This window comes from Rhamphochromis sp. 'chilingali' (assembly GCF_963969265.1).
Source record: "Rhamphochromis sp. 'chilingali' genome assembly, chromosome: 5".
NCBI lineage: Eukaryota > Metazoa > Chordata > Actinopteri > Cichliformes > Cichlidae > Rhamphochromis > Rhamphochromis sp. 'chilingali'.
This window is the reverse complement of record NC_137932.1, coordinates 8,299,593-8,443,771: the sequence shown is the minus strand read 5'-3', so window position 1 is coordinate 8,443,771 and position 144,179 is coordinate 8,299,593. Positions and strand designations below refer to the sequence as shown.

The window sequence follows — 144,179 nt, the reverse complement described above, 5'->3', positions numbered from 1 at the left end:
CCTTGGATACTAATGACCTTCCTGATTTCAAAATCAAAATCCCATCCACTTATGATCAATAACGGTCAGAAGCACTTTTTAGAAGAGCACCAGTTTTGTTTCAAAGTCCAATCTGTGGAGCAAGTAACACAAGTTTTAAGTCCTGACTTAAAGAATCAAAATCCTTTAATTTTTCACCTTTATTAAAACATGCTAAAACACATTATTAAAACACCTAACATATTCTTTTTGACTTCCGAAAAAGTGAGGGAGCATTATTTGTAACTTGCAGTTTTTGACTTCCGAAATAGTGAGTGAGCATTTTTGTAACTTGCAGTTTTGGAATTCCGAAAAACTAAGGGAGCATTTTTGTAACTTGCAGTTTTGAATTCCGAAAAAGTGAGTGAGCATTTTTGTAACTTGTGATTTTTGTAATCACGAAGCTCATTTTTCCTCTAAGAAAGAAGCTCAATTTTCTTCCCTCTTTGCCTCTACACTCAATTACTCATTAAAACTTTTTAAATGAGATGCTTCGCAAGGTCATTTTATTTACAGCGTGTTCCTTACTTAGCAGGACTTCTTCGGCACCTCACCTTCTTTGTACTGTCTGATGGTGGTAGGGGCATGGGGGCAAGGCTCAACTGAAGGAAGAAGAAAAATGACAAACCACAGAGTGGAAAATTGTCATGATGAAAGCTGATGTATTTTTTTTGTCATCACATGTCTTCCATGGAAGGTCACAGGAAGAGAACTAATGCTGACAAAGAATGTGCAAAACTGATTAAGTCTGCATCCGCAAGTGCTCATCCTTACTGTTATTAAATCCTAATAAGACTGACTTTTCCCCTTAAATTTAGAATTAGCGCTGAAAATAGCTGTAAACGGCCTGTGGACAAAACCGTCATCTGTATCTGTCATCATAGTAAAGTTTCCTATAACAGGGAGAGTCCTCTAAAGATGAAAATTACAACATCTCAAGCATTGCTCCTTGTTGGTGTCATCCATACATCTTGTCTCCAGTGGCTGCTGAGTGATGATGTTATCATAGGCGGGGAACTCTGAACAAACACTCTGGAGTATGTGGGCGTCTGTGATAAATGTACTCAGCAATGCAGACGGCAGGTTTTTAACACCTGTCCCCTTAAAGATAAGAGCAGCAGATACCAGGCTGGTGGAAAGGTGTGTTTCAGGGGGCTTATCTCAGCTGATGGATCTTGAAAGTTAATCAGCATGGATGCATGCTGCTCAGACTGATTTGTGTATACACATTGCTAAGCAGATTATGCAATTTAGGAAATTCAGTCGATTAGTCTATTTCTTTATGGGTTTCAAATTTTAAAATTGAAATTTGGGCAATTTTCCCCACTAGGATCATTTTCTCATGTACATCCACCTTGCTTTCAGAATTGCTACTAGATTGTTCCCCAGACCTCTGAGCACTCTGCTCTTCTCTTTTCACATAACTAAACTTTTGTGTAAAGTATTATTGCATGTGATGACACTATTTAGCTGGAAAAAAAATACACGATTACAAGACCTGAAAGTCTGGTGTACGCAATGCGAGTTATCTATCTACCATCCAGAATGCCCACCTACAAAGAAAATCAAGGCTCACTTTTGATGCCATTTAATTTGAATGCACTCGTGACTAGCCACTCTATTCACACTCTGTTCGCTGCTAGCTAAACAGATTATGGCATCACATATAAACACCTTCAACCTTAGCACAGAGTCCTAATTGGAGCAGTTTCTCTATCTTCCAAGGTTGTCATGGCCCCAGAAAGCTTACCACCGTCACCCTGAAACTAAAGGCTGTCACATACATAGCTGAAGGACTAGCTAATTAACATTTGCCTTTGCTTAGGCACTGGGAATTTCTTGTCCTTCATATCCCAGACGGTAGTTTGGCTTCATCTAGAGTGAAAACACATCAAACTTTCTGAGATTTTCTACCCTTCATCCTGATGACAATGACGGGGGGGGGGGGGGGGGGGGGGGGGGGGGGGCAAGATTGACAGTAAGGAGCTTTGATGGGGATTTTTCTGTTTTTATTAATGCAGGTGGTGCTGTATATAAATCAGAAGTGGCAAGAACTTTTCCAGAGACTTTCCTGAACTTGAACTTGAAATAAAGCAGGTAAAACTGTAGTCTTGAGAGCTTGAAAAGAAGGCACTTGACTTCTCAAGGTTTGAGAAGCGATTTTTCCACTCACCCAAGAGGCTTCAAACAACCGCAACACATGGGGGAGCATTTTTGTAACTTGGAATTTGCCCACCTCAACAGGACAAGACTCAGCTGTATCCCTGGGAGAAAGGATACCCTTTTAAGAATGCCAAAGTGTTTAAATTTTGAACCAAGAAGACAAATGGTTTGAGAGATGAGTAAAGGAGGTCATTTCTTTGCTGAGAATGACGATCGTTGAACAGAAGTGGTGGTTTACGACACCGGCTATCAGCCATCTACAATGTAGTACTGAGATCCCTTCCAGGCATTTTAACCCCCATTCACACCTTGCTTCAGGGGATCTCAACATGTCATGTGATGGTGGGGTGAGCCAGCTCCTCCCAGAGGTGGTAATGCCCACACCAGAGATGGTAATGCCCACACCTTTTTCACATCCTGGCTCATTTGATGACTCACATGCTTATTAGTGTATCATTTCCAAAGGGGAAAAACATCTACTAAGGTTTTATTACCTAGGACTCTCCACCAGTTCTGTAATGTCCACTTGATGTTAAAATTCCCACCTTTACAATATTGAAAAAGTGTTTTTAGCCTGGTACAAAAGCAGTTTTAAACTCTTTTTTTGTCTTCCTTTTCAGTGGGACACTATACAAAGAGATCAATTATTGTGTTGTAATTTAATAACTCATCCATGTAGATACTGCAAGTTGGACTTCCTGAAAGAAATGCTGACACAGACTTGCTGTATATTAGATTTAACATCTATGAAATTTTGTGACCACTGGAGGTAGGTGGATTGATCCAAATATTGATAGTACTGGTATTGGGTCGATACTAGCACTATAATATTGATATTTTCAGTCTATCTTCTGTCCTCTAAGTTCAGCCCACTGGATTGTGTTTTTGGAAATGAAACAATATAACTCACACATGCGCTATGAAAGTTGTCTGAACCTTTTTGTGCTGACCGTCGCGTGCTTCCAGGTCCAAACTGGATCCTGCCATGTGATTCCATTTGTCCTTAACCATTGGGAACTCTCGCGTTAACTTTTATTGAGTGGAAAAACGTTAGCGTTCATCCTCCAGCTTCACTGTGCTAACCATAGCTGCGTAGCTAGCCACCACGTAGCACATCATTCTATACCAACTTAGTTTCCTGTCTTCATTTATGTCGGAAGTGATAGCAGAGCTGTATGTTTAAATTTTAGCAGAGCTGTACATCTACATTTACATTCTTTCAGAAATCCCTCAGTTAGAACATGGTATATTATGTTTAGGTGGAAACTAGTGAGCTAACTTCCTGCTAACATCTAACTCCATCAAATATCATAAATTCTGTTTTCATGGATGCCTGGATGTTAAAATTAATTGTTACACCTGGTAAAGCAGCAACACTGATAATTTTATTAAAGATGAAAGAATTTAGACAGTTTTTAACTCTGAGTGATGCCGGAGTGTTTGTTTGACTTTAGGACCTGAAGCTTAGTTTGGACCCTGAAACGGTTAATGACCGAATAGCGCATTTAAACAACAGAAGCTGATCTAAAGAACTTTAGAGGAAGGCACATTTACATTACACGTCCCCAGAAAACCAAGTTTCAAAATACAAGAAAACCTGAAAGGTGTGCTTTGTTGTAATTATTGTGGAAAGTAAAAATCACAGCGATTTAGTGGTCATTAAAATGTGTTCAGCTCATAAAAGATCACGCACAATGCTCTCCCCTACATAAGCTTGCCTTAATGAGTTAAAAGCCTTGGTATTGTTACCGGCAACGCTGGCCTTCTATTTGCTTGGTATGGGATACTAAAATTTGCAGTATTGCACAGTACTAGTTTCCACCACTGGTGGAAAAAAACCACTAAATAGAGTTAAGTTGAAAAAGTTAGTATCCAAGCATTTCATATCCAAACACGTTACGTAGCTCAAAATTGCAACTTACTTCAGAGAAACTCTTTTTTTTATTTTTTACTTTTTCTTTCTTTACATTTTTCCGTGGCACAAATGAACTTCCATACAGATCCATTCGAGGCTCTGAACTAAATCTCTTCAGTGATTGTACTGTTGGCGCTAACTAACATCCAGGAAGTTTGTGCTTCAGATTTGGTGAGTGAAATTTGATTAATTTATCACTATGCCACTTAACGCTAATTGGCATATACTTGTGCGTTGCATATATGTACACATGCATTATGTATCCAGCTTGCTAAGCATGTTCTCAAGTGTTAGCTCATAAATTAACACTCCAGCCAGAGCAGAGCCACAAAGCTAACACTGATATTTCAAAGTGCTGAGTTCAAAACCAGAAGGTGACATCACTGTGGCTGTGACATTCCGGTTTTTGCTGTTTTTGCTCCACTCAGAGAGAGGGTTTAAGTTTAAACAGAGAGTAAAATGGGCTAATATGCAATGCCTTAAAATAGGGCTGTTCGATATAACGATATATATCGGATGACGATATAAAAACGTCTATCGTTTCATTTTACGCTATCGTTTGTTTCGTGGTGTCGCAAAATAAACAGTTTACGGCAATATTTTTTCATCATTTTGATGGTCACTGTCGTGGCTATATTAATTTCTTAAAGTTCTCTCTTTCTCTTATATTTTATATAACCACACTATGGACGGACAAGCGCCTGGTTTTATGCGTTGTGGTTAGCAACAACATCGGTAACAGCATCGCGTGTCCGCTTGTTTATGTTCCACATAAACCTTTCACAATAAAGCTCAAGATCCTGCTGAGGCTTTTCAAAATAAACTGAATCACGTGAAATAGCAGATTATTTACGGATGAGAATTAAAAAAGAGCCGCCAGGTGCTAAAAAATAAACCTTAGACTCAAACGTTAGAACAGGCTTTTCCCCGCAGCACGCCGTGTAATAAATACTCACAAAGAAAACGGCGGCCTTTACAACTTATGTCTAAAAATGTATAGTTTCATGCATCTGTTAAAACACTCGACTCCAGCTACACGACGCGCAGCTGGAAACACTTCACGCAAGTCGAGCTGCCCGAGATTCACAGAATATACCGAAAATGTTACATTTTTGTGATTTATATCGTTATCGGGACGATAGAATTCTTATATACAGCCCTACCTTAAAAGATGCAAAGTTTTACAGAATGAGGTAATTTGACTTTTTTTTGCTTCTTATAAAAGCAAACAGTGAGTGAGTGGGTTACAGTGAGTAATGTGTCGAGTTTTGTATTTAATACTGCAGTTACCAGTATCCACCAGAGGAAAAAATAGCATAACTTATTACAGATAAAAAGATGAAAAACTACAGTAATCACATTACATATTTAGTAGCACTTTAATGTAGCATGTTACTGTATTAAATTCAGTAGTTACAGTACTGTTACTGTTATGTACCGATCTTACGTGTGTTACAAAGGTTTTTCCATTATCTCGATGCCATCTGGATAGAAAGAAAAAATAAACAAAACTTTTTTTTCTTCCTGCGCTCTACTATTAGCTGATATTAGTTTGTGTGCTAGCGAGAGAAAATAGTGGTACAGCTTTTGTTGAGTGGAGATATGGCCATTACTTTAAATTTTGTTGCACAAAAAGGACAAGAGTGTGATGTCCAACTGCATCCAGGATAGAAAACACTCTCTCCAAGCATCTTTCGCAGACAGCATGCTAGCGCAAAACTAGTCAAGAAGAAACTGAGTGAATGTCGACCCCAGGCAAGCACCCAGAGCCTGAACTTCATCAGGTAACGAAAACAGTTATGAGCAGTGAGGCTCGCAGCAGTGTAGCCTCTATTACTACCTGTTCGTGTTTCCACAGTTGAATGTTGTGCCCCTATGTAAAAACTCAAAGAAATATTTTATGTGTATCCTCTGTAGAATAGTGTTGGTGTGTGGAACTTAGCTTAATTTTAATGAGTAACATAAAAGTAATGTAATGAGTAGTGTAACGAATTACTTTTAAGAACACTAGCACGCGATGTCCAAAACATTACTTTGTTTGAGTAACCACCCCAACACTGGCTTATAATGCAACATGGCAACATGAACATTAAATAGAATTTGTGGTTTGACACCGAGCGGCTCATTATCCTGCTCTCTCCCTCCACATTTCCTGTTACCATCCAATAAAGGTGACACCCCCCAGTACAAGGTAGTGCTGTAAGTAGTGCTTTGGTATTAATCCAAAACCCAATAATTAGAAATAAATACAGGGGGCGGTATTGCTGAAATTAGTACCAATACTTTTAACTTACAATGGCAGCATATGAAGGGGACAGCAGTGTGTTTTTAACTGTCTCTGCAGCGCTTTGGGTCACCTTCTCTTCTTTAAATGCGCTATAGGCTATAAGTAATATAGGTGTGACAGTCAACACACAAAAAGTTGGAGGATAGAAATAGAATGCGGATCCTTTTGGGCTATTATTGATCCAAAACCAATACCAGCATTGATATCGATACGATTGTTATTTGGATTGTTTTTAATATAGTCACTGATGAACCAGCATCTAAGTATATGTAATGTGTTTTTGATCCGAGACATGTACCACGATAAAGGTCGATGGGACTGTAAGTCACTATAGAGTTTAAGGTTATTACAGGTTAACTCATTTGCTTTCTCATTTTATTGAGCTCCAAAGCTAGCTGTATGCACACTCCGCTTTAATAACACTTGCTGTGTGCAAGTGGTGAAGGCAGAAGGTTTAAAATGTAGCTGCAGTGCTTCTATTGCTTCTTCTTTCTTTTCTTTTTTTTTTTACGTCACAAACTACTCCGTTACAATGTGAGCCTGACACCCAGGGCACACCTTTAAATATAACAATATAAAATATTTACCTTACCCAGCAGGTGTTTAAGTTGTAGAAGTCACACAAAAAAAGAAAAAGAAAGAAAACACAAGAGTGCATTACTTTCAAACCTTTTTATTTGTTGAGTTACACCATCTGACAACAGCTCGAGTAAAACCCAGGGACATTATACACACCTTGAAAATTTGCTTCACTCACACACACACTCACAGGCAAAACCACAGGCTTCACAGTGTAGTTATCTGGATGCAACACTGGGGTAGTGTGACCAAACAACCAAGCAGAGGCGCCTTAGCTCATCAGCAGAAAAGGAGGGGGGGGGGGGGTGTTGAGGTGTATATGTGTGTGTGTGTGTGTGAGGATGTGGAGAGTGTGTGTCTGGTGGTCGTGGTGGGGGGGCAGGATTCAGGGTGTTGGGAGCACAGCCGTGCAAAGAGATAAGAAGTTGTGGGATTGTCGAATCGAGAGACAGAAAGCAGAGAGAACAGATGGATATGTAGACTGCGTGTGTGTGTGTGTGTGTGTGTGTGTGTGTGTGTGTGTGTGTGTGTGTGTGTGTGTGTGTGTGTGTGTGTGTGTGTGAGAGAGAGAGAGAGGGTGAGAGGTTATGCTTTGTTTCAGTGTTGTCAGCATTAGGAGTTTTGAATTAGAAGCCCTACCACAAAAAAACAAGAACAACAAGGAAACAGCACAAAGATATTTATTGTTGGGATGCAGTTTAACACAATTCACACAAACCTTCAATTTTAATAGAGATGTCTCTTTTATACACCAAAAACAAGGCACAAAGCAAAACTACACAACAAAAACTAAGCTATCACATCTCGGACTTTCATCTGATTTGCATACGTGTCATATTTTACATGCATAACAGCTTTACCACATAAAAGAGCGACACTCTAATGAGTTTTCCCCAGAAAGCGAGTTTATTACCTACATCTGTCGGGTTAAGCCCTTATCCACTCACCACGTACCATCTGCTGGGTGCAGCTCTCTACCTTTCTTTTTTATCAAAGAAGCCGTTGGGGGTATTTCCAGTCCTTCCCGGAGTTTTATCCCTGAGAATTCCAGTACAAGCTGGGGAAGGGTTGAAGGTGAGAGGTCGGTGCTGGATAATATTCCTTGACAAAGACAAGAGTTTAGCAAGTAGGCCAGAGCCTGAGTGCTTCTCCTCATAAAACTGATATCCAAATACGTGGTACGGTTTTTAGTGTCCGCGTAGCGCATGCGTGTTAGCGCCATCGCATCGAATGCATGGACTCGAATTATTACAGGGAAACGCAACACTCAAGCTCCGTGGCTACTGCACATCCTGCTTGCAGAGTACTCACACATGCAAATAGACAGATAAGTCTCGCACCTTTTCTTTTATGCACATGTACAGTGGTGCTGTACATGAAAAGAAAAGAAAAAAGATGGCGGGGTGAGAAACAACACAGCAAGAAGCAAAAACAAAACTTGACACCCAAGGCTCTCTTCGAGCGGCCACTCACGTATTTTCACCAAACACACCCGCGGCAGAGCTCAGCTGAAGTAAGCAAATTTTCCTGGTGTTGCTGAAACCAGCTGTGTGTCTTCCCTCACACAATTACTCAGACACACACACGTGGGCGCAAGTACCTGTCACTTCCTGTCTTCGTGAGGTCACGGTCTCGATCTCACACCTGATGGATGTTGGGTGCGCTTTTTAAGAGTGGACCCCGGGGCAGTGGAAGCAGAGGGAAGCAAGATGGGAAAGGGAAATGGAGAGAGAGAGAGAGAGGAAATGAGACGCAGGAACAGCCGCGTGGTTGTTTTTTTTGGTTTTTGTTTTTATGCAAAAACAATCACGACTCAACCTGGTCGCTCTGCCAGTGCGGCGGTGTACAAACGACCAGGGAGGCAGTGCTGTCGTTCGGTTAAAACACCGCTCAGTTGAGAGTTTTGGCTGCTTTTATTGCCGGTACCTACCCGTGGAGCGCTTTCGAGAAAGTGTCTGAATGTAGGAAGACAAAATGATGCAAATGACTGCAAATCTCGGCGTGCGCTCTCGCGTCTGTCTCTTTGTGAGTGCGAGGCGGCTTTGTGAGGGTACATTTGGTTTAAATTATTTTCTGAGAATGTGAGGGCCCACATCAGATGCATGTGCCACATGTATTGACACACGCTCCTACACATACACAGACACACACCCTGTCATAAACAAAGGGTCCTGTGGGAGGAAGTGTGAGAGAGGGAAAGTACCTCATCAAGACAACAACAACAGCAGAGGTGTAGGGAGTGACAGCTGCTCACTGAGACAGACATGAGGGATCACCTCTGTACCATAACAATAAACACGGTATGATTGACTTGACTCTTGACTGACAGACCTGCACACACATCTGAAGGACACATCTGAGGGAGGGCTAAAATGCTACCGGGGGTCTTTTGCACAGTTTTGGACACCTGTTGTAATTCAATTGGATGCAGGGAGGTGTGTGCTGTCTGAGAGACAATTTGCTTTTCTGTCCATGTTAAGCTGTTATTTTTCTATGGAAGCTGACATGTTAGCACAGCAGACCACATTCAAATGATTATTTTCTAGTTATTCAGGGACTAAACCTGAAAAGAAAACTGAAGCCACAAGAGGAAAGCCAAAAAACCTGCAGTCCCGTGCCACTGAGAGCTGAGGGTTGGGTAGCTCACATAGATGGTGTAAAAGATGGCTGTAGGTTTGAGGTCTAAAAAAAATCCCTAACCTTGTATTATTTTGATTGGCCATCCATTAGGGTCGCTGTGGCTGAACCCAGGATCTTCTAATCCTCATTTTAAAGTATCCTGGGGGAAGATACTGAGCAACATGCAGTGAAATGTGTCGTGTCCAAGCTGCAGACAGGCTGTAGACATAGCTGTGCCTGGGGGCCCTAGCCAGGACCCTTACTGGATACTGGGAGGGAATTGAACTTGCAACTTCCCCTCCAAAGGTGTGTGGTCTTACCACTACACTATCCAGTTGCATTACTGTCTTTATTAGAGTACGAGTGTGGAATGTTAGCTTAAAAGTGTTTAGCTGTAGAAAAAAATGGCTTGTGTGAATGGGGCTTGTAGTAAAAAAAGTACACTGAGTGCTCAGATAGAGTAGAAAAGCATTCTTTACCAGTCCTTTTATCCCAGCAGGTCACAACCAGTTTAAAATTGCAATGATGACAACAGCAAAAGCGGTCAGTCCGAGGTTTCCTTACACAATTCACTGATGACAAGCGATATGATGATGGCTCTGTCTATTTTTCTTTTAAATATCATTTATTTTTGAGCAGAGCATTAAGCAAAAAGGATTTAGTAATTTCCTACTGTCTGTTTCCAACAGTAGTTTGTTTCCTACATAGTATAATGTCTTTATAAAGGCATTAAAAAAATAGTAGCGAATCACTTTTGCATCACTTTATAAAGATGAGACATTGTTCTTTTTTTTTTCTCCCCCTCTGAATGTAAAAAAGTATTCTTTTATTTCATGTAAGCATCACTAGTATAAACAGACACCGCTCTCGGTCAGACACCAGATGTCTTCACAAAATAACAAAGGCTGGGACATGCTCAGTGCTGGAACTTGTAATTGTACAGGCGCAACACAATGCAAACACTTTTTGTTGCATAGAAATGTTGCTTTGACCTTTACTACTTTAAATTTTTTAGCTGTGGCCCTGCTCTTTTATGCATGAGCAAAAAAAAGAAAAAAGAAAAAGCCCTGCCCAACTCCACCCATCCTGAACACAAACCACAGAGATACACACAAACAAACACGCACACACACACAGAACACCTGACCACAGTAGGTACCCCTCTTGACCACAATTCATCGCCACGACCACACCTAAAGCCCCTGACTTATTATCAAGACCTATGGCAGTGCTAATTTAGAATTAGCACAAATTTTGCTAATATAGACTGAATATAACTGCTTTGCTTTCGTGGTTGGTATAGATCACTATCAGTCAATGGTTTAGTCATTCATCGATTACTAAATTGATAAGTGAAAGTTGTGCTTTTCCTCAGGGGAACTCCCACACTCACATATGCAAACAGGCACGCACCTGTCAGCAGGGAAACCACCTCCAAGGGCATGTCCATAGATAAGTTGATTATTTATTTTAATGCACAAAAATGGGAGCAATAAAAATGGACAGGAAACCCCCGTCTGTTATGTGTTAGCGCTTAAACGGCGTAGAGGTATGTGTCCCGATTAGGTGGTCTTAAGTGTTATTGTGTGGCACGTTAGTGAAGATAAGTTGTAAAGTACAGGTGTGCAACCCTTTGGAGAGATAATTTGCTGGGCGGGGAGGAGTTTTTCATATGCAAACACACTCGCACACACATGAGTAAGAGCATCCAAGTAGATAACCCCGTGGCATGCAATTTTATCATGCAGAATGGCATTATGTTTTTTGACCCACAAGATAAAGATACTTCCAACACATGCAGCGTGTTAAACCAAAATGTTTCTAATTCCCTTTGACAGAATCATCCTGTTAAATTGACTTTTCTAATAATCTAAAACCTGTTATCCTTTTTAGTCTGTATCAGTTGCTCATTGTCCATGCCGTTTTACTTCCACACTGTTTCAAAGCTGGTCCTGGAAGCAATCAAAATATAGGCTACCCCTGGGAATACATACGTTGTGTGCCTGTAACATCCTGTGCCCAATGAGGTTTTCTTCTGTCCTTTCTAAGAGTTCAACTCACACAGAAGCAGAGCATTTAATTAGCATGGGGAAATTTGACAAGTGTCTTGAGTGGGCGTCATCATCTACGGTAGCTGTGTCAGAACTGGAACAGTTGACAACAGGAAGTCTGGACATTCTGGAATCACTTAGAAATTCAATGCTGAAACTAAAGGAGTGATCTGAAAGTCACCCTTCAAAGTCGTCTCCTTGTGAAAGTGGCCTCTTCTGACCTTGGACATTTAAAGGCCTTATTTAGCCTTCTGTTTTGAGTCTTTGTAGCAACTAAGATACAACCTACGTAAGTAGCTGACATCATTGATGGCATTTGTGCTTGTGTGTGGTGCATTAAGTGTTTTAAATAACCTGGTGATTGTGTTACTCTTTGGGGGCGAGCATATCTGTCTCTCAAGTTTTTCCACTTCTTTGTATATTCATTCCCTCACATCCATTCCAATAGTTTCATCAACCTCTGACAGGGAATTTGCAGACTTTCATGAATCCTTGGATAGATAAATTCAAAAACTGCAGCAACAAAGTAGCCAAAAATTCACAAGAGGAATAGCCAGCACCAATTAGGCCAATCACAATAGCTGCGGCCTGCATGGGACTGATGTCAACATTCATCACATCATGTTACATCGCAGGTTGTACAGTGTAGATTTCCCAGTGAAGCATAAATCCTCAGAAAAACAAAAGAAAAACATCAACTTCTGTGTCATAATGACACAGTTTTTATGTTAATAACACTAGCGGTAAGAGCTGCATCTGCAGGCACAAAGACCAGTGAGTAGTTTTCAAAAGACCGGTCCAAAGTCATCTCATCATTTCAGAAATTCTATGGTTTTTGTTTAATTTTCTTTACAAGGGGTTGGGCTCATTGCATTCATCCGGTGGGATGAGATTTCCAATGTGGAGCCACTGAGCTGCCTGACTAAGAGCATGTCGTGCAAATGACTTTAACCGTTGTGTCAGTCAGTGTGCCTGCACACAATTTATTTGTCTCTTTTTTGGCCACGCAAACATAATTTTCACTCAACAAATTGGGATCAGCAATCGCTTTTGGTTCATATCAGTAGTAGGATGGAACTAGACGACACATCATATTAGTTTTAGTTTTCAGTCACAGTTTGGTGAGGTTAATACAACAAAATTACTTTTTAAGGCATGTTTACAGGTTTCGTGGTTTAAACGAGTCTGCTGAAAGTCATACAGAAAGTATTTTTTGTTAATGTTAACGCTACGTTACTTAGGTAGCAGCGGCTAAAAAAAGAAAAAGAAATCCGGCAGCATGCAGTTTTAGGAAAACTAACAACTGTCTGCTAGAATGAGGAACTGGATTTTTCCCGCCATGGTGTAAGATTGTGAATCCTTTTTTTGGGCCATATTTTGAACTTAATCATGCCACTGTTGTCATTTTAAACTATATGTTGTGTGCACAGAAACTGGCAGCGCTTACCCTCAAATGTGTTGTCAAAGCAGAGCTTTACATGTTTACTTTTTGTTTTCACAGCTCCACTTCTACTTTGAGGGTTAAAAATTATGTTTATAAGTAGGGTAAAGCCACATCTGCTTAAAACAACATACAGACCCTTTAAGGTTTGGAAATTGTTAAATGAAACTTGAGATATTCAAGCTGAAACATAGAATACATGAATATATACCTCAGAGTTAAATCCCCACTTCGAGAGGGTTGGGGCCAGAAACCAGGCTGTTCCTGAATCAGCCAGAGGCAGACGTTTTCTGGGAGGCCTTGGTGGTGATTGCAAAACAGGAAACACGAGGCCTTGATAACTCACATATACAAGGGCAATACAAAAAGTGTGTGGGCATGTTGCTTAGAACACTGAGAGATGGGGCAGAGTGAAAAACAGCGAGTGTATGTGTCACAGCGACATGGCCCTATCTGATGCGTTTGTCTACACACCTCAGTAAGTACAGGATATATACGGGTGTGTGTTTGTGTGTGTTTGTATGCAAGCTGTGAAGCTAAAGATGTGTTTAGGGCTTCACATAGCTGCCAAAAATGATCATGTGTCATTAATGGTACGGGGGCTCTTAGCTGTCAGTCACACTCGAGGACTAAAAAAATAAAGTGAGAAAAGAAAAAACAAACATAAAAATGGAAAAACACTGAAAACAAAAGAAAGTGTCAGCAAAATGAAGGGCGCTTATTGAGAAGGATGTGTGCATTCCTGCTGTAATCTCTCTGTGTGTGTATCTATTACTCTGTAATACACATATGCATTCAGCACTCTGCCTTTTCCGTGAATGCAGGACAAGACAGAACTTGCACACTAGCCCGAGATGACTTGAACACACACAATACACACGTGTTGAACCGGTCAGACAGCACTTATTAGTACTTCATCAGAAACATGATAGGGTTTTGTCATGAGGGAGCTTTATATTCTTCTGCATCCTTGAATATATGGCTACTTGTGTGTTTAAGTTAATCGTTTACATCTTGCTTGCTATTCTGTCACACAAACCGCAACCTTAGGATTTTCTGCCTTCTCATTGCCTTTGCTTTAATTGAAGCTTAACATCTGGTGCCTTGTAGCAGCGTTTGGGAGTTTCAGTTATTGTAATGAATTGAAGTAGCTCAGACAACTTGGACTCAAACTTAAGTTCAGACAGAACAAGCAGCGTTTCTGTGCTTGCTCTTGCACCCTGCAGTAACTGGCGCAAAATGCAAACTGCAGGTCAGTTTGTTTGGTACACCTGTTCAACTGTTTATCAACGCAAATAGCTAATTAACCCAAATCGCACTGGAGCAACTCAATGCATTTAGGTGTGTAGACATGGTCGAGATGACCTGCTGAAGTTTTAAAATGAACATCTGGACTGAGAAAAAAGGTGATTTGAGTGACGTCGACAGGCCCGTAAAAGTATTTCAGAAACTGCTAAAGTACTGGGATTTCTCCACAAAACCATCAGTTGGGTTTAGAGAGAATAGTTTAAAAGAATGAAAACATCCAGTCAGTGGGACTGGATATTCAACATTCCCTTGTTGATGCCAGAGGTCAGAAGAGATCAAGCATACCGCTTCGAGTAATAGAATATCCATCCCTTTAGGACCACAGTGGTCCCATCTTCTCGTGCCTGCTTCCAGCATACTGCACCATGTTAAAAAAGCTCAAATCATTTCAAACTGGTTTCTTGAACACAACAGTGAGTTCACTGTACTCAAATGGCCTCCACAGTCCAATCTCAATCCAAAAGAGCACCTTTGGGATGTGGTGGAACGGTAGACTTCCATCATGGATGCAGCAACTGTGTGATGCTATCATGCCAATATGGACCAAACTCTCTGAGGAATGTGTCCAGCAGCTTGTTCAATTTGCCCCATGAAGAATTGAGGTAGTTCTGATAACAAAAGGTACTAGCAACTTGGTACCAGCAAGGTATACCTAGTAAATAAACTACCCATGTATATTGGGAGAGGTTACATCAGTTGTACTTAGTTCCAGCCCATTTCAGATTTGAAGGCTAAGCAAGAAAAGAATTGACAGAAAAAACACTTACATCACAGTGTAAAAAAATGCTAACAGTAAAAGGCTACAATAGTAAATTTGCTGTCAAACAGAAGCTCAGGAGTTCACATTCCTGTCTGGGCAGGCTTGTTTAGGTCCCGGAATGATGTCAGGTGTTTTAACACAAGTGTTGTCAACTCAAGCAAAGAAGTAGATTTAAATAGTAATTAAATCATCAAGCATTATGTTGCATTATTGCTATTTAAAAGGTCTTTCACTGCAGCACTGGACTTATGTGGGTGTGAAATGGAACGGCTTTAACTTGTTTTTAAAAGGCTTTTATTGTGAAACATTTGCAGGCAGACCATATGCCACAACAGCTGTACAGAATTATATTTTCCCCCACCCGTATTTGGAGATCGGCCTTTGTTTGTGCCAGCTATGCCCTCAGCTATCACCAGAGACGAGACTTGAATTGGCTACCTGTTTTTATCTGAGGTAGGACGAAAACTAAAAGTCACTGCTGAAAAAGTCAAGAGTGTGAAGCTGCCGAAAAGAGATGAAGCTATGTGTTTTTGGGCGGCAAATCAACAGGTTTTTTATATTTTTTATATTTGTACTTGCATTGTCAAATCCTATATAAGTAATTCTGTTTCTTTATTATGATCACAGTACAGTAGTTAGAGTAATTATAAAATGCAGATATTAAAAACCCACTAGTCTAGCCCCAAGCAGACGCTGGATGTTCAGATAATATTGATCTAAAGCTGAAGATCTGGCATAATGGAAAGGTTTTGTTTTTGCAATAAGGGGAACTTACAGTAGACAAAATTCTGTGGTACTAGTGTTTGTGTGTGTGGATTGAGGGGGTTCTGTGAAACAGGATGTAGCAGTGCAAATGCCTAAAAACTTTTTTTTTTGAACTTGTGTTTGCACAAGAGATGAAATTGATCCTTTACTGTAAACCTTAGGTCCGTGTTGTGCTGATGACGGGGACTTTACCACAATTTGTCTTGCACCCTGTCGCTCAGAGGACCGAGAGAGTGCCCACACATAAAAATCTCAGTTTTAGATTTACTTTAACATAGTGTAATGTAATATTTTACAAACATGCAGCTGAAGGATAACTTGCCAAATCAACACAGTCAAATGCAAAACTATGCAAATAAGATGCAAACAGTGAGTCAGTCCCATAATGGAAATTTTTTTTGGCACTATTGTGAGTGAGTAAATAATGTGAGCTTAGTCTTAAGGTTCCAGCTATGGTTACACAACAACTCAGGTTAAAATAATGAGATAGCAGACTTTTTTTTTTCATTTTCCCCTAAGGGAAAAGAAAAAACCCCCCACTGTGGTTCAGTGGATACACCAAGAGATTGAACTTTCTGCATGGGATTTGCATATTCTCTTTGTGCCTGTATGGGATCTTTCTGTGTACTCCGGCTTTGTCCCAATCCCACAGTCCAAAGACATGGGGAGATTATGATATTACAAGGAATAATTATAAGAACTTTGTCTGTTTCGTCTATGTCTTGTTCAGGGGTTAAGAGAAAGAATCCAGTTGGAAGGATTTTCCAAAGTGTGACCATTAATAAACATGAAAACAACTTTGTCAAGCTATGTTCAAGATTTTATTTTCCTGCTATGTTTACTGAAATCAAGGTTCAACAAGGTTATTATTATAAGCAACTTCTACTAGTTATAGCACTGTGCAAACGTCTAAAGCAACTTGTGATTTCTTTGTATTTTCCTAGAAAATGACTAATAGGTGTAGCAGTTTATTGAAGCAGAGTTTGCCCAATTCTGACAAGCTTGAAAGTCAATATATGGGATGACCACTTTCATTCTTCAACAGCCTGAGCTCTCTTAGACAGCTGTCTTGTAATGTCTTTAAGCATTCCTCAGGAATAGTTCTCCAAGTTTCCTGAAAGACTTTCAAAGCTCTTCTTTGGATTTTGGCTGCCTTTTTGTTCCCAGACTGTTCTCACTCCCGAGGCGTCATATACCGACGATTTGTAAGGCATTCCATGGGAATGTAAAAGGCGACTTTCCGTGTTCCTATGCTACGCGCCAGGTTGTGGATGAAATCCAGTAGAACGGCGGTCCTGCGGTAATAGATGTTCCTGCCATGTGTTCCAGCCCTAACCCTAACCTTATCCCTAACCTTAACCACCACTTTAATGACGTTAGATTGCGTTTTCCAAAGCGATTTAAGTAAAATAAACGTACATGTTTCCATTCATTCCAAATGGTTCTCATGTTTCGTCACTTTTACAATCTCGTAATATAGGGACATATTGGGTGCTCGGATATACATATAATATACTGACGATTTGACACCTAGCGTAAAATGTTATGCTTTGGGAGTGAGAACTTATTGTAGTTCCATTCCCTGTCAAAATGATCCCACTGTTTCAATAATACTGAAGTCCAGGCTCTGGGGAGGCCCATCCAGGACTGATAGTGTTTAATTTTGTGTTTTCTTGACAGCCACTCTTCTAATGAAACCATTTCTGATGATTTCTTAAGGGCTTAATTTCAGATGCTGTTCATCTGTTGTAGTTTGTTTGGTTTGTTTTTAGATCTACCACTTCTTCTTTTGTCCTCCACTTGCCCAGTTTCCAGTTTCTCAAAAAAAAAAATGTAGGCACGCACCCACAATATCGAGTTTCAACTAATAGCTCTTTAGGAATAGCTTTGTTAGATTAAAATATTTTATGCTGTCTAACTGTTTTATCTTTTGGCATTTTTTTTACCGATTCAACCAAATAAATGGGAATAAATGACATGTTTTTGTGACAGTCCGCTAGTAAAGATACAGTTTAAATATTGATTCTTTGTTAAGTTGTCTGTTTCGTGTAGAGACAACACTGAATCATCCCTTGAGTTAGGAGCCTTTAAAAAAAATGAATGATGCATAATTAAGTGTCAAATTGCTTAACAAATAAATACATCCCTCTCATAATGATCAGGTCCAAGAACTGGGAATGAAAATGAAATGAGTGAAAAAGCAGTCGATATCGTTTTGTGGTTTTCATAGGAACTGTTGCTCAACTATTGCTCAAGATCACTTTAAGTGTGACTCCTCGGCAGAAAACATAAACAAAGAGGGGTTGTTTGAGAGTTTTGGACATTTCTGTCTCTCTCTCTCTTTTTTTTTCTTTTTTTTTTTGCTACTGGTGTTTTAATACTTAATGAATATTTTATTATTCCCATTATGTAACACCGTTTTTCTTGTCACACAGAGGTTGAGTGGGGAGAGAGGGCAAAAGTTCAAAATCCAGGTCAGTCTCAGTTAGAAACAGTGCTGTAGGTGAGTGAGCACTTGTCACATCATCTTCAAGAAGACGTCCCTCTGTCGATGTACCTAAGTTCTGTGGTACAAAAAGCATATAGAGGGATTAAAGATATAATATACTACTTAGCGACAGACTTAGCTCGAAATAATTCCCAAGCGTGTTCCTTAAAAGAGCAGGAAGAGGTGGTGAATGAAAGAAATCCATCCAGATCCAGCTGATAAATGAAGACCAAGAACAGGTTTGACAGCTCTGACTCAGTCCTTCCAACAAAGACATGGATGGATGGAGGGAGGCAGAGGGAGAAAGAGAAAGAAAAAAAATGTCACATCACTGGCAATTCCAGGTATATTAGTGGGTCACAGTGAAATATAAACCACACCCAAGTGTTTTTCTTTTTTTATGAACGTGTTTCTATTTGTCTTAATGGCAAACAGTAGCAAAGATCATTTAATCATTAACATTTGATCATTTCTCCGGCAACTTGAGCGAACCACTTGGCATTAATGGCCCATGTCTGAGCTGCACACACCTCACCAGAGAGTTATGAAAACGTTGTGGTCCAGAGGTGGCCAGCTGATGCCTATCCAGCGGTTTTTCTCATGAATCTGGCTCCTAATCCAGCCGCTTGCCAGTCTTGAAATGTCAGATGGTCTAAAGTAAGTGCAGCACACTAAAACGTGCCCCCACGTTCTCCCTTGCAGCCCTATAGCGTCTTATATCTACCACCACGCTGATTTCCTTTTTTTTTTTTCTTTTTTTTTTCTACCTGGACCGAAAAACGCCTGAGGTTTTTCTCATGGGAAAATCTTGGAGAGGTATGTTGCTCCGTGAGCAGGGAGTGAGAGTGGAATCCCGTTTTTCAGGATTTAATCTCACTCCCCACTCATGATCCAATCCCAAAGTCTTCATGACGACCGGCATCGTGTCCGAACACGCCGCAGATGTTAGGAAATTCTCGCTCAGCCGGATTCAGAGGTTTTGGTTGCGCGCAGCACCTTTCCACGACTTCTCGTCTTTTGACTTTTTCTTCTAGCTAAATCCATGACTCACATTTCTCTTTGAAACTCATCCATCTTTTTTTCTGTCTTTTTCCTCAACACAGCAGATTTGGACTCTTCCATACAAAGAAGACACCTACATTAAAGCAATCAAGACAACCCTGATTTCTTTGAATAAAATGCAACATGACAATGCAAAGTGTTTATCATGAAGCCTATAATAGTAAATTATTTACCAGCATTTTTAGCTAAGAAGAAAAATAATTGAATTTAATTGGAATTAGCTGGATAAACAGAAGAAAATGAAAGAATGGGAGTGGAATTAGTAATGGAAAGATCCACTATATCTCCCTGTACATCTGCTGCTACACTATACTTATCAAACTCCCCAGTCAAGTCAAGTAAGTCACATGACTTTCAGTAAGTCGATCACTTCAGGAAGAAACCAGCTTCGACAAGGAAGTAATGTTTCCCACCTATAAAATATATGATAAATGTATATTTGCATGTTTTAAAATGCAGAGAAAGCATGCGAATCTGGATGCGTGCGAATCCTCGTTGTGAAGAATGTAATTCTCGAACAAATAGGAGAAGAAAAAAACCAACAGGTAACACCCAGAGACCCACAATTTGTGCTGTTTTTTTTTACCCCTGTTTTATTACCATTAGAAAGCACATGAAAAACATTTTATTTGTGACGCACATACATGTGCAGATTCATCAGGGCCCAGGACAAGAAGGAGGCAGCGAGATCGATCCATCTTTATATTAGTGTTTTACTTCATGGGTAGAAGTAAATAATAAATGTGTATTTGTTATTTACTTATGAGAATAAGTAAATAACAAATAGCCTGCAGGCCTTCTGAAGGGAAAAAAAATGAGATGTCACCTTTTGCAAAGCCAAATTATTCATTGGTGCACACTGGACTTTATTCTGAAAGCTGCATTTGCAACTTAAATTATTTTAATCTATTTAAATTAGACCCTGCACATGTGCTACGTTTGAAAATCCAGTTGTTTTTCTTGTATTTTCTTTTCTTTCCTGCACTGCTTATTGTGTATGCACGAGTGCTTGCAATAATCTGATTGGCAGCTGGTCAGTAGCTTGTTTTGCCTAACTCCTGTCTCCATGAGATAAATAATAGGGATTCTGGTGACCCCCTCTGCCCTTTATCTCATGCCACCATGAGGTCAAATGTTCCCATTGACAAACACTGGCTCCTGACGAGGTATCTTAAAAACAGAGGAAAAAGTTGGAAGAATATGACTTTGCATGCCATAGTGTCAATACATTAGATTATAGCCTTTACACCTGTTTAGATATATGGGGGGAAAAGGGGTCTGCTGTGAAATAAGGAAGCTGGGAGTCTGCTCAAAGGCGCTCATGGTGTTTTTTTTCTGTTTACACGCTCCAAAAGTGAAGGAAGTAAGTGTCTGAAGAAACAGAGCTTGAGAGACAAGTTTAAGGAGTCAGGAGAGTGCATTTGTGTGCACTCGAGGGGGCAGGTCACACACACAAATGCACGCACACAGATGAATAGTGTGTGACCTGCCCCGGGCGCACCTGAAACAAACCAGGATGTTTGTGGACTAGATAATATTTTCACTCACATCGGTGTTTTACAGGACAACACTGGTCCCCGAGAGGCAAAGATTGATGTCTAATATGTGTATTTGCGCATTTGTTTATGCTCCAATGCCCATGTGTCTTTGAAATCTCACATCAGACAACATGTGTCATAGCTGTCATAGTTTCACTTTTGCATGTTAAAACAGATTTGTTTTTTTTTAAAAAAGGTGAAGAATTTGGTATTAACTGAGAAAAATAAAACCTTTTAATTAGTGTGTCCTAAAGGCTCGAAAGACATGAAAGATTTTTTCATATCAACTTCCTTGTTCCACTTCTCCACATTTCCCAAAAAGAGAAAATGAAACATAACCAGCTAAATAATAAGGAAGATTCCTTGTGTGTGTGTAAAAAAAAGCCACATGTGCTTACACACACACACACACACACACACACACACACACACACACACACACACACACACACACACACACACACACACACTAAAAATGCTGAATTACATTTCTTTTTATGTGTCGTTGGTGTGTTTTGTGCATATTCTAACATTGCCTGGATTCTCTGATGTGCGTTATAAAGAAGAATCGAGTCAAACTGTTGGACTCTGGGTTTTTTTTGGTCATGCTTTTAGTTCAGATTTTCAGCATGTGCAGCAAATTGTAAAAGAGGCAAAACACACTCAAATCCCCAGCCTACTTACAACCCCCCCCTAAAAAAAAAAAACAGGTGGAAAGGCGAGTAAGTTGAGCGGTCGTGTGTCCGGATGAATCCAAAGACGAGAGGCTGAAAGCAGGGAAAAGAACGGGGAGAAAACTAGTCGGTAAGCAGACTCACTTGGACATGGCACAACCGCCAGGGTCCTCCTTCCGTCACGCACAGACGCAAACAGCAGGAGACCAAACGGTTCTCTCGAGAAGTCAAGTCCGACTGAACGGACAGAAAGAGAGTGGACAAAGAGGAGACAGCAGGAAGTGAGCGAAGAGATGCATGAGCACATAAATAAATGCACACGTGTTTGCAGACTAACGCGCACGATGATGATGCAAGCAAAGCAGTGTTGCCATAGCCACAATTACACATCACATTTGTTTAGATGGTGTTTTCTGGTGTGTTTCAGTTGGGTTTTCTTCATAAATAACATATAAAGGAGCCGTCCTGTAGACGAGGCTCAGCCGACTCCACCGCAGCTTTACTCGTCGCAGGAGAGGGAGGTTCGTAGAGGTTCTATTGATAGTTTGGAAGCTGGGAAGTAGCTGGTGAAATTAAATAAATTTAAATGTTTTCAGGGAAGCAGTTGGATAAATGAGAGGGAAGCTTCTTTATTTTATGGTGTAATCATCTCACAGAGAACTTCACGGGAGGAAGTTCGATACAGGAGGAACAAAAGCAAAATCCAGCTATTTTAGATGTGTCGCATAAAGTGATAGGTGTATCCCTCTTTGCACACACGGACACACACACCTGCAAAAGCAACACACACAGACACAAACACACACACCCCATGGCACACGCACAGAAGCAAAAGAGGAAATTCTCGGTCAATGAGCTGAACAATACTTGACATATCTTGATATATTTTTACTACACACTTCCCTTCTTTGTGACAACTTCCCCACGGTTTTCACTACCAGGGAGGCTTACTACTGCACATGAATGAAGAAAGATGTACACACACACTCACACATGTGTGCGCGCGGAAGGAGAGAGAAGGAGAAGAGAGTTGTTTTGCAACTAGAAAGAGGAAGGTACATGTGTCCCTCATTCTTTTGTGATGCAACACAAGCACACTCAGTGAGAGCACACACACACACACACACATAGCCTTTAGTTCTTATCCAGACTTGCATGCAAAATTTTGTAAAGCCAGTCCTATCGCTTGGGAACATTTTCATCACTAAAAACAAAAACCAACATCATAATAAATAACCCAGGCAAGACCGCGCAGCCGGAGGGGGGCAAGACAGAGCATGAAGGCAATAATCCCTCGGTTCACGCTCACATGCGCACACACTGACCCAGCTCAAGGTGTACACTCCCCCGCCCACTCCCTCAGTCCGCAGTGAAATTTGCATTGAAGTTTGCAAGTCAAATCAAATGCATGGGAAAGTAGCAGTGAGTACTTTAGAGAGCAAACTTCCCCAGAATTCCCCCCTTTTTCCTCAGGAGACTCCCAAATTACATCCAAGAAAAAAAGAGGTGAAGTCAGATTAAAGAAAACTGCTAGAAAAGCATGTCATTCTCTGAGTGGCCGGGGGAGAAGACGCACTTGAGCGTGTGTTAAATGGCACAAAACGAGCTGTGTGTTATTTGGAATTGTTCAAGAGCGAAAACACTGTATTGATGGTGAGAATGAACCTCGCTGTCATTTGTTGCACAAGCTGACACACTGTGGATAACTGGAAATGTGTGCTTGAGGGGTCAAGACCTCCGTGTCCTTTTTTTGTTTCTGTACTCTGTTCACTACCAGTATGATGGAGACCCTCATCACCCGCAGAGTGAGGGCTTTTATTGAACCTGATGTTTTCAGTGTGCACATTGGAGTGTGGGAGCTCATAAATAGACTGTGATGCTATTTTTTTTCAAGCAGTTGATTAGGTTGTATTAGTCAGGCTATGCTACTGTGCAAGAGTCTTGAGCCACCTTGCTTTTCTTTATATTTTGCTTCCAAGGAGCCAAAATGATCATTTTACTCTTGCATAGGAGTTTTCCAGAATTTTCTTTGGACACTTGCTGCTTTTTCCCTCATTCTCAGTTCAATCCTTGTACTTGACCATTTTCAGAGGAATGTTTTTTTGTTTGTTGAGCTACTTCACATTGACCTATGAATCATTAAAGCATAATAAAGGCTCCAAGGGATAAATTGCGGTCTACATGTAACAGACAACTTTGTTACTAGCATCCTGTTGCAAAAACACATCATTTGTTCCCATTTTTCTTTTAATCGGATCTTTGACAAACACCAAAGATTACGCAAACTATCTACAGCAGATGAATGGTATGTAAGTCAGGTCTTAAAAAGTATAATGAGAAATGAATCAGGACCTTCTGTGACTGATGACTGTCAAGGGGTCTGATGGAGTGATGAATTTGAGATTATTTTGGTTCAAATTGTCAACAACAAGTGTCTACAGCCATCTGTAAATCATGGTGGAACCTCTGCCATTTTGGGGGCTGCATTGCAGCCAGTGGTGTTGGGGAACTTATCAAAGGTAAAATACAAACATAGGAAAGTACAGTTAGGTTTAGATTCACCATGTAATACCATGTGAACCTGGCTTTATCGTTATTGAAGCAGTGTGTGGGAACATTTTGACAGAGAATGGAACTAAATGCAGCCAACATCCAAAGAAGAGCTTTAAATGTCCTTCAGGAAGCCTGGAGAACTATTCCTGAACACAACTTAAAGAAAGTTCAGGCCGTGTTGAAGAATAAAGCTTTTTATTTCTCTGTCACCATGACATAATCTGTCAACCAATTACAGCAAATGTGCAATCTTGTGGGACTTTTGTGTAATCTTTTACAATCAGTGTCGAACACACACTATTATAGTACATTGTGCTATTGAAACTGATGTTATGCCACACCAAAAAAAAAGAAGAAAAAAAAGGTACTTTATTTTCTTTTGTCGTCTAAACCCGAGGCCTTGTTGACTGCAGAAATTACCTATGGAGTACACAGTTGTATTGGCAGGATGGTTAAGCATTTTGGTTATTTTGATCAGAAACAATAACACACTTGTCACTAAGACGGCACGTACATGATCGTTATTTACAAGTTAAATATTTACATTTAAGAGATAAGCGGGACATTTTTGAGCCACTAAAAGACTTTAGCATGTAAAGGTGGCATCTAGTGGAGTCTAAATAATATTGACAGATGTATGTGATGACATCTAATGCAAATGTTAGTGATATTTGATTATTTAACTGTTTTTACATTATGTACAGCAAAGTATTTCAGCTTCATTTGCCGTTTGTTTGTTTTTTTCTTTTAGTTTCACTTTGAGCCATTTTCTGGATAAGTGGCATAAAGACTGCCCAGACAAGATATGCAGCATTACAGTTAGTTCCCCCTTAAAATGAAACATGCCTGCACTTTTTTTTTCACACTGAAGATTGAAGATTTCAGGTAAAGTGTTTAAACGGTATTTGTTTACATGCTTCAATACATTTAAAGAAAAGTGTGACGAACACATGCATTTTTCTACATATCAGGTTATCTTATCTCTTTAGCAACTGTTTGGGTAACATACTGAAAATGGATGTCTGGTATGTCCTCAGTCAGCGTCAGTACAGGAGCAAACAAACAAAAAACTAACTGCATCAAATCATTTACATTGTAAAATTTTGCTTTTGATGGGTTTATGGGGACAGCGCCAATTCTCTCTGATTAGGGTGTTTATATAAGAGATTATATTTAAACTTTTAAACCGATTATGAACAGAAAAAAACTCTTTGTAAACTCACTCACAGGTTGCAGCAAGATTGTCGAAAGTAATGGCAATTTTACACGTATAGCACCTTTATGTGCCTAGCATAGAGATATAAACGGATATAAACATAGAAACCTTTGTAGGTTTAAAAGGCTTTAGGACTTGGACAGATATTGAGTGCAGGCCTGTGTAAATAAAGAGGTTAGAGAACACCTTCAGCTAAACCTAGAAATAGGAATGCGATTGCAGATGATGACAGAGCAACAGCTTCCCCGTGCTTAAAAGTGAAGCCGACGTGATCGTCCTGAAATCTGCAATTCCCTAAGTGGCCACTAGAGGCTGCTTCCAGAAGTGAGTAAATCCTCATGACATGTTAAAATGCTCAACTTTAGCTGTGAAGTTGAGATGTTTACAGCAGTGTACAGAAATATGTTTTGCTCTCTAAAGATAATTTTGCCCTTTGTAAAAACTGAGCTTAAAGTTGGAGCAAGTGGGGCATGCCCATTTTGATTGTACCCATACAGGCAGCTAAATTTGGCTAGGCTTCACCTGTTGAGTCACTGATCTGGACTTCTCCACTGTCCATTGTCCAGCACCTCGGTGGTGCTGATGCACTGAAATCATATGATAAATAACACAACTTGCTGGATGCACAGATGACTAAATAAGCTATAGTTTTAGCTTCTTAATAATTAGTTTATAGCTGCAACTTGCTAACCAAGCTTGCTAGCATTAGCTGGTAAGTAATAAGTCATCTCTCTCCCAAAAAACAGCATTTTAGCAGCCAGATGCTGATGTGAAGGGCTCACATAGCAGCGGGTGATTTATTTTGGCACGTCTGTAGTTGAGTCATTCCTACTATTCGGTGCCATTTCAGTGTGATCACTCTTCATCAAAAAATACAAAATTTTGAATTATTTTAACATTTCATCTAAAAGAGGGATTTTCAACCTATAAGAAAAATGTATTGGTCCAGCTAAGGATATTATATTATAATATTTTTTAAAATCAAAGTCTTTACCCATGACGTGCCAAATGTCCACCCTGTTACAGGACATTCAATTTTCTATTAATAACTGTTTTGAATACACAGTTATAGTAATATTTACATTTTCTAAAAGCTACAATGTCCCTTTTTAAAATCTGCAAGGAAATTTCATGTTACAGTGCATAGCAATAACAGGGGTGACGGTAACAGGGGGGAGATTTTATGCTAAACTTAGCCATTACTACTAGTATGATGAACAACAAGCTAGTACATGGTGACCACTAAGAACCATTTTTAACATGTTTATTAGCCATATTATAAAAATTACAAAAAAAAAACATTGAAAAAAGGGTTGATTAAAGAGTGGTACTTACTCGTCTTCTTCTTGAAAGTTTTCCCTCCAAAATATGTTACATCCGGGAGTGTCATGTGACTAAAAGAATAATCAGGTGATGTGTTCTATGGAATTCTTATCAGAGTAACAGGGGTGACAGTTGATTCAGGGACACAACATTTTTTAAAGATTTTAAGTATTAAACATGCATTAATAATAAAAAAGAACATTTGATGAGGAACATTAGAAATAAGCCAATCCAGAAATGATGAAAAATTTAGATTATTTTTTTTTTTTAAGTTATATTTGTAACTGAAGTCGAGCAAGCATGACTGGGGACATAGTACTTTAGTGACTTGTGCTAAAATAAAAGTAATTTACTTTTAATGTATTTATCCTGTGTATATATCAATGTGTTCTATGGTAGAGGGGGGTTAAACATACAAGAAAATGGTTTAGAAATAAGCATTAGACAAGTTTTACACTAAATATACCATATTACGTCATTAGGACTCAAATGGCACCGAATAGTAAGAATGACCCAGTTCATAGTGTGTATATCACAATCAAGCTGACCTTTAATGAACTGCTGAGTCATGGCATTGTAGTGTGACATCACACCCCGTCTGATTAGAAAATAACGGCACACAAACAACGCTGTGGCTGATTGGGAGAAGGGAAGAAGAATCTAACGGATCAGAAGGAAGATCACGTTAATGTGGATTTGCGAGGTATTAAAAAATGTTTCAGGGTTAAAGATAATGAGGAAACATCATTCAGAAAATTGTTCTAAACTTGTATTTTCCGCAAGAAACACACACATACAACAAAACAACAACAACAACAAAAAGAAAAGAAAAGTTGACTTGAGATTCTGGGGTGTGTTAGAAGGTTTGAAAACCTTTTACCCAATCGCACTACAGAACTTGACCGTGCAAACCCAAAACAAACATTATACTTCCCCCAAAAACTAGACAAAATAAACACGGCCATGCATGGCTTAATCCACAACTAGACACCTTGTTTACAGGAGCAACAATATCACTGAGCCTGTGTAATTGTGACTTTGATAGCAATATGATTTGACTAATGATGCAGATCTGGAAGAACAGGCCGAGCAGGCTGAGCTGTACCTGCAATAACAAGAGGAGGCATGAGTCAGAGGAAGCTGCACGTCTTCCCCCAGCAGGCCACGGGAGGTGGATGCAGTAAAGAAAGGGGAAAAAAATCGCAATGATTTCGAGGGCTGTTAACAACACTTGAGTATAAATAGCGCCATAAAAACTTATTGACTAAATATTTGAGCGTTTCCATGATGGTTGGTGAGGTTTTTTGTTGTTGTTTTTTTTTCTTTTTGAACTTTACAACCAGAAGATGGAAATGAATTGGGCCAGAAAAAAAGGTAAAGGTCCAAGGTCAATAGCAGGTTATAGAGGTGAACATCATACATGTCAACCAGCCAGGAAACCATACGCAGCCCACTTATACACAAAAACACTTTCACTGCGCTCACTCGTCAGGTTTTCTGTGAGCAGGTCCCTCATAGTGCATATCGGGCTGCAGGCTCCTTGCGTGCCAATCCTCTGCTGAGACCTGCGTTAAATTGTCTCAGAACAAAAACAACCAAATTACATTAACATGTACCGCTTAGTCTTCATTTGTTAAAAGCTTTTCATCCGCCCACACGTTCTTACACATATTTGCAGTATGCAAATGTTTAAAAAGAAAATGAAAAAGAAAGAGGCCAACAAATCCAACTCCTGAAACACACACATACTAAATAATAATAATAATAATAATTATAATGCTGAGCTCACTGTCCAGCATGCAAACACACACAACATGAGAGGGTGAAATGTGGCAGGGGTGTTCCCACTGCGCCTACGGGTTGGGTATTATTTCATCAGATACACATATCTCCACACACACACACACACACACACACACACACACACACACACACACACACACACACACACACACACACAAAGAAAGAGCGAGGGCACAGTCAGAGGTGCCAACAAGTTTGGCTCCTGGTTATTGATCATGTACTTATTTGTTTGCAGTGTGTTTTTTGGGGCCTGTGTGGGGGCGGCTCATGTGAGAGACGTAAATACTGCACCAAAAAAGAAGAAAAATTAACCCTTTACTCATTCCACTACACAGTGTGTTTCATGGAAATCACCCACTGCACTGAGGTGCAGTTTAAGGACAGATGAAGTAGAGTGTAAAGCCCCGAAAACATCGAGATTGAAGCAGATTTTAGCTATGACCTCAATGTGATAACTGTTTTCTTTCAAATCATTGCAAGCAGATAAAGTGCATCGGTAGGTTTACATTCAGGTCTCACTGATTCACGCCCCGCGTATTATTTCATGCACATTTCACCAAAGTGGAGCCCCCTTTGCAGCCACATTGTAGGGGTGCAGCGATCCGTTTATGGCATGCTCACAATGTGATTTAAACGAGAGAGGATGAGACAGACGTGCAAAGATATCTGATAGAAAGCGCGAGTGATAAAGTTCGAAAGGTTTCATTCGCGATAAAGCAAAGAAGGGGCGCGATAGGCTGAGCTGCTGAAGTGACAACTGGGTTGGTCTTTTGTGAAGTTCTTCAGAGCTCTGAGGAGTGAGAGTGAGCACATACAGTAGTGTACAGTATGCTTATTATGCTTCTGGTGTGTTTACGCAAACTGAGAACAGAGCAAGGTAAAGGGTATGCTGACCTTTCAACTGCCTTTACGGCGTGGCTTGAGGCAAAACGGAAGAATGAATGTGTCCTCTTTTGTCTTTCCGAGTAAATTTAAAAAGACAGCCTCGCATCACTCATGTTGGGGTGGGGGGTGACTAGAGGAGTTCCTCTTTTCATAAAAGTGTATATAGACTCATTTGGTCTGTATGATGATAAATATAGTACGTGAGTGAGTGTGACAGTGGGTCAGAGTGAAAGAGTGAGAGATGCTTCTTTTTCTTTTTTACAAGTATGTGCTTCTCTCTGCTGCAGGTGGGCAAAAACCTACAAATAAGAATACAGATGCAAAGGTTGGAAAAGATCACATGAACCTGACACATGAAGTCTAGTTAAAGAAAGAAACAAGGGACGAGGCAGAGAAACGTGGCAAAAAGAGCTTACGGTATAAAAAAAGGGTACTGACTAACAACAGGAGATTAACCCTTTCAGCAGCAGTCAGACACAAAGTGAGACAAGCGCTGAATCCGAACACCGGGTTTCATTTTTCACTTTCAGTACACACATCCTTCACTCTTTATCTTACAGCCGGGAGGCCAAGCAGGAGCTGACTTTACGTTTTTTAGCTCAGCTTTTGCCCCCTTTTTTTTTTTTTTTTTTTTTTTTTGAAAAATGAAGGTGTATCCCATTTAAAGCAGCGATCACGCTTTTGCCAGCTTTGCATTTGGAGGTAGATGGTTATCAGCTCGATGAGGTAATGGAGGGGATGTTTTTACACAAGGAGGGGTAGAATTTAAGGGGCAAAGAGGGTCACTGTTTGCAGTGTCAATATTTACAGTGACACACACAGAGGAGGAGCACTGACTATGGCAAACTGTCTCTCTGTGTGTGTTTGTGTGTGAGAGAGAGAAAGAGAGGGAAACACTCAGAGGGAAATACCAGCATGAATGGGTGCCTGATGTCATGCTCTAGTGAGCAGATCATGTCAGAAACACAGCCTCTATCAGCATGTCACCCAGGCCCGGGCCACTCTGGAGTGTGGCGTTGGATAAAGATAAAGTTTAGAGAAGTGAGCCAGGACGGTGTAGTGTGACTGGCACTGGCTGACCAGTGGACTCTGTGTGTGCGCTTGTTTTGCTTTGCAAATTTCAGATATGCAAATAAGGAGAACACAGGTCGCCTGTAGCACCTCTCTGCTGCTCATTACTCTTGGTACATTTCCGTCCTTTCCCCTGTTGTTCCAGCCCATATTTACAGCACTCTCTTTACTCTTCCATTTTGAATACTAAACCCCCCGCATTCATTTTCTTAAGGCTTGTTCTCCCTCCTCACACTTTGCATAGCTCACGTCCTCCCAGCTCCCGCTCCCTCGTTTTTCTATTGTGCGAAATTCACAAGAAAATATGCTCAATTATGCAGTAAACACACCACGATATCGCAATTTGGCAATTTTAAAAGTCTAGATTCTTTCATCTTCTGTCTTTGCCCTGCAACTGCAATAAACACGACTCCATGCTGCTTGATTCTGCCCCATCTTTCTTCTTCTATTTATTTATGTTTTACATAAGAGCTCATAACCCCGAGCCATACCTACATCCCATAAATCATCATGTTGGTTGCCTGGTTAACAACTGTAGTCATACTGTAAACAAAACAGCAGACAAAGGTGCCCTCGTGTCATTGAAGACTAATGGCATGGCATCAAAGCCAGTGAAATTGATTTGTCACCACCTAGTGGTCAATTGTACTTATTACAGCTGCTAAAACTCCCATTTAGTCCTCCCGTTTTCTTTCTTTTTAGAGCACAAATACAGATACAAAAAAACTGAGACCTCGTATGGTTATTGAAAATCTTTTATTATATTGTTCACAGTGCTCAGAGGGTGGTTGTCAGGACACAAATGTACAGTCGAGCAGTCAGAGGACCCGTCAGACACCCCACCTTTCCATATAGAGACTCTTTTCTTGTTTAGACTGCATGACAGACATAGTGCAAACAGCTCTTTAATTTCCAGTTCCCTCTATTAGTGATACAGGATATCGAGAGCTTTATGTGAAAGGTTTCATTCAAAAAATATTCTGTTTAATTCAGCTGCTGTGCTAATAATTATGCACTGTAGTAATAATAATAGTCCATAAGGTAGCACACAGAAATATGAACAATTAAAACTGAGAAGACTCCTTTTGCAGATGAAGAGCATGCAATAGGAAAAAATCCAGATTTCACAGTCAGAAAGTGACCGGGAACTTTAAGCTAAAGTATGAGGAGTACTAGAAGAACTGAAAATGGAGCTTATATATTGAAGTCTTAAGCACTGCATTCACTTTCTCTAGAAATCATTAAGTTACTGCACTATACGCAATGAAGGACATTTGATTATTGGTGAGATTAAAATCTGTTGCGGCATTAAATTTCTTTGTTATTTGCAAACAGTTAGTCGGTTATTGCTGATTGCAGAATACCCTCAGAGGACGTAAATCAGAGGATTCTGTAACATGTTGTTCTACGAGTATATGCTATGTATAAGGTATAAAAAACAGCTGGGTGCGACTGTTATTTTAGAGAATCAAAATATAAATTCACAGACTTCTTTTTAGTGAGATATATTTATGGTAATGTCGATACTATAATTACTCTGGCATATAGACATACAGTACATATAATAGTAAGTAAAGTCAGTATGGCTCAGTTACCCTGTATCAGTGCTAATTCTGAGAGGTATTTGAATACAAGGCAGTCTGAGGCCTTCTGTCTGGACTGGGTCTACAGTATGGCAGTAACGTGTGACTTCAGAATTCAATACTGTTCAGGTAGCATATTTATATGTTTTTTCACTCGGTATTAATGGTAAAAAACAAAACAGATTTGCTCTCGGCAAAGGGAGCAGAACTCACAAATGAAAACGAGGCTGAATTAGTCGGTAAACTTTCTCTGCTGTCACTACATGCAATCAAACAGGCCAGTGTGCGCCAATGCAGTAATGAAACCTTTTCACAGGTGATAACAGTGACATAGGAGCGCACGCCAAACAACAGTGCGAGTCTGAGCAAAGCCAACAGAGTGCTACAGTGAAGACACGTTAATAATTTACCCATTAATAACCAGAGCTACAGATATGAATACGGCCTTTTTCATACAACTCGGCCAGTGACTTTTAACTTTATTGCACATTAAAACACAGCTAGCGCAGCTTTAGAAAAAAAAAGACATCATAGAAACGTCATTAATCTTACACTTTCTGTGAACATGTCATTACTGGAGCTTTAATTATGCTGTAGAACCATTGTGTACAGAATATACTGCGTGTCGGCTGGGTCGGTGGAATCGTAAAGCTCCTTTGTAGCTCAGGAAAACCCGGGCATCTGTAAACACTGCATATATGTGACAACCCAAACTGTATAGAACCAGAGCAGAGTGCTAAAAAATAGACTGTTTAACAGCAGTGTGTTTGGTAATTGGACCAACCAGTATTTACACACATTTTAATTTCTATGGATGACTCTCACCATTGACATAATACATATTATAAACACCATTTAAACCATATAGATTTTTAGTAAGTATGGCATATACTTCTCTGTAACACTGCAGAATAAATATGAATTAAGAGGTATTTGCAGTTACTAATTGGCCCAAGTCTCTTCATGGCATACACTAAGACAGGATACTGTACCAAGTACAAAAGTCTGAGAGAGGTAACAAAGCAGTGAGATGATGTGTCATAACGGTATATGGGCACCTTGGCCTTGTTTATCCGTTGTACGACCTAATCTGACCCCGATAGCGGGTGAAAGATCAATCAGGAAACAAGCTGCTACAGCACTGTGCGTGTGTTTCAGTATATGCTGGTATGGCTGAAGAAAAACAGGCATACACTGTAAAAAAGCTTCTCCAAAAAACAAAACTCCTTACACAATATGCTTCACAGACAGACCAAGTTGCTGTTAAGGCTTTGTTGTATATGAGCTTATAAAGTGAGGTTAGAAATAAATGCACCTATAAAGTTGTTACAAAGAGTGACCATACCCTGTAAGTAGATGAACACATTGCTGAGATTTTGGCATGTGAAGTGCTGAGGTTGTATATCACAGTATTTACACAGCGTAACATTGCATGAAGACAAACTGGTTGTTTTTTGTTAAAAATGGCTCTCGTTTGCGTTCGGCGAGCGAGCTCGAGTCACAAAAACAAGCATCCACCTGACGGTCAGTGTTCAGCATCTAGCGGCTGATGACACTTTTGTGTATGTGTGTATGTGTGTGTGTGCGTATAAGTCAGAAAGGGTATTTATTATCTGGGTCACTCTTTCAGGTTAAAACAGAATACATGTTACAGTTTACTGTACCTTGACATACCAACTTAGTGCTTTTAGTTAAAAACGCACTTCAGTGAAAAGTAGACAAGTGAGACACTTGATTGAAAAAGCATCCAACAGGAGTTCAAGCAGTACAAAATGAGGAAAAAGTAAAGAGCTTAATATATACTGTCTAAATGTTTAAAAAGCATAGTATATTTGATATATTTATATATTCCACCTATTTTTTCATCTATTTTACATCATGATTCCACCACCGTCCAGCTGATTTGTATATAATTTTGGCTTTTTAAAAAACTCTCCGAGTAGCATTGCACAGTCACACACTAACATTTGTCTTCACTCATCCTCTTCTGCCAGACTTTTCATTCTGTTCCCACTTTCCTCAGTTAATTTGAAGCAAATATTATCAACAGGTTATTAAGCAAGGCATGACTTTGTCAAAATTTGCATTAATTTACTAAGATCATCCATCCTGACTGCGTAACTGTGAAAATCTCCCTCCATTTTCATCATTCCTGCAGCGCTACAATCCTTTGCTCCTGCAGAGGGACCCATTTCTCACGTATCCAACCCAACCCAGTGCTCCCACTTTCAGAGCCGTGGACAAAAGGCTGTGGGAGCAAACACCCTGGAGGACACAACAGGGGAGTTGAAAACACTCCTTTCCTCCATTTATAAAGGAAGATGAAACACCCCGTGAAAGAGGAGGGAGATTAAGGGATGTCTGCTCCCTCTCCAACTTCTCCTTCAGGCTCCTCAGCTTGGGAGCGGCCTTGCACATCTGAAGGTGTGTGAGCACATCGTAAGCTGCTCCAGTTAGCTTTGTTCTTGTGCAGGTGATCTAGCATTGTTTGGCTGAGCAGGCTGGGCTCAGTGAAGCGGTGCCACTCCTCAAACAAGGGCTCCACAATGTAGGAAATAAAACCTTAAAACACACAGACATCTTCTGTTAGGTACACACGGTACGGCATTCGCGAACAGGGCGAAAAGAAAGCGCGCTCCCTTTTGATTCTAAGTATTTCCGTATTAGTACACAATAAAAGAAAAATCTAGCCATCACCAGGTCTTAAATGTAGGTAAATACAACCTGAGACGAAAAAAAACCATGACATATTACACCGTCATTATTGATTTAACAAAGCTAAGCCAAATTGCAAACGCAGGGTGATTCAGTATCTTATAGAACAACAATAATTTTTTTTCTGTGTGACTTTATCAGTCTGCCACATCACCGTGGGGGAATTTTGGCTCGCTCTTCTTTACAATAGTGCTTTTGGCTATTAAGGTTTGTCGCCATTCATTTATTAAGGTCCTGCCACAGGTCTGGACTTTTACTGGGTAACATCTTAATTTGTTTCTTTTTCAGCCATTCTGTTGTAGATTTGCTGCTGAGCTGGGGATCACTGAAAAGTTGCACGATTCAGTTTTAGCCCAGCTTTAGCTGACTATAGAATTGGTATACAGAGGAGCTCATCGTTGTTTCAGTGACTCCAAGGTGCCCGAGTCCTTTGGCTGGAAAAACAAGCCCAAATCATCACCCCTCCACCTCCTTGCTGATATGAGTGTGCTATGTTTCATTTTCTCCTGGCAACCCTTCCAAACAAGCCAAACTTGTTTAGTCTTTTTCTGACTGAACTGTCATGAACTTTAACATCTCACATGCTAACTGAGGCCTATAGAGTCTGAGATGTAGCTCTTGGGGTTTTTTTTAGCAGTTTTCTGTGGAAGCAGTAAAGATATACTTAGCCCTTTGCAAACCGCTTCTTCCTTTTTGGCTTAGTTTTTGTTTAACAATTAATGACACAGTGAAATATTTGATGTTTTGTAGTTGATCAGATAAACTGTATTAACTCCTGATATATAAAACCTTAGAATTAAAGGGGTTGTGCTTTCTTTTTATTGTACACAGAGAGCCCCTATGAAGTGCAGTTGTGTGTCTGTAAGTGCACTCTAGTACTCACCTATCTGAATGGCTGGGACAGAGTCAGACTGTTGGTTGCAGAGAGGACTGATCTCTAGGTCAAACTTCTTCTCCAGGTCACCTGCAGGTTAAATGCCAGAACTCAGAAAACAGATATAAGACATAATGAAGAGAGATACAGATGTTAATCTCTGTTAAAAAACAAAATACTGTGTATAGACTTCAAACACAGTGATGTCTTTATTTGCAAAAATGACATCTCTGCATAACTAGTAGGTAGTGGTGGCTAAATTGAATACATTTATGATAAAACAACACACATTTAATTGATCTCACATTTAGAGATGTCCTATTTCTTTTTCTTTTTTACATCAATATTGAGTTTTGCTTGAATTTTTTAATTGCTTTGCAAGACAGAAAGAGTATTGCTGTTATTAAACAATGAAATGGTATTTTGAAGAAATGCACATTTGGTTTTAACACTGAATATTAGTAAAAGTATGAACTGATCATGTCACTGATCATTTGAGAAAACCTTGACATAAATTGAGATAAGACATCCTCTCACCCTGTCTGTAGAATTCCTCACACACCCGCTCGCTCCACTGCCTGCTTAGCTCCCAAACCCGACATGGATTACAGATATCTGCACACTTGAGCGCAATCTGCAGGTTTGCAGATTGAAAGAAATGCACATATACGGTAAATGTAGAGAAGGTTTTCATTCAAATTCAGCTTATAATGAAGCTGAAGTCACAGGAAGAATTGCTGTGAGAAATGGAGACGGTGCACTATACCTGCAGTATAAAGTGTCTGTGTGAAGCCAGCTGAAGATCCAGGTCCTGGTTGTCCAGATGTTCTCTGAGGGTCATTAGGAATTCATTTTGTCTGTTTATGTCTGTAGCCAGGATGAGAGAGCCCAACCGCTGTTCAATGTCTCGCCTGCAGAAAAGATGGAAGCGTCACCAAGATGAAACAGCAAAACATAAACTTTCAACTCCACCTGTAACCGAGCAACAACTGTTTTTACAATAACGTCCTACATGGAGAGCTCCTTGGTTGGCGCTCACATACCGAGACTGACCTCTGACCTTCTTGTGAAGGCTCAAAGACTCATGGTGCAAAGAAACAAGAGTAGCAAAAATGCTTTAATTGTATAAAGTAGTACTAGAATACTTCCCTCCAAAAGACTTACATAGTGGACGTGAGGCTCTCAGTCCAAACACAGATGGATTTACATTTTAGAGCCATTATATTGTGCAAGTTAAAGCTTAAGCCTGCATATTGTCCATTTAAACAAATGAAATTTTACAGTAACACTTTCAAATATCCAAATCAGCCTGCTATGCTGTATTCGTGTTTGTGTGTTCTTACGACATGTCAGCAGGCAGGTGGGACAGCAGTCCCGACTCTCGCAGCATGCCCACAGTAGATCTCCAGTGGTGACTCTCCAGCACAGATGTGTTCTAGACAGGACAAATAAAAACCAAACTGTGTTTCAAACAGGCCGAGACACAAGGCCCTTCATCCACACGCTGACATCCATCTGCAAACTGGTGTGTACCTGGTAGAGGGATGCCAGGTGGTGTCTGGTCTTGATGAGGAAGGGCTGGTTGACTCCAGGATGGTCCACGTCATGGGCAGCTGCTGCCATCAGACCCAGGAATATGTCCAGAGGACTCAGATGCTCTGCCAGCTACAACACAGCAATGTTTGTTCTTTACACAGGAGGAAGACTTGGACTCATTTTAAAGAAATTTTAAAGAAAGCTTGTTTGCTTGATTGTGAAAAGACACGTGTTCTTTGGAGAATAATACTAAGTCTGACAAGTGCCCAGTTTTCTTATTACTGCCACTTCTTGGGTCTGTTTTTACAGTTGGTACTTACAAAAGAGGCTGTGTATGAGACTTTAAACATTCATGCAGTGGCATAAAAAAACCAAAAACAAACAGTATCTGCGTGTTTAAGTAGCTACTGGCTACACCAGCTGTAGTTTAGGAGGTAGGGCAGATCATCCACTAATTGGAAGCTCGGTAGTTTGATCTCTGGCTGCTCCAGTCTGCATGCCAAAGTGACACCAATTTTCAGAAAACCAGGCTAAAATATGTATTTTATAAATTCACTCAACTAGAATCATTCAAAAGAGAAGGCAAGAAAGAAAATGCACTTGTTGGCATTGTGGGGGCACACCGTAATATGTTTGTTTTTTAAATATTTTATGTGGGCTGATGACTGTAGCACTTTTAAAAACAGCTTCTCAGACTGTAGATAAAATATGTGTGTGTGCGTCTACATAATGTGAGCGTTTTGGTCTGTGATTCTTGTGCTTTACTCATTCAGTAGATCTGAATGTGGTATAAAGCACCTCTAACTTTCATAGCACAGCCTACAAATATTACCTGCTGGAGAAAACAAATTGTGTATCATGCCATTTAAAGTACTTGCAGTTAAAGCCTAGATGTGTGCCATAGCAGGTAATCATAGAATATTGACCTCCAGGCCTGTTCTTATAAAGGAATGTTTGTTGTCTATGACACACTGGTGCGTGTGCTGACTGAATTTCATTCAGGGCTTTTACCGAAATAGAAGCATCACAAAGCACTTCACAGAGCAAAAGAGGACACAAAAGCAATTACTGAAAAAAGGGAAAGATGCAGAGAAGCTTAATCTGGTCAGAGGGCTTTGGAGAGTTCTCAGAGCTATGGATTGATGTGTCGTTGAGTCTAAGTGAGCGGGAATTATCCCAGAGGGAACAAAGCTAATAGAATATGTCAAGGAGAAGCTTAGCCTGGTGAGGTCTTACAGTGTGAGTATGACAGATAGAGAGAGGCAGAGCGCGTGTGTGTGAATACAGTATTATTCATTACCTTGGGCTCCCTTAGGTAGCAGTACATGGCTTGAGTAACATCAGCAGCATGAACAGCATTGTGATAGGGATTTTGGGAGTGGTAGTCCTCCTGCACCATGCCTAGCAAGGAAAAACACAAGGCCAAACCCTGTGAAACACGACTTTCACACCACTGACCTGCACTACTGTTTTGACTGTTTCAATCTCCATTTGATTTTAAGGGTGTTTTCACACCAACAGTTTGTTTACCCTGGTCCAAGGGTGTCACGTCCGGCCTGCGAAACAAATATATGTGCTAGATAGTTTCATATGTCAATTATTAATGGTCTCTTGGTATGTGGGAGCTGAATCCTCATAGCTTGGATCATAGTCACACCATGGTGTGATAACCACATTCACACCTGCACAAGCAAACTGCACCGCGATAGAAAAAGAACCAGAGTTTGATTCAGAAGGAGTGAACACAGCGGGTGATGTGTTTACTCCTTAACAAGTCCTATAAATGGCTAATTAGTTTTATAAAATTCTGATGACTTGAAATGTCTTTACTGCGATCAGTTTACGCACACAAAGTCCAGACAATGTCTGAATCGGGTCAGCTGGCACTGGATATGATCAGTTTAAGACATAATCTCACTACAGAAAATAATAAATACTTGTTTGTTGTGATTTTACCACACTACTTCCTGCATTATCTTTACATTACACCCAGCACAATCAGACATCACACTGACTTGCACAGTACTAGGAAGCTGGCAGGTGATAGGTAGACAGATAGTATTTTGGCGGGGCATTCAATGTCATTTCCATCGTGCAAAAATTCATTTATACTTGAACCCATAGATTGTGTTTCTTTCCTCTGCTGTGTGAAATTACAAAACGATGTTGACTGTGTGCTCTGTTGCCATAACAACACGTAGCTCATTGTTACTCTGCAGTGTCTATGAGGTACCATTTAGCTTGCTATGGTTACTGGGTTAATATTCACTTACTACAGGAATGTGCGGACTATCACTTTGCCCAGATTTGTTGTTAGTGCTCAGAGTCTCTTTTGTAATGATTTACTGGTTGAGTAAAAAGCAATTGGGAGTTTTCCTTCTCAGCTTTCAGTCCCGCCAAAATAACAGTGCAGGCGCACTTCATAGTAAGTAATGTTTCTATGGAGGCAGGAGAAATAATTATGTGTAAGGACAGCAGTGTTTTAAAGCTGAGAAAGAATTCCTTAAGTCGGAAGCTTAAAAAAACTATGAACACTTTATTGCAGCTTACCAAGAAACCTGTTAAGTTTGACCATATCCAGCTGAAAGTGGTGAATGAGATCGTAGACATTGAAGAGATGGCACATCAGCGTCACCAGGCTGTTACCTAAAGCACACAACATTGACATTCAAAAGAATTCAAATAACTCAGATCAGTAAGTCCACCAAGTTAAAAAAATAAATAAATCACGTTTTACATTTCATATGGAATAACTTTATACAGTGTTTGTGCTGGAAGCATGCATAGAGTGATGGTGGATTGTATCCTGTAGGTGGGGGTCAAAAAAGTTTATGAAAATAACCAATTTAATAATAAATCACCTCACCGTTTGTAAGACGATCGAAGAGGAAAATGTCAAAGTTCCATGTGCCTACTTTTGATAGCATGTGCTAGAAAGAAAGAAAGAAAATTGTCAGACTTTATCTGTTGGGAATATGTGTATGGCTTTGACTGCATATGAATATGTCTGTGTGTTTTCTCACAGCAGCTTGTCCCAGGTAGTCATCATCAAGCAAGTGTAAGGACCTGGGGGTGTGAGGAACTAACCCCCTCAGCAACCTAGAGGCGTGGCAGTATCTCTGGAAGCTCAGGAGACGCTTCACCTTTCTCCTGGTGACGGTCTCTACCTCCCCCTGTTGGGCACTGGCTTAAATTACAAAAAGAAAGAAAATGCATGTTGTGTGAATAGCTGAAACACGTTTTCTACACAAATGGGTGACCTACAGGATTTAAATGGTATGTTGTTCTGTCACAGAAACCAAGAAGAGAAATATTTTAGGTAAAACCCCATCATTACAAAGGGTGGGAATTTCAAAAATAATTTATTCACCAGGAGGTATTTGCCTACTCTTTGAAAATCCCCTCTTCCACCCCTGCTCAAATGACTGTGCATAGTTGTGGTAGACTTGTGATATGAGTTTGCACTGAACCTCCTTCATGAAAGCTGTGGTTGTCTCTGGCTTTGCATGTTTCTCCTGTTTATACAGTAGCATCTAATTTCACAGTGGCACACATGTTTTACTGCTTTGTTTTTTTTCTTCTTGTTATTGTTTCATCATGCTCAGTAAACTGCTTACAGGCACATTGCTGCCACCATCTGGCAGTAGTAGCCTATCACATCCAACCTGATGCCAGTAAAACAAGAGAAATATATATATGTTAAAATCAGAAGCACTCATAAAAACTGTTTGTTTGTTTTTACCATGTGTTGTTAGTCATTAAATGTATTTATAGCTGAAATAAACAGCTTAGTAAAAAGCCAAAAAAAAAAGGGAGGGGGGAATGTCAGACAGTCTTTTCTAGAAGGCCTTTGTGGTTTACAAGGATAGTATTTTGTAATTGTTATGTAACAAGAAAAAAAAACTAAGAAATTTGAGCACTTTCTTAGGTTGACACGACTAACACTGCTTCACACTGATGTACAGTTAGGTAACTGTTTTGAACAAAGAGACTGCTTGGCCTCTGTGAACAACATCAGTGGATTTTAAATCAAAGAAAGAAAAAATAGATGTGATTAAAGTGCAGACTTTCTGCTTTAAGATAAGGGGGTTAAAAAAAATTGTGCATTAATTGTTTATGACTTACAGCCACTCTTTAACACAGTTAAAGAGGGGTCAAAAATAATTTAATTCAATTCAATTCAATTTTATTTATACAGCACCAAATCACAACAACAGTCGCCTCAAGGTGCTTTATATTGTAAGGTAGACCCTACAATAATACATAACAATTGACTGACAAGCAGTTTCATGGACAGATGAGGCCTGTTCCCAAATGATACAGACAATATCTGGAGATGATTCAAAGAGATCAGGGTAAGTGAGAGAGCCAACATTAGGCTGATAAAACAAACTTATCACAGAAGGAGCAAAAACTTTAGGAGTGGCTAAATCTACAATCTGGTACATTCTTAAAACGAAGGAATACCAGTTAAGTAACACTCGAAGACCTGAAAGACCACAGAAGACAGTTAAAGTGGATGACGATACAATCATTTACATGGTTCAGAAAAACAACTTTACAACATCTAACCAAGTCATGAACACACCTCTGGGCCCTGTTTCAGGAAGCCGGTTTAGAAAACTCAGAGTTAAAAATGATACGCAGGGTTGAGTAACCCCGAACTGTCCAACTCGGAATATTCCGTTTCAGAAAGGCTGATAACAATTAGTTCAATCAACGCGGAGTTGCTTTAACCCCAAGTGAAGCGCGCGGACGAGGATACATAAAGCCCTGATAAGCGGAGCACAGATTAAGCGAGTCACCATGGAGACGGAGGGAAAGAAGGCGCGGTCAATGTATTTCACAGCGCTTGAGGCCGAAATTCTGATGGCAGCATATGCCGATAACATGCAAATTTCTCAGAAAAAAAGTAACACAGCCTCAGCTGCAAAACAAAGGGAGCATGCATGGCAAAACATAGCCGACAGAGTCAATGCGTGAGTGTTAATATAAACATTGATCTAGGGATTTCCACCCATTTAACACGTTATTTTATCATATGTTATTTTATTTGTTATTTTATACATTTTATTTTGTGATGTGATGTGAGCGCAGGTGCAACCCAACAGGCCCCAAACGTTCCTGGCAGCAAGTAAAAATGAAATATAAAAATATAGTCCAAACAGGTGAGGTGTAATTGTATTATGAGCCATAGTGCTTGGTCTGTTTGTCCGATGTAAATCAATTGCAGTTAGAGGCTACATTAATTTTCTTTCTGTAAGCACTTATTGAAATTATCTGAGCACATTACAAGTACATATTTGCTTACTCTGTATGCTCAAATGTGGCCCGTTATAGCCAACAGAAAAAAAGCGGAGGCCCGAAAAACAGGTGGGGGTCCTCCACCACCACCACTCACAGAGGCTGAGCAGTTGGCCCTCAGCCAAAACAGTGGGCGCCCTGTGGCTGAAGGCATCTCTGCGGGGACATCCTCTGAGTCAATAACCCCGCAAGACACAAGTGCCTACATAGGGGGTAAATTCAAAATAATACATGATGTGCATACATCCTTTCTTCACAGTCACCTTTGCAGTGCTACTCATTCATTTGATAAACTCTTTACCATAATGGATTATTTTGTAGTGAAGTTATTTTCCTACTGATTTTGCCTTCCCTCAGTCTTGGTTGTCTTTGAGAGCATAATGACAATGAAGTGTAAGGTGATTGGTATGTTTGTTAATTGCCATTTGGTCCCTTGTAAGTTATAAGTGACCTGTATAAACCTCATATTCTATCAGTTGATGGTGGTGGTGTACTGCATCTGGTGCAGCCTCCTGTTGAGCCAGACCAACATGCAGTTGTGAGTAATACTCCACAGATTATATGAGTTTACAGTAGAACAGCAATGTTGTTAACTTCTTTACTACAGGAAAATAATGAAGAAACATTGACAGCTGTTACAGAGGAGGAAGCAACAGAGACACTTTATGAGGTTTACATCTTTTAATACTTTGTGTACAGGAAACACAGGCGACCAATAAAGCCAGTTGAACAAAAAATCTGTTTATTCTTCTTTCAACATGTTGAGGTGATGGGTCAAAGGAAATGATTGTGACATATGGTGTCTCTGACTGCTCTTCCATCTTGTATGTCCATGGGAGGGTCAGGATGTTCATGGTTTGGATCACTGCTGATGTTTGGTTCAGAAGGACAGTGTTCTCCTCTAATTGTGGCAATGTTGTGAAGAATCACACATGCCACAATAATGTCACATGCCCTTTCTGGGGTGACCCTGAGTCTTTGCAGGCACTGGAACCGGGCCTTAAGCATTCCGATAGTCATTTCAATTCTGGCTCTTGTCCTGCAATTAGCCAGATTATATCGCTGCTGTGGGCCCGGTTCAGGGTCAGGGTAAGGGGTAAGCAAATAGGGTAAACATGGATACCCCCTATCACCAAGCAAGTAGCCAGTGAACTCTCCTAAGACAGAAGGATACACTTCAGTTCAAATGTCCCTGAAGCAATTGGTCTTTATATATTTTAAAGTATTCTCAACTCACCATGTCCAAATTTTGTGCTCAGTGTACATTCACGGAATATTTGTGAGTCATGGACAGAGCCTGGCCACTTGGCTTCCACATTTGTGATAATGTTGGCAGCATCACATATGATCTTCACAGTGCAGAGAACACAAATTAGCATCCATTACTATAATGAAATAATTTGTTAGTTTGAAATGCTACAGGGAACTATGTACCTGCACATTAATGCTGTGGAAAGACTTCCTGTTCACATAGTCTCCTTCATTTACTGAAGGAGCAATGATTGGAATGTGAGTGCCATCTATACAGCCAATCACGCCTGGGAACCGTGAAAATAAATGTAAAATTTAAGTAGTAGTCCAAGTAGCACCACATCATAAATTAAGTTTTGGTCATCCTGATACCTGCAATTTTGTGGCATCCCTCTTTGATAAATCTTGTGGGTCTATGACCGGGGAACACAAACGAGTACAGGAGACGTTTCAGTGCAACTGTAACATTCCTGACTGCCCGACAGACGGTAGCCTTGGAAACGTGCTCAGCGTCACCAATATTATACAGAAAGCTCCCGTTTGCAAAAAACCGAAGTGCAATACAAATAATATGTACAGAACTGAGAGGATGTCCACGATGTGTCACATGCGTAATATATGGCCTGAGGATGTTATCCAAATAACTTATAGATTGTGCTGAGAAACGGTAACGTTCACACAGAAAATCATCAGGAAATGATAAAATGTCCAAACGCGCTCTGATCACTCTCTCCCGGCGGAGAGCTCTGCGGAGAATTTGGGCTTCACGATCTACTGGCTCTTCAAGGAAGGGGCACGCCATGTCCGACACTTCCTACTGTCAGGTTTCCGACAAAGGGGCGGAGACAGTCAGGGTTAGTTGTAGTAAACCTGCTAGGGGGCAGGTTAGCTTCACGGAGTGTGTCATCATAGTGACTCACTGAGGCTTCATCTGAACTCGCTTTGTGAAACCGAAAACCCAGAGTTTTCGTTAACTCAGGGTATACTTACTCAGTTTTTCCACTAAACCGGCTTCCTGAAACAGGGCCCTGGAGGAGGTGTATCATTGTTCACAACAAGGTGCAAATCACTGGTAAACACTCAAGAACAACAAGGCAAGATTAGACTGTTTACGACAATATTTTTTCATCGTTCTGATGGTCACTGTAGTGGCTATATTAATTTCTTAAAGTTCTCTCTTTCTCTTATATGTAATATAACCACACTACTGACGGACAAGCGCCTGTTTTTATGCGTTGTGGTTAGCAACAACGACGGTAACACCTTCGCGTGTCCGCTTGTTTATGTTCCACATAAACTTTTCACAATAAAGCTCAAGATCCTGTTGAGACTTTTCAAAATAAACAGAATCACGTGAAAGAGCAGATTATTTACGGATGAGAAGTAAAAAAACAGCCGCCAGGTGCTAAAAAATAAACCTTAGACTCAAACGTTAGAACAGGCAACCCGCAGCACGCCGTGTAATAAATACAACTTATGTCTAAAAATATATAGTTTCATGCATCGGTTAAAACCCTCGACTCAGGGTGAAGGACGCGCAGCTGGAAACACTTCACGCAAGTCGAGCTGCCTGAGATTCACAGAATTTACAGGAAATGTAAAATTTTTGTGATTTATAACGTTATCGGGAAAATAGAATTCTTATTTCGGGATATGAGATTTTGGTCATATCGCACAGCCCTACCTCAAAGAGTTTTCACAGTTCGGAAAAGAAAAAAGAATCTGACAGGTGAAACCTTGCACCAGAATGATGGGAAGAGAAAAGTATGGAGAAGGAGAGGAACAGCTCATGATCCGGAGCATACCACATCATCTGTCAAACATGGTGGAGGTAATGTTATGGCATAGGCATGTATGGCTGGATGGTGTTTATTGATGATGTGACTGCATGATAGAAGCAGCAGGATGAATTGTGAAGTGTACAAGGCTACACTCTCTGCTCAGAATAAGCCAAATGTTGCATAACTGATCAGACAGAGCTTCACAGTGCAACCAGATCATGACCCAAAGCAAACTCCAAAAACAACCCAAGAGTTTCTCAAGGCAGCAAAATAAGATACTCTTCAATGGCCAAGTCAGTCACCTGATCTCAACACAACAGAGAGGCTTTTCAGTTACTAAATACAAACCTGAAGGCAGAAAAACCCGGAAACAAGCAGCAACTGAAGGTGGCTGCATTAAAAGCCCGGAAGAGCATCTCAAGTGATGAAACACAGTATCTGATGATGCTCATGGGTTCTACACTTCAGGCAGTCATGGGCTGATTTTCACCCAAGTATTAAAAACAATCCTTATATTGTGTGTGATTTGCAAACAAAGTTTTAATTAATTTACATTTGTTAAACCCTTTGAATGAAAACTGAAAGTTTGCCCTTCAATTAAATCTTGACTGTTTGACTTAAATTTCACTGTTGTACCTTTTAGTAGGTGTTAATATTAGACTGAAATACAGAAACAATCAAATACAGTTTATTGTTGTTCCAAGAAAATTTCATTTTCCAAGAAGTATAAAGGAGAATAGTTTTTTACATGTATATTTTTTTTAAATGAGGAGACTTACTTTTTAAAATTCGCAGATCAATCAATGGGTAAGAGCCTCGTCTCTCAGCCAGCAGCACACCAGCATGACCAGTGTTCAGCCTGCCATCAGCTAGATGGAGAGAAGAAAGAAAGACAGAGGGGGTGTAACCGAGAAACATGAATAAAGAAAGAAAGATTTGGGATTATATTTTTGTGGTGGCTTTTAGTGGCACACATACCCCATGAATAATAAGTCAACGTTTCAAGAGGAAGCGCGGAGACGGAATGAGAGCAAACAAGGGGCTGACGGCAATGGCAATTTTATTTATATAAGACATTTCATTGTAAGTACACTCAATGTGCTTAGCAGAGATGATACAAACAAAAACCTGTGTGGGTTTACAATGCCTCAAAGCAGTGAAAACAGCAAAATAAAACTTTACAAAGAACAAAAAACAGAGCAGCCAGAAGGGTTTTGGGAACAGTGTTGTACTTAAAGTAGATAGTCAAGATAATCAGCCTCATGGATTCAGATTCAGATCAGCCCCCGTGAAACAAGAGGATCCTTGATGACACAGAAGAACCAGGACATCATGCATCTCATCCGGGTTTGCCAGAGGAAAATGGATTTCATGCCACCTTCCAGCTGTAATGGATCACACTAACACTTTGCCTTTATCAGATTGTTATTGCCTAAACTTTGTGTGTGTGTCTGTGTGTGTGTGTAGCTGAAACTGATGGTTTCAATTGGTTTTAATCTGAATCAAATGTCAGGTTTGTCTTACAACCAAAGATTAATTGAAAGACCTGAACTTTTTTCTTTTCTATTATAAAAAAATTGATTTCTTTGAAGAGCCGGAGTCTTGTTTTTGTTCCTTCTCTGAAAAGTTTTGTTTTATCAGCCTAATGTCTTGATTTCCACTGTTTACACAGCTGACAAATGTTTTCTGGGGAACATATTGATAAATGCCAATGGATTTCAAACAGCAAATTTTCTCCTGAAAGGAATCGAGTGTTTCAGCAAACTGTGTGAACGCTCATCCACAGTCTTGAATAGCCTGAGAGGTCCCCTTCTGGGTTTTCCTTGTGGTTCGAGCATCTATCTGATGGAGAAGGAGCACAAAAGCTAAACAGAGACTCCTAATACTTCCTCTGTTTAGCACTTTGCAATTCACACACTCTGAGGCCAGAGAGGAGACACAAAAGAACTAGGTCCTAAGTCACAGCCAACATGCACACAGATAAAATTTGCACTTGAATAAGCTATGGGTATACTGAATAATTTACACGTCAGTTGTGGGGAACTGGAGCGTATTATATCCCTAAGGTTGCCAAATCACATCACCTCTTTGAGTCTTGCTTAGGAGATGCTAAAAGCAACTGAACTACCTGTTAATGGGGTTTGAGTCACTGTGGTAACGCCCTCGAGTTGCCAGATCTTGCTATGCAAGTTTAAGCTGCCAAAGCGTTGGAGTTTGCAGGTAGATGTTGTGTTTGCATGTGTGTGTGTATGTGTGCTTTGCAGGAAAAAACATATGGCACAAATGTTATAAATCCTGATTTATACATGTAAAAAAAACAAAAACAAGTGCAGCGGGGAAGTGACTCAGCCTGCTAAAGAAGGCAGAGGAGTCCCACTGGCCTAGTTTTTGCAATAAAAGGAGAATAAGGGGAAGGCCTCTTTGCTCTTAATCCTGTGTTCTGATGCGCGAGGAAAGGAGGAAATACATCTTCTGGAAAAACACCGCAGTCACAGATCATCCTCCTTCTAACTCAGACAAACACAATCACACCAATTCCACCCCCACCTCTCTCTCCCTCTATTCAAGCTGCAGTATTTTTCATTCACATCATTCCAAGTTTTCATTTTCTTCCCTAATTTTTGGCATCTTTTTGCACATCCTCCTCCCTCTCCATTAGTGCCCTCATCCTTCGTTCCCGTTCAACAACTACACCCCATCCCTTCTCAATATGAGCCATCATTTCCATCACCACCTGCTCCTCTTCTCCATCCCTCTTTCTCTCTCTCTCTTCCTTTAACTCCGTGTGGTAAAATAGGTCATTGATTCCACTATGCGCAAAACTGGGTCATTTCAGATGAAAACGTGAATCAGTCGGGAGGTGTTTTATTAAAGAAGCGGCGACGCACATGCGCCTCGTCACGCAAACCATGCTGTTGTGCACATGCACGCTTGTAAATGAGGTTAAATCCCTGATTCCAAATACAAAAACAAGATGGCACAATTGCCACATAGCGCCCACTCACGCGAGCAGACACAGGGGAACTGACAGGAATACATTCACTTGGCTTCCATGAATCTGTGGGTGTTTGTGGCACAAACTGTACTTTGGGGCTGTTCTGAAATTTTAACACATGCATTGCTGTCATATGCAGTGCCAGCATATGACAGCAACCCCCCCCCCAAAAAAAAAAGCAAAACAAAAAACAACAACAACAAAAGGAAAAACACATTTTAAACACAAAGGGGGAGAAACACACTGACCAGATACAGTAAAAACCCACTGGTAATGCTACCATTCTTTTATTTTTTTTATGAGTATGTGCACTTCTACTTCATTGTCTTGCTAAGACTGACATCCAAAACCACAGGATGAAAGTTTATTGTGTTTTTTAAAAACTATCCATCTGTGCTTTGTGACGCTTTCTTTAAGCCCTTGCTACATTAAATGTCACAATGACTCACAATCACCACTGACAACTTATCAGCAGTGTCTCCACACATTTGTATGTGCTGATATCAAACAGTGCGCAGACAGCCATTCGCCCTCATTAAGAAATCGTCGCATGTATGAGGTCATCACAGGGAAAGTCACCGACAGAAAACAGTATTTCTCCATTTCCCCCTTGCTTGAGTCAGCAAAGGTAATTCCCCACATTATGAATCATCGATTCATTATTAAAAATCCACGCTGTTCCAATTTTAATCATCAGATTATTATAAAAATATTTTCCAGTTGCCGTCAGACTTCAAACCTATTAATTTTCCTTAAAAGGTTAAGTCTCACTAAACACTGATAAGACAAACTGAAGGTATCGTAGAAGAAGCCCGAGATCGAGCCGAAAACACTTCTAAATGTCAAAAATAAATATTCAATAAATACTCAGTCAACGTAAGTTTTTGGAATCACATCCTATGTGATAATGATGCTATGCAACTGATGCTGTGCAACTTTCCAATGCTTTATTACTGTGATTGTTAAATATAAAACACATTGTCCTTAATTGCGGTTGATGCTGAACTTCGTTAGTAAGAGACATAGGCTTGATTGATGATGTCACACGGACAGCTGCAGCTCACAGATGGTAACACAGCTTTATTTAATGGACCCTCTGGCTTTACAGCCCAAATCCCTCATTTCACTGTCTACTCTGCTCAGCTGTCTGAACTATTCTGAACCGCATTTCGACCTGCGTGGCGTACGACCACACGCGCATGTAAGCATACGGCCCGAGGAGTGCTTGTCAGAGACAATCTGTCAAATCTGTCTCGTTAACAGTGAAAACATGGCACGGACTCAGAAGCTCAATATTTAAATAAAAAAAATGAAATGCATTTGCAAAACCACAAAAAAACAAGACCTTAAACTAATTTCAGTGCTAATGGGTGAAACTGAGACGTATGAAATTTGTCTCTCTCAAACTTGGACGCATTACCTTCCACACGTGCACTCCTGTTTTCTGTGTCCAGCTTTATCTCTTCTTCCTGCTCCTTTCCTGATTCCACCCAAGGACTTGCTTGATTTCTCTCTGGCCCCTGAGAGCCTCCCTTGCGTGCTCTCCACGCTGCTCTGAGTTGCCGTATAAGAGCTGGTAGCTCCAGGGCTAGGGAGAGGCCACCACATGTAACAGGAGGAGTCCTGAGGGGACCCCAAACTGGAGAATCAGGAGGCTCCTCTGGACAGACCCCAACATCAAGACCGGTGTCCCGCATCCTGAGATCTGGGCCCCAGAGTCCCTCTAGGACAGGCATTTTGATACCACGCAGGGATAGAAGGATGGATGACAGGTGCACCAAAAAATATCAAACTCAAACAGAGGCTGAAACAGAGGAGAGGGTGAGAAAATATGGTGGTGTTGACAAAGAAAGAGGGAGAAGAAGAGGGAAGGCAGAAGGAGAAGCTCACTGTCAGGTAGCCATGGGTGAGGATGAAGGAGTTGTCTAGATGTAGGACAGTGTAACAGAGACTGCAGGGAGACACGGTATCAGTAAAAGGAAAGTCAGTCGAACAGAAAGAATGAGAGCATAGAGGTGAGGAGTGACAAAAAAGAAACAAAAAGTGAGGTGCCGTGAAAAGCCAAAAAACAAGAGAAGAGAATCGTTGCGTATCCCTCTGTCCCAGAGCCACTGACAGTCTGGTTCTTCCTTCTGCCGCATTCTCTCTTCCCTCTTCAATCTCACTCGCGCCAACCTTGTTGTGGAGTCTAAAAGCCCCTCCTTCCCCCTCTCTAAGCTCGCTCACACACCGTCTCTCTCTGCCTACTAGCCCAATAACAGACCAATAGGATTGTGGGAAACACCGTCGAGCTTCGGTTCACAGCTTCTGTCACATGGTGAGAATAGTGAGACCAAAGCTGTTTGAGGTGAATTTAGGATATATACACAGACGCATCAGTCCCCCGAATTCATTTTCACAACAACGGTAGTTCAAAACATTAAGTCTATTTTTTACAAATTTAGCATTTAAAGGCAGACAAGACTATAAGAACTCACTACAGGCCTACAGTTTTTTTCAATTATATGCATCATTGTTGGATGGAAACAATAGAAAATACTACTAATTTTAAATAATGTCCATTCAACTTCCAATGCATCAAATTACTTAAAAAAAAATTAAAGCAAAGAGAGATATTGAAAATTACAATAACATAAATAGAGGTAGTAAACTCAACCAGACGGTGGACATCAGTGGTGAAGTGAGCCATTAGGCTGGAGAAGCAATCCTATTGGGCTTGGTTAGCTTGTGGGTGTCTGAAGGCAGCTCGTAGGTACTTGCAGGCCAAGTGTGGCTCTGGTAGTAGTTGAAGCAAAAACTCAGGAGCGGAGATCTCAAATTCAAATTCAAATTCAAATTCAAATTTTATTTGTCACGTACACAGTCATACACAGTACGATATGTAGTGAAATGCTTGGACAACTGCTCGTGACCTAAAGAGAACAAAAAAGGAAAAGGCTATGAATAAGATAGGAAATAAATATGAAAAATTAAAAAGGGTAAATTTAACTAGGAAGGAATAAAATATAAATTAAGGTTAAAAATGAAATAACTGTACAACACAAATTAGAATGAAGGGTAAATTTAACTGGGAAGAATAAGATAAAATATATAAATTAAAGTTGAAAATAAAATAACTGTACAACAAAATACACAATACACAATATAGAACTATATAAGAATGTATGAAGAAATCTAAATATAAATAAATATATACACAATAACAGCAGCTGTACAAGTATTAACCGGAAATGAAGAATATAGTGACCAGTGTTGTGCAAAACCAAAGTCCAGAAAGTCCAGTGTGTGTGTAAGAACCATATGTGTGGGTCAGTACTGTTTGGTGGTGTGATTGAGAGACCGTATCGCCTGCGGGAAGAAGCTCCTCCTCAGTCTCTCTGTGTTGGTCTTCAGGGAGCGGAATCGCTTTCCTGACCTCAACAGAGAGAACAGTCTGTTGTTGGGATGGCTGAGGTCCTTCACGATCTTCCTGGCCTTAGTCCAGCACCGCCTGCTGTAGATTGAGTGCAGGTCAGGGAGCTCGGAGCGGATGGTGCGCTCAGCTGACCGCACAACCCTCTGTAGAGCTCGTCTGTCCTGCATGGTGCTGTTCCCGAACCAGGTTAAGATGTTTCCCGCCAGGATGCTCTCTATGGTGCACGAGTAAAAGTTCCTGAGCACCTTGGAGGGCAGTTGGAAGTCTCTCAAGCGTCTGAGGTGGTAGAGACGCTGTCGGGCCTTTTTCACCACGGTGTTGATGTGACAGGACCATGACAGGTCCTGCGTGATGTGAACTCCGAGGTATTTGAAGCTGTCCACTCTCTCCACTGGGCACTCGTTGATGACGGGGGTCTGGTAGTTCCTCTCCTGCTTAGTGCTGAAGTCCACTATCAGCTCCTTTGTCTTACTGACGTTTAGAAGGAGGTTGTTCCTCTGGCACCAGTTCTCCAGATTCCTAATCTCCTTCAGGTAGGCCGTCTCGTTATTATCAGAGATCAGGCCCACCACGACGGTGTCGTCAGCAAACTTGATGATGGTGGTGGAGCTGGTAGTGGCCACACAGTCATATGTGTACAAAGAGTACAGCAGGGGGCTCAGAACACACCCCTGGGGGGCTCCAGTGCTGAGAGTGGTGGAGGCTGAGACATGTCCGCCCATCCTTACTGCCTGTGGTCTGCCAGTTAGGAAGTTGGAGATCCACTGACACATAGATGAGCTGAGTCCCAGATGCTCCAGCTTGGTGGTGAGTGTGGAGGGAATTATGGTGTTAAATGCAGAGCTGTAGTCTATGAAGAGCATTTTAACATAATTCCCCCTTCTAGTGTCCAAGTGAGTGAGTGATGTGTGGAGGAGATGAGAGATGAGATATTTGGTGAGCATGACTTTTGATCAGCCTTGAAGAAATTCGGACAAAATGCGAGGTGATGTCAACTTAGGCTATAGTCAGGATGTGGAAGGAATAATTTTAGGATTTCTTCAATCCCACTGACATAGCTTCTATAAAGGAAGCAAAATTAGGGGGACGAGGGGGCACTGAGGTCACTCACGGTACCAAAGAGGAGTCCATCTGTTAGCTAAACCTCAGATCCAGGAGAAACCATGCAGTGTTTGTCGTGGCCGTGGAACGCTGGACCAACTTTTTAGCTTATGCTTATGCAGTAATTTTTGTGTCATTTTACAAGGTTCAGTCTCCAGAGTGGGAGATCTTTCTTTAAATCATCAACTCTGACATTAAAAACTTTTTAAAATTATTTATTTATTTACTTTGGGAAAACTTAAGAAGTTGGGATGGGATTTGTATGGCACAGGACTTGGTGCTAATAAATATTTAAACACAGAACAGAGGGAAGTTGTCACTGATTACTTTGGCAGAATACTGACTAATGGTGTTACCACAAAGAGCAAGCCACCTATCACTGCAGCCTATTACATATTGCATTTTCTAATCAGCACACTGTATTGACAGTGAATATTACAACTAAGTGGACAGATCACCTGAAAGAGTTTGCAATCTGCGTCATCAGCATATCAGGAGCTATTTTAAGATTCCCACCTCTACGGGCGCATAGTTTATTTAACTCTTATGCATACAAGCTCTTTTTTTACTAATGCCCTGTTCCCAGGTGCACTGACTCAGTAACAATGCCACAGGAGCAGGATTCAACAGAATACAATTATAAACTTCTTCTGCTCGGGGGTAAAACGAGGTGCATGCTGTGAGTCACCATTCATTAAGGCCTCACTGGCACAGGAACACTTGGGTGGATTTGCTGTGATTTATTGGCTCTGAATTCTTCAGTATAGGTGACTAACCAGCCCTGGGCCAAAACACAGCAAGGGTTTTTGAGAGTGGCAGAAGAAGATTTGAGAAAAAAAACAAACAACCCAAACCCCTTTAAATTCTTAGAAGATTTTCATGTTTTAGAAATGTTAAAAGAAAATGGTCAGTTTTCAAAATTAAAATGAAGTAATTTTTAAATCCGCTAGCTAATGTCCCTAAACTAAAGCTAACTCTCTGCAATCCTCTGTTCGATCAATTCTACCTTAAGCCTAATTCATTCTTTTATCTCATACAACCATTATGCATCATGCAACTGTGTCCCTTCTCTAGCCTAATTGATTTTATTGGCCCAATTGTAGCAGAGACTTGTACTTCAAGACAAGTTCAAACCTCTCTGTTTTATGTCTTTTCAACCATTAAAGACCTGGATTTCCACTGCAAATTGCTTGTGCTGGACCTAAAAAGCTGGCAATGGCAAAACTGCAGAAACACTGTTGTCATTGCCTTTGGAAAGACTTATTACATGAAATTCACTGATGACTCACAAATGCAGCCTATAAATTCTGCCTGTCACGACTTTCTTTTACTAAATAACAGAATATTCAGTTCTCAAACCCACTGAAATGTAGTCTGGTTCTCATAAGGAACCAAGGCTGATGAAGCTCCTCAGCATTGAAGCCCAACACTGAGCATCCTTGATAAATGAGATCACAAGGTTGCTGGTTATCAGTTGTCTCTGTTAACGCTGAGTTTATCCATCCAGCTTTTCAGAACCATAACAGTGAGATAAAAATGTGATAAAAGCAGAAAACTAGATCATAATGACAGCTAAAATTGATGTAGATATTGTTGTTAGTATTTTAGTGTGACTAGCTCCCTAAGATGTTAGAAGCTCTGTTTCTGCAGGAAAAATGAACTTTCACATGGAAGTATCTGTTATTTGTTATCACCTGCTACATTACTGAAAATATATGTATTTCTGTGGCTGCTGAAATCTATTAATCTGAATGAATTTCAGTGAATGTAAGCCAGTTAGATATAGCATGTGCTCCTCTTTACATGCACTTCATTTGGAGGATGCAGTACTAACAGTTTTGGTTTTTCCAGTGGAATTGTTTCCTTGAGAAACGGTCACATGCAGACAAAAGTTTCAACACCCTCGCACTCACCCTCACACACACATGACAGGAACATAGCCTTGAACGCCACGTATCACTTGCAGGGAGTTCGTTCTAAGAAATCACGAGACAAAGAGCATTAAGATAAAAGATACACTACTGTGAGAAACTGTGTGAAGCAGGCAGTGAGAGTAAATGCAGAACAGAGTAATTCATTGAAAATGTATCATTGCTATGTGCTGAGAATATAGTTGTTTCATTGTAGCTTAGATCAGCATTTGGTATTTTGTGTAAAATGTATTTTCTTGTTGGCTGTATTTGTAGTATTTCTCTGTGCTTGCACCAAGAATCTTACTATATTCACATCAGAAACAAATTTCCCCTTAAACATGGAATATTATTATGCTTAGACTAGTGACAGCCATTTTCAGAGGATTGAACCCTTGGACTGTCTATATGTTCACATCATTCATTCATGCAACGGCCTTAAGGAAAATTCTGCAATTTTGGCAAATATGAAATGTGATTACCTGGACTTTATCATAACCTGATTATATCTGAGTATTCAAAGGTCAAGGTCACAGTGACCTTATGTGCATTCCATCCTTGTGGAAAATGATACATTTACATTACATCTGGCATAAATGTCTGTCTTGCTGCCATAAACATTGCACTATTGAATTAATATTTAATTAAGCTTGAATTAATTTTTAATTAAAGGTTACCTTGTACTAGATAAGAAAATCTGTGCCGTGGGTTACTCTTTTTAGCTTGGTTGATTGGAACACTAAATCTCTGTAGCCTAAGGAGAACAGTAAAAATGCCTCTTTTACTTAAAACCACCAGCAAATAAAAACATATCTGTGTCTGATAACTCTCTGTTCAAGTCTGAGGTGTTCCTTTAAGGCAGAATGCTATATCAACATTAATAACACATACTTAAGATTTCATTCAACTCAAATTTTAACATTTGAAATCATTTGTAATCCGTACAGTGAATTTTAACCAGTTGCTCACTCTCTACATATGGCTTTCGTCTGCATCATTGTAATGCATTTCCAGATCTCTGCACGACATGTTAACAGGGGGTAAACAGTGCCGTGGTTTAACCAATCATTATCTATCAGATAGACACAGCTCATACACAACATGTGCACATATAAAAAATAAAATAAGGGGAAAAAAGATGTGAACAGTGTACGTTTTGTAGGTTTTCTAATAAAGATCACTTTATATGGCTGGAAACCACTGACTCTCTGTCCTTTAGATTTTTGAAGGAGACTTGAAGACTGGGTCTTTCTTTAATTTAATATGATTTCTTTTCAAGCCTGCACTCATTGAAACTGCAGTGTCCCCCACATGTTGTCATGTCCCACCCACAGACTTAAAAAAAAAGAATAGCTGATCACACTACAGTCACACGCTCAGAGCAGCATGCAATAATCGACGAACGTCTCCTACATTTTCTGAGAAAGACAAAGATAAAATCTTCTCTAAATGATTTTATTGATCTCAGGCAAACTACTGAAACAAACAGCGACCTATAAAGATATCAGTGCAATTCCAATTTCAAATGTTTTCAAGCATTTCTCCGTAAAACTCAAGCATTGTCAAGGATTTCCCGCACAAACCATGTGAAACTAAAGGGGGTCAAAGTCAGAGCTGTGAACAAAAATCAGCTCGCCTGACTCACTGACTTCTTTCAGGTGTCTTATTTTCTTTAATGGGAACCCCTTCCTAATTTTGAGTTTCCGTTTCCCAAAGAGTACTCTCATCACAGTGTCTGTCTTCTGCCTAGTTATAGCCTGCAGTCATTAAACTAGCCTGTACCCATTACCTATCATTTAGATAGATAAATTGATAGATATAAGGATATATGTATTTTAAAAACGTTAAATAACACAGTGAGTCTTAACAGTGAAAGTGTCTCATATAGTAGCTTTCAAGAAATAGTGCTGGTTGTGTTTTTATAACAGCTACAATGACATTCATGGTGTAAGGGGTTAAACGACATCAGCATTTGTATTTTTAGACACACTGTTGTGGCTACACTTCATCGTCTCATCCCCAAGGTCTAAGACTGTAGTTATGATTAACAGCTATATCTCCTCTCAAGATAAAGCCTTTGAAAACATGGCCTAAGCAGGCTAAGTCCTGCATATGTAGGACTTTTCCAGATTAAAAACACATTGTGTATTGAAACCCACAGAGCTGAACAATGTAGACAGTTTACAGAGATAGCGGAAATATGCATCCCTGTTTGACATAGAGATTATTCTCGGCCAAAGGTCAGTGAAAGCCTGAAACCAAATATCTGAAAACACTATCTTCTACCAGACTACAGCTGACTACATATGCTGTATTTACAGCATACGTAGCACATTGATGGAATCGGGTCAATGATCATTCTTACCCAGCATGCGAACCTGTATGGCATTCTGCTCCCAACTTTTGAAGGCTACAGCTCCACACCTCTGTGACAGAGAGGAATAGGGAAAAGGGGAAAGGGAAGGAAAGGCTGACATTAATATTACAAAGGCCAAAAATATGCACACTGCTATCAATGAACTGTGTTTAGTGAAAAAGGAAACTGTGCTAAAAGCCGCAGTGACCCTACGTGTGAAGCCACAGACGGTTTTCACACTTGTGTGCCACCCCTGCACTCTTTTCCCACAAGCCCTCACTTAAAAGTAAGAGAAATTCTAAATGAACAGTTATAAATGGAAATTGAATTTAAACTAAAAACGAACTAAAGATGATCTATCTATCCAACCATAGCAAATAGCAAATATTTCAGGAGATTTTGGTCTATTTTCATCACATCAGGACACTTCCTGTGTTGGGTGCTTTGTCAAACTGAAAAAGTAATTTGGGGAAGGAAGAAGGGTATTTATTTAAAGATTATTATTCATCACAGTGAGTAAGAGAGGGTAGGGGCAATCAGTGACACTGGCATCTGTGCTTCCAGTAGAGACATATCTGTGTTTTGGCCAACAATGCTAAAAAGTGGGTCAGGCGGCATACTGGCATACACTGGCAATGATTTGCGCATTGATCACATGCTTCCACATGGTTGGCCCTCACAGCCAGGGGTCTTTAGTCATCTTTTTTAGTCATTTTCTATCAAAGGTGTACTTGTCTCTAATTTAAATCACATGTTTTTTTGTTTGTTTGTTTGTTTCTTTAATAGTGAAAGATGGAGCAGATAAGACTCACAGTACTGTTCTTCTCAACTCCCACCCGCCAATACCTGATACTATTACACTGTTACTATCGTTATTGGTATAACGGCAAGTTAACATTAAGTTTACAGTTAAGAATTATTTTTACAAAAATGTCACAATCCCTGAGTTTATGTAATTGTTTTCAATTATATATTCAGAAAACTTTATTCTCACCCTCCAATTAAACTCAGGCCTCCGTTTAAGACTCTCAGCTCAGATGCTACTGTCCCACTGGACGTTTTTTTTTTTAAATTTTGTTTTGTACTACAAAATGTCGAAGAGTCCCTTCAAAGTAATATGAATGTCAAAAGATTAAAATACCATGACTGTCTTATGAGTCAAAATTGATAAAGCTTGCTAGCAGTGCCACATCTGCCTGTGTACCCTGATCTGATGTCAGCTCTTGAGTATAATTAAAACCCAGAGTCCTGTGCTGTAGATCAGTCAGACACAGCTCGGTACATTTCCCAATTGAGGTCATCTATTTATAATAGCCAGTAATGGCTATAATAGTTATAATGGCTTGACATCTATGTGCATTTTGGAAACGGGTGAGAGGGGACTGGGTACAATGTGGGAACAAACTACATACACACACACACACATATATATATATACATGACATCCTGCATCGTCCCGGTCCCCAAAAGGAACCGGCCCAATGAGCTGAATGACTTCCGACCGGTGGCACTGACGTCACATCTTATGAAGACTCTAGAGCGGCTCTTCCTCAACCTCCTCCGACCACAGGTACAACATGCCCAGGACCCACTACAGTTTGCATACAAGGCGGGTGTCGGAGTGGAGGATGCCATCCTGTACCTCCTACACAGAGCCCACTCACACCTGGATGGGGGAAAAGGCACGGTCAGGATCCTGTTTCTTGACTTTTCCAGTGCCTTTAATACCATCCGGCCCTGTATGCTTCAGGAAAAACTGAACAGGATGGAGGTGGACCCCTGCCTGGTGGCCTGGATCTCCGACTACCTCACCGACAGACCACAGTACGTCAGGCTGAAGGACATCACGTCTGACACTGTGGTCAGCAGCACAGGAGCACCACAGGGAACTGTGCTGTCCCCTCTTCTCTTCACCCTGTACACCTCTGACTTCTGCTACAACTCTGAATTATGCCATATTCAGAAGTTTGCAGATGACACGGCCATCATGGGGTGTATCTGGGATGATCAGGAAGAGGAGTACAGAAGTCTGGTGAGGAACTTTGTCGCATGGAGTCACACAAACCACCTGCAACTCAACACCTCAAAGACTAAGGAACTGGTTGTGGACTTCGGGAGGTCCAGAGAAGGTCCACTGCCGGTTCAGATAGAGGGGGAGGAGGTGGAGGTGGTCAACAAGTACAAGTACCTCGGGCTGTGGGTGGACAATAAACTGGACTGGTCATGCAACACAGAGCACCTGTATAAAAAAGCCCAAAGCCGACTGTACTTCCTCAGGAGGCTGAGGTCTTTTAACATCTGCAGGAAGCTCCTGAGGATGTTTTACCAGTCAGTGGTTACTGGAGTACTTTTCTATGCTGTGGTGTGCTGGGGGAGCAGCACAGCAAAGAGGGACTCATCCAGGCTGGAGAAACTGATCAGGAAGGCTAGCTCTGTGGTCGGCATGAAGCTGGACACTCTGGTGACAGTGGCAGAGAAAAGGACACTAAAGAAACTGCTGGACATTATGAACAATGCTGGGCATCCTCTGCACACGGCCATAAACAACCAGAAGAGTCTGTTCAGTGACAGGTTGCTTCTCCCCAAGACAAGAACTAACAGACTTAAAAACTCCTTTGTCCCACACGCCATCAAACTGTTTAACTCCTCTCTGGAGGGGAGAGGGAGGGGAAACAGGAGGACAAAGGAGGGGGGAACAACTAAGCTGTAGTGCCTCTTCACCTCACTGTACAATACCTTGTGCAATACTTTTTGTAAATAGTCAACAGTGCAATAGACTCAATACTTGAAATGTGCAATTCACTTGTATTTTTATTTTTTATTCCTATTTATTCTATTTATCCCCTTTGTATATTTTATTTATATTTGTTTCTGTATTTATATGTGTGTGTGTGTGTGTGTGTGTGTGTGTGTGTGTGTGTGTGTGTGTGTGTGTGTGTGTGTGTGTGTGTATATATATATAACAATTCTGTAACTGTAACTTCGGTCGTTGCTGTGCTTTTTTTGGAAATCGAATTTCCCAGAGGAACCCACCCGAGGGATTAATAAAGTTCTATCTTATCTATCTTATCTTATCTTATCTTATCTTATCTTATGACTGAAAGCAGGTACTCTAGCTAACCTGACAAATCATCTGTTATCCATTATTAAACATGTTCTTACTTTGGAGCAAGACAGTCATAAGCATGTACCTTGAGTAGGAGGATTTACATCTGATTTAGCGCACATTGTTTACCGTCAAGCAGGAAATGGGTGGAAGGAGGCAAACCAGAGGCAGTGACTGTTCGCTCATTCAGCCCACGTGGTTATGGCATGTTTACAGGACACGTCTTGTCATTTTTTTCCATGATCTCTATGCTCACATCATTACTCATTTCATTTGGCCAGCTTTCTAGTTTAAGTCTCTCTCTCTCTCAAATGCTTATGACTAACACAGCTTTTCACTCTCCTGTACATAGCGGGGAGTCAATGTTTTGTTTTTGTTGATATTTATCCCCCATCCGTTTTGTGCTAGGGAAACAAATGGCAATTTGAAGTGTTTTAAATTTTCGTTACACTATGTTTGAATATTTAGCCAATACAAAATGGATGTGGTACAACATATGAATGGTTGCATCTGTAGCTAAATGTCCACTCGGGTACCAACAGGTCAGTGACAGTCATGGATACAGATGTTTGGACAACAAATAGTTTTAAATTATTTAAAACTTTTCATATATACCACTGACAAATTTCATTAAACCCTGAAGTGGAACATGGTCAAAGAAAACACATATTAAATGTTAATGTTATGGATCAGTTTCTTCAAAAGTTTTCATGGGCAGGGTCTGTGCAGACATCACTTGTACTAAGTGATGCATGGAATAAAAGAAATAAGCAGTGTGCATAATGATGCATAATAATGCATAATCAGCGTCTATTCAAAATATCAGAGGGCAGAGAATAGTAAACATCAAATCAGGGAATTAATCTAACAATGACAATTTAACAGAAACTAACCCAAAAATTCAACAATTACTCAATAATATCATCTACCAAAAACTTGCTGGTAGCACTACAATGCCACACAGTCAAGAAGTGGGGACAGCTAAACCATCTTCCCCACAATTGAGTAAGCTCCACGCTTCATGGAAAACCATGAGGTGCGTTACAAAGTTCCTGAAATAACTTTTATTGTAAAAACCACCCTCTCTAATAGGCTACAGACCCTTTAGTTAGGATTAGAGTTATTTATTTATAAGGTTAATAAGGTTAAGGTTAATAATTTTCATGCACCTCTTTACCCATACCTTATGTAAATAATTTATGCATATTCAATTCAAGTATCTGCTTAGACATTTATAACTGAACATCTAATACTTAACATATATGCTGTGGCATGTCAGCAAATACCACAAGCAAACCCAGCCAAAAACAAGTCCACTTCACATCTTTCCCCTGCTTGCGTGTGGTCTGCAGTGCCCAGGCTGCAGGTTGACTGCTGTAAATCTGTCAGTACACTGACGTGACACATGGCAATAATACACAAGGCCGAACACTGCAGCAAACACGGCGTACAAGAACAAGCCTGCACCAATAAGTCTTTACCACAAAAAAACACAAGGTCATTATTGGCTTGCTACATGTCGTGCAAACATTTAGTCCATATGAGAATACTAGCATGCTCATCCGGTATTAATGCAACGCCACAGCATGCACCATAAACAGTATTCGCTCACTACAAACTCTCATTTAAGCGCCAAAGACTGTTCACAGGTCGTTACGGTGTAACGGCTTTCTGCCGTTAAGGCCTATTACAAAACAAGTCTGTCTGTTTAGAGGCACGCAGCCGACACAGCTGGGGAAAAAAATCACAGTCTACGTACCTCGACCATTAAACAGGACATTTAACCATCGTGGCAGCTCGCAGATGACAAGTGAACGCTACGGAATCAGGCGCGTGCGGACTGTTTTCATGTCACGGGGGGAGCTCAGGAGTTAATCGCGTACAGCAGGACGAAAGGTGACAGAGTCCGAGCTGACAACTGTTTTAAAACAACTATTTCATCCTCCTCTCGCGGTTGTCCCTCATCATACTCGCGTGGTAAGGATACTGTGGGCTTTTTAAAAGGTGAAACCGAAGTTGCTGTTTTCCCTCTCCGCCCCTGCCCGCGTGCTGCTGCTGTGTGTGTATGTGCTTGGTGAGCCGCAGAGGGAAAGGAGGGGGGCGGGGCGGGTCTTGTTGGGAAAGATCCAATCAGGACTAGGATACAGTACCTGCTCTAATTACGATTGGTCGTTATCAAATAAACAGTGTTTTTAATTTGGAATATTCTAAAATAAGGGTGAGTACTGTAAGTACTACTACAGGATACTGCACAACACAATAAAGCAATGCAGCCCAACCTTTAGTTGTTTACTGGAAGAAATAAGAGTATATATATTTTATACTAACAGAGATTCAATAATTACTACACTACAACTACCACATTATTTCACTTTTATAAGTAAATGGATGTCATTTCTGTGTTAACTCTATAAAACAATCGTCCCCGAGTAGTTCGCACATGTTGGTGATCTTAGAGAACAAACAATCTGGTTGTTGCCATTCAGGCCGCGTTTAAACACATTAGTCAAAGTATATTTCAGCATGCTGAATGCTGACATCTAGTGGAATAGAAATATACAGAAACGAAATAAACTGCACTAAAAGTTTGTTGAAATACTTATTTGCAATAAATCTCATACGACTGTAAAACTTGTTTATTTCCCCTTAAGTGGTGCAAAAATTGTAGGAAAAATACATTTGTGGGTTGAGCGGCAGATTTGAGTATGTGAGTTGCACCCATTAAAAATTTGCCAAAATTTTCTCTGCCATTGCCCAACAGCTTATTCTGCTATTGAGTCTTGTTTTAAGTTTCTTTTTGAGCTTCAGCTGCCTGACTGGCAACACCTGTGAGCATGGACCCTGTTATAGCGTCACTTGTTGTCTGCTCCAAGTATGCCATATTTGACTGATCTGGATAGGTCTTGTGCCATAGGACAACTTCAAGCTGGTGTTCTGTGAACACAAGTTGCAGCATTACTTGGAGTGAGCCCAAGTATCATCTCGAAATTGAAGACCGAGTTTCAGATAATGGGAGATGTCACAGGCAGGCCGCAAAGTGGGTGTTCTAAAAAGATGACACCACAGGATGACTGGTTCCTCACCCTGTCGGCACTTAGGAGCAGTAGGCAGTCTTTTACAGATTTTTCAGAATGAGATACTGAGACAATCTGGAACAGACTGCACACAGCCAATGTCCCAACTCACAGGTCTGCAAGGAGGCCTACTATGACTACTCTTCACCATCAGGCCTGTTTGCGCTGCTGTCAGAAACAGAGATGGGCAGTAATGCATTACTGTAATCTGATTAGACAAGATTAGACAAGAACTAACAGACTTAAAAACTCCTTTGTCCCACACGCCATCAAACTGTTTAACTCCTCTCTGGAGGGGAGAGGGAGGGGAAACAGGAGGACAAAGGAGGGGGGAACAACTAAGCTGTAGTGCCTCTTCACCTCACTGTACAATACCTTGTGCAATACTTTTTGTAAATAGTCAACAGTGCAATAGACTCAATACTTGAAATGTGCAATTCACTTGTATTTTTATTTTTTATTCCTATTTATTCTATTTATCCCCTTTGTATATTTTATTTATATTTGTCTCTGTATTTATATATGTGTGTGTGTGTGTGTGTGTATATATATATATATATATATATATATAACAATTCTGTAACTGTAACTTCGGTCGTTGCTGTGCTTTTTGGAAGTCGAATTTCCCAGAGGAACCCACCCGAGGGATTAATAAAGTTCTATCTTATCTTATCTTATCTTATCTTATCTTATCTTATTACTTTTTTCAATTAACAAGTAATGTAAGGGATTACTATTGCAAAAAAGTAATGAGATTACTGTTATTTTCCTATAAGCACGCTGCGTTACTGCATAAACTGTCATGATTTTGTTTGTGAGAGTGTCTCATGACAATGATGTAAGCACGTGCAATGCCTGTGGCAGCAACAGACGTGAGAACGACCATGCAGCGTTTAAAGCATGGAAGTACTTACTTCCATGTAGTTATGGAACTACTTGATTTGATTTATATTTTGCTGTGTTTTACTTGCATCTATTTAAAAGAGTGAGTGTAAACACAAAACATTATTTTATTTTATATGCTGGAATATGCAGAAAATAGGTTTAAATGTTAAACAATTTCTTCAAGTCAAAAACAGCTGCATATAATTAAATTTTTTGCTTAATGCAATGTGCATAAAATTAAAAGATTAAAACAAATAAAACAATTGTTAGAAAGAGGCTTTCCATTTGATTCAATGTTATATGATGGATTATGCAGAGAAAATAGAATTGGGCTGAAAGGTCTATTGCTTTATTGTGTATTATGGTTATGTATCATGTTTTTGAAAAGTAACGAAGTAACGAAGTAACTAATTACTTTTGAAAATAAGTAATCAGTAAAGTAATGGGATTCCTTTTTTGGAGAAGTAATCAGTAATTAGTAACTAATTACTTTTTTCAAGTAGCTTGACCTACACTGAGTCAGGAAACATGTGGAGGAACATTGAATCTGGATTCTGCCTACAGCAGCTAGATCGTACGTTCAGACTGTCATAGCTTTTGGTGGAGACAGTGTGATCATGTTTGGCAGCATCTCCCTCACTGAAGAAACAAGACTTGTCATAATTGGAGGCAATCTCAGTGCAGTTACATATCAAGATGAGAGTTTGCAACCAGCGATAATCCCATGTCTCTAAGTTCTGGGACCAAAACCTATCCTCCAAGATGACAAAGCTCAGTTTATCAGAGACTACCTCCAGAATTTAGAGTGGAGAGGATGGAATAGCCTGCCTGCCGTCCTGACCTCAAACCCATTGAACATTTGTGGGATGCTGTGCTGTTTGTGCCAGAGTGACAAACAGAAACAATTGGCTGACTTGTGACAAATTCTAGTTGAAGAACCAGAAGCCATCCCACAGCAGTGTGGAACCAAGCTGGTGACTAGCATGAGAAAGAAGTGTCAAGTTGTTGTGGCTTTGTATGGTTCTTCCATATGCTATTGAAACGCCTGTTTGTTAAATGAATAAGTTCTTGAATTGTCTTGTTTCTGCAGAATTCAATCATCCAATCCAGTAAACAGGACCAAACCAGAGTCAATAGCAGATTAAGCTGTTTGGCATTGGCAGGGAAGATTTGGCAAGTTTTTCTATGGGCACAATCTGCATACTCAGTTCTGCTGCTCAACCTACACACTCATTTTCCTTAAAATGTGGCACCATTTAAGGGGAAATAAACATGCTTTCCAAATATATAAGATTTACTGCTAAGAGGCATTGTTATAACAACATAATAATCAACCAAACATAAATTTCCTTTTTGTGCCAAGTTAATTTGCATAACAGTGGATTTAAAAAAAAAGTAACAAACATTTCATTATAGCTTCTGAAAGTTTATTGGCACTTTCAAACATTAAATCTGTAAAATCATAATTTAGATGGTAGTATGGAGGAAGCAAAACTGAATACACTGACATAAGACACGGACCTTCAAAGTAAAACAGGAAACACACTGACTGAACTTAAGATAAGTAAACTTAGAACAGAGACAGGGGAGACAGAACATTAGGACCTGAGACATGGGACAGGAAGGCACAGAGTACACAACACAGAACACAGGGAAGCCAAATAACATAACCTAAGAACTAGAACTCAGGATATACAATTGAACTAGGGAGCTAGAAATACTAGCACAGAAACAAAACTGAAACCTAACAACCAGGAACTATAAAATTGGACAAGGTGGGATTACACACTATGGCACAGCACACAAGAGAAACGGGAGATAATAGTTAATAATAGTTACTAATAATAGTTAATAGTTATGAGTGCCTCAAAGAGTTACCCATTTTGTGAGCTGTGTTGTGGGATTTCTCTTTAGCGTATTGTCCTTTAATGTATTGTCTTGATGAAATGCTTTCATGTTATTTAGTTTAGTATGTCTGGTTCACACCTCATTCACGCTGGGAAACAGACGGTGAGAAACTGGTGAATGTCTCCCAGGAGACGGAAGCTCACACAGGAAGACTTGACCCCAGAGTGGGGGAGATTCACACAGGTGATAGAGAGTTTTCTGTTTAGAGCCAAGGTGTGAACTGCAACTGTAAAAGCCTTTTGTTCCGTGACAGTGTTTAAAAGGGACCTGAACTGTTCATTGTCAGAGACGACTTTCAGTGCCCCGTGACTGACGTCTCTCCTCATGCATGGGAAATAAAGTGTTGGGTTTTAACTGCTCATTGTGTCTGCAGGCTTTGTTAATAAATTTCCACAACAGCTGTCAGCTGTCTGTTGTTTACAGCAGCAACAGAAGTTACTAAAGAATGCAAAAAGGGGTAATGTGTGACAAAGGACCCATTGTTTAAACCAACAGCACAATCATTGATAACATTAACAACAATATTCATGTGTTGTTGAAATATAACAGCTGAGTTGAATAAACCAAAAGGTATGATTTAACACTTAGAGCCCCCGAGATCAGCCAGTTGGCCAGAAGGAGCGATAAAGGCTGACAGACCAATAACTTTGTCTATCAGGCAGACAGGCCACCTACTCCCTTTTCCTTGTCACTCTTCCTTGAACTTAGTAGAAAACGTCATGAGTTTAAGGAAGACTGTGTAGGAGAATTAACTATCGTTTATAGTTAACTTGTTGTTGAAAATTCAACATGTATCAGCAGGATATGGAAATATACTTCTAAAGAACATTTCATGATCTGCAATACTTTGGCATATTTATTGATTGTCTTCGCGAACAGTGTGAGGGTGCATGGCTATGAATTGTGGAACAGAATTATCTTCTTTCCTGTCATAAAGAATGGTTTCATGTGTCCTCTGGTAAATAAGTTATTAAAGAAAGCATTTAAGCACTTTTCCTAAAAATTTAGGGAATTTTACCCAGCTCTTTTTATGGACTACCATGCAGATAATACTGGGTCACTTTACTTAGAAATAGAAACTTTCATGATATCCTTTTGTGTCGAGCTGACATTTTCTCCTGCGCCTCCCATAACCATCTGTAAAACTCCTAGTTTGCTTCAAAGGCGGGGTTCTTCCTGTTTACCTGCATTCCTGTCTGACACACCTAGAAGCTGGTGGTAATCAGCTCACCTCTGTGCAACTGATTCCTTTACAGCTGACGAAATCCCTCACTTCTGGGAAAAGGAGTATAACCTGGAACATTAAGGGAGACATGGAGCAAACATGAGGAGACAGGCTGAGGAGACAAGGATGAAACACAAGGAGAGGAACAAAGGAACAGGTAAGTGAGACAGAGACAGAGAGAGGGAGTGAGACACATAGGGAGATCACAAACAGGAAAAAAAATCAGACAGAGAGAGAATAAATAAAGACATGACTGGGGAAACATAAACTCAGAGAACACGACAAACTCTCACAGGAAACACAGGGATGAGACAAAGACACAAAAGGAACCTGACTGTAGTAGAAATACAAATAAGCTCAAAGACATAGACTCAAAGAACCAAACTCAAGATTAAACTATATAAAGCTTGAACTTAAATCATCTTCATAATGTAAAGGAAAGAATCATGAATTCAAAACTAAAAACCCAGCACCCTGACACTTCCTAAAAAATTTGACTATTCATCCACAACCTACTTGTGAGACCAAAAAAACATGCTAGAGATGCAAAAATACATGCAAATACATACTGAAGTCAGCTGGCCTCTTCCTGAACTTTGAAGTTGCTATTGATAATTACAAAATGACTCTTTGAAGCATCTAATATATGCATCTAATCCTGCCAGTGAGGAAGGCTATCTTCTTTTTCTCTTATTTGAGATACTGGGGAAGTGTGGACCGTAAACCACATTCATCGTACTGTACACTGTTTAGACAAAAAGAAGTGCGTTTTGAGCTAAACCAAAGTGAGAGTGAGAGACTGTGTACACTTCATTTGAGAGCACATGTTAAATAGTGCATCTTCAGCATAGAGGGAATACCTAGTTAAAAATCTTGTTAAAAGTTAATAATTTTCATAAAAAGAAAATTAGTGCTTTTATATTTTTCATTATTTAAACATAAATTGTGTTTACTTTGTAAAATACAAATATATGCTTTCAACAGAAACAGAAAACTAAAACATAAATTAAAAAATATTAGGAATTAAATGGTTTTAAAAATACTAAAATACAATAACTAATAGTTTTGCATGACGAGCATTTATGTACATATATATCTGTGAATAGCATTCATTTGTGTCATGAATAGTTAGACATGATAGCACGCCAAGTTTGTACGTGTGGGACGTACTTCCGGAAAAATGGACGCTATCAACGTGTACCTTGCCATTCCACATCGCTCATATGTAAGGTTGAATTTTAGCTTTAAAAAGTATTTGGTATTATAATATAACCATTATATAATATATTTAACTCCATAAAGCTTTTTTGTTTAATTGCAGGTTGAGTTTAACCTTGTGATCAAGGGCAAACCATCACCCATTACGCCAAATACGTTTACTAGCGCTGCCCACGAAGTAAGGTTTTCATAGGGTTTAGCAACAAACAGACCATATCCAGGACAACATGCTTTTCATAGCAGTATAATAGCACTACAATGCGACACAATGTGATATGAATCATGTGTTTTTTGTTTGTTTTTCTTTTTTTTGCATTCCAGGAACCAGAACCGATGGACTGGACTGCTTACGGTGAACAACCAGTTCCTGGCCGGTAACTTACACACTTTTCTACTTACATTGTCAGTTTGTGTTTATTACATTAAACACACAGTTTGTGTTTATTACATTAAACACAAACTGACAAACTTCATTACATTATTGTTGATCTATATTCAGTACCTGTTTGTATACATGCTAGATGTATAACCCTCTCAAGGCAGGCATTGCAGATTTGAAACAACCTGATTACCCCACATACATATTTTATGAGGTTTTTTTTTACTCAGAAGTACCACTGCAGGTATTCTTTTGTGCATTAGCAACAAAAACTTAATTTGAGCCTGAGAGGGATAACCTTTTTGTTGAACTAGTATAAACTAGTAGAAAAGTAGAAAACTAGTAAGCTTAAAATACTCTGCAGAATTAAGCAGATTTAACAGCTTACAATAAGCTTTGAATTCTGCTTTGTAGAATAGACTAGACATTTAATTTTTAATTTTAAGCAAGTTCCATTATGTACTGTTTAAAAATTAATTTACAACATACTGTTATTGCCACTGCTTAAATAAACAGGTGTTGTGGTTTATGCATTTGCCTTTATTTTCCATTCAGTGCCGCTGGACCATTTGTCTCCTCCATGGATGACGACGTCACCCCAATGGAGATAGACTAAAAGGTTCAGCATACCAAAAGGTAAAACATTTTTTTAGATCAAGCAAAACTTCAGTTGTTTTTCTTGCAATGCCCTTTTTAAAATTCAGACTCAAAACAAATTCACCCGTAAACATACTTAAAGAACTTCATTATGACAGTTGTGGAATGTCGGATCCATGTTTTTGCATAAATATAACGGACAGTAACACCTTTTGCTTAGTTTCAACTTTGTAAACTAATGGATATGAAGTTAAGTCATAAAGATGTGACTTGGATTTGGATTTGGAAGCTGTTAATGAGAATTCTTGACCAGAGTAGAAACTTTCAGGAGTGTCTAAATCAAAAATGTAATAACAAAGAAAAATCCTTTATCAACATTCACAACATGTGGAGTATTTTTGTTGAGTCTATAATCACTAGACAACTTAGTGAATGTGATGCTGTATGAGGGTTTACCCCAAGATATTTTTCCTAACCTCATGAACAAAAGGACCAGATTAGACTTTGCTGAAAAACATTTCAAGAAAGACTGCCCAGTTTTGAAATAACACTGTTTAGACAGATGAAACCAACATTTGTAAAAGCTTGTAAAAGAAAGATTAGATTGCAAAATTATAAATCCAGCTAGGTAAAGTACGTATTTGTACAATGACACAATCTCCACCAAAAAGTAATTGGTAATACATATCAGTCTAAATAAATTATTTTAGAATTATTTCAAGAAATCCTATAGCTACTTTTGGCCACTCCCTGATTCAACAGAGGGTACTCCATTTTTTATTTCACAGATTTTTATGCTGGATAGCCTTCCTGATGCAACCCCAAAGGAATTTCTGTCACGGGTTGCCGGGGCAAGCCGTGTGAATTTATCAAAGGACCCAAGATACGGATATGCAGTGAAATGAGAGGGCTTTATTGACACAAAACTCGAGTGATAACAAACAAAAGGAGAGTGTGGCGAGAAACCGAACTTAGACAAACTACACTGAGAAAACTAAAACCTAAACACCAAACCTGAACACGAGAGAAAGCAACTTGTAGGGAGAATTCACAGGATGACGGCAGGAGATTCACAGACACGAAAACGCCAAATAACACAGACGAACCAGCAACAAGGACGAGGTAACACACACTATAAATACACGCGCCAGGAATCAGGGGATGGGAAACAGGAGGGGAACACACCTGAAAGATATAACAGCTGACGAGGCAGGGGAAACGTAAATAGAACACACTGACATAAGACAGAGACCTTCTCAATAAAACAGGAACTTACACATGCAAGGACACGGACTAAGAAACATGGACTTAACACAGGAATACATGGGCAGAACCGAATAAACACTAAACAGAGGAAGAACAGAACCAAAATCACAATAACAGAAAACACAAAACGCTGGGTCAAAAGGACCCAGGATCATGACAATTTGTGTCTCATATTATCTAGCCATCTTTAGTTGCTGCTTGTTTGTGGGTCTCTCTACCTTCAGTTTTGTATTCAGTAACTGAAAAGCTACTCTGTTAGGTTGAGATCAGGTTCGCTTGACCATTAAAGAATTTCTCATTTCTTTGCCTTTAGAAAATCTTTGGCAGCTGTTGCATTTGCTTTGGATCACTATCCAATGGCACCATTAAGCACTGCTCCATCAGTTTTGCTGCATTTGGCTTAATAAATCAATATAAATTAGTGGCTGGGTTCCACTGAGAACCATGCATACCATAACACTGCCTCAACCATGTTTCATAGGCAAACATCCTTTGGATGCTTCTTAGTAATTCCGGTACAGATCATTATTGGTTTCATCTGCCCGAACACATGTTTTTTTTTCCTTTTCTTTTTTTCAGAACTGTGGAGGCCCATATAAATGTTTTCTGGCAAAGTCTAATCTGGTCTACCTGTTCTTTATTGTAACAAGAGATTCCTTCCTTGTTATAAACTGTCTCTATTTTACTTCGTGAAGGTGTCGCATGATTGTAGATTTTGACAGTTATACATGTAACTCCTAAAGAGTGTTCTTCACTTAGTTCAATGTTGTGACATTGTTTTTCTTAACCACAGAAAATTCTGTGATCACCCACTTGTATTCTGTGGTCTTCCAGGCCTTTGGGTGTTACTGACTGGGTCAGTGCACATCTTTTTTTAAGAATGAACCAGACTGATTTGGAAACTCCTTTGGGTTGTGTATAAATGGCTTTAATTTCTACAAAAGTTAATGCAATATTTTTGCTGTGAATTAAAGCTATGGATGAATGGATGTATGGAATAAGGGATACTCCTGATTGTATTTGGTGGCTTTTCAATTATTTATGTATCTGACTATATATAAACAATGTATGATGTTTCTTTTTTCTGTTTTGTATTTCTCACAGTGAAAGAAGAGGATGACAATCATAACATTTCTGCTTGGGCAATTACAGTTGATCCTGCAACAATTTGGTTTTTGTTTTTTTTTTTAGATAATTTTGTAAATTTCATTTCTCAAACCCTAAGCTGCTGTAATCAAGTGTTACTATAAAAGCAAGTAGAAGTCAATTTTTTTTAATGCAGCAGCTAATTTCTTCCTGTTGGCTTTCACTGCATGTCTGCCTGTCTACTCTTCAAACATTTCTCTAATTTGCATATAAATGTTATGTTCCAAAGTTTGAGTATAGAGTAAATAACATTTGGTGATAATTTTAGCTATATATATCAAATAGTTTGCAAGATAGTTTATTAAAAAGGCAGTCAACCCACTTTAATGCCATTTTTCCTGCAGATAATGAAATGTGAGGCAATGTTTGAACATGACTATCTCAAAAACTATTACAGATAAATGCCTGATGAACAACTTTTTACTGTTTCATTGTCATAAAAAAAATCTGGATTTTAAATTTGGTCTGGATACATGAAAAAGTTATGAAATTTAAGCAGCCTATTTCAGTACACACTAATAAAAAATACATTGGAACAATTAGAAGAAGACAGTGACAATTTCTGAATTATATGTAGTTGAATTTACTGCAAAATAAAGCAAATATCTGAAAAAATAATCACTGGGGAAACATGCATATATTTTACATCACATCTAGAATTGTTATAACAATGCGTGAAAAAAAATGTTGTGAAAGTGGGTCAACTGACCTTTTTATTAAAAGAAATGTTTTGATCAAATTTATCAGTAATCATTATAAATGTAATTGCTGTAGATTTTGAAAAAAAGTTTTAAAGCGGGTTGACGGACCTTTTTTCACAAGAATATATCTTGAAAAGTACTTGATATATGAAACTAAAATTACATAGTACATATTACATATACATATTACATACATATAAAATTACATAGTACATATTACATATTTTGTACAAATTTTAAAGACATTACACAGTGTAAAGACATTACACAGATTTGGGACCAATCAGGAAAAATAATCTCTAACCCAGCTCAAATTAATTATGTTTTTTATGCTATTTTATAAACCCCTTTATAAATCTGAATCACAGTAGTAAAACTCAAATAAAATACTTTTCTTTTGGGAACTTAAGCTTACCAAGGGTAGGCCAATGGTAATAAAAAATTAGATGCTCCAATGTATATGTCCAAACTGAACCATAATATGTCTATTGCAAATTGGAGAATGTTCTAGAAATTTAAATAGATTATTATTTTTATTCTAATTTGAGTACAGTTTTTGAGATGTTCATTTTCAAGCATTGCCATATATAGCATCTGATATGCATTTTTTCCCCTTTTTTTGTGACAAGTATTCTATATGGTTTATTTTTTGGTATTGTAAAATTCAACTACATATCATTCAGAAATTAAATTGCTGTGAACAAACATTGGACTTTTTTTTCATATTTTAACTAGCCAAAACTTGATGGTAAAAAACAACAAGAGAAAATACAGACTTTTATCTTTAATGGAGTTTGAAATATTTATGTTCAAATACTGAACATTGATGTGTTCTTAAAGAAGACCTGAAAGTGGGTCAGTGGAAAGTTTTTCCAAAAAAATAAAACTGATATGATATTATTGATGCGAACCTAAAATTTCACAGTACTGATTATGTTCAAACACGACAAAATCTTTATGCAAATTAGAAAAGGTCAAGCAGGAAATTTTCTTAACATTGGCTGATTTGAGATTGAATGACCACCTTAAAAAATATGTATTGGTCTATAGGCAAGATGACTTCTGTCAATGATAAAGGGATTTTGTAAATCCTTGTACTTTAAACAAAAATATCTAAAATATTGAAACATTTTAAAAGCGGTACAATAACAAAACCATACTTCTTTAAATCAATTTTTTTAAGCATTGCACAATTACAAACGTGCACTTCCACTTAACACAGAAAGTTTGTGACACACTTGTTTGAACTGTAATTTAAGGCAAAACTCAAAAACATAATTCTGTAATTCTAGTGTAACACCACAAGCATGTTAAGTTGTAACAGAAAAATTACTAAAATGTTCCATAGCAAAGTAGTAAAGCTCAATGACCAGACAGCAGTCCTTCAAAAGTATTCTTCAACTCAGGAGAGTATCCAGAGGAGCACAGTTAGCAGTTGTTCCAGTGTTTACTGACTTGTGTAAGACCAAAGAATAGTCCTGATGCCCTCTACTCATTGGCATCTGTGTTTTGTGTGTTCACCATTCTCAATATGGTCTCCCTAGTGGACTTGGGTTAGTGTAATGAACCTGTGTTTCACAATGTTCTCCTTTGCATCAACTGAAAACTGAGGAACATATAAGATTGTGGGCCAAAATGTCATTTAGCTGGCTGAGCTGAATGTCTCAGATTCTAGGGAAGTCACAATACCACTACAAATATCAGATTATATGAAAAGTATCAAAATTATGCATTTTTACCACAGAGAGAAATATCATTCAGCACATTTCTTTCTTATCTCCAAAAATAAACAGACATCCAACCTGCTGGTGAAATATGAAATATGTTTGTGTAATCCAGTTTTTTGTTTTTTTGAACAGGTGTAATTTATTTCAGGTGTCCATAATATCTAAGGCGTCAAAATGTCAAGAATTAGATTGACATAAATTCAGTGAGAAGAATGAAGTCTTTTGGGATCCTACGTAATCAGTCAGAGCAAATACTTCATAATACTGACAAGTATGAAATGTTGATTAAGAAAGTGAGAAAAGAGAAGAAGATAACAAGGCATCCTAAATAAATGACAGTAAAACTGACTATAAGCTGACAATTACTAGCAGGATTTCTATTGTAATGAACATTTTTTTGTGTTACACTGTCATTATTGGTCAATCAGTGTCACTGTGTGTAACCTGTGGAAGATGCAGTGCCAGGAAAAAGTAAGCAGCTTCCTCTTATGAGTGTGTGAGAGGTTTCCCTTTCCAAAATATTGCTACTGCCCCTGTCAAATGCATGCCAGTAGAAACCTAAAGAGGCCGAAATTGTAGTGTACAGTTGTCCCTCGCTATAACGTGGTTCACCTTTCGCGGCCTCGCTGTTTTGCGGATTTTAATTTTGTGCAATATTGCATTTTTTTTTTTTTTACTGTGCATTGTGTTCTGCGTCCTAATTGGCTGTTGACCATTTCAATCAATGTCAAGTTACATAAATCTTCGATCGCTAGCAGTGTGACTCTGAAGTGCTGTACTGTATGTTTGTAAGTTTTCTCCGCAACAAACAGACAATGTCGACTAAATGTTGTCACCTGCGGGTGCCTTCGATTTCATTCTATAATACTGCACTGATTTTTCAACAAGGTTTGAACTTTGAGATGGCTTAAACAAGAGAGAAAAGTGCGAAAATGTTCATGCCTGTCTGAGAAAACTGTATAAAGTCTGTTATAAATTGAAAAATTAAGATAAAGTGCACTGATGAAAGTGTTGTTAACTCTTTAATAAAATAGAAATATCCTGCTAACAGTTGCATAGAATAGAGCTCTATGAATCTCAGAATCCACTCTTACAGATTTCACTTGGTTGAGGTAAGAAGGTAGGGCTCACAAAGTGAAACATTAATGCAGGCAAGCTGCACCGCTTACCTGAAATTCATTATATTATTTGCTTTAAAAGGTGGTTTGCACAAACATATTGCTAAGAACAGTTAAAACAGTTAAGAATCCAATGACAAAAAAAACCTTTGTGTACAAACCCCTTTGTTTACAGCAGCTTAGAAACATACACATTTTAACATAGTTAGCACATTTAAAATCCCAACAGACACAGAGACAAGCACATTGTAGTCCATAATAAGACAAAGTAAGGACAAGCAAAAACACAAGTCAGTAGCTGCAGTAGTAATCCGCTGTGAGGCACATCTGTAGGAGCTGTTGATGCTGATGTCACTCTTTAATGATGTAACAGGTGGCGGTGTCCCCGACTTCGCCGAGGGGGGTGAGGAACCTGCAACAGAAGAGGTGTCAGGTTAGGAACTCTCCTTCAAGCACATCATCATAGGGGATGGATAACATTTTTTAACTTCTCAAAGATCTCAGCGCATCTATGGAAAACAAACCTTAGGTGACTCAGGACTGCCGAAAGGTGAGAGCTCAAGGGAGTTCTCTTTGTCAGAGGAAGTGTTGTGGCGGAGATGGGTGAACTTTTTCTTCAGTGCTTCAGCAATCAGAGCTGCCGGGTCATTAAGCAATGCCGTACCTCCTTTACTGCGCCTCCTAAATGGTGTGCCCCCTGGAGATCTGCAAAACAGAATGAATATGCTTTGTTAGGTGGGGGGGGGGGAAGATCTACTTCAAATTACAGGAAAACAAGCAGGAAACGCCAGGATGCTGAACTACTGGTGCAATGAAGAAAGCATTCTGCAGCTTCAGATATAAAGAGTTACATTTTTAATGATTAGTTTTCTTTAAATCTGCATATTTACCTCTTCACTGAGCGCAGTTTAACATGATTTAAGTCCTTTAGAACATCCAGCATGGAGGGCATCCCTTTATTTTCAGACCCCTTGGTCCTCTGGTGACCCTTATCGAGATCTTTCTCATCCTTCCTTTCCTTTGACCCAGTGAAAATGCTAGGGCAGGGAGGAGGAGGGGGTGGTGGTGGAGGAGGAGGAGCCACATGGCGAGGTGTGGAGGTGAGCGCTGGAAGTGGATGGGAAAGGGAAATCCCAGGTGAGGCAGGCTCATTTGGGGATTCAACCAGACCTAAAACACGATGAAAAATAAAACAAGAAAAAAGAAAGAAACACTCGGTTGGTGTTCTGAGAAGATGAAAGCATCTTGAAAAATGGGACAAAGACAAACACATTGTGTACCTGAGGCTGGAGCAGCAGTAACTATCAAAGCAATCTGAGCTCGCAGTTTCAGCAGCTCACTCTCCAGCGCTGTGATCTTCTTCAGAGCTTCTGAATCAGGCGTCTGTCTTACAGGTGGCCCTCCTCTCTGAGCTCGTATGAATGCTGGTTCTGGACATCTCATCACATCTTGATTTACAGTACTTCGCCTTACTGGAGGTAGGTGGTTCCTACGGAGACCCCACATCATTCGTATATTAATTTAATGTCTTACAGTTGTCTGGACAGAATGATCAATGCTGTCCTTTCATCTCACAAACATAAAAAGGTAAGATTCTGTGTAAATGCAGTGACATTAATCACATCCAACAAGACTGCCTAATGAGTGAATTTGTATGTTTACTTTTATGGAATTCAGGGTTGCAGGGAGGGTGATTTTATCTGTGCTGTGTCATTTTTGTTTTTACCTCGTTTTAGCACAGCTGTCACCCTCATCCTCAAACACACACATGACATCAGCAAAGGAAGGGATGGCTGGTGTGTCCACAATGGGCTCGATATATTCATGGTGCCTATGGCCGAGCAAAGCGACCTGAGGAGACAAGGATAAGGAGGGATTACACGCTGTAAACGAGTACACAAGAGAAATAAGAGTCAAGAGATTCTAAAAACAGTTATGATAACATTAACTTCTTTTCATAGTGAAGCCTTGATTATATTCTATTGCAGACAAGGACAATTAGAGACAGTATGGGTGGTCATTCCTCTTATATTTCCTTAAAGCCCACCAAGTCCACCAGCAAAGCAAGAGGAAAGCTCCAGGGCTGGAAAATGAAGTCAATGCACAAGTGCCAAAAGCTGCAGCTCCTCTTTAAGATAGAAAAGAAGTCTGTAGTGTGGGGACACAGACTGCTATTATTGTTATTATCAACAACAACATGGACAACTGTAGAATGAATGAATTAAATAGTTTTTAATTAAAAAGCTGTCAACATGCCAAATGTTACATTGATCAACTGTAGGGTGACCAACTGTCCTCTTTTCCCCGGACATGTCCACTTTTCACGTTCTGTCCGGGGGGATTTTCGAGATTGATAAAAATGTCCAGGCTTTCCTATATTCCGACAGAGGACCCATGTGTGCTGCTGCTTTGTGAGTTGCTCTACGCTTACACACGGGACAGACAGCGCACAGCAACGCGCGTAATAATGTTTAAAAGATCCCAAAGCACAAATGGATCTTTTCAAATGAATTGCAAAAGAAATTTCCCTCGTATCGACCAAGTACTGGTAATTTTTCTTATGCAGATGAGGCATTATTTCTGTACCATTATTTAATTCAAGTTTTTTTTTGCACTTGTTGACTTGTAAAAGCCTATATGACATAGTTTACAATTCATTAACCGCACAGAGAAGGCATCGTTTAAATATGTTAAATATGTTTCTTTAAGCAAGTTCTTCATGACTGAGCCAAGTGTCCTCTTTTTTGGAAATCAAAATGTGGTCACCCTTATCAACTGCAGCTCTTGATTGTTTTATGCATGTACAAGAGAAATGTATTGTTTTCATTGCAAATAGCCATTTGTGTTGTATATTATATGCAACCGTGCATGCAAGTGTATGGACTCATTTAGCCAGCAGTGCTGACTGGGTAAAGTCAAACATGTTTTGTAAAACACAGATTGTACAATACCTGAAACTGGACACGTGGTGTCGGTGTCAGTGGGAGATTTGATCCAATCATCCGCACAATGCTGCGATACTGACCGCACAGCGGACTATTCCACACTGGAACCAGCTAAAATGCACGATGACACAGACAAGACAGAAACATAATGTCGCAACGTCAGATTTAACAGTTCACTGATTCAAGCAACCCACGGATTGCAAAACAAAAGAATGACACAAGTGCGTCTGTGCACATACCACGTCTGGAGGAACACCAAAGTACTCCAGGACGATGCGCAGCACATAAAGAACATCCTCTGCTAGGGACATTGGAAGGATGTTTTCTTGCACCAGCTGATGACTGCAAAGCTCTGCTTTCTGCTGAGTGTCTTGGTGGGAGGCCAACACAGAAAGGATGGGTCTAAGTCACATGCTTGAAACCTGAAACAAAACAACAAGAACAAAAAACCCAAAAATAACACATACGTAAAGTAAGATAATGCCTCACAGTAAAAATCACATATGAAACCAACAAACAAATAATGGTTCAAATATTGATACTAGGAAAATAATAACAATAATGATGATAATGACTATAGTAATCTGATAATCTGTGACCACCGATTCCTTCATCTGCCACTTCTCTGCAGAGGAAACACCACGACTCTCAAACCTATAGACTTACAGAGTTTAAAATACAACGAATGCATAGGTTTGTATTGATAACAAAGTAGCTTCAGACAGTTAGAGTTAAACATTGGAATTGTCAAGGTCAGAAAAACGTTAAACCCATACGAGAATGACCAGGACACAACCTACAACAGCAAAATGAAAGTAAGTGCAGCCAACGGTCGGTTGCTGCCATCACTGATGCTCAGAGACAAATGTCGGTCTCTACTACTGGATGTTGATTCGGCAGCAATCTCTCAGTGTACCAGCACACTGGAGAGAGCATGGCTGACTTTAGGTGTAAGTTACACAGTGTCCTGCCGTTCTGAGCAGTGGGGGCAGAGAGGCACCGCAGTGGAAAAGCTGCGTGGATCATCAAAATTAACGTGCATGACACCTCCGGGATTTCACACGATAAAAAGAAAAAAAAAAACATATAGTCGCACTTACCGTCAAAACGTGAATTAGCAGCTACATTTCTCCCAAGCCATGTTCCCAGACGATACTGTAAACTAAATGATATTCACCGAGAATCTGCAGCTTCCCTTTTTTCGCTCACGCGTTCAGATTAAAAGGAGTCTGTAAAGTCAAATAACGCTGCAGCAGCGAGACGTCTTCTGGTTGGCTGTGGATACAGAAGTAGTAAGAGCAGCCAATAGGGGTGGGCGACTTTGCGGCGTAAGCGGAGGCTAGTCGACCAATCGGGTGATTGCACCAAATTTGTATTTGTGCACGAGCTGCTTCTGCCCTGGGTAAGAAACATTTAGCTACAAAACTACAGTTTAATTATAACTGTGATATATTTTAATAGAATAGCAGTTAAAGTGATTCCCCAATATCTGGTTATGAAGATGGAGCGAAAAAAGAGGAAATGTATTTTTTGTTAAGTTTATTTAGCCTTTTCTCCTAAAGTAGTTAGCTAGCTTCTTTGGCTAGCCACATTCTCAACGGCAGCGTAGCTGCTTGACTTGTTAACATTAATCCGGCCTGTATGTTTGACAATGTTGGTAGTTTTGAAACATTCATTAGGAATTGTAGTATGACCTCACACCGGACAGTTTTGGGATAGGAAAAGCTATTTAACAGCCGCACGTCGTTTACCTAACACTCTTAAGTAGATATTTTGTCCACCACATGCCAAACGTTGAGAATGACTAACTCCTTTGTAAATGTTTTTCACAGTCCGATAAAGTTGTTAAAGATGATGGATGCACTGTCGGTGGTGAGTCAGCTCCGGGACTTGGCTTCTGAGCCCCAGAACCGCGACGTGATAGTCCAGGATCAGGGCTGTCTCCCTGGGTTGGTTCTCTTCCTGGACCACCAGAACCCAGATGTCCTTTTTGCAACTCTACAGGTATGTTATTGGACGGGATTCAGATTATTTCTGAATTTCAATTAGTTACATAGTTTTAATAACATTAGGTTGCTTTCTGTTTTTAAGAGAGAGACCAGTGAAGGTGAAAGCTTTCATCATTGGGTCAAGGCTGGGCTGGAGCCTATCCAGCTGTCATAAGACTAAAGGCAGGGTACACCGTGGACATATCTATTGTGTGGCAGGACTAAACATAGTGACAAATGTTCATGCTCACATTCACAGCCAATTTAGAATTGCCTATTAATTAGATGTAGGATTTGTAAGACAGAATATTTGGAGATTTAGAAGTCTGATATTTCAATATAGCAAGCACTTTTCTTTCTTTCAAACACACACAATGTTATGGGCAGCTGTTTGTTAACTTCTTTACGCTCTACTTCAGCTCTGCTCAGATCCGACTGGCTCCTGTTTGTGATATTCCAAAGATTATATTCCCTGTTAACATATTGCTAAAAGGCAACTTTCCTTTTAGCAGAGTGCCATCTAATGGACAAACTGCTGTTTTACATTTTCATTTTTAAATGGCAGTGCATCAGCAAATAGCTAATGCAAACTCTACACAGAACGTGACAGATGGATTTGAACCTAGGACCTTCTAGCTGTGAGATGTGGCGCTAATCACTACACCACTGTGCATCATTTAAAAGACATATTTTCCATGTTTTCCAGTCTTATTACCAATTAAAGAAGGTTTTTAAAGCTCATAATGTGATTTTTACAGTGGTTGATCTTCCTAATTCAGCCCTCTCAGGGATTTGTCTCCTCATGGTCCTAAAGAAGGAATCTTTGATGTGTTATGTGAAGGTTTAAACCCCCACACTGTGAGCCTTTCTGAAAGCAAAACATAAATGTGATTACTTAGAGGTGACCCATCCATGCCTATTAAGTATACTTGCTTAATTCCTTGGGGGAGAAAAGTCTCCTGTAATCTATATTATGTGCAGGTTATATGAAGCATGTGAAATGGGTGATATGATACTTAATCTAAAGTTGATGTGCACTGATAATACCACTGTTGTGTCGCTGAACTGTAAGCATGGCTGTATATAAATCCCTTCTGTGCTATTTTGTCCTCAGACCCTACGTTACTTGGCTGAGTTATCTACCAACATCCCCACCATGAAGAATGAACTGGGTATGATGGTGAGCTTGGAGAATCTTTTGGCAAGGTGACACACCCATGGTTACTTTTACCTGTGAATGAACACATTATTTCATTTGCATTTTAATGTAGCTATGTAAAATTTACAGTGATACTTGGCTGCTTTTTCAATGCATAAATTCTGTGCCGTTTTTTTTTTTGCATAATAACATAGTTATAAGTTTGTAATGAAGGTGAGTGTTCACACCTCCAAAGCACATGATTAAATATAACCTTTCTCCATACAGAGATGGTCTTTCTGTTGATATCACCTCTTTGGCCAAGGAAGTTTACGATATTCTCAATGCACCTGCTAATCCTCCGCCTGAGAGAAGAAAGAAACCCCAGTTCTTTCTCAATTCTTCCAACAAGAAGGCCAAGTCCATCACTCTGCACATACAGGGCTTGGACAGCTCTGTAAGTCGACTGCTTTTTACATACAGTTCATTTATGTAGCTATTATAATCACCAGTAAGTTTAATTATGTAATCTCTCTGTCATTAAGCATCGAGGTTTGTGCGAGGAAGCTCTTCTGAAGGTCAAAGGAGTGATAAGCTTCACTTTCCAAATGGCATCCAAGAGATGTACTGTTCGCATCCGTTCAGACCTGCCCACTGAGGTAACAAGCAAAGACAAACATTTACAACCCAACATTTTACCAACAAAGTTGGGATGCTGTGTAAAATGAAAATAAAGTCAAGTAAAACCACATTTTATTCACAATAGAACATATCAAATGTTTAAAATTAGAAATTGTACCATTTTTAAGAAAAGGTAATTTTTCATTAACCTCACACTCTTCCCTGATGTCCCATTTGCAGAGTCTGGCAACAGCCATCGCTGGCACTAAGGTGTTGTCGGCCCAACAAGTGATAAAGAATGAGGCAGGAGAAGAGGTGCTTGGATACTTGAATATACTTTCAGTAAAGGATATTAGGATATGGAAGTGTAAGTTAAAGTTTAACTATGAATTTGTTTGTTTTTTAAATAACATTGTCTTCAGGTTTATATTCCTTTGAAATCATCTGGAGTGGATGTGCCTCAAAACTCAGCCCTGCCGGATTACCTCCCAGAAGAAGAGGAGAGCCCTGTGAGGGAGGTCGATCGAGCAATTTCCCGCACCACAGCCAAGGAAGATTCCAGCGGTAGCTGGCTCAACGCTGCTGCCAGTTTCCTCACAAAAACATTTTACTGGTGAATCAGTCACAGGGAGGTGCTTTTAAGACTCATTCCGGTGTATTTAACTTGGATGGACATTACTTGTTGTGAGAAACCACAGCTGAGTCCTGGCTTCTACTGTAAAGTCAGCATTTCAGTTCTTGTGAGATGATCAGATTTTGGGCTAGATCTCTTTTATTGTTTGAGTTGACTGGAAACTAAAATGCTTGAATCATCTGTCCTCATTCGGTGTAAATATTTCTTTCAAATCTGTTTTTAAAATTTCATTTCCTCCTAAAATGTACAGAAACTGTTTACAATCCTGACTGCTTCTTTCAGTCCTGTTTTTAATTGTTGCTGGTTTATGCTACAGAATACAAATGTTGTGTTGTCACTGTACTCTGTTCTGTTTTCTTTCTTGGCTAAAGAGTTTGAAAAACAAAATAAGGTAAAATTACTGAATAGGTAACCAGTTCAAAAAGTTTTATTCATTTGAAGCAGTACAGCTGCAGCAGTTGTAGAGATTTTACTTTTACAATGATTCAGAGAGCTCACCTCATGCTTCCTCTGAAGTAAAGGGCTATATTCAAATCTTTGTGGTAGTAATAAAATATACATTTTTACATTTATAGCATCAAATATATAACAGCATGCCATGTGTACTGCTGGTAATGTCCTGCAGTACATAATCAAGACAAGTTTATTCTTTAGTGGTACTGTTAGACAGTGCTCAAGTCTGAGGACCCTAATGCAGATCATTTGTAGGAGCTGAGTGAAAATGAAGTGTAATGGCCTGCTTCTAGAAATTTAGTAATTTCCACCTTTTGTCTTGCTATAGTGAGAAGTGGTATGAATTATGAGTTGCATTATTTATAACTGCGTGACACAAATATTTGATGATTCATACTGAATTCAAAAAAAGCCACTGGGGAGTTTGGGCAAAGGGCCAAAACGATTGAGCTCATGAAGCAAAGTCACATCATTCCTTCTACACTATGTTAAGGCCAAGGAATGTCATAATTAGCAGCATCTGTCAAATCCTTGGAAACAAATCTGATTATTTTAACAATAACATCAGTAAATTCATTCAATCCAGTTTGGATTTACTTGGCCAAAAAAGTGGCTTACAGGCAGTGACAGGATGTAGAATAGGTGCAACTGTGACAGGGTTAAAATGTGAATGAATGAAAGGGCATAACTTAATAATGAAGCACGTTTTTGTAAATTTGAACATAAAGACAATGACGACAAATCATTTTATCTGTACAGCAATTTGAAGAAAAATCTGACGTTTATACCCTACATTTTCAGTTTTCAGATGACAGTATGTTCATTTTTGTCATTATTAAACCTAAAGTCATAATACTCCAGCACCTGTTCCACCCCAGTAATAACCTAGTTTAAACACTGTAGAAACAGTAAAGTATATTACATGACATACCTTTTTTTGCATTAGTCTTAATACAACTTCATGCACTGATATTATTCCTGTAGCACACTTTATTTCTCACATTTCTGCAGAAATATTACCTTGTGAGAACCATAAAGTTCCAGTTAGAGACAAAAATTCATAAACGAAGCTAGATTGGGGCCTGAGCTAAAGTCCCATCGCTGATCACAATCTGTCTACAGAAAAATAGTTCAAAAATGTTCAAGTATCACAGCTGCTGACTGACAGCTGATCTTAGTTTTTACATCTTTGTCAGTTTCTCATTCGCGCTCTCAATCACGCACATCACAAGACTATACACACTCAATGCCTCAATGCCCTGCTGTGATTTCAGGACATTCATTTAAGAATCAGGGAAACCTGTGGCTATACACAGAACATACATGATGACCAAGTGTAATCATGTTCAGATACAGAAAAACAAGCTTTGCCCCACAGAGTGCAGGATGAGGGAAGAGTAATCTCTCTCAGTGATGCCCTTGCAAGATGTTTGGAGACATCATCTTTGGGAACAGTGCTCTTCTGTCACAGGAGAGGAAGAAAGGAAGAATCTAGTGCTGAGAGTTGTCCTACTGATTCAGTCCAACAGCTCTGTACTTCACCTCTCTGTTTGACCTCTCCTTCATGTCTGTGGGTGTGGAATCGTCATGTTGCATCAGGGCATCAGGCAACATCTGCAAATCAAAGGTACAAAGAATTTAAAGCACAGGACATATAATATATTTTCTTTATTCACTTCCTTGTAAATAAAATATGATCTTTCAACTTGCAATGCTTGAGCTACTATATTGAAAGTGCAATACTAAGTCTTCATAATCTGAATGAGCTTCTTGGTATGAAACAAAAATGAATAAAACAAAAACAAACAGAAAAACAGAGCAGCCTGTAGCAGCGATGAAGCCATGTGAGAAACTTGTGGAGGACTGCACCAATAAGCTGTACTCAGGTCTGCTCAATCAATTCTGTGCCAATAGCTTATTGGTGTCCTGGTTTCTCTTAAGCCTAATGGGAAAATTAATTGGTCAGTGATGCTCGAAACAGTTCTTCTTCTTGTTAACTTTTTTTTAAAATTTAAAAAAAAAAAAAAGACATCTTCAGAAGCTTATTGGTGCTCTCCACAAATGTCCCAGTTTCTCATTTGACCCCATGGGAAAATTACACCTCTACTTCAACATAACTGCTTAGATACTTTGAAAGTCCACAGTGATGTCTCTGTACATGCTTTCATTTACAAGAATTGATTGAAGAGTTATTCTGTAAGACTAGAGTTACACATAAAGAAGAAATATTTGAGAAGATGCATCCCACCCAGGATGTCCCGTCCCAGTCTGTAAGACACCCTCATCTTTCAAAGTCCAGCAAAAATTAAATAACTCGATTTTTTGGTAAAATGTGATGCCTCAATCTGAGATACCCCCGATGACATCATTTTGACACTGCTGAGGTTTCTTTCATAGAGCTTGCAAAGAGCCCACCAGAGCCTCAGAAGACTGTCACAAAATTTATAGAGGACATTATTCATCAAGTCAGGTTTGTAAAGACAAGATGCGCACACACACCAAGAAGTGACCAGAATGAATGACAGTCTCTGTAATTTTATCAAAAGGAAACTAAGGGAGGAAGAAGAAGGGGGTGGGGAGTAATGGGATATAAATGTAGGAACTAGTGGCTAATCAGAGAGTGGATGCCTTCTCACCTGCTCCCTGCTGGGCTGATATATCGTCTACTCTGCTTAGAGGTTTCAGTAGACCATTCTCTGAGAAGGCTAGGACAGGAACTCTGTTGTCCTCCTGCTGTTGCTGTTGCTCCTCCTCTCCTTCAGGAGGAGACAACCTGGAATGTGAAGGCAGTACAAGCACCTCTTCAAACTCCCCATTCTCCCTAAAAACCAAAAAAAAAATAACAGTGTCAGACCTGATGACATCACAAGCAGTATGGCTGTTGTATATCATGGCTGTTGACTGTACCTCTGGTCAGGATGGCTCAGTGCTGTGGTGTTGGGGTTTGGGGTGGGATCTGGTTGGCTTAAGTTGCCGTTACTATTGTGTCTTGGTGTCTCAGTTGCTGCTGACGCAGCAGGAGAGGTCGGGTTCACTGATGGTGAAAGAAAATCAATCTGGTGTCAGGAACAACAACTGCAGAGGATATGTTTTGACGACAATCTGAAAGATATATTACTGCAAAAGTAATTATAAAAACGGTATATTAAATTACCTGCATTGTCTCCATTTCTGACCTTCTGGTGATGAAATGAAAAAAAGGAATTAATACTCAAAGATTGTTCAGTTGGATAGTTGTTACACTTTTGTTTACTCCATTTTCTCTCTGGTCTTTACCTTTTCAGTTGTCTCTGAACGCCGTGTTCTCTTCATGATCTCCTCAAGACGCTGGAGGGTTAGAAAAAAAGAAAAATGCTTTAATGTACACTGTACCTTGCAATTTATGCGTGTTTATAATGTGAGGTCACGTTACCTTCTTTCTCTCCAGTCGTTCAGCCTCCTCTTTCTGGAAGTGCCTCTCTCTCTCCTGCCTCAGTCGCTCTGCCTCCTCTCTCTGTCGAGCCTCTTCCTCCTCTTTCTAATGTACACAAAAGCATTTCATCTTATTAATAGGTCCATAGTGCTCCAACGTGTTCTCGCCCTCGAGTGTGTAGCAGGCATATCACAGATATACACAGGATGTACTCTCCCATTAAAGCCTGGATGCACCTGGAGCTGCAATGATGGGCTCTCAGATATAAGAGGTCTGTTTTAAAGAGCTTCAAAGTGTGATTTAGGAGGCTGGAATTGGGGCGAATACATAAGCAGTACATTTTTCTTTTGCCTGGAAAGTACAGTTTATGTTCCCTTTGAGAGTTTAGGGCAGCAGAATATATTTGGTTAGGTTTAAAAACAGACTTTTCCCTTTTGACAACATTAACCCTGCACATTGAAAAATTGTGATTCCTGCCAATCAGTGCCCTTACATTGCCAAGAAGCCTTTTACAAGCATCCATATGAAGTTTGGGAGTGAGACGTGTCTCGTAATTTGCCATAACCTGGCGCATCACTGTAGTTATGCTAAAGAGAACATCTGTGTGTGTCTCTGCATCACCATCAGGTCTGTATTTGACACCCCGGGAATGAGAACAGGCTGAAAGTTCCAGCAGCAGACCTGCTGCCATTTGTGGCAACCACATAAAAACAAAACAAGTCAACATAAACATCTGTAATCTCAGACCTGTTTCTGTAGTCTCTCTGCCTCTTCTCGCTCTTTCCGAAGTCTTTCTTCCTCTGCCTTTCTCTCCTCTTCCTCCTCCTTCTTCCTCCTCTCCTCGGCCTGGCGTTGAGCCTCCTCTTCTCTCCTTGCTCTCTCCTCTGCCTTTCGGCGAGCCAACTCCTCCTTTGCTAATCTGGTGAGACACAACCAAGTCAAAAATGATGCAGCCTTTCAGCACTACACACTCCCTCTCATGCACAGGCTCACACACAGCCCAGCCTGCACACCTTGCCTGCTCCTCTTGTCGCCTGCGCTCTTCTTCCTCCCTCTCTCTCTGCTCGCGGGCCAGCCGTCGTTTCTCGGCCAGGATACGACTCGCCTCCTCCGGGTCTGTGGTGCCCGCTGAAGGCTTGTGAGCTGGTGGACTGCTTACACTCTCTAGAAGGCATCATAAAAGTTATGCTGACCAGTGTAATAAACTGTAGCTGTGAAACAGGTGAGAGATTCATAACTCACCGCTGGTTGCCGTTTGCTCATTTGAGCTCTTGTTCTGACCCAGTGGCTGAGGTCGAGGCTGAGGAGGGCTGAGGACCTGCTCATCATCCTCCTCTCCTCTGGGTGTTGAAGGGTGGGAACTCTCAGGTGTGATCCTGACAGGACGAAGATTTCCAGGATCTTCTGCCCCTGGAGACTTTAGTAACTTGGGGGTTGGAGGTCGCCCCACTGGTTTCTGTGGAGGTCTGTGAGCAAAGGAAGTATATATTTTTTTAAAAATAGTCATCATTCGAGCATATCAGCAAAATAACTTCCACGTTACATTTCAAATAAAACTGTAAAACTCAATTTCAGCTCAAAATATTCCCCATTTATCAAATGTAACTGACCTGCCAGGAGAGGGTGCTGTCACTTTACCGCTCTTTTTGATTGGGGAAGAGGAGCGCTTGCTTGGGGGCAATGAGAGAACAGGAGCAAGTGGAAGTGTCAGGTTGCTCCATGACTTCCTGACACTGTCACGGTCTTTTTGCCGCTGTTGGTTCAGGAGATACGGTAAAAACAAAAGACAACATGCACGAGTCAAAACAGGCAGTTTTTTTTTTAAAACACCACCAGGTAAGGACCCAGGGAAGCAAACAACACATTATCATCAAAACTGCTCTTCCAGAAAAATGTCCTTTAATGCAACACAAAGGTAACTGGATGGTTTAGAAGGTGCCCTATAGATAGTAGCCACACAATATGATGACGAGTAACAGGGTTAGGCTTAGATTACCTCTGGCACCAAACTCAGAAACAAAATAAGAAAAAACAAAACACACTTAACAGGTCACAAAATGAAAAACAGTCTTTTTAATTTGGAGAAAAAAAAAAAAAAAAAATCACACTGCATCCATTATCTGTACATTCTCACTGACCTTGTATGAATGACACACCAGCGGTATTCTGGAGTGGGTGAGAGTTATCAGTTCACATGCACAGTGATATGTTAGTGTGTGGGATGCACGGCATACAAGGGGCCTTCTTTCTAAGATCTTAACGGCATAATAAGCTGTCACGAAGCAGATGAACAGTGAATGCAAGTGTGTGTGATGACAGATACTCTAATCTATTGTTTATATTGTTTGATCAGAAACATAATCAATTTGAAAATGACAAAGTTGAAGAAGTAGAAGAATTAAATGTTACTCGGTGCTTGAAAAAAATGATTTAAAAAAAAAAGATTTACGTCAACACGTTCTGTAATATCAGTAGCAGGAAATAATGATGAGTTGCTTTTTGTTCACAAATATTATTTCCCAGATATTTTGTCATGAGCTGATGAAATCTACCTGTGTTGTTCCGGTTGTCCTCCTGCGCGGGGTGTTTAAAGACGAGGAAGCTGCGTCCCTGCTGAAGTTCCTCTCCTGGCTGCGACAGTGAGGCAGTGGCTGTGCCTGCAGGGCCTTGAAGGACATTGAGCCCATGGGGTGGCAGGAAACTGAGCGAGGACACACAGGCATGGCTAGGGTGATGTATAAGGTGGGAGTATACAGTGTTTTTGAAAGTATTGATTGGGGTAGTGTGAGAATTGGTAGGACACCAATAAGTGTTGGATAAAATGGATCACAGAGGAAAAAGGATCAGGAAACAAAGACAGGAATGAGAAGGAATCAAGATGAATAATAAATAAATAAATAAATAAATAAATAAATAAGGAAAGCCATGGGTTGAAGAAGCCAGCGCAGGATTGAGAGGAATGAGGAGAATATTTATGGTAGGAACAGAGAAGAAAGAAAGAAAGAAAGAAAGAATTAGTGCTACTAAAAAGTGCAAACAGCTGCGAATGTACTGCAACCATCACCTGGCACTGTCTGACAAAGACTGTCTATGTGATACAAAATAAGGATTTGGTTGGTTGATTAGGGTTAGTAAAAAAAAAAAAAAAAAAAAAGAATCACATTAAAAAACGTAACACAATACGCTTAAAGATATTTAGATCAGGAATGGTTTGCCAAACCATTACTTGCTGTAAAGAGTCCCAGTGTTGGAAGCATTTCTACTTTGTCACCCAGTTAGAACAAACTATAGCTATCCACACAATAGACCCAAAACCATACAAAGCAAGCAAGCACACAGAAACAAAAACATCTAAATACATGTAAGAAATGCTCTTCACCAGCTGAAGATGATGCTGAATGTATCAAAGAGGGCAGAATAGAAAAGAGTGAGTGAATTCAAGTAGTTCACCTAGAAGTTATTTCTTTCCCTTAATGTAAACAATGATGGAACACACACAAATGATCTAAAACTCCCTGCTGCTGTGACAAGGCATGGCATCAGTAGAGGAAGATTTCCTGAACAGATCACTTTATTTGTTTTGGGGGACGTATGTGCATGTGTGTCTGTGTGCGTGAGCTTTGGGTGCCTGACACACGCTGTTAAAGGAAGTTTCAGACAGTGTAATGCTTTAAGTCCAGGCAAATCAGATTAGCATCCGAAACTGCTTGGGTCAAGAGACCAAGCATAAAAGAGTATATATACTCTTTTTAATAAAACCTCTGCCTTAGATCAAGAGAATCTTGATCTAAAGAGCCAAAGGGCTTTAAATGTTTTGTTTTATAAAATCAGTGTTGCGTGTTACCTGATTGGTCTCCTGACAGACTCACTGCACTGCGGCTGCGGGCCAGATAGGAGTGTGTTGGCTGCTGCAGGCGGTTCACCATGTTGCTCTCCCATGGCGTCAGTGGAAGGCGGCGCAGTCCTGAACACACGCATGTGACATGTGAGCTTTGATAAGAGCTACAAATACAAACTACCCACTTATTTGCCTAAGCAAACAATCAAAGCAGATTATAAATTATACATATTTACTGCATTTTCCCCCTTTCCCAACACTGTCAAGCATTGCAGGTTAGAAATAAAGTGAATTTGTAAGCATGCACAGACTGCCGTGCCACACCTACACCTTCATGCATCTGTTTAATTATGAGAGGCAGCAAACACCGTGGTATGAAGAGCAAACAAAAGGGCAAAGACAAACAGTGCAAGATAAAAGGACACATGTCATTTTTAAGAAAATGATCTTCAAGAAATTTCAATTTATCTGGGAAATCATTCAAGCAAAAAGCTTTCAGTTTACCTCAGGTAGTTCGGAGAAAAAGGCTATTTTAATTAATTAATCTCCACGGCAACCTGATAAGTAAGCCAATTAAAGGAGATCCGGCACAGTATGAGACAAAACGTGCAGTGCTTTGCAGGTGTCAGCATGCAGGTCAAAGATACATCTGGGCTGAAAACTGTAGCAATAAATGGGTTTTTATATTTCTATTACTTTATATATAAAAACATTCATGTTTGAGAGTTTTTTAGAATTCACTGAGTGATGCTTCACAGTGCCTCAGTGTGCGGTGTCTTCTGATAATATAATAATGGGAACAAGAGCATAATTATAATTTTATGACTAATGTGGGTGCCAATTTTACAGCCAGGATAAAAACAGCATACAGTGTTCCCACAAAAACAAAAAGATTATCCTACTGAGGATTAGAGAAAGGGGTCACGTTAGAGGGGGGGTAGAAAAAAATCTTGATCCCTCAGATGAAATGCACAAATGCCAACACGTGTGTGCTGGACTGTGGGCATTTGTTTCAATAATCATAATGTATATTTATACATAAAAGGATATTAGATCAGCTTGTCATGTCATGGTAGGCTCTCCAAATCAAAGTTTCTCTTTTCAGAATATTACATTTAAAATTTTACACTGACAAATTTCTACAAAAGTAACAGATTATTTTACAGTTTCCAGCCCAAGATCTTTTTTGTTGCTTGCAACATAGTCGGAACAGTATAAGAGACCAAAAAAATTTCCACAAGAAACCTGTGTTTTTCTGTTGGCTGGTCTTTCCCTGATGCAGGTGGGGTTTGGACTGAGCTTTGTTTATGACAGGGGAGGAGACTGTTCTCATCTGTAAGCCTGTCAGCAGCATACAAACATCAAATGATGCATGACCCGATGGTTAGACTTCAACAATGACTTCAGTAAAAGCTCAAACTCGGAAATTTGCTTATTTGCTTTCTTGCTGATTACTTCATGCAAGGATTCATTTAGGTCTAACATCTGAAAAACAGACCAAGTCAGCAGTTTGTTAGCTTAGCTTAGCATAAGGCAAATTTTTTATTTACCGGTAGTGTTTTTCAGTTTTATTGTTCTTTTTGTCTTCATTTTAATCAAATAACTTCCTATTTTACTTTGTTCATATTTCACACCGTCTTGGGCCTGTTTAATGGTTTCTGTTTTGAAGTGTAGCTTTATTGTAAATTTGGGAAAAATTCACCTAAAAAGTATGTGTGTCCAATTAAAGGTACAGTTATTGACGTTTTTAGGCTATTTCATAAGAAAGAAATGATAAAGTACTCATAAATATACATTATATAATAAATATACAAATATACATTCATTATTATTCATTATCTTCCAAAAAATTGATGCATTCTCATAAACTTAGAATTAATCCATTTAAAATATACCCCACCATATTTGAATACAGTGACCGAGAAGGACACCTTCCTTCTGACTAATCACGCTTTACCTATCTGGCTGGAGACCGACCACATATGTAGTATGGCAAAGGCAGAAGAGAAGTTGCAGACTTTCATGCCATGGAAGGACATTGGAGGAATATGAAAACAGAATTCTTCTGACATCTAGCAGTGAAAATTTTTCTGCATTGTAATAATATTTCATCTTCTCCTGTTAAGAGTGTTATCTGATTTAAGTTTGGATTCTGGTGTTTCTCTTCCATTCTTTAACTAAGCTATGTTAACTCTCTGCTGGATTTAGCGTCATATTAACTAAATGGGAATGACACGCTACACAATACATAGTTATAACATAAAAAGTGTGTTTCAGTCACATAAACATCCCAAATCTAATTAACTAATCACAATAAAACAATGAGTGCTTTACAGCCTGTCACAAGAGACTACTTCATAACAATGGCAAATTATACAAGATGGAGTCAAAAGCTGACCATTGCCAGTGGATGTAATGAACTGTATTTGTGTGTGTATATTTATTACCTCGATCTGGTGAGTGCAGGAGTGTGGCAGAGGAGCAAGAGAGGCGCTTGGTAATGACAGGGTCTGTATGCTTGGATAAATTCATTGTGGACACTGAGCGCCTATCAGCATCTAGAATACAAAAAAAACAACAACAAAAAAAACATGACAAATGCATATCAGTTTTATATTGAATTGGTGAAATTTAAGGAGAGAAAAAGGGGAAGAAAGAGAGCTGAAGTCAGTCATCTCTCTGGGTTTCTCTATTTTGGTTAATTCAGGTTAGGTATGAAAAACTACCAACTTGTTGCTAAGACAGGAAAGATATTTAAAAACAGATTAGTGCTAAATGGGTCTTATGTCCTCTAAAATAAAACTAAAATGGCTTGAGTAAATGATCCTGTGCCTGGGGATATAACTTTACGTCACACGTGAACTGCTACATGCGAGTGAAATAGCAAAACTACATGTCGTGCCATTCACACTGGCCTACATGAAAACTAAAGAGAATGAGCTAACACAGTGCTGAACAGTTACAGTGCTAAAGCCAGCGTTCTAATGCCAGCCAGCTAACCCACACAGTGCTTTTATATTCACATTGGGATGTCATTCCGTATCTGTAGTAGAGACTGAAAGCACTCTGCATGTGCTCCAGTCCAGCAAGGTCGAGTGGATAGAGGAAAGCTGACTCGACAAAACCTGGGCCAGGAGGGGAAAGGACAATGGCAGAGAAAACAAAGAGTGTAGAGCAGGTAGAGAGCGAGCCGAGAGTGGGAGGGAGAGAGAGAGAGTTTGAATTTGAGAGCAAGGGGGGGGGGAGAGAAAGAGAGAGAGGCAGAGAAGGGTGTGAATATGCAGTAACAACAGAGGGCAGCGGATCTGAAAAGTTCAAATATAAACATGGCAGAACAATACTGACACGCAGAGGCAGGCAGACATATTTATACAAGAGAGGCACTGACAGAGACACGCATCAGGTGTATGAGCACCAATGCAGAGGGGGAAAAAATGGCTGTACAACTGACTATGTCTATGGTGTGTTGTGCTGTGTGTTAACAGGTATTGTGTTATATATGTGATATATGTAAGAGTACCAGCTGTTGTGCAGGGAGTGTTTGTCTGCAGAGTTCCTCCCCAAGACCAACGGTTGGCCTTCTGTCTGGTTTTCTGGCTCTTCTCCATAGTCCTGCGAATCACTGCCTCATGACGAGCCTACAGTCAAAACAACGAGAACATCAATGGCAAAAAAACAAACAGCCATCCGACATACCAAGTGCTAAGCAAATTCTCTCTCTTCATTTCTTCTGAATGAATGGAGTGCTTTGACTGCACCCAAAGTAGCAATACATGGCAGATAGAATGAAAGAAATGCCAACCTATGTGCTGGTGCTAAAGCTAAAGCTGAGGAACCATAGACACTTTCTAGGCTGTAGAAATTGGAGTCCACTGAAAGTTGAGGTACGGTGGGCATCTGGTGGCCCAGTAGCAGTAGTAGTAGTTTCCCTGTTCTCCTACAGTCCTTGTTTCTAAATTTATAACGTTCCTATAAAATGAAGACTTAGATCCAAACCTAATTTCCTACTAAGATGTAACTCTTTACTCGTTGAAAGCCTACTGAGAGTAACCATTGAAGCGGTTTGAACTGAGTGCTTTCTGTCATATTTCAGGCCTGCTTATAAAATAAAATGACTGAGTGCATCAAAAGTTAGCTACCCTTTGACATCTCAGCTATATACTGAGATGTCAAACCTCATACAGGTGAGGTTGTCAAATATCATCTTTATGGAGTAAAAAGTTAAAAACCTACTGTATCAATAGAAAAAAAAACTATCCAGATTTATTATTACTATTTATGCAAAGTCATCAACATGTGCTGCTACAGTGTCATGTTACAGATCTTTGACACATCAATGTTCTAGTTCACTAAATCAACAACTTAATTAGAACGTCAAATCGCTGTAAAGTTAATTACTGCTGGACAGGAAATCTATGACTACTTCACAGATCTGCAATTTTTCTTTACATTTTTTTATACGAGAAAAGGAGTGGTTAAACACGCAAATACAGTATCCATGTCCCCCCATCCTCCCTGGATGGGTGTTTCAGAAAAAACTTGGAAGCAGGTGGCAGGTAAGAGGTTAGCCTTTGTGTGTTCACGAGTGTAACACTCAGGATGCACAGTTGTGAACGAGGGGAGCGTCAGTACCCTGTCTTCCTCTATTTTTTGCCGACGTTTCTCCTCCACGGCAGCCCGTCTCTTTTCCTCCTTTACCCGCTGCTCCTCCAGCTTTTTCTTTCTCTCCTCAACGTGTTTCTCATAGTGCTGCCTGGCTCGTTCCTCACGGGCCTGCCACTGGGCCTCCTTGGCAGCTGGCGCATGTAAACATGATAAACAATTTGTTTGAAAAAAGAAAACAAAAACAGGCAACTTGCACACAGCACGAAAAGGCTTATAGCAGTAATGTGATGTGTCAGCTGTGGATCATATGAGAAAGCTTTAGCTCTCAACACAACGCAAACGCCTCAGCCCCTTACTTGGGACCAGAGGTGCGACCAGTGTACAACAGTGTGAAAAAAAACCCCACACTTAAAACATGAATAAATAGGCAATGACTTCCAAAAAGCCATCTGTTGTATTATATTGGTTATACTGACACACACACCCACACACACACCCTCTAATATCCAAAACACCAGCCTTTCTGAAAGCTGTCCCATGGACTGTCCCATTATGTAACACGGAATCCATGGCAACAGGCCGCCTGGCTTGAACCTAGCCTTTATGTAACAGCCAGAGAAACTGGCACTTCACCACAGCTACCAACCAAGTTCAGTCACAATATGTTGTGGGAAAGACAAAAAAAAAAACACCCAAAAAAAGATAACTTTTATTCTTTTCTCTGTCAAACTCACAAGAACGCTCACCATTCTGTTTTTCACGCTCCTCCCGGCGCTCACGGGCCAACCTAAGTCTCTCGTCAATCTTGTTGAAGAGCAGCGAGTCTGCAGCACAAACAACAGTGAAGAATGTTAAAGGCCTGACATAAAACAGTCAATGCTGAGACACGGTACAAACTAATCTCATTGAAATATATGGTAAATGGTAAATGTCCTTAAGGACCCCAAAGCGCTTCACACTACATTCAGTCATTCACACACACATTCACACACTGTAATGTATGTGGGACTCACCTGTTTTGGTGCCAGCATTGTTACTGGGGCTGTTGCTGTTGGTGGTGCGACTAGGTGTAGGAGTGGGTGTAGGGGTCAGGCTGGGAGTGTAGGTCTGCCCAGAGCCTGCAGAGCTGGGACGGGTGGTTGAAGACACGGTGCCATCCTCTGACTTAAAGTGAGAGTACGATGCTGCAAAGAAGGACAAACAAGTGTCACATAATAAAACAACAAAAGAAGAGACAAAGTGGGAGAAAAGAGATACAGAAAAATACAAGATAATAATTGCACATTAGGAAGCACCATCAGAAAGACTTTCCACAGCTCCTCACCCAGAGCTGTAATAAATGTTTTCCCACTAAATAAAACCCATTCAACAACACTTCAACTGAACATTGTGTGTAGAACAAACTGCTGCTTAAAATAAAAATGAACATATTCAACCAAATGCTTAAGAAATAGCAGTTTACCATCAAAAAATTTCAAATGCATCAAAAATCTCTGCAGGTGGTCTCCCCGGCATTTTCAGGCTTTGCTGAGTTGCTTAACAGAAAAACAAAATGCAATAAAACAATATGCACGTCACTGTCTTCCTGCTATTCATAGATGTGGCCATGAAGTTGCAGTGTTTCCACCAAGCTCACAGCTAGGCTATTGATTAATTGCACCATAGGGTGACTCAGCGCTTTCAGGTTAGCTTCCTGGACACAGAGCGTTATACTGGCTCTGATGCAGATGAACCAGACACATAAATTTACACGGGTAGGATTAGAAAAATTGTATACTATTAATAAATACTGTAGGTGTACTAAGCAAGCATTCAACACAGTCCTTTCCTGTGTGTGGTGATAAGAGAGAGACTCCTCAGTCTCCACAGAGACCAACCTGTCCCACAAACCCAAAGACCAAAATAAATCATCCCCCCTGACTAATCTGATAAACTGAAAAAGATGGACTCCACTTTAATTATCACAGCCATCATGCCCTATTCTACACAAGTCTCTCTATCACCTATTTCTTTTCTTTACAGAAAGAGGACAGGATGGAGTACAAGTTTCATATCTAGAGTTACAGATGGAAATCTGTGTCTCAATGAATTTTATAGTTACCGGTACATAACATTAAGAGTAAACACTGAATCATTTCTCAACATCCTGGCTTTTTTGATTGATTTCATGCTACTATTTCCTTCCAGGCTTGTTTACAGTACTGCGAAAGTGTCTCATTTCTTTATATTTAGTTTCCAAGCAGCCAAACTTGTCTGTGGTCTTGAAGTGGTCTTCTCCAGACTTTCTGAAGGTCTTTTTAAGTTGTTTTTTGCTTTTTTGTTTTGGGTTTTTCCACTCGTTCCCTCCAGTTCTATTACCTGGTCATTTTAGAGGTTTGTGTGTCTGCCTGTTAAGGCACTTAACACTGACCTATGAATCGTTCAGTTTTGATTCAAAAACTGCTATTAGTCAAAAAGCTTCGCAGCTTTTTGTGCAGTGAGGACAAAAGAAGTGGCAGGCCTTAAAACAACAACAATAACAACAATGAAAAAACCTACACTAGATTAACAACAGCTGAAAATTACAAAAAAGCTTGCACAAACCTAATACTGTATTTCCATTTATGTCTGCATGTGTTCTCTTGACTCACTGCAACAATTCCCCATTTTCCTAGCAAAATGTAAGGGCATGAGGTGTGGCTTAAGAGTTGATAAAGATTTGATCAAGGACTGAGAAAAAAATTGAACCTTCTTCCTCCTAAAAGGTAAAAGAGAACATCAGTCTGAACACAACAAGTTCCACTAACTACTGCTTTCAAATGCCGTTTTTCATTTGCAAGCTGATCAGTTTTAGTATATTAGAAACAGTTTCCTCCTTTCACTTTATTCTCACTGTACTTGGTAATTTATGATATTTTGTTTTGCAGAAAGTCTTATGAATCTAAACTGTCACTAACGTCTCCATCCAAACACCTCGAGAGGTTTTTAGGGTGAATCACAAAGACCAAGGATGTGAGGGCATAGCTGCAGACGGATTGTATGTCACAGTCTATGGAACATCTACAGAGGTGTGTACACAAGCATTCATAGGTCTGCCCTGCCTCGGGTAGACTGGCATTGGAAGTGGTTTAATATAGGCTATTGTTATGAGAGGAAAGGCTGGACTGGGCCACGTAAAAACAAGTCTGGTCTGTTTATTCTCTTCCCCTGAAATCCCTTTCCTCAAACAAAAGATTCAGTTTATTGAATGATGAGGATAATACACTGAAGTCAGATACTTAACGAGACATACGTGAATGGGCTTTTGGGTAAACAAAAAAGATGGCTTAAATGAGATGAAGTCAAGTCTGAATGAAAGGCCAGGAGCTCCTGCAAATGCATTAAAAGGAAAAGTAATGAGCCTTTTCATTTATACAAGTTGACTTCAAGTTTCATGTTGTGATGGAGTGGGCGTTTTAATGATCCGAGTGGACTACCGCACAATGAGCCAGTAGGCGACTGTCAAAGACCACAACCAGTTTCTTTAATTTGACAGCTTAAATTTATGCACTTCACTTTAATCAGCTGGGAATACTTAAAACTACATAATAAGAAATAACACTTCTTAAAAAAGTCAAGACAAGAGAGAGACACTTTCATCCCATGTGAAATTAAATAACATTAGCAACTCCTCCAGGGTGTACCGCGCCTCTCGCACCCAAACTGTAAGTAGAACAGTCATCTGTAGGAATAAGTATGAAAAGATTAACAATTGGTCGGTTTAATCAATTAACCACACTCTCACAGAAATATTCAGAATACAAAGAAGAAGAGAAAAGAGGATTGCCTCTTAAACTATTAAAAAATTACTGGAATAAAGGAACTGAAATTTTGACATTAACAATGTGGCCCATATTTACACAACTTGATTTACCTCATAAATATTTACTGTAACTCCGAGCTAGATGTCCTTCAGAGCATTTGCAGATAAAAGTAAATGGAGAACGAATGCATTCCTTCAATTCCTATACTTTGAAAAAGGTGCATGCATGTTGTACAATATAGTTACGAAAAGCAGTTAAAGCCTTTTACTTATAACAATCAGTGGAATTTGATAACCAGACAAAATTTATCTCCACATCTCTGGTTCATACATCTTCTCATTGTTTCCTTTGTTCAAAACATTTTTCCAGATGACGCAGTGTCATGATAACATCGCAAATCTGCACTGTCTGTGTTTTTTCAGCTGAAAATATTACAGAAAAAAATACTAATATGTTGGACTTGTGCAGCTTATATCCTCTTACTGCGTCTCACAGACTCACCCATCTGTTGTAGAGGTCATAAACCGACAAACCTCAAATAACAGCGAGCATATTTGCTTGTGAGCAATAGACAGCAGCTTAACAGCCTTCGCAAACACACCAAAGTCAGTTTCATGTGTGACATAATTCCACTTCCCAGTAATAAATGTCTGGCTACACTCATGTCCACCACCTTTTGCTACACTTTTATATAAGATTCTTTCATATTTTCAACCAACTGTTAACCAGGAACATAAGAATCTACACATACTAAACCTGAAGTCCTACAAAAGTCTAGATTCAAAAGATTAGGACAGATGTACAAAATATTTTGGTTTCACTCCAGCTGATGTGATTTTAAGCAATGTCTTTATGAGTTCTTAGTGTTTAAATTCATATTAGGCTAACACATATCCTTTTGAATCTTTGGTAAATGACCTGTATTTGTATAGCGCTTTAATTAGTCCCTAAGGACCCCAGCCCATTTGAAGCCCATTTAGAAAAAAAAAGAACATGGATCATCTGAACTGACAGCAAACACCTCGTATTAAAACTGACACTATGGCAATGGTTTGATCTCAAATGAAATATTCGAGGACAAAGCCAAATCCAAAGCATACTGATGCTGGTGCTTTTGTAGTCCTGTTCATTCCCAATTAAGTACCTTGTACTAGATGAGTGTGGATTTGGCAGCAAAAGTTTAGGACACAGGTGACCCAATAGCTCAGAGGCTATGGTGCTAACCAAAAGGGCTAAAAAAAAAACCCCAAACTTGCAGCTAAGTCCCATATTTCAACTCCTAGCAAACAGGACCATTGCTGCAAGTCAGTCTTGTCACTTCCTTTCTTTTGTACGCTGTTTCAATAGTTTAAATAAAGGCAAAACAAAATTCTGGGTTTAAGGCTTTACCTGGATTGTGGTTCATAATTCCAAGATTGCACCTGCTGAGCTCTTGGCAAGCATCCCACTCTGACTAGTCGAATCGGAGGACCAGAAACCACATTCCTACTTCTTGAAAGCATCTTTCACTGAAAAGAGTGACCCAATGAAATCCATGTTGCAGTGAGGTGGAGGGGGGGCAAAGAGGGCAGTCAAAAGAAATCCATCCAAAACTCAACTGTTTCCAGAGTAAGAAAAAATGGGAAGTGAAAACGAGAGGGTGAGAGAAAGAGTGAGAGGTCAGCTGTGGTCGGTGTCACTGCTGCTGAGAGCCAGTGTGTGAGACAGGTTGTGGCAGCTCTCCAAACCCCATCCTTTTGTCCATGTGTATGCATGTATATTTGTGTAACAAGAGTATGTGTGTAACAGAGAGTGAGACGTGAGAGTGTCACCGTTTAATCTGCCCGCCCCTCCCTCCGTTCTGTTGCTTGCATGTATGTGTGTATGTGCATGCACGCTCCCCACCCCCAATCTATCTGCATTCATTGCCAGTCAGATTAAATGGTCAGAGTTAGCGATTAATGCTCCGATGTCCAGGCCAGCGGATAGCACGCTGTACGGCTCCTTTCCTTCCCTTCAGCCTGAGAGGATTAGCTGCTGCTAATGCTAAGCTAAACTGTAAGCCCCAACCACCAGAGGAAAAAAAAAAAGGGGGGGGGGGGGGCAGGGATGGGAGTGTTCCTTTATAGCTCTAGGAGAGGCACTCAGGCCTGGGTAACAGGTGCAAGAACGCTGGCTTCTTTTGCAGGGCCAAGCTGCAAATCAGATCATGAGAGGAAAACTCTGTCATTTAAAACTGGAAAATTTTGAATGTTCCCATCTTCAAAAGTTTTTAAAAAATTTTTGTTAGTACAAATTTTTGCTCGACAAATTTTCACTGACAATAGAGCAGGGGTGTCGAACTCAAATACACAATGGGCCAAAATTCAAAACTGGAACAAAGTCGCAGGCTAACGTTAATATTTATTGAAATATATTTATTCCTCCAGGTATAAGAATGAATCTTTTCTTATGGACTCAAACACGTTTTGCTGAAAAACTGAATATGGAACAAGCAAAACTTAATACTAAACAATATATATATTAGCTGTATAATACCAGTAGGGCAGCTCTAATAGTAATTTGGTATGGCTTCGCGGGCCAAATGTAATTAGTCCGCGGGCCTAGAGTATGCATACAAACCAATGCCCTCAAATAAAGTCATCTTGTTTACTATTAACAATCAATGGCAAATGAAAATCCACACACTTCTTATAGCTCCATCAACCATTTGACTTGTACATGAGTAATGAAGTCCATACCATTACTGAGAAATTACAGGCTAAGGTCAAAGTAGAAAGAACTATTTGAGACAAAACAAATCAGTTTAGTCTAACAGTCGTGTGTTGAATCAGTCCAATCAACAGCACCCACCATGTCTTCATAATAAAGATAACTGTGAAAAAAAGCAGCTCCTTCACAATTTCAGACTTCACAGTAAACCCAGCAGTTTTCTCTCCTTCCACCTGTTTCAATCATATCTTACATGTATGTTTGCTCCATGATGCAACTACACATCCCTCAGCATGAGATGGTTGGATTCAAACAGGAAATGCAATTATCTAGAAATGAAACTAGCCACTTTGTCTTGTTCCTTATATATAATGTGGCATATGCATGATTTGTAGAGTCAGTCTGTAATACTACACTACTTGAAGAAAACCATCTAGCTTTGTTCTTTCTACTAAAAAACACTGGTCACAGCATCATCTCAACATTAGATAAGGCATGAAATTAAATCTAACACTATATCTTTCTGAATTGTGTGAAAAGGGAAAGCTAACGTGTGGCACATTTATGCCTGCTCCAACTGTAATAGCATCCCGACTGCTCTGCTTACTAATGCATTTAGATCACATGTACAGTGAGCCGCACCTCCATTCTCATCTGCAGTCCTTGAGTCAATCTTGCCCTGTCAGCTGATTTTCACTCACACAAACAGTAAAACTGTGCTTCCTCATCACACCTGTCAGGCGCCTGTCTCTGGATGGCTGCACTTCACAGTTTTAGAGGAGTTTTCCTTTGTAAAAGCAAACTGTGCACAAATCAAACAATTACTACATATTGCTAGGGGTATCAACTCCTACCTCTTTATTCAACATCATTAGCCTTGCATGTAGACACATTTGTCTTTAATGGACCACATTTTCAGATCTTTCTTTAAACTGCTGCGACTCTCTGGAGTCTGGTTAAACATCTCTGTGCCCCAAGAGCTTCTCTGCCCCAGATAATGCTCGCTCTCGCTCTCTCTCTCTCTCTCTCTCACACACACACTCTCTCTCTCTCTAACATTTTTGTCAGCGCAAACATCACAGTATTTAAGGGAGAAAATGTAGTTTACACTGCTCTCATTTTCTTTTCTCATTTTCATCCATACCTTTTGTCTTTCTCTTGCAAGCATCTCTTCGTCTCTGTACCTCCTCCTCCTCAGTGATGGTGAAAAGTGCTGGGATAGCTGAACGGTTACCTCGCTTCCTCAGCCTCCACTTCCCTTGCAAACACCCACCTCCACCTCCTCTTTCCCCACGTCCTTTACTATCTGGCATTGCCTACCCTGTTGCTAACCCTTGAGCCCCAGCCTAACTCACCCAACCCCGTCCCATCCCACCCTGTGATGCTGGGTGAGGATGGGAGGTGGGGGAAGAGGTCTGTCCTGAATGCCAGAGGATGATGATGGACGAGGTCACCCCTAAAAGCCACCTTCTCTAAGACGTAGGTAGCTAATAGCTAGTGCTAACAGCAATTTTCTTCAGGTTGCTGCTCTGACTTTAAGACAGCAGGAAGAAGCGACAGAGAGAAGAAGAAACATGAGTAAGGAGATAGGGGAAAAAAGGCGGTGGAGATGGAGGAAAGTAAATGTGGTGGATGAAGGAGAGCGTGGAAGAGACAAACAGAGCAGCTCATTGAGCCAAGTCCATACTCCCTGCAATGGCATAGAGAGAGTAAAACAGAGTGAGTGAGTCTCTTGTAGGATGAGCTCTTGCAGTCTGGCTTAGAAAAGAAGACTTAATCCACAAGACTGGCTTGGTTGAGAGCTGTAAGGATTGTGCTTCTTTTGACTCCCGAGATGACGCCTCTGCTGTCACTACTTTTACTGCATTCCTTTTTCTCCTGCTTCAGCTCTCCCTTGCTAGGTCTATTGTGTGAATGCAAACTTGTCAGAAGAATCATATCACCCAGGCAGTGACTGCACAGAGCACACACACACACACAAACACAGAGTAACTGAGGAGAGCGGGGTTTGTTAAAATATTCAGTGCGAATCCAGTGGTGGAAGTTGAGCCGGTGCTGGCAAAGGGTTTCCCTGACAACAGCAGCACATGGACCAGTGACGCATGGGAAGTGAGAGAGCAGAGGACGGACACGCTTTAATGTGCTGTACACAGTCACACACGCAACTAGGGATGCACACACCAAATCAAATATTGCAGTACAGGAGCTGCTTCTGTGGAAGGGGTGTGTACAGAGAGCACATGGTATATAGCCCCACCCCACCATCCACTTAAAGAGCCATCAGCCATTTAGGATGCCACGGCGATGTACGATGAGCGAGAACATTCATATGTTGCTGCAGCTTCACAAGAATGCAGAAGGAACAACACGCAGCACATCAATATTTAACCAAGGAGCATTATTGTAGTTGCACTGCATCTACAATAATGTTGCAGTGCAACTTTATTGTTGCTTGGCTCTGTAGCCAAATTCAGAACCTTTAAAAGGTGACACAATATGGCAGATGCAATGAAAGGGAGGGTGAAATAAAAGGGGGAGTATTTCAAACTTTGAAGGCCTGGATAGTAACAGTACAAACACCAGGCTCAACTTGTATTACTGTTAATGCATCCTTGAGCTAAACTAATATGGAGATTAGAGAAACAAGTGCGATAGCTTGCATGCTGTGAAAAGCAACATAGCCACTAAAGTTACAACTCCACTGTTTCTTTTACTTTATATGTACATAAGCAAAAGCATTAAGTATTTCCTAAAATAATTCCAAACCACTACCTTTTCCACTATTCCTTTACTATATAAAGGAATTCAGGACAAGTCCTGCTGTCTCATCTCCTCAGAGAGCTCACACTTCACAAACGCACACATTCATGAAAGAGCAATCTGATCTTTGTCTCTGCAGGAGAGAGCAATGCTGTAATTCTACACTCAGACTTTAACCTGATAGGATGGGTAACACACCCTTCTCACACCTACTGAATGTGTGTGTTAGACACAGACATTTGAAGAGAATGGACATTTGAATACAGTAAAATGAAACCAAGAAAAAAAAAGATTTCGTTTATTGTTAAGTTTGATTGCTAACCCTGGGTCTGACATGTTGGGGGTCCTGAATGACATAATGTTTGACATAGTGTACAATTAAAGTATAACAGCTGAGTTGTATGCAAATTTAACCCAGAAGTATTGAGTTAAATTTCTAGAAAATCCCATAATGTGTGATGGATGGCCAAACTGACAGCGAATCTGGGAAAACACCGCAATCACCCACAGAAGTAACTTTTTGTGCAGGCAGAATGCAGGGCAACTCATGAACAAAGCAGCAAAAAGGATGATTTGGGAAGCAGGTAGTAATGACAGGAGATAAACCACATCTTAGGAACTTACTTTCTGATTGGATCAAAGCTGCAGTACCTCTTTATAAATACAGAGTTAACAACATGTATTAATTAATCTGTGCAGTGTTACAATGCATGGATTAGAGGCAATTGGCAGTAATTTTTTTGTGAGCTGCAAAATAAATTTAAAATATGAATTCTTTCTTTTAGTGTCTCATCCTCTGTATCTGTATGTATGACTCTTGGTGGCTTTAGTTGCTGTCTAACTGCAGGTCAAGCTAGGTCAAAGCAGGGGACATTTGTGGAACAGCTGAGCTTAATGCTATGTAATCCTAAAGTAAGTAATCTCAACTCATTCAAATCAATAAAAGGTCATGCCCACCGTGCACCCATTCTGCCTACGATATAGTTGTCAGGGCTGCTTGTGTCGCAGTACGTGAACATAATCACTCTTACTGTAATTCATGCAGCAATAATTCTTTGCATACTTAACTGGGTTCCAGGTCTTTATAAAAGCACTGGAATACTGTTTATGCAACTTTCTGTGTGCTATAAGGGACTCTCACACCTATCCAAACCCTTCATCTAAACTAATCTACTTTTTATACATTTTCAAGAAAAACTGAGTGAAGGTGGTGACCTTTGCCTGGATGCACTGTGGATTAACATGAACAGATACTTTTAACTTCTGAAGGCAGCTTTATATAAGGGACACACATTTAAATGAACACTAAATCACTGGGATTTTTGCTTTCCACAATAATTAATTAATAATACACCACACATCTTTAAGCTTTTCATGTATTTTGAAATTTTCTTTTTTTGAGACCTGGAAAGTAAATGTACCCATGTCTAAAGCACTTTGGTCAGCATTTGTTTTTTCAGCGCACTATTGCCTTTAAATAAAATAGATGCAATAGTCAACAGAATAAAGTTAAAACATTTTTCATAGTGCATAATAAAAAAATTTTTCATTTCCAAAAAATTCTTAATTCACTGGACAGAAAAACGTATCGATCTTTTCATGCTAGTATCGATCTGATACCAACACTTAGGGTTGGTCCAGATACTATCGATGTTTGGGTCGATCCGCCCACCTCTAGTTATTACAGCTCTGCCATTAGGATTGAATGGGAATCACCTGCTATATCGTTACTATTTGAGGAGTGGCTAAAAGTGAAGCAAAGGGGTGTAAGATACGGGAGATCTCTGCCCTTTGGCAGCCAAAAAACCCAACATACTTTTACAAGATCACTGATAGGTGACATTTCCGGAACTGACAGGCGTACAGTTTGTATGTGTTGTATTATTTCTCCAAAGACATTATACACACATTGACCTACAAGCTAAAAATGCACTTACAAGGCGACGTGGCCATTTTAAGTTGTAAAAATGAATAACGAGAGTATAAATGATCATGTTTGGGGTATTAATAAGCCAACTCAAAGTTCAAAAGAATATATAAATCCACCTGTGAGAGCCAGAGAACAAAGCTGTAGCCTAAAGACATATTCTATCTATGCCATCCCGAAAACAACCTGCGGCTCATTTTCATTAATTCACCTGTCACGTCAGCTGAAGGTGGATTTCGACGAAGTGACAAATTGTAAGCAACAGGTGTCTGCCGAAGCTCAAAATGTCTACCAGCTACAACACAGACTCACAAAAAAGGGGTAAAACATAAATAAATAAATAAGTATTACAGCAGCTTACGTAACAAGTCGTGTTTGGTAAACGTAAAGTAACCGGTTGGGTGAGTTGGTTGATAGTTAATCCCACTCCCGTGACCGACCGGCTCCGAGTCTCTCTTTAGCTCAGAGTCAGTGTTCAAAAACAGACCCACTCAAGCACCCTTCAGTACTTTCACACAACTGTTATTCCCCCTTAAGAAGAAGAAGAAAAAAGTTTTGTCAAAGTAAAGTTTCCTGTTGGTGACAACTCACCTTGGGACTCCGGAGGAGATGTGTCGCTGCCATCCTGGTCCGCCATTTCTCCTGACGTCAGCTGAGAGGGATCAGCGGCAGGAACCCGAGGGAATGATCCTGAGACACACCGGGACCGGGGCCCCTCCCACGGACAGGTGGAGGGGACAACGAAGACCAGTATCAGATCAGCAAAACAAACTAGAAACTAGTAAAAGTTACATGAATGTGTAATGAGTAAACTTTAAACTACGCGACTTAATTTAATTCGGACTGCATAAACCTCACATAGATCCTGGGCAACATATAAATAAACCTTTAATTGAAAAAAGTTTTTTTTTTTTTTTAAGTAAATCCACCTGAACTTACCCTGAGTTTAAAAGGAGAGGTTTAGAAGGCAGAAAGAGGCGCAAGCGAAACAGGGTGCTTAAGATGAAGTGTTATACTGACATCTGGTGGCGGTAAGGCAAAGTGTTGCTCGATAAATGTTGAAGATAAAGCACACGCTGTTATTCCAGACCTGTCATAGCTAGTCAACGTAGAATTTATGTTTTCAGTCAAACTTACACCATAATACTTTTCACATGTCTAATCAGTCATCCGACTAATCAGAAGACACCATATTAAGAGTTGGTATGGAGAAAAAAATAATGAAATCTGAGGCTTTTTGGTCCGCTTTTCTACGTTGTAGAACATAAAGAAATGAAAGATATGACAAAAATGACTTTAATAGCTGAAGATTCTGGCTTCCTGCATTTTGAATGTGGGTTTATTTACCTTATTTTTGTTACAGCCTAATTTAGTCTTTGAGGTTAATAAAATAAATAAAAGTCGCATTATTTTCATTACAAACAGTTTTATGTATCACACATCTGGAAACAGCTATGCCTTTTAAACTGGCAAAACACAAATCCAGTGTTTTCTTCTTGTGTGCACAACAAATATACGGCACTGCCAGCAGAGGGAGGCCTCGTCTTACATTACAAATATTTGATTCATTAAAATTCTGTGTTTTTGTATGCGTTTAGAGCTCTCTCGTTAGGTTTTACTGATATATCAATAAATAATTATAAATCACACGGTCAAACTAACTGCAATTTTATGTCTGGATAATTATACCTGAACATTAGTAGATATTTTTCAATTAAGCCGCATTTTTTGAGTCATTAAAAAAAATTAAACAAAAAAAAATGCAAAGGCAGACTCATTTCATAATCACAACATGAATAAAACACTTCTAACCAGCCCCGCTCTATTTGAGGCTTTTCTGTTCATGGCTGAATCCATGCCAGTCTCTGCTCATATCGCTGCTATTTAATAGACTGTGCCGGCTTAGCCCCCTCTCTGGACCCTCAGTAAAGTGCCTGCTGATTGGTGCGCAGAAAACAGCAACCATGGCAACCAGCTGTTTGGCAGTTTCTCTGTTGGAGGAGATGTGGAGGGGGCGCGGCTGGGGGGGCACATTAGCCTATAGGTATAATCACATACTGACAGACAGACATATAAACACACACTGCAGCATCATTCTTTCCAGCTATCTGGTAGCTATATTTATCCAAAAGGTTTGACCCAAGACGCTCAACAGCCGGTTTTTGTTTTCAGTCTACCACACAAAGGCACCACATGCATCTCTTAAATTACTGTTTAAGTCATGATGTCTGATTTATTTAGCTTGTGTCCTGCTTTTCTCAGAGACCTGAAAAGCCAGTATGGGTGGTGTTCAGGGTCATGTGTGTTTGACTGTGTTCACATGTGTATGACAAAAGCACCTCAAATTGTTTAACCTTCAGATTCTCACTACATAGAAAAAGGACTCTGGTTGCTCATTCACATGCATGCCGCTTCCCTAAAGAGCGAGGGACATAAAGGATTGGGTACGTATGTCTGCGTGACCTAAATGTGGACAAGATTTGAAGTGACTGGTTCATTCTAGACGTTCACACTTAGAGATGCTGATCCTCTGTTGATTAATTCTCATGGCTCTTCATCCACGGCTGTAATCAGCTAAGGGTGGCTGCTGGGAAATAAGTAGATCGAGGAACCGATTAATGCAGAGGACAAGCTTTTGCCTGCCATTTTGATTCATTTGTAGTCCTGTGCGTTTGTGTGTGGATATAGAGCCAGTAACATCAGGGTGGGAGTCAGATCACTTTCTTGATTAATAAATTTGATTTAAGCAGAAGAATCAACAATCCAGAACAAACAGAAGACCCATAAAGACCCATGGTTTTTGATATTTCTTTATTTTCTGCCACATAAGCGACAGTCAACATAAAATCTGAAAAACACGTCATCTACTGCTTTTGTTTACGTTTCAAAATTGACTTTGCCTAATTAAAATTGTGTAACCCAGTGAAACTAGCACACACAAGTCCTTACACGGACCTTGAATGTTCAACATTTGACAGAACGGTTTGACTTATAGTGACGATATATGTTTTTGATGGTCCTTTGACAAGGACAACTTCACTTAACCCAAGCTCCTTTGAATTAGTCATCATGCCACAACACTGTGCTACTTTTCCATTTGTATTTACAACCGAATGAGTCACTAAATAATGAGATACTGGTAACTGCAGTTCTGAGTACAGGTGAAGTCAGTGTTGCACTTCTACGAAGTGCTGAGAATCTGGGATGTTATGAGGTAAACAATGCAAAAGCTGCATAAGTTTATTTCAAACCAGTTGGCAGAGAAATGCTCCTGTGTTGAGGATAGTAACACATCACAACCTACAAAAAACTTAACAGATTAGCAATGGACACTCATAGCTTAGCTGTGAATTTTCACACAGCTCCCATAATTATTTTCTTGTTTGTAGCACTGCTGTGATTTTTTTTTCAAAGGTTATTGTTTGAAACCTGTTGGTTGTAAAGTGTCAGACAGGAAATCCATTATCACAGAGAGGGGCTATGATGTCATATAGCTCCTTGGTTGTGCTTGAAACAACTACTTTATGTGGCATGTATTTACCTGTTTAACACAGATAATACATAATGTATAAACATTTCTTTACTTAAGTGAGAATCGACTTATACAATGTTTATAGAAAGCAGTCTTTGTCCCAGGAAAGGCTCTTACAAACCTTAACGAACTTTTTAAAAATGTAAATAAAAACAGAATGCAGTAAACTGAATATCTCACAAATCCATATTTTATTTACAACAGAACATAGACAACACATTAACTATTTAAACTGAGAAAATGCACTATTTTCATTTTATGATTGCAGGCAAGTAATTTTAGCAGCCAGACTCTTCTACTGTTCTTATATGCAAAGCCTTCCCTGAAAAAGACATCGTCTGGACCTGCGTATACTTTGCAGCTTTCATAGCGCCCTTTCAGATGTGCAAGTTGCCAGTTCCATAGGCACTGATGCACTTCCATGGGGAATAAGCACTTTAACATTAATGACAGGAAGTAACCAAAAAAAAAAAAAACCCCCTGAAAACTGAGACAGGGCAGTACAGTTGGCATGAGGAAATGAAGAACTTAGTATCAGAGTCCAGCCTGAGGGTCATGACAAATAATAAAAGAGACACCACTTGGACCAAAGCATACAAAATTATTAACCAAATAAAGTAGAAAACTGTAGTACTCCATGAGGTTTGCTAATCAGTGTTCTTGGTGTATCAGTATCTGGATGGGTTACTGAATGCTAAGAATGCCTAATGTTGTATAGAATAAAATATAAAACAATCAGGCCAAAGCTAACCGAACAAATAACACAATGAATTGTCTCCCTGAATGGAGAAGAGCTGAAACAGTCAGCTCTTAAATGCTTCAAGGAGACTGGTCAGGGGCTTTCAGTTGCACTGATTAACCCCGCCTACCAGGAACTTGCAAGACAACTCACAGGGACACATGGGGAAAAACACAGCGGGAACTGGCCAAGGGAGAGGGCTGTTACACTCAAAACACAAACGGGATCAACAAAGCCAACCGATATTAGGACCACGACATGCATACAGGTTTTGCATCTTTAAATGTATAAACTTCTCAAACCTTAGCAAATGACACTATTTAATAATGTTTTATTGGTTTCTACTATAATATTTTCAAAACGTGTTACCCAGATGGTAACAATGTAAGATATTTACCATGGCAGAACCATGGCATGTATGCCATGGGAAGCCTTTACAGGTGCACAAATTAGTGTGTGTGTCTATGTCTGTGTGTGTGTGCGTGTGTGTGTCTCTGTGTGCGTGTGTGTGCACTCCTTGCACTCCTAGATTTTTAACTCATGCCTTTTGCAGATCTTTGTAGAGGATAGTGACGTTAATGTGCTTTGCAACAAAGCACATTACTGTAGCAGTGTAATTGATGTTTTCTTGGAATATACTTTGACATTGCTGGAGTTTTATAACTGACATGAAAGCACATGATTAACCATTAATTACTTCTACTCAGATATCAGTGTTACCTTTGACTTGTTTTTTTTTTTTTTCACTTTTGGCTCTTGTGACTTTTAAGTCACCATCTGCTTCTTTGTGTCTGGCGCTGCTTTTTCTTCAGTCACTTTATTCTCATTACTTTTGTAGAAGTGGGCAGAGAGACAGGACCATCTCTATATAGTAATAAACTATTTATGACACTTGCCAAACAAGTTTAAGCAGGTTTAAGTAGCTCTGCTGCTTTAACTTGCCGTGGGACAACTATACTGTTGTTTGTTGGCCACTGTCTGAATTATGAGGAAATGTGGGTCAATCTTATTTTTTTCCCTTTGATTAAATATTTTACTTTGATTGTTTTTCCTAATATTGCTCTTTCAGATTAAATGCTATTGCTGTTATTTGTGCACTTGTAATGATGCACTAAGCATGTATTCTACCTGGTTTGCTTAATGAAAATAACCTCTTTATGTGTCTCTATCTCTACATAATTCACTAGAAACAGATGGTATCATGAAGAATGATCTGTCCTCCCTCCTGTGGATAGACAGATCACCCACCAGGATTCCCCCCATGTTGTCTAAATAGACTTGGCCTGCCTGAGTGTGCGCGCACACACACACGTTCACGGGGTGGGTGGGGGGTGGGAGGGGTTGTGTTCTCATATGTTTATGAGAACTTTTACAGCTGACCAATCCCAGCCCTCTGAATGAAAGGGCCAATCACAACAAAGAAAACAAGCCTAAAAAAACAAGTAGTTCATGCACAAACAGGCCAGCAGACATATGGCTTCTAAATAGTGCTATTAAATCTAAATCCTTGAGTTAATCCCCTGGGTAGTCGCAGAAGTATTGTCTATACTGTGTTTATAACAGCAGTGTTTATCATTAAATATTCATAATACTCCTCCACGATGATAATATCTAGCGGTATATGTTCTTATGAATTGCAGAAGATGCACAAATGAGCATAAATGATCTCCATAATTATGTCAGACATCATGAGAGTCTGTCTGCTAAGTTATTATTAATGCACAATAACATTTTCACTCTCATCATTCTACAGAGGAGTATACACTTACAATGTCATTGTAAGTAACAAGTTTGACTTCCTTTTAGCTCCAGAACTGCCTTAATTCTTCATAGCACAGATTCAACATGGTGGTGGACACATTCCTCACAGATTTTGGTTCATATTGACCTGATAGCATCACACAGTTGTTGCAGATTTGTTAGCTGCACATTCATGATGTGAATCGATATCTGTGACTGTGGAGGTCATTTGAGTATGCATGCTGCAGCAGAAACTGAGAATCATCATTCCTTTTCAAAACAGGCTCATTTTTTTTTTAGGTTTAATGAATTCAAGAGGCGTTATTTCACATAACAGACATCAAACTAATTTGAACCTGAATGGAGGGAACGATAACTCATAAGACAGCTCAAACAGAGTGTTTTTTAAAATTGTTTTATTCCCTGTTTCTCTGCTTGTGTTCGACGTCAAGTCACGTACATTCATTCAGAGTTACAGTTAATTATATTAAGTATACTCTTAATATTATTTTATTGACAGTGATGTTCAGTTAGCTAAGTTACATCATAGAAACATAGTCCAAATAGCTACTTTTTACGTTGATACTATGAGTACATTTCAAATCCTGTACTTTTTTTTTACTCAAGTAAAGGTGTTGACTCAGTATTTTAAGTTTTATCAGAGTATTTTTAACGCAACTATTTCTGCTTGTAATGAAGTGTTAGAGATGTTCTTCTGAATGCTTTGGTTGTGATGAGTGCTTATTTGAGCTGCTGTTGCCTTCCTATCAGCTCCAAGCAGTTTGGTCAGTTACTCTGACCTCTGGCAAAACTTCCGCTTCTTCAGAACGTCTGCTCACTGGATGTTTTCTCTTTTTTGGACCTTTCTCTGAGACGGATGTGTGGGAAAATCCCAAAAGATTAACAGTTTCTGAAATACCCAGACCAGCCTCTCTGGCATCACCAACCATGCCGTATTGAAAGTCTCTTATATCACCTTTCTTCCTCATTCTGACAGCTTGATTTGAACTTCAGCAGGTCATATTGATCATGTCAACATATCTAAATGCATTTGGTTGCTGCCATGTGATGGGCTGATCAGATATTTGGGTTAATGAGCAGTCGAAAAGATGAATATAATAAAGTGGCTGGTGATTATTTTTAAATGTCTTTCCTGCAAAAGCATTCGTTGCAGTTAACACCACTTTTTCTATGTTAGATATATTTAGATATTGCATCTTTAACACAGCTGTAAACCTTAAATGTAAAATATACTCAGATATACAAATTGGCCACTTTGGAAACTGTGTTTATTTTTTTTAAATATACTTGGGCAAAATACTGAATCACAACAAAACTGCTCTTGCGTGTAATCTGAAAAAATGTGATCGAGAAGACAAACCAACAAAACGCTGTATGAATTTCTCATTTGACCTGTAGGCCAAAGTGGGAAGTGTAAAGCAAGAAATAAGGGATGGGAAGGTTGCAAGAACTTCAACTTCATCCATTATGTCTGACTGATAATGCTTCTGTATGTATATTGAATTTTAACTACTTTTCAGTACTTTTTTAAGTATTTCAGACTGTTGCATTGGTATTTCTTCTAAAAAATATTGTGTAAGCATTACAGTGGTGTAGTTATTAGCACTGTTGCATTGATGCATGGTTTTGAGTTTGAACCTCTTGCTGGCTACACTTGGGGGGTTTTCCTTTCGGCACTCCAGCTTCCTCCAACCAAAGATGCATCTTCATTTAGCAGTTAGAAAATGGATGATGACTCTCCTGCCATTCCCTAACATACAGTGGATACTATTTTTTTCTTTATACTAATCTCATCTATACCAGCTAATGTATTTTGAACCTATTCTTAGTAAAACTGGTGCACATGTACAACAGCAGGTCATACTCATTCAGCCAAATCAGCTCTCTGTATTTGCCTTGAGCCATAGTAGTAGTAATAGTAGTCACAATGCACAAAATTAATATTTCAAACAAAGTCTGTGTGCGTTTGTGCACACTCACATTTTTTATGCTTAAACAACAAGAGTTGTAACATTTTATTGGAGTGGAAAGTCGAATGGACGTGGTGTAGCGAAATTAAAGAGTTTTCCCATAACATGCATTGCAGGATTTACCACGCACACATGTGCAGACTGTGTAAGTGGAACACATGCATGTGTGTCATATAGTATTTATAAAGTGCAGAAAGGAGGTTGTTCTCAGAGATTTGGTTGTACTTACTGTTGAAGAAGAATAAAATATTCAGTAAGCATCCAAAAGTTACTCAGATTGAGACATCACTATCTAAGCCTCTTCATGCATTTCTTCTTTTTAACAGGGTTACTGTGCATCAGTTAATCACGGTGATGACAACAAGAGAAACCTGCATGCTGTGCCCTCTTTGCACAGAATGCTGGTCTAGTGTGCAAAGGATGACAGAGAGTCATGAGGGCAACAGAAGAAAAAATCAACCCCCATTTTCGTACTCCCATTCGGTGGAATAAATGATGCTGTATGACTGAATTGCCTGTCATGTGAATGAATGAACAGGCTGCAGCGGCGTTACTCCCTGCACCAGCATTTCTCTGATGGTGCTGTTAGGTTCCACAGCAGTGGGTACACGATGGGATCTATCTTCAAGCTGTGGAGAATTGTGTCACTCCATCTCCCATCTCTTGCTCCACTGCACCCAGGGATATCTATCTTTTTATATTCATAATATTTTCCCCTTCTTTTCTTTGTGAAATGTTTGCATGAAAGACTACCGAATCCACAGAGAAGAAAGGGGAGGGGGAACGTAGTGAAGAAGAAAGAAAGGTAGAGGAAATTATATGATCAACAGAGAGAATGGCAAATGGGAAGAGGGGGATGGGAAGACTACAGGAGGGTCTTTACAGCAGGAGATATACTGCACTGTATTCTGTTGTACGACTTGAAATGCACTCCTCAGAAAACACAATCTGGCAACAGCTCGCCGAAATGACACATCCTCCTGCTGGTGTCGTTTAATTTCATACATCCATACAATTTCCCTGTTTGTGTCAAACAGCTGTCTTCCTTTCACATCAGCGTTAATATCGTAAAACGCCGTGACCAACAGCAACTTGTGAGCACCGTGCTGCTGTGAGATTTGCTGGTGTGCAGCCAGTTGACTGAACCGGGCAGGCTGACTGGCAGGGAGGGAGCTCCTGTCTTTAACTATTCTCCTCACATTCACCTTGCAGTCCCAATTATTCAAGGCAGCGTGCACTAGCACTCTCTGCCAGCCAGCCCCAGCTGTGAAAAGTGGGTCATGGAATTAAAGGCACACACACACACGTGCAGCAGCACCAGCAATGCATGTGCAATTCTTGTTCTTGCAGTGAAATCCAGAGTGGCTGCTTAGAAATATGTTTTAATGATTCAAAAGACCTTCATTGTCACGCTCTTTGCCACAAAAAAAAAGCTGTTTTAACATTCATTAAATGTGTCTCTCTGGCCTCTATTCTTCCACCTGACTTTCCTTCAGAAACAAAATATACAAGCCGAGTGAAGGCATGCTGACATGTTCCCCCCAAGATACAAGATCATTGCAATGATCAATGTGTAGACTCTTGCAGATCCCTTTTAAACAGCAGCTTTAAATCTGTCTCTTATATCAATGAACAATTTCTACCTAGCAACAGTGTACAGTAGGCCAGTGGGCCAGTCCATATGGGGCTAGAGAAAGGCTACTCGTGCGCACATTGAGCAATAATGTCATACCCTGATGAGCCCTTTACAGAGTCAGACAGCGTGCAGGCGTGTCCTACTAAACTACTGCCACACTATAAGGCATTGAAGGGGAGCACATTGGGCACCATGATGCTCTCATATGCCCCCACGGTTCCGTGACAGAACTCTCAGATCTCAGCACATAATGCATAATGACATGGACACGCACAGATGCACATGTACAAATATAAATGGGCATCATAAATATGGAAGGACCCTCCTGCCTGGTTTAGGGAGATAACATCTTGTACACAATACCACTACCAATAGGGAAAGACTTCTCAGACTTTAATATTTCTAAAAATAAAATGAAATAGTTTATATTTGATGCTGGAGTTTTATTTAATATTGGGCAGGCTATCAGTCCTTATGCTAACTACGTTCTTTATTTAGACTTTTGTGTTAATTTTTCTCTCAGCTTAACTGAGACACACTTATGACAGTGATGGAGAGATCTGACACCAAGCAAGATATGATGCATGACGTCAAAGCTTTCTTTACACGGTCATTCTCTTTTTATAGTTACTTTGAAACTGGAGCAGCCACATCCTTTATGCAGTTTACTAAACTCCTTTTACTAAAATGTAGCTTATTGTGCCTCTGTGTGGTAATCTCTGTGCAGTAGTGTGCTGTTTAAACCTGATGGCAAACCAACCAGTTAGGGTTGGCGAATGGTTGCTTTCAAGTTTGCGTTCCATTTCTTTCCAGTTTCACTTCTGCTAGGCAAGAATTTAGTGAGTGTTTGCAGACAAGTCAGCATCTTTCACACAGACTGTAGATGACCATGAAACCTGCTAGCAAACAATAGGGTCATAAGGATGTTTTGCGAGTAGCAACATATATGTCATAGCCAGTGACTGCCAGTAATCTCCAGCATCTACCACAATTCACGCTTTTCCCTCAAGACTGGTCGTTGCTTGGGGTTCACTGATCTGTTTTTAGGCCTGGTGACTGTGACTTTAGGAGTTGATTTCACAGTTTCTGTCAGTAACCGCTCGCTAACTGGTACACGTTTCCCTCACGACGACCAGTCTCCAGGCCTGTGTGACTGGGGCCATAAGTAATCAGTGACGTTGCAGTTGCTGTATCATGTGCATAAATGTTAACACCTTCTTGTGCTTTGGAGACACTTGGGAATGGATCTTGCTGCTGTCTGGTTCTGTAAAAAACTCTGAAAACACAGGTCTTTCAGTCAACTGCCTATTGCATAAAAATTTACTTGAAAAGGAAGTTGTGATTCAAGCTGTCATTGGAAAAAATATAAGTGTAAATAAGTCTAGGTTATAGAAGACTTTTACCATGCTAAGAGAAGCTAACAGTTAATATAGTATCTATCTAATAAAGAGCAGTGTTTCAAGAGAAAAGACTATGCAAATGGTGAAATGTGGCTGTAATGAAACATACAAATGCATTTTGCATGTCAAGTAAAATGAAAACTAGAAGTAGAAGGGAAGTAGAAAAGAAATAGACAAGTAGAAACATTTTCTTAAACAGTACAGAGTCATTCTGCATTTTTATTATCGGCAAAAACAAACCACACCACATTACATTTTAAAAAGAAGAAAGCTTATTGTGGATGTACAGAACAAAACTGCAACTGAATAACATTTTTGTATCATAATAATAATAATAATAATAATAATAAAGGTATAAAAAAGGAAAGTGTTTTACTTTGTGAAATAAAAACCTTTAGGCCAAGAAAATGTTCCCCTCAACATGCTACTTTAAAAACACATGCAAACATAGAGCTTTCTATATATGGACACTTTCAAAATACTCTCCACATGAAATCCCATAAATAATAAAATATCTGCCACTTGCCCCTGAAGTATTTCTTGACAGAAAATCCTATAGAGTACCTTGATATGAATCTCAGTAGCCCGTAATGTCTCCATCTTCATGGTTTTCCTCCAAATTCACCGAGCCAGAAAAACTCACCATTGCTAGCTTAGAGTGATGACACGTATCCAACCCAGTTCAGACAGAGAAATAGAAGATGCAACTCTGGAGCATCCACTCCATCAGTCAAGAGAGACAGACTTCTTGCAGACACATTTCTCAGTCACCAGTCAACAGTGAAAACGCCTTTTATAACTTAACCAAAGTCTGGGAAGAACATCAAAAACAGCACCATTTTTTAAAATTTCCTGGATTATCTCCAACGTGACGTCACGTTGTCTCAACACAAAAGGTTTTACAAAGTCATACATGGTAGCTATGTCAAAAAAGTTTTTTTTTTTTAAAATTTTTGCTTGATTATAGGTCTATAATATACTCTTCATCAATACCTTGTCTCTGTTGTTAGCATGCAAGAGGGTGCTTTGCAAGTGTTATGTTAAACTAAAACATTGCCCTGCTTTTGTCTTTGGCAGCTGTGGGTTTATACTTTATATCAAACTGCAGGTTTTAGTCTGCACCTTCCTTTTTTATACGATTAATTATTCCAAAATGAAACTGGGCACAACCCTGTAAGGGATTCGTGATTGTACCAGAGATTTTTCAGTGTGTTGCTGAAGGGAAATTTACTAGCAACAAAACAAATCCACCTCTTAAACCTGCTTATATTCAGTTGTAACACAGTTTTCCTGCAACATGAAAAGAATTACTAAAACTTCTGAGCCCACCCAAAGATATCTCTGTAGTAGGAGCTGCGGCAGACTAATGCCTCCATGATGTTTGACATTTTAGGATCCCAGTTTTGGCACACCTTCTGTCGGCAAGTTAAAGTGTCAAGTCCTCCGGGGTTCTTATGCCACTGTTCTTACGCTTTCAAGTCGTCAGTAGTTTAAGTTCAGTGCTGAGTAAAAAGTGGACTGATCCTGAATGTCCTTAAAGGCAACATCAACCGCTATTACAGAGACAAGTTAGCAGAATTAAGTGAACCGGGTGTAAAAACGACTACAGTGTTTGGGTGTTGAGCTTGAATCTAAACTACCAACTGATATGTATTCCAATAAGGGAGATCATGAACATGTACAATGACGAGCAAAAGGCTGCTAATCATACAGGTTTTTGTAGTCTCATACAGAGAGCTGCAACACCCATCATGCCTTGCTGTGGTGAAAAGTATACTAGGAGACTGGGTAACAAAAAAAGGAAAAAAGAAAATCTTGATATGATTTTAGCACTGCTTGATAAAACGTTCCCACTCTTTCCAGAGTTTACACATCACAAAAGACGACGGGATTAATGTATTAATGTGTTGTGCTTTTAAATGAACTTGACACAAGACCACAGAGCTCCCTTACATTTGCAAGCAATAATGGAGTAGGGATAAAGAGGGTGACAAGAACTCAAACTCTCGAAGACCACATTTCAATCACGTGAACAAGAAATGGCAACATACAGTACTTTAGAAAAAAAAAAGAAAGACGCAATAGCAAAAAACCTCCGTAAAAATAGGACAAGAAAAAAAAAAGATCAAGAAGCACTGTGTTTAAATAGTGCTACAGCTAATTTCACACCTACTGCAACTATTTTTACCACCTCTTTTAAAGTTTTTGTTGGCGTTTTATTCTGTATGGCTGTTTGGTTTGTAGGAGTGGTTTAAAAAGCTTACATGGCTCTGACACATGAAGTTAGGTGGTGTTTGTATTAAAGCACAGTTGCAGTTCTGGCACATTCCAGATATTGTGACTATTTAAACATTTTGGCTCTGCTTTACTTATGTACCTTTCAACAGTCAAATATTATAATACACCTTGTTATTGTGATCGTGAAAAGAATGACTAGTGCTATATTCATGGATTATACAGCAGATGTTTGCAGAACAGTTACTGATGTTTTGATAAATTATTCTGTTTAATGACAGTCCATGTATGGCGGGCTAAGTAGGAGATGACGGAGTTTATGGCTGATTGATGGTTGAGCCATTATAGGCCCTTCTTGGTTGGAGCGCTAAGTTTTCTCATTCCCCTTATCCTTGCGAGGAGCTCACGGACAAAGTTCTGTAGGGAGAAGAGGAAAAAATGATTTAAACAGACACACACACACACACACACACACACACACACACACACACACACACACACACACACACACACACACACACACACACACACACACACACACACACACACACACACACAAATCGAGCTTAAGCAATTATCAAATGAGATTTGCATCAGAAGGCCATAATTCAAATCTATAACATTTCTTTAGTTTCTGTTTGATTTTGCAGGCTGAATCCTGAATCCTTTGTCTAATGGCTTAATAAATATACAACTGACAGAAAACAGGTTATACACACAACCATATTTACTCTGCCGAATGACCTAATAACACAGTTCCTAAAGATACAATTAAAAATTGTAACAGGTAATTGCAAAGTTATTTGTTATGTGTAAACACAACAGTGATTCATTCCTTGAATTGGTGCTTTTTTTATGCTTAGATGATTCATAGGTCTGTGTTCAGCAAAAGCAAACCAAAAACATTCCTCTGAAAATAGTCAGGTATAATGACTGGACTAAAAATAAGTGAAAAAGCAACAGGAAAACTTTGAAAGACCTTCAGAAAGCCTGAAGTACTGTTGTTCAAGACCACTTTAATTACAAGGAAATCTGGTTTATTGGCACCGAAACATAAAAAATGAGTGGTGGCTAGAGTCTTAAGCGTAGTACTGTAGGAAAGGAAAAAAAGAATTTGTACCAAACAGAAAACAAACACTGGCCAACCCCAGTCATATGGGTATTGCTTTTTAAGTCACAAAAAAGAAATGCCAGTTTATGAGGCAATAAGTCAGAAAAGGATGGAAGAAAAAGATTCCTCATCTTGATCTAATGGCTCTATAAAAGTCTGCGATGGTGTGACTCGGATCGAGAATGTGCTGAAATATAAACCTCACAATTGTAACAGAGGTGACACTTATCGTGCCCTAATTACTGATACCTCCCTCCTCTTGTCACTCTCTTCTTTTCCTCCTCCTTGATCTAGAGGTCTCATCTATCCTTCACCATTTGTAACAGCTTCTTTCATCCCCTGTCATTCTCTCACCAACAGTGCTCTCTTTCTTTTACTTTCATCCTTTCTTCATCATTTGCTTCCAATTGTCACAATTCACCTTCTCTCTCCATTGCCTCTGCTTTTCACTGTCCTTAGTCCATGTCATCTATGTGGGATTGTGTTCAAAATGGCATCTGGGCTACTCCAGACTCGAGGGATTACAATCTGTGTGTGTGTGTGTGTGTGTGCGCGCGTGTGCGAGTACGGATGTGTAGGAGTGACACGTATCAGCAGCTGTCAACCTGGCTGAACGTTGCTGTTATCTCAGATGCCAGTGACCTTGACATTTTTTCAACAGGCTGACCTAATGCCACGCACAAACACATGCAAACAGTCACAGATGACAGATGGGCAGTCCATGTTGGGCAACATGGCCGTATGTAGAGGTAATGTGATTGTTCTGCACCACCTTTAATCACCAAAATAGCTTAACCCTAACTCCCCCAACCCAGATACTTGAAAGCTTACCCGCACACACCCATTCGCACACTCAAAAACAAGCGCCAGTGTGAACAAAGTTAAATTGTGTGTGCTTGTATGTGTTCTGTGTAGCTTATGGGCCCATCTAACACTTGTTTCATTCAGGTCAGGGTGACAGTAGCATGAAAATGTGACTTTACAAATTCAATACTGCATGTGCGGATCAATAATTTCAGGTCACTGATCTCAAGCAGTGGACATGGAAAAGAGAGCTTCACCGGAAGACTTACCTCTGTTGGTTTGTAGCAGTCTATTAATGATTCCTGTGTAGAAATTGGTAAAGGAAAAACAGAGAGTTGTTTAGGGACATTTCCCAGCACTGTCTGTGTTGGATTGGTTGGTTAGCTTTTGTTGATATGGAAAACCGCGGTAATGTATTCAGACAACATAAAGACTGATGATTATGTATGTTTGACATCAGTCTGTCTTTGAGGACAGGTCCACCATACAGTAGAGCCAACAGAAACAGGATACCATACAAAGCAGTCACATGGAAAATTTGACTTTAAGGTGAGTGTTTCCATTATGGAACAACTAGGGTGAACTCAGGTAACCTGGGACAATTTCTGGTTAATCACTTTGGACACTAAGAAAAAAAAAAACCCTGTGTATGACATTTAACTGTGTTCAGCTGCTTTTTTTTTTTGGTATTGGATTGGTATAATAGAATTTTACTGTTTTGAAATTTGGGCTGTCCCATAGTTTTGACATTGTTCAGGTAAAATGGGCCGACTGACTGCCAAAAAATGGGCCAGTCACACATATATATATATATATATATATATATATATATATATATATATATACATATATATATATATATATATATATATACATATATATATATATATATATATATATATATATATATACATATATATATACATATATATATATATATATATATATATATATATATATATATATATATACATATATATATATATACATATATATATATATATATATATATATATATATATATATATATATATATATATATATATATATATATATATATATATATATATAGCCTCCCTCGAAAACATCCTTTCTATCACATTTCTGTTACTTTCTGATCCTCTTTGCTTCTCTTTGTTCATTGCTCTTGTCTACATTGAAACATTGTCTACAATGACTAGTCTGACATTCTTCAGTGTCAGACTAGTGATAACTAGTTTGACGCCAATATCTATTACTTCAATATCAACACACCTCTTTTACCCTCTAACGTATACATGTACAACTGTGTTCATGTGTACATGTTAGTGTATATTTGTATGTATTTATAGCTAAGATATATACAATATATACCATAGATGAGATGCATGAACCATGAATGTCCCATTTTACCTGATAACCCCACTTACCTTATTTCGCCTTATTTCATCTCCTATATGAGATTACAATGTATTTTCTGAGGACTTACAAATGCAGCCCAAAGAACATACCTGCAGTTTGCTGGCTCTCTCGTCATCACTGTTGACCTCCAGCAGGTCATCGATATCTATCTCTACCTCGGGCATCTCCTCCTCCTGGAACACAAAGACACTCTGGTTTACTGAGCAGCTCAAGCAGAGGAACTTGTGGAAGACGAGCACATAAATATGTGAAGGAGTAAATAAGAAATTAAAACGGAAAACAAGAATATTATACACTTATTATACACAGTTTATACAAACAGTGTGTCTGAGCCTCTGAACTTCAAGCTGCAAACAAGCTGAGCATATTTAGCATTTAGCTTTTTGGAACAGGCATCATATGGAAATGTCATTTTACTGTGGGTTGGTCCATTTAGTGGTTAAAGGCTGTTTTCAGCTCAGTGCCACTTCAAAGGTCCGCTGTTTCACTGGTTCATTTTATTTACCCACGGACGGCGCAGGGAGGATCAAACTGTTCCTCCCAGCTACCGCATGATGTATCATCCAAATTCTTCCTTTTGGGTTTTGAAGCCAAAGTGTCCATGTATATACAAGCAGTGGCCTTTATCAACAGCCATATTAATTGCAACAATCTGTGACTATACCACTCCACCATCCCTAGAATATATACAATTTCCATTTCAGATTATTCCCTATAATTTACATCTAATGCCAACGCTCATGTAGGTCACTGCACTCTTTTGCACAGGAAAGACTTTGTGTCTTAAACCGGTAATTAGTGTTTTCTCTTCCATTTACCAAATCTATGATCTTTCTCTAGCATCAACAAAGACACTGTTGATACTGGATTAATATTTTGGGCATTTGCACATTAATTAAAAATAAATAAATAAATACATAAATAAAAGACTAAGAATCTTTATCTACTACATGTTCATTAAAATATACCCCCAATCACCTTCTATCAACTGCCAAGTGTTAACTTTTTGTCACTTATATGGAAACTCAACACCCAAATCTCCATGGCTTTCAGATTTCAAGATTTTGCCAACCCTTACCTACTGAACTATTTGTATGTTAATAATTTATTTCTTTGTAAATTAAGTCTTTACCGGCCATAAAATTTAAGAGACAGCTATATGATGAACTTATAGGATATCAGTGCTCTTTTTTTTTTTTTTACCACTTTATTGAACAGTCTTGGTGAAGGTTCACTGAAAACATCTTTATTTTCTTTTGTACTATATTACTGTACTACACATCACACTGGAAGGCTATAATGCTATGATACATTCACATGAGCCTGGCTCAGGCTCTATTATCAAACCCATGGTTTTAAGTGAATGTGACTTGCAGCCTTAATGCCTTTCTCATCTAATGCATACTAAACAACATTCCTTAGTAGTCCTCCATAAAAATTGTAGGATGATATCTATCATTATTTTTGCAGTAAACTAAAATTAATAAAAGCGACTAGTTCTTTAGTTGCACGTGTGTTTGTGTAAGCCTCCCAGAGGACTCTTGTGTAAGGTGAAGCCTCGAGCATGCACTGGTATTTAGACACAGGGACAGGAGGATGGAAGGATGGCTTGATTTTAGCTCTCAGCATTAAAGCTCAGTCACTGCTCAGTTTTGCGTGGGTGTTTCGATATGCACAGAATGAAATTAGATTACAGTTATACCTTTGAAAGTAGCCTGCAAGACAAAATGTACATTCCAAGAGACAAATGTGCTGCAATATGCACACATTTGACTACTGATGAACTAGTGCAAATTTATTGCGTGTTCTTGTTTTAGTTAGGCAACATATACACAAACATCCCATCATAGCACCCATTTACACAGTCAAAAAAAATTCTACCACATCTTAAACAGGCTTGATCATATTTCATCTATATTTCATCTCAAACACACTTGACATTCACACACACACGTAGACACACACACAAACACAAGGCTACCCCACCTCGATCCTTACTCCTGACAGGCATTTACACAACCTGCATTTTAAGCACCTCTTTCTCTGAAACGTCTTAGCGTGAGGGTCTCGCTCTGAAATCCTCACTCGTTGAGGAAACTGAGAAGAAAGGTAGCAAAGCCGGGAAAGGGTCAGAATATGTCAAAGCCTGCCACCTATTAGCATATGAGTGTGTATGTGGTGGAACCACAGAACAGAGGTTGTGTAAAAAATGCTAATCATCAGAGGAGATGAGCTTTTTCAGACTGCGGAGTGGAAGGATAAATTGATTTAGATGAAGAGGGAAAAAAAAGTGAGAAAATTGAGTTAATGTGAGGTGGTGAAATGATGGTAATGTTATTGTGTGTGTTGTCCTGCTAAGCACAAGCACTGATGTTTGCTTGAAACCTCAAGATCAGAATACTTATTTGTGTAAAATGATTATTTCCTAAATCTGCAATGCAGCATTCTTAGCTAGAGTGGAAGTAACTGACTGGTGAAATTCACACGATTTGGTTTGGTAATCAAATATTTCTTTAAAACTGATTATTGAATGTTCTCTTAGGAAACTTTAAAAACATTGTTGAAGTTTGAACTCACCTCTCCTGATGAGGGCACTCCTAAAAAGCAAAAACTGCTCATTGGAAAAACAAAAAAGTAATGGTTGTCTAGTGATAATTTTTCTGCAGTAGACTAAATGGTCACATCACTCTCATTCGCTCATTGTCTAATTCTTCATAACTGCACTTAATTGTTATTGCACGAGTCTCCTGGTGCACGAGTCAGCCTGTCTTCAAACAATGGCAGCTTGCGTCAGACTCACTGCAATCACTCCCAGACAGATTTGCAAATAACCAGTCTTATTTAGAAATGCAGAGAGATTTGAGGAATCAGTTGGAGTCAGGCTGCAACCGGCTGCAAAGTAACGCATATGTTGTGTTAATTGTGTGGAATTTCCCCAGCTGTGGTGTACATGTGCATGTCCAAACTAAATTATTTTTATCCCCAGTAGGGATAAAGCTGCAAGGAAACTGACATCCTGATCCAGAATAAATACCTTTGAGCAACAGATTTGTGATTTTTGCTGAGTTACCACAGTTAGTTGGCGTATTGTCACAAACAAATTCTCATGTAATTGCCCTTTTGACCCCAAATGATACCAGACTGATTCCATCTTATTGCTGTTTTATCACCATCTTGGTGAACCAAAGTTGCCTTGAAGACAGAAACTCTCTGCATGTGGTGGCAGGGTTGGCCCCCACCTTTCAAACAACCACTTCAAAAGGCAACAAGATTTCAAAATCACTGCACAAAGTTGCAATAATTTTACTAGTACCAAAATCTCCAACCACTGTTTTCCTTAACTGCACCATTATTGAGGCCCAAACCGGCAAACCCGGCAGCATCAGGGTGCCAGAATTCCAGGAATCGCACCCATGTTCCCACAGATTTAGCAGCTGTATTAAGGGGAACCACATGATATTAGCCAGCTGATTTCAAAGATGAGATTACAGCGATGTTATATTACAGTGATTTATATATAAATCTTAAAAAGAGAAATTAAGTATTTACAATATAAGCATATAAGAGAGGTCAAACCGTTCAGTGCCAGGCTTCCTCTACATTTTGCATTTTTTTTAAAGCTGAAAATAGGTGACAAAAAACTCTGCTCAGCTGGTCCTTAAGGAAATCTTAGACTGTTCAATATAAAAATATTCTTGCTGTTGTCTCTAAAAATTTTAGACAAAGGCTGGGTTTCATAGCCTTAGTGGAGACAAAACCTAAAAGTTCAAATCATCAAACATGCCTCCTTCCTTGGAAGGTCATGTTGTTTACACCTCACAGCAGCTACCTGCAAATTCAGACGTGTGAGTGGAGTGCAGAGATCATGGCCTCGGTCAGTGTCGATGAGTTTGTGTACTGTGATTTGCTGGTTTAACCTAATAATAAACATGAAAGCATGAATTCGAATGAGTAACAATGTGAAAGTGAAAACGTGTCAGGATCATAAATTTAGCAGACTGACCTACTTCTTAAGATGTTTGAGGGCAAAGGACAAGTCTGTCTGCCTGCCTGTGTGCCAAGCTATCAATCACTCGCTTCACCCTGAATGCTCCGTGTGGGTTTGTGTGTGTGTCCCTGAATATTCCACTTGTCAGCAGGCACTCCGTCACCCCCTGTCACTGTGATTGGTGATGACTAAAAACACGGCCTGCTCGCCAGGCGTGACTGCAGGCTATCGCCAACAAAATCCCGGCTCCTACAAACGCGCACATGCACCCACGCCGGTTTTTGCTACCATCAATCTTCTACAGGGAATCACTCACCACTGGGCTTCGCATTACAGTCCCTAAGTGTATTAAACACACTGTGTAGATGGTGAGAATGGAAAAAACACGCTCTCACACCTAACACACACATTGAAGATGTTGTCCTGCTAGATGATCGCGAGCCTAAAATGGCTAAGGTCACACCTGCTGCTACCGGGAATATAATTTTCCATTTAACCAGCATACAAAATGACAAAAGGCACAATGGCAGAGAGTGACAGGCAGCCACAAAACAAACAGAAATGTGAAAAAATGGTAAGTGCTGTGAAACTGTGAACGCCTGTTTATGCACAAGAGGCCTAGATTCAGCATTTTTCACAGATGACGGCTGGTTTTTGTTTGCATATGCAGAAGGGAGATATAAAGATGACTAGAAAAAGAGAGCGAGAGTTTGTGCGAAGAGGATGGTGTGCGCAAAAACAGATAACAAGGAGCAGTGTTTGTTGTAATGAAGGCAACTCTGTGAAGACGACGTGTGAGAGCCAGCAGGCAAAACAGAGAAGCGGAGAGCAACACTGCCAGCCTGTGTGTGTTTGCTGCGTGCAGAGATGCAGACGAAGTGAGGCATGCATGTCTGCCAGACTCATATTCACCGACAGCTAAACAGCCAGCAGCGTTTTCAGTCTGCTTCATCCGCAATGAGGTGAATCAAAGCTAATCTAAGCGGCCCAACCCCGTGACTCAACGCAAACTCTATTCAGACTACTCAAACGTTTTCTGCGAACAAAGAGTTAAACTCTGTTACGGGCGATCGCTTCACTCAGCCAAGTGATTCATAATTATTCCTATTCATGGCCCACTTTTATGAACTAGATCTACCAGTTACATTGGACAGAAGCAAATCCTACTTGAAGACATAATTAACGAGTCACATGAAACCGCGATCGAATGTTGTTTCACTTTAGAAATATTCTGTTTGAGGAGTAGCACATGACCTTTCGTGAGTTTTTCAGCTGAGCCAGGTAATGTCTCAGTAAGGTTGCTTTCAGTTCATCCAAGAAACAACACATGATCTGCCACGACTCTGCAATAAAGCAAAAGGAAGACATGTTAATGTACCCTGGTGTGATTCAGCAGACCACTCTTGCAGGATATGCATATCCTCCTGGTCAGTTTGATTTGACTTTCTGTTCGGTCCTGTTATCACAGATTGACAGTGTGGTTCAGCTGCCTCATTAAACACTTCAGTCAAGTCTTTATGTGTAGTGGCAACTGATAATGGATAACAGCTGAGAGTATTTTCAAGCATAGGCTTCTCTGAAATGGAAATATTCTAAGGTAAAACAACAGAGTCAAACTCACAGACGATGAGCACTCAAAGATATTTACACAGCCAGCAGCAAACACGCTCACAGAGGAACTTAGCAGCTGGAGTGCAAGATCTGCTACCCCTTGGGCCACATGAAACCTCACGTTGCAGGTCTGGATCTTTATGCTTATTTTTATGGCTTCCTGCTTGCTAGCTTAAATTCAAGCGTGGCGTTATGATAAAATGGTGCCACTGATTATTATAGTGCTGTTGCATCATCGCAAAAAGACACTTTACCTGGAGGATCATAATCCTCAGTGTGCATGTGTGTGTAAAAGAAAGAGAGAGAGACATAGATCTGCTGCAGTACAAAGAGCTCAACAACGTTCAGTCTCCACCCTCAGTGGGTAACACGTGCAAAAAAGGTGGCTGACATTGACTGATCCCTCTCATGTGTTAGCCGATATTAACCACACAAACACGGGCTCAACTGGATTGAAAGAGGAGTTATGTAGTAAATAAGATAATACCACCGCCTCTTCTTTAATCACTGCTCTGTATGCATGTGATGCAGTGCTTATAACAGAGACTGACAGGAAGAGCTGGTGGGAAAGGAAGAACGTAGGAAGAGTTTTAATCGTGCAGAGATGCTAAAACCTTCACCCTGTATTGTAAACAAGGAGACATGTCTAAAGAGAAGAACAGAGAAGAAGAATAAGCAAACGTTAGACCAGTGAAATAACAAATGCACTTGTTTGTTTCATTGGTATGAGTATCATTTCTTTCTTGATGATGTCATTACATTGTTTTATTGTTGTCTGACCCAGAGAATGTGGATGGAAATTAGCTTGCCTCTAAATCTGGTACAGTACATCTCTTCTCTTAGGAGACTAATGGCTTTGTAAATTTTCCCTGACAAATAAAAAGAAAATACAAATACAAACACAAGGAATGTAGGCCTGTGTTAAATTAGCAACCACGCAGAGATGAAAGAAAGGGGGGAAAAGGCAGGAAAAATGTGAAAAGAAACAAAAGAGACCATGTACGAGACTGCTAATTACAATATATAAGAGCCGATAATAAGATACAGGGAGATGGGGAGCGCACAGATAAGTGGGTCACTTGTGATGATGATGCAGAATGCAAGGAAGAGGAGGATTGCGCAACACTAAAACCTCACAGCTCAGCTTTCTTCCTCTCTTTGCTGCCGAGCGCTGTCACATCAAAGCGAGCAAGAGCTCAAGGTGGGATGAATTCATCTTCAGAGACCGCGTTAAACCGAGTAAGAGACACTACAGTGTGACAAAGAATGCAAAGAATCACAGGGCAGGGACAGGACAGGAAACATAAGGAAAACAGGGACGGGAGAGAAGTAAAACAACTAAATACAAGGATTTTCTTTCAATGCATGGGGAAAGCAAAAAGTTACTTGGAACAGTAACCAATAAAGGCCGGCTTCTCCTCCGTTCCTGCATCCCTCGCTTCCTAACTCACCCCCACCTCCCAGCACCTTCTTCTTGCCCTCCAGCGATGCAATTTGCTGAAACCATACAGCATAGATTATGTGACTTCGCTGGGTGAAGTTAGCTACTGCAGCAAAAGCTCTTTCCCACGCTGATTCAGCTGTACTCCGGAGGACACAGTATATCAGGGAGGAGAACTGTCAGAGAAATAAGCTTGTGGGGAGGAATTATACTCAAAGGAACTTTTCAGTTAAAAATAACAGATGATCGTGCATACTAAATTTAAGAATCTCGTTGTGATGTAAATGTCCTAATCATTCTCCCCCTGATGTTTCTCCACTTTGGTGTTGTAGTAGCTTTTATCTCCATGGCCAAAACTTGATGTTGAAGCCATGTCCTTGCCCTGTTATGCTGAGTCTCCTCTGATTTCTTTTTTTCTGTGTCATAAATGGTCTCTCCCTTTGAGTTTCCACATATCACTCTCTATCAATTAATACATCAATACCTTTGCAGTTTGGAAGAACTAGTCCCCCACCCATAGTCTTTAAGGTAATTGCTCTAATTTTGTATTCTGTGTAGCTGCATCATGCCATATGATTCTATGATTTACACTGGAGTTATATACACTTATATATATATATATATATATATATATATATATATATATATATATATATATATATATATATATATATATATATACACACACTACTGGCTTTAGCCAGGTGGGCATTGCTTTTTCTCAAACAATCTCAAAATTCTGTCGTGGATGCAAATTTTGGTGACCTTTACGTTAGGCACGGGCAATGAACAAATACAAATGGACAACGTAACATTGCATTGCATGTCATGAAGATGAACATAATACATAGGAAAACCAGGAGAATTTGTATTTCTAATAAATCTTTTTTAATATATATACATATAGATGTTAATAATCACTATAAGTGTGACTACGTTTGTAGAAAGTTTCATTCAGATTGGCTCAACTGTTGAGGAGGAGATGAAGTACATGCAGACATATATACATGCATACATGAATAGGTTGGTACCATGACTGGTAACACCACTGTTTGTGACATTGCTACATTTTTCTCTAACTTTGCAAACAAAGCCTGATGGATAACTTTGCCATGGACCATTCTCCACATTTCTCAAACTCTCACCAATATTTTTTATCAGTTGAGAAATTAGCCTTACAAATCGGCAGTTTTGTTGGTTTGTTTGGGCTTTTTCTAAATGTTTGCAAGTCATGTGACTGATATACTGAGGTAGCTTCATCAATGAGGATCTTTTGCTAAATTATTATTTTTTTAATGACACCAAAGAGACAAATCTGGAAACTCGTTACGCTGCCAGTGTTAGGTCAAATACATCATATTTGAAGTTATCCCCCCTCTTGGACTGTAATCATTACCTATGTGTTTGAGGTCATGGAATATGGTTGGCGTATGAGTACATTAGGCTGATAAAGCACAATTAAAAATAAATAAATAAATAAAACCATGTTAGGATTTAGTATTCTCAAATGCTTGTTGCTCTTTTAATGCCAAATGGGCCATTTGAATCACTTATAAGTGAAAGCCAGAGACATTAAAATACCCGGTGACAGGGAGAAAGAGGCGACATTTAACCTCAGCTTTCCATACCAACCTGTGCTTATATAAGAGTTTAAGATCCTTTCCAGAGGCTATGCACTTAAGGTTAATAACTACCTATGCCTTGAATCCTCCTTTAGAGATGTAGGTGCTTATCCATCTACATGGCTGATACATAGATAATCTCCATTATAGCTCAAAAGATAACATCATCTGCAAAAGACAGGGATACCAGCATGATGTCATCACTAAAGTCTAGGTGTTCCCAAACATCAGAGGTAGTTACACAGAAAAAAATATATACTTTTAATGTTTTGTCAAGAGCCTTTAGGTCTTCTACCTTGCACAGTCTCTTCTTCAATAGCCCAAAATACTTACAGCATCAGCTGACACACAAGCCTTTTTACCCTATTGCTATACAAAATCAAAATACTTAACATCACCCTTCCTCCCCTTTGCTTTAAATCCTGATTTTAAAAAAGAGAGTAAAAATTACAGTAGACTGTCAAGCATGAAAATGCCAGTGCCGGTTTTGTGACTTTATTTCACAGTTTTGTGATCCTGCACAGGATTTATTTTACTGTATTTATCAGGCAGACAGTTTCTTCCTGAGGCTAATGGGTCAACAGCTGGGACCCATTTGGACCTTTGCCCTGAGTGTAAATGAGCACTTTCAGTCATTCTGGATGTAAAACATCATGAGCACCAGGGGCAGAAGCAGCCATGTTGCATATTGGCCAGCTATTTGGGGAGTATAATAACATAGGGTTAAGAACTGATAAAAATAATACACCCTCTTTGTTCTAATTTTCTTTCATCTCTAGTGCTTGTTTTTCAGTTGCATTAACTGCTTTCAAATGTGCAATGTCATGCAGCACATGCAAAGGTAGACAAGCCACACGCCCATATATGAGCACACGCCCATGACTTTGAGAGTCAAAACTGTCACAATACGGCCGTGTGCAGGCAAGAGTAGGACCCAAACGCAAACTCACAGAGTCAAAAGGTAAACTCAAAAAACACAGCTTTATTGCTGGCGTGAAGTGGGACACGAAAAACAACACAAAATAAACTAAACTGGGAAAACTAAAGCACAAGGAGCCACAGGGAAAAATCACACAGCTATGAGGGAGGACGCAACACTGACAAAGAGAAACATGGGGCTTAAATACACTGAGGGATAACGAGGGGGAATGAGACACAGAAGGAGAGCACAGCTGGGAGTAATCAGGCTGGACGAGACAAGGGAAGCAAAACTAGAAACACTCACATGAGGCATGGACCTTCAAAGTATAACAGGAAACTCACTGACTGAAATCTAAACATGCAAACTCAACAGCAACTGGGGAGACAGAACATAGGAACCTGAAACATGGTACAAAAACATCACAGTAGACATAACATGGAACACAGGGAAGCCATATTACAAAGCCAAAGAACTAAACCTATGGTAACCATAACTGAAATCTAGGGAAACAGGAAGCAGTACAACAAAAGACTCAAAACATAATCCATAATATAAAAACACGAGATCTCTTCAAAATAAAACTGGAAACATGAGAGGAAGACATGACAACATAAGACAACAGACATGAAACACACGAAGGGCAAGGGAGACTTCACAGGGGTTGAAATACACAAGAGGGAACTAATAAGCAAATGAACATAGGAGACATGAGCTTAAACATACTATAAACATCAAAATGAACTAAAACTCAAAACACTGGGCCATAAGACCCAGGACCGTGACACAAAACAACAGTCTTCCTTTTCTTCCTTTTCCTTTTCTCAGACACGTGCGAATGACGACGGTATTTTGCATCTTCTCACTGTGCCAACCAGATAAACTGAGTCAGTGTTTACATATAGCCAGATTATGAATTGATTTGGCCTGCTTACAAAGAAACCACTGATTAACTGGATCATCTTGGGATGGGAGGAGATGTCATAGGAAGACAAGAACATCAGTGTGCGCGTGTGACAAGTCAACGCCTTTTCTTTTCATGGTCTCAGCAGCTTTCCGTTTCCCCATTGCTGGTTGCACATTTTGCAGCTGGTTCTCCTTAGTCTCTTCTTTTAATGATCATCTTTGATCAGTGTTTGGGTTCAAAGCTCAAGCTTAGTAAAATGGAAATTACACCACTACTAAACTAGGACTGAGATGCCTTGTATTTGTCATTTTTCTTCTTGTACCACTACATGTTGGGATTCAATGGCTACATTTGTAAGCAGTCTAATTCAAGTTAATAACCTGAAGACATTTAGCCTCTTTTCCACTAGTATCTACTTGGCTCTACTCGACTGGGGTTTTCCATTAGGTGGTAGTACCTGGTACCAGGTACTTTTTTAGTACCTACTCAGTTGGGGGTTCCAAACGAGCTGAAAATGTGATGTCAATAGACTGCATGCCAATCATCGTCAGGGAGTGACATCACTGGATGAGTCATGAAAGCAACTCAACTCTGAAACCCAGCAACTAGGAAATAGCTACATATACACCAACACTGAGGTCCAGTGATACGGTGCAGATGTTTACCATCAGTTTAGCAGCAGATACACCATCGCCTGATGTCCTCCATTGTTGTTTTGTGTTTGTGTCGCATACAAACGACATCACAAGACAGGAAGCGCTGCTGTATCAAACCCACCCACAATAAGGTGGTAGTCAATCGTTGTGGAAAACAACTGAAATGAGTATGGAGTAGAGTCGTGTCGAGCCCAGAAGGTGCAAGTGGAAAAGAGGCATTTGTCATTTCCAGATCTCTTTATTTTCACCTTGTCCACATTTATTCTTCATATGTGTATGTGTACACATATTTAATATCTGAAGTTATGATGTTGGTGGTTTCACTACTAAGGTCTTGAACAGATGTTTTGCTAGGAAAGGCAACCTCTAGGTACCGTGAGGACAGAGTTGAGGAAAGATGTGGAAAACATGCAAGCAGACCAAAAAAAAAAATGGGATAAACCTGATTATAGGTCCTGAAGCAACAAAGCAGCCCTAGACCATCACACTACCACCACCATGTTTCACTGTTGGTATGATGTTGTTTTCATGAATTGCTGTGTTAGTTTTACAGCAGATGTAACAGGACTCCAACCTTCCAAACAGCTTAACTTTTGTCTCATCAGTCCACAGAATATTTTCCCAAAACTCTTTGGGATCATCAAGATGTTTTTGTTTTTGGCAAATGTGAGACTAGCCTTTGGGTTCTTTTTGGTCATTAGTGATTTTTGTCTTGGAACTCTCCCAGTCTCTTTCTTATTGTTAAATCATGAACTTTAACCTCAACGGAGGCGAGTGAAGCCTGCAGTTCTTTAAATGTCCTTCTGGGTTCTTTTGTGACCTCTTGGATGAGTCATCACTGTGCTCTTAGAGTAATTTGATAGGCCAGCCACTCCCATGAAGGTTAATCAAATTCAAAGTTTTCTCCATTTGTGCTCACTGTGATTCCTTGGAGTTCTAAAGCCTTAGAAATGGCTTTGTAATCCTGTCCAGACTGACAGATATCAATGATTTTGTTTCTCAGAGATCTCTTAGCCTCCTTCACTTTGTCAGACAGGTTCTATTTAAGTGATTACTTGATTCAACAGGTCTGCCAGTAATCAGGCCTGGGTATGGCTACTCAAACTGAACTTAACTTTCAAAAAAATGTGGTTAATCACAGTAAATTCATGCTTTGGTAAGCTTGGATAACTTGTTGTCCCTTAACAAATGATATCAGACAGATTAGTGTTAAGGTGTTCGTACTATACAAATACTATACAAATATAGATAAAATGCATGATAAACTTTCTTGGCTTCCTCCATCCATCCATTCGCTTCTGCTTATCCTTTTCAGGGTCACGGGGGGTGCTGGAGCCTATCCCAGCTGTCATAGGGCAAAAGGCGGGGTACACCCTGGACAGGTCGCCAGTCTGTCGCAGGGCTAACACATAGGGACAGACAACCATTCACACTCACATTCACTCGCACATTCACACCTAGTGGCAATTTGGATTATCCAATTAACCTATCCCCACAAGCTTGGCTTCCTGTGCAAGCTAAATTATACTATGGCTTGCTTGTATTTATAAAGAAAGCAATACTGTTTAACACACCACATTTTCTTTCTGCTCAATTGCAGTATCCAGATGAAAAACATAATCATAATACACGATTTTCAACAAACCGCAATTTAGTAATTCCTCGAGTTAAAAGCAACTTAAAAACTCTGTTATATTTAGAGCATCTTTCAAGTGGAATAATTCTATTTATAATTTCAAAAATAGCTTAAAAGCCTATTCAAACAGCTTTGAATTATTGCAAATATTGTAAGAGGGCAATGTCATTTGTAATGGAAATTTGTGTATTTTGTCTCAGTGTTATTGATATTTATATGTTCATATTTTCACAACTGTGAAACCTCACTGTGGATGTAATAGCCAAATTATGCAGATATTTTGCATTCACTTTATTGTGTAGCATTTTATTTGATTGTATTTGATGGTTTGGGATTAGCAACCGCTGTTGTGGAAGCTAATGGGGTTCCTTATAAATAAACAAATAAACAAATATCATCAATTAAAAATGAAACTTTGTTTTTACTCTGGTTATCTTTGTCTAATCCCAAACTTTGTGTGATGATCTGAAACATGTAAGTGTGAATAATAAGAAAGCAATCAGGAAGAGGGCAAATATATTTTCACAGCCCTGGGCAGGGTGAAGCCAGTGCTGGTTGTTCGACCTGGTAACAACAGGTGAAGACTGCTTGCTTTTTCTCCTCTTTTCCTGTTAGCTTTTTCTGTTTGCTTGTCAATCACATCTTCCCTGGGTTAGGTCACAATATACTTCAGCTGTATTACGTAGTGGCACGTATAAACTTTTACCATAGTACAGATGTATCAGTCCCACCTTTCAACTTGTAGACATGTGTGATTAGGATCAATAGGAGACTTAAGAGACAGATGGTAGAATAAGTCCTGGTGAGAAAAATAACAGAAATGAGGAGGCGGAGGAAAACAAAAAAGCAGATGGGGTCAGACTGCACCAGAAGTTGACATGAGAGTGAGAAATTACACCAGGATGGAAACTATAGAGGGAGAAAAAAAAAAAAAAAAGCAATAAAACCTTCATGCTGAGTTTTGCTTTTGAAAAAGATATTTGATACCTTTCTGCAGCCACTGTGTTTATAACTGTTTCAACAGCTGGTGTTTAGCTGCTTGCTAAAAGGCCTTCTTGTCAACACCTCTGATTTGTTTAGCAGCGCATGCATGTGTCTGCAGGTGGTATGCGAAATGCGCCAGCACGTGGTTGGACACAGACCCCATCGGTTTCTATTTTTGCCCGTGTAATTTGAATGGAAGATAAGTAAACACAACAGCGACCTTCCTCGCCAGATCCATAAACACATCAGGGTCACTCAGTAAAACAATTATCCAATTTACCGGTGAAATCTCCTACCAAGTGGGTCTGCCAGTCTTGGCAGTAATGATTTACTAAATGGGGGTCATTCTGGATTCAGGTTTGTCCCCTTTTTCCTCCTTCTTAGACCCACCTTCTTGTATAATCTCGACCTTTCACAGATTTTAAAAAGCACATTTGATCGGTGTGAAACAGACCCAGAGGTTGTAGCAAAGATCACCAGTTTTCAGAATAATGAGGCAGTGCAGCCCAGCCAGCATCCTGCCATCAATCAGAGTGAGACCTGTTCGATTGATCACTGAGGGGAATCACATCCATCAACTGCTGTGGGTGGTGAATTCACATTTTCACAGGCTTGCAAAACAGAAAATAAAAGACCCACAATGTTAAACTAGTGCCGGTAACTGTTTGTGTATACATGCAGTATATCCAGTAACTTCAGTGGTAACATAATGCTCCTGTCTTTGTATATGCCGATATGCGTGTTCACCCTCTGCATGGTATTGCTAAACCTATTGAACGCCACTAATGACTTGGCTTGAATTGCACTCCTTACTTCTCCTCAGCAGCTACCACACGAGGCTTGCACGATATAGTATATGACTGTTCCTGCTTCCCAATGTGGGGGGAAACACACACAGATACACACATGCACAAAAGGCAAACGAGAAATGTTATAGAGAAGGTCACAGGAGAAGCAGAGGGAGGAGGGGATAATGATGCAGACGGAGAGAGATAATGATGTTCTTTTTTTCTGCCAGGAAGTTGATGCTAGGGGGACAGAATCCAGATTCCACTGTCCACTACCAAAGCACACAAAGGCCGCCTGGGGACCCTCCTACACAAAACAGTGTAGAAATTAAACAACCGCTGTTATTGTGGTGATGAGAAAAGGAGCAGGAGATAGAAACATTAGTATTATCCAGAACAAAAATGCTTCTTCCTCAAGTGTCCGTGCTCCATTTCGTCTGTACACTGACCTGTGAGTGTATGTGTGTGTGTCCTGATGCTTATCAATGCATGGAAAGTACCCCCGACTGCTCAGCCATGGATATTATGGCCCCGAAAAGCCCACACGGCCTTATTCACACCCATGGACGCAGACATAAACACACACAAGGCCTCAGGGCCAAGTGTTGTATGCTGGCAGTGTCTGTGCCTGTGCACATGAATGAGCTTCATTGAGTGGGGCTCTATTAAAGCTGAGCCACGGAAAAGTAGGGCATTACAGTGTCTTTCTCCCCTTATTCTACAGCATACGCCCCCCGAAGAACACACACATTGAGCTTGGTACGCAAGCCAACAACATATTTACTGCTCTAGCAATCTGTTTGTCTCGGTTATTCTCTTCTTCTCTTACACACCAAATAAAGGCCTAAAGCTTCTCCTCATTCATCGATTGCTCTCAGGTGCTCTCAGACAGACGGTCTCGTCACTGTGCTGACAAACTCTGCCTTTTAATCACCTCGGCTTGGCCTCGGCGTTAATCTGCAGTCCAACAGCGTCTACTCAAGTCTCTGACTGTGGGAGAGGCTACGGCATCACACAGTTAATCGAATCTCAATCATGATTTTGGCGTCCTGCAAATAAACCCGCACAAGCCAATCACAGCTGTTCCCTGCACCACGGAGCTTGACGTTTCTTTGACAAGTCTGGTCGAGTACTATGTTAGAGGACAGAAATACAACAGAATTGGAATATTTGGCACAGCAGAGGCTGAATCCCTCAAAGCAGCTTATCATCTGCTGTTGGAAATACTTTGGATTTTGGGCAAGTGATGTAAACCAAGGAGCAATAAAAGAGTGCTGTAGAGTTGCTGCTCCTAAATCCCAACTGCACTTTGCTCAACATGGATGAGGCTGTGTGACGGTCAAATGCTGCTTGGTTGACAAGTGGGCCGGAACAGGGAAGGAAGCAACAGCAGAACCACCAGAAATGCATGAAACAGCATGAAAATAACACACAGTGACTACAGTGGAGACTGTTCACTGTTTTTAACACTCGGTTTCAGCTGTTTGAATGTTACATATAATGTTATATTTGCCCTTCTGGCTGATGGACCAATAACAGCACCAGCAAGAGCGGCCAACACACCAGCCACACCACATGCCCCCTTCAGGAAGATTGTGGTTCAACTGCTGTTGAACCATAATCTTCCCTTAAGTTATTCGACTGGGTGAAAAGACGCCACCATCTGCAGTGTAATTAATGCATGAAGGCCAAGAGAAACAATGCAAAGTGAATCTAATAAGCACTGTGAGAAACGAGGGTTTCAGGAAAGTGGTCAAGTTACTGGACAAACCACATGTTATTTCCTATGCAAAACATTGCCAGGGAGCTATAGAGGGGTCTCAAAGCTGTCTTTGTTTTGAGTTTTATTAACATCTATTATGTAGAGGCACCGAATAGAATGAAAGACTTTATATTTTGCTTAATACAAATGCACTTACCAGAGGTGAATAAACACTGTATTTGTCTGCAAAGATGCTTTAGTTAACAGGAAGCAGTGCCATGTTGACTGGATTTTGTTTTAGGTTATTTGTGTTTTGCTTATTTTTTGACTTCTAAGAGATGCACTCACTTTAGGTGGGTGAGGAGGGCTAATTTGGATGCATTTGTGCATTTGCAGGAATGTCACACAAAATGGATATGAAAGCAGGGTTATGTTTTCACAACTTTGTAATAAAAAAATTTTTGTCGCTAGCATAAATGAATAATTTTGACTAAAAACTGAATATTGATTAAAAAACAAACAAACCTATGATTATCATTTACGTAATAATGGTGCAGCCCTAGGAGAGGTTGTGGGTTAAGTGTTTCATAGTGTGAACTTACATGTTAGCAGTTCCATTAACACTTCAAGCTTTAATACTTTTACACATATAAAGTAATATAACAGTGAGTGATTTCTTTGGGCACTACAATGAGCCTATAATATAGTCAAGGCTTTCACTATATTAAGAGCTGCAGTGGGAGCACTTAGGACCTCAGCTTTCTAGCGCCTCTCCCTCTTTGGGTCATCCCCTCCTGCTTTTTTTCTCTCTGCTTTTTCTCCTCCCTGTCCTTTGAACACCAAAATGAACAGAGGCAACGTGTCCCGGGAGAGCAGAGGGGAATCCATCTCTGACAGAACTCACCTTCTGTTATCCTCTCACCCAAAGAGGAGGCACAGAGGGAGAGAGGGAGGGGTGGAAAAAGACAGAGGCTTAGGGAATAAATATATATATGAGATGAAGCCAAAAAGGCAAATTTGATATTTTGATATCTTGTTCATTTTAAGATTAAAGGTTGGTTTCAACATAAGAGAAAATATTCGCCTGTCTCCTTAGAAGTCCGGTAATACTCTCCTGTCAGCCACTACCGGAGTAACTTATACAGAGAGACTGGAAAAGAGTGAAAACTAGGGGCAGCTGTGACTCGGGAGGTAGAGGATCGTCTTCCAATCGGAAGGTCGGTGGTTCACCTGCCGGCTAGGCTGTGTGCGTGATTGGCTGAATGAAGATTTTATAAAAGGTGCTTTGAGTGCTCAGTTAGAGTAGAAAAGTACTGCTCAGTTTACCATTTAGCTATCAACAAGCCAGCTCCTCTCCATATCAGAATTTGGCATCCTGCATGGCTAAATGTATATCTGGTTTATTTAATCAATATAAAATCAAAGTTGCAATATTATTACAGCACAAGTTTCCCATGAATGCTTACATTTTCATTTTATTGCTTAAACAAAGGATGTCTTTATATGTTCACTCCTGGAGGTGCTGGTAGCTGGATCTTAGACATGCTAGAGGATCATCAGTACTTAGTTCAATTCTGATGAGACGGCAAGGTTTTCCATGACACACATTTTCTCCCTTTACTGTTTTCTAAACAATTTGTCTTCCAGCTACTAAGCAAGCACTGTGGCAACAGTTACAGGGAACAAGTGAAATTCTCACCAAAAACATAATCCTATTTGTTCTGAGTTCACCTTTCTTCCAGTCCATTACAATTCAGTATCACCACATTACCACACCGCCTACACAAACTTGCACACGCATACCCACACCTCTGTGATGATTGCTAGTATCAGGTTTTCTCATGAAACCGATATAGTGGCTGACCTTTCAGCTTGACCAGCACGCTCAAATCAGTAGCCTCCACTTCGATTTATCATCCGTGCACACACAAACACAAAATACACACCTTGGTCTATCTTGGGCCCTGCTCTTGAGGTGTTAACAGGCATGAAGGGGGTATGTGTGTGACTTCATGCTTACAGTCATTTGAGCAAACATCAGCAGCAAAGCCATAAGAGCCTGAATGAAATGAACATGAATGCGCATAAACACAAAAAACTATTTAAGCCCAGATTTTCCTCAATGATTAATTATTTGAATATATAAACCTTGGATTTCATCTATTTCAGTTCCACCTTATGCAAAATAACTGCTTCATCTTTATGAGGGAAAAGAATATTTTTTTCAGTGTTGTGTGAAAGAAAGCATTGAACAATGCAGCAGAGTGATACTGTGTCAAAATAATGGAGAATATTGATGTGTTGGTTTCATTTCATTGTCTTTCTAACACTAGTCAACAACACCGATCTCATTCCAGCATCCAGTGTGACATCAGACTGGCAACAACACCAGTGAGCCAGGGGATTACCATGTGATATTATCCCATTTGCCGTGTGAAAGACATGACATGAGGAGGTGTAAGGCTGCTGGGAATATCTTTGCTGAAATCTACACTGCAGGGACTCTGTCATTAAACTGAAGTCGACCAAAAGCAGTGTTTTCTTAGAAAAGTGTTGAATTCTTTCTGTCTGGAAATCACGAGAGCTTGCGTACGTGCTTGATCTACTGTGTTTTCCTGTTTATCTAAATATCCATTTGCATGAAGCAAATCACAGTCCAAAATACAGATCGGTGCTGGGCCAGTGCACTCCAGCCGTCGTCAAACATCAAATACTCCAGTCACCTCTGTGTAGATCAAGCACACCTGCTGATGACAGTCCGACACACAGCCAAAGAGCTCGGATGGCTTTGAAATTGAAACTAGTCTGCTCTCAGGCAGACTCTGAGAAAGCCAGGGATGAACCAAAGCAGAACCATAAAAAACAGAAAGCTTGCAAACAAAATGACAGCTATATAAATCATACTAAGGTACTTCTATGTGCAGAAGGCATGCATGAGGTCTATATGCATTAAATGTGGGAAAGAAATAGCAGAAGAACAAACTACTGAAAAAGACATTATGACATTCAGCATCCTGCTGTAATTTTAACAAGTTTCCTTTCTGCATATTCACACACATACTGCTCTCAGATTTACTGTTAGAGTCAACATTCTGCATTCATTAACAACCACATGCGCATCTACAACTGCAGACATGAGACATACTCATGTCCCCACACCTGTACCTTATGTTTAAATAAAATTCAGCTCCTCTGTGTTGCCTGATTCATGCACATGTGCATACATGCTCGCAGACCCCTATTTAGTCTCTGATTGGCTGAGTCTGTGGCGACAGGCATACTGTAAGGCTGTATGTGTGTGCATAGTTGTGGAGACCTTCAGCTTGAAGGTGTGGGGGAATCAGAGTCAGAGGAGCTGATTGGCTGTTAACGAAAGTCATGGTATCAGCTCGTCCTTAACCCACTGCCCTTCTTATTTCCCCCATCCCCCAGGCCTGGCTCTGTTCACTTGGACATGACTTATAGATCGGCTCTCTTTCTGCACCCCTTTCGTCCCCCACAACGAGTATTGTGGCAGAAATTTGCCACAATACTGGTTTCCAGCGCGTGCTGTCTGCGCACGCAGCTCGCGGAGAAAACTACCATCACATCATGAGCCTGTGAGGTTTCGCTCTCGAGGATGGAGAGGTAAATGCACGTGAGGTGGATGGATGCCTGTTACACGGGCTGATCTCACAGCGGCGTGTGAGGATGAGGTTACTCGTTCGACACACACTGAATAATGAGACAAAGCGCGTCTCGGTCGTTCATGGCCAACGCGGCTGGTGCGTAAAAAGCGCAAACGTGCGGTTTCTCTCTCGCCGGTCTCTCAGCCTCGTGGAGTCAGCCATCCCTCTTTCTCTTTAACAAGGGAGAAAATTACACGGGACATGACACATGAGTACCACACAGCTTTGTATCTCCAAGCCAGCTGGTATGAGTGCGGCAGAGCACAGAGAGACACCGGCTAAAATATTTGGGGTCAGATGAAACATGGACGTACTTTATTCAGGTGCCATTCTTGTAAACGCAGTGAACCATCTAAAGTGATAGAGTAGTCCGGCTGCTGCAGTTCTGCCTAATCAACACTGAAACTGAACATAAAAAGCAAAGTCGACCAAACAGGAGAAATGTATAAAGCGGTTTCGATTAATCGTCTTTGAAGGCGACAAAAAGATAAGATTTAAAAACACAACCTCTCAAAGAACAACAAAGCAGCTATGCAGGGCCACTTTTTTTCATCCAGGGCTGTTCATTGTCCAGCCGTCTCGGTGACAAGAGCGCACAACCGTGTGCGGCTTTGGAGTTTCTTTCGACTTACCTCACAGTCATACAACACGCTGAGCTGCTCGATGATCCACTCCTCCAGGACAAGTCTTTTCCGCAGCTCTTTCCTGTCGTACTTCACGGTCACTTTGCCCTGCTTCTTCTGGACCGTGTCTTCCCCATTGATGGGTCCGGACCCCACGCAGCCCACTCCGGGCGCACCTTGGAAGAAAACGCGGCTGCCGGCGGTGGGCAAAGGGGCACTGGTTTCGGTGCTGGCGGCCGACATAGCGAGATGTGCAGGAGTGTTATTAAAGAAATGTGTGGATGGAAGGGGAGGACTGCGGTGCCGAGTGGGGACTGCGTGCTGCACGGCAGACGGGAGAATGGTGAGGAGCTTTTAAACAGCTGCTATTTAAAGCGCAGCGCCGGAGACAGGCGAGAAGGCGGAGCGAACACTGCAAGAAGTGAGAGGCTCTCAAACCAAAATATAAAGGTTGGTGACTGTAATCTAACTGGTCATCCTGCTGTTGGTAAAATTGCAGACAAATGCGTAAAAATGTACCATTAGTTGGTTAAAAATGAATAAATAAATAGGCTTAAAAGA

The 144,179-nt window shown here is 39.9% G+C and overlaps 5 protein-coding genes and 2 long non-coding RNA genes across 10 annotated transcripts; 3 read left to right on the top strand and 4 right to left on the bottom strand.

The window, feature by feature from the left end:
* Window positions 1–31,264: 31,264 nt before the first annotated feature.
* On the bottom strand, window positions 31,265–50,434 carry LOC308396950 (3',5'-cyclic-AMP phosphodiesterase 7B-like). Its single transcript, XM_080882597.1, has 12 exons — window positions 49,979–50,434; window positions 46,343–46,432; window positions 40,251–40,414; window positions 40,094–40,157; window positions 39,778–39,873; window positions 38,528–38,628; window positions 37,225–37,356; window positions 37,035–37,126; window positions 36,458–36,602; window positions 36,229–36,325; window positions 35,701–35,781; window positions 31,265–34,664 (listed from the first exon to the last, which is right to left on the bottom strand). Exons 1-12 carry the CDS (start codon window positions 50,292–50,294, stop codon window positions 34,453–34,455), a joined length of 1,590 nt encoding a protein of 529 aa, XP_080738723.1. The 5' UTR covers window positions 50,295–50,434; the 3' UTR covers window positions 31,265–34,452.
* Window positions 50,435–67,519: 17,085 nt separating this feature from the next.
* Window positions 67,520–72,299, top strand: LOC308397773. Its single transcript, XR_013971844.1, has 4 exons — window positions 67,520–67,695; window positions 69,078–69,130; window positions 69,691–69,771; window positions 72,103–72,299. It is a non-coding gene; the product is annotated as an uncharacterized lncRNA (long non-coding RNA).
* Window positions 72,300–75,581: 3,282 nt separating this feature from the next.
* On the bottom strand, window positions 75,582–79,885 carry mtfr2 (mitochondrial fission regulator 2). Its single transcript, XM_080883871.1, has 8 exons — window positions 79,736–79,885; window positions 78,875–79,057; window positions 78,642–78,746; window positions 77,417–77,541; window positions 76,971–77,179; window positions 76,581–76,860; window positions 76,215–76,395; window positions 75,582–76,102 (listed from the first exon to the last, which is right to left on the bottom strand). The coding sequence occupies exons 2-8, from the start codon at window positions 78,944–78,946 to the stop codon at window positions 76,049–76,051; spliced, it is 1,026 nt and encodes a 341-aa protein (XP_080739997.1). The 5' UTR covers window positions 78,947–79,057; window positions 79,736–79,885; the 3' UTR covers window positions 75,582–76,048.
* Window positions 79,886–79,929: 44 nt separating this feature from the next.
* armc1l (armadillo repeat containing 1, like) lies at window positions 79,930–83,358 on the top strand. The gene is made up of 7 exons (XM_080883872.1): window positions 79,930–80,037; window positions 80,468–80,639; window positions 81,738–81,829; window positions 82,050–82,218; window positions 82,307–82,420; window positions 82,623–82,697; window positions 82,805–83,358. The coding sequence occupies exons 2-7, from the start codon at window positions 80,487–80,489 to the stop codon at window positions 82,997–82,999; spliced, it is 798 nt and encodes a 265-aa protein (XP_080739998.1). The 5' UTR covers window positions 79,930–80,037; window positions 80,468–80,486; the 3' UTR covers window positions 83,000–83,358.
* A 142-nt stretch (window positions 83,359–83,500) lies between these two features.
* Window positions 83,501–107,188, bottom strand: map7b (microtubule-associated protein 7b). 4 transcript variants are annotated; one of them, XM_080883867.1, is made up of 19 exons: window positions 107,076–107,188; window positions 96,338–96,508; window positions 96,071–96,148; window positions 95,352–95,515; window positions 94,240–94,357; window positions 93,167–93,277; window positions 91,965–92,060; window positions 90,726–90,845; window positions 89,434–89,606; window positions 88,492–88,634; window positions 88,124–88,347; window positions 87,895–88,045; window positions 87,629–87,800; window positions 86,882–86,986; window positions 86,746–86,796; window positions 86,624–86,648; window positions 86,377–86,503; window positions 86,106–86,290; window positions 83,501–85,083 (listed from the first exon to the last, which is right to left on the bottom strand). In XM_080883867.1, the coding sequence occupies exons 1-19, from the start codon at window positions 107,119–107,121 to the stop codon at window positions 85,073–85,075; spliced, it is 2,271 nt and encodes a 756-aa protein (XP_080739993.1). In that variant the 5' UTR covers window positions 107,122–107,188; the 3' UTR covers window positions 83,501–85,072. The 4 variants fall into 4 exon arrangements, with proteins under 4 accessions (XP_080739993.1, XP_080739994.1, XP_080739995.1 ...); XM_080883868.1 differs by having other exon boundaries at window positions 89,434–89,582; XM_080883869.1 differs by lacking the exon at window positions 91,965–92,060.
* A 3,757-nt stretch (window positions 107,189–110,945) lies between these two features.
* LOC308397239 lies at window positions 110,946–115,760 on the top strand. The gene is made up of 3 exons (XR_013971709.1): window positions 110,946–111,023; window positions 113,915–114,005; window positions 114,813–115,760. It is a non-coding gene; the product is annotated as an uncharacterized lncRNA (long non-coding RNA).
* Window positions 115,761–117,853: 2,093 nt separating this feature from the next.
* On the bottom strand, window positions 117,854–143,971 carry ppp1r14c (protein phosphatase 1, regulatory (inhibitor) subunit 14C). The gene is made up of 4 exons (XM_080882667.1): window positions 143,628–143,971; window positions 123,163–123,246; window positions 121,942–121,974; window positions 117,854–120,174 (listed from the first exon to the last, which is right to left on the bottom strand). Exons 1-4 carry the CDS (start codon window positions 143,859–143,861, stop codon window positions 120,100–120,102), a joined length of 426 nt encoding a protein of 141 aa, XP_080738793.1. The 5' UTR covers window positions 143,862–143,971; the 3' UTR covers window positions 117,854–120,099.
* Between the last annotated feature and the right edge of the window lie 208 nt (window positions 143,972–144,179).

Excerpts from the sequence above, each read along its gene's own strand:
- LOC308396950 (XM_080882597.1), bottom strand. The coding sequence starts at position 50,294 with ATGCCTGTCCTAGAGGGACTCTGGGGCCCAGATCTCAGGATGCGGGAC. Across the intron at positions 37,357-38,527 it reads GCTACCTAAGGGAGCCCAAG|CTGGCAGAGCATCTGAGTCC; the intron begins GTAATGAATAAT and ends GCTGTGTTGTAG. Across the intron at positions 37,127-37,224 it reads ACCTGGCATCCCTCTACCAG|AACACATCTGTGCTGGAGAG; the intron begins GTACACACCAGT and ends TGTCCTGTCTAG.
- mtfr2 (XM_080883871.1), bottom strand. The coding sequence starts at position 78,946 with ATGTCCCTAGCAGAGGATGTTCTTTATGTGCTGCGCATCGTCCTGGAG. Across the intron at positions 77,180-77,416 it reads GACAGCTGTGCTAAAACGAG|GAACCACCTACCTCCAGTAA; the intron begins GTAAAAACAAAA and ends GGGTCTCCGTAG. Across the intron at positions 76,103-76,214 it reads GCAGTCCTGAGTCACCTAAG|GTTCCTCACCCCCCTCGGCG; the intron begins GTTTGTTTTCCA and ends CTTCTGTTGCAG.
- armc1l (XM_080883872.1), top strand. The coding sequence starts at position 80,487 with ATGATGGATGCACTGTCGGTGGTGAGTCAGCTCCGGGACTTGGCTTCT. Across the intron at positions 82,421-82,622 it reads GTTCAGACCTGCCCACTGAG|AGTCTGGCAACAGCCATCGC; the intron begins GTAACAAGCAAA and ends TCCCATTTGCAG. Across the intron at positions 82,698-82,804 it reads AGAATGAGGCAGGAGAAGAG|GTTTATATTCCTTTGAAATC; the intron begins GTGCTTGGATAC and ends CATTGTCTTCAG.
- map7b (XM_080883867.1), bottom strand. The coding sequence starts at position 107,121 with ATGGCGGACCAGGATGGCAGCGACACATCTCCTCCGGAGTCCCAAG. Across the intron at positions 95,516-96,070 it reads GGAGCGTGAAAAACAGAATG|CTGCCAAGGAGGCCCAGTGG; the intron begins GTGAGCGTTCTT and ends TACATGCGCCAG. Across the intron at positions 86,291-86,376 it reads CTGAGCCATCCTGACCAGAG|GGAGAATGGGGAGTTTGAAG; the intron begins GTACAGTCAACA and ends TTTGGTTTTTAG.
- ppp1r14c (XM_080882667.1), bottom strand. The coding sequence starts at position 143,861 with ATGTCGGCCGCCAGCACCGAAACCAGTGCCCCTTTGCCCACCGCCGGC. Across the intron at positions 123,247-143,627 it reads GCGTGTTGTATGACTGTGAG|GAGGAGGAGATGCCCGAGGT; the intron begins GTAAGTCGAAAG and ends TTTGTGTTCCAG. Across the intron at positions 120,175-121,941 it reads ACTGCTACAAACCAACAGAG|AACTTTGTCCGTGAGCTCCT; the intron begins GTAAGTCTTCCG and ends TTCTCCCTACAG.